Source organism: Rhinoraja longicauda, chromosome 7, assembly GCF_053455715.1.
Source record: "Rhinoraja longicauda isolate Sanriku21f chromosome 7, sRhiLon1.1, whole genome shotgun sequence".
Taxonomy (NCBI): Eukaryota; Metazoa; Chordata; class Chondrichthyes; order Rajiformes; family Arhynchobatidae; genus Rhinoraja; species Rhinoraja longicauda.
In genome coordinates, this window is record NC_135959.1 from 71,464,716 (window position 1) to 71,608,894 (window position 144,179).

The following is a 144,179-nucleotide window of genomic DNA, read 5'->3' on the forward strand; positions in this document are numbered from 1 at the left end:
ATCATGTGCCGTTTTGGCTGTAGTTCAGGAACAAACAAACAAACAAACAAACAAGAGTTTTAGTATATAGATATAGATATGCAGAGAATGGAGGGATATATATATTGTGCAGGGAGTGAAAAGTTGGTCTTGAGGCATCATGTTTGCAACAGATATGATGGGCCAAAGGGCCTGTTCTGTGGTGTACTGTTCTATATTCTATGTCTAAACACTTCATCTGACATTGAGATGAAATATACGTTTCAGCTTAAGAGTGAATCCAACTGTAAAACAAACTCTGAAATCCTCAGTGTGAACTTGAGCAGCTGAACTTACTTCCTGGAAATATGGGCTTCAGGGAGAAATGAACTGCCTGAAGTTTCCATGTTGTGCAGTAAGGCCTCACTTATGAGTAAGTTTACTATCTGATTCCAGAGCCAAATGACAATGATTGGGAAACATTGGAATGGATCATGCCATTTAGTTACCCTTGACAGATTTTGTAATATGTGTCTTAAGAAACGTAAGTGTGAGATGTTGTATTTCGGAATGTTAAACCAGGGTCGGACATGCACAGTCAGTGGTAAGGTCCTGGAGAGTGTTGTAGAATGGAGAGATCTAGGAGTGCTGGTGCACATTTCCTTGAAATTGGTGATACAGGCAGACAGGGTGGTGAAGAAGATGTTTGGCATGCTTGCCTTCATTCATCAATGCATTGAGTGCAGGAGCTTGGATGTTATGTTACAAATGTACAAGTGATTGTGACACACTTGGAGTATGGAGTAAGGTTCTGATCGTCTAGCTACATAAAGGATGTCATGTGTAGGAAGGAACTGCAGATGCTGGTTTAAACTGATGACAGACAAAATGCTGAAGTAAACGCTTTCCTTTAATGCACTTCTAAAATCTCTTTGGATTTCCCTTGATATTATCTGATAGTCAAAGCTATCTCCTGTCCCCTTTTAGTCCCTCTGATTCCTGCTTAAGTCTGCTCTTCAGCGTCCGAAACTCCTCCAGGTATACACTTGATCCCAGCTTCCAATACCTGTTCCTTTTTCCTGACGAGAGCCTCAAGTTCTCTTGTCATCCAAGCTTCCTTATTTCAATCTGCTTTGCCCTCCATTCTAACAGGAACATGCACTAGCCTCTATCGCCTTGTTGGTGGAGAATTCCAAATGGACCTGAACTCTTGTCACACTTTTAAAAGCATCTCCCTTTCAGGGTGATCTTCTGCTGGCAAACATCCTACTCCAATCAACTTCAGTAAGTTCCTACCAAATAGTTAGCCTTGCCCCAATTCAGAATTTAACTTGTGGGCCCGCCCTGTCTTTATCCATAAAGATCTTAAAGTTAATAGAACAATGGTCGCTGGTCCCAAAAGGTGCACTCCCAACAACTGGCACGTTGACCGTTTCATGCAAGGTTATAGAGTCATCGAGTGATACAGTGTGGGAAACAGGCCCTTCGCCCCAACTAGCACACATCGGCCAACATGTCCCTGCTATATGCCCCTGCTACATTAGTCCCACCTGCCCACATTTGGTTCATATCCCTCCAAACCTGTCCTATCCATGTACCTGTCTAACTGTTTCTTAAACGGTATAGTCTCCGCCTCAACTACTCATCTGGCAGCTTGTTCCATACAGCCACCACCCATTGTGTGAAAATGTTATACCTCAGATTCCTATTAAATCTTTTCCCCTTCATCTTAAACCTCTGTTTGCTGATGACACTAACGTGTCACTACTATGGGCAAGGTTGATACAGGTGAAGAGGGATACATTGCTGGATGAACTCTAAACATTGTGGTCCCATTAAGGCCTCCATGTAGGTGAAGCCCCCACAAAGGCGAGATCTAGTGTAGGCGAGGTGACGGCTTTTCTGAGCATCTGCACTGTCTGCATAGCCGCCTGGAGCCATTTAATACCCTTACCATTTCCATGACGACCTGATTGTCCCCTGCTTCCTTCACTGCCAGGGCAAGGTCAAACAATCTAGAGAAACAGCACCTCATGTTCCACCTCGGTTATATACTGTACAATCCGACGACAACAATTCTCTTCTTTCAGTTAACCGGCTCCCCCTAATCCATCTAACCTTTTCTTCCCACCCTCATTCACTTCTGCCCACTCCACCTGCTCCTCACCCAAACATTCCTCTCAGAAGGTCCCCTTCCCCCACATCTGCCCACAATCCCTTCCTTATTTCCACCCAAATTCCATCTCCCATTTTTATCATCTCTCTCCACCAACATGTTCCAGCATCTGTTGTTATATCTACCCTCTCTCATACCTCTGACCCTATCAGATTATTAAGGGGTTGGACACGTTAGAGGCAGGAAACATGTTCCCAATGTTGGGGGAGTCTAGAACCAGGTGCCACAGTTTAAGAATAAGGGGTAGGCCATTTAGAACAGAGATGAGGAAAAACTTTTTCAGTCAGAGATGTAAATCTGTGGAATTGTCTGCCTCAGAAGGCAGTGGAGGCCAATTCTCTGGATGCTTTCAAGAGAGAGCTAGATAGAGCTCTTAAGGATAGCGGAGTCAGGGGGTATGGGGAGAAGGCAGGAACGGGGTACTGATTGAGAATGATCAGCCATGATCACATTGAATGGTGGTGGTGGCTCGAAGAGCCGAATGGCCTACTCCTGCACCTATTGTCTATCCACCAATCCATTCCTCTTTTCACTGCCATTCACCAATTCACCCCTCCTCAACTGACTCCATTCACCAATCCATCCCTTCTCACCTTTATCCACTTATCGTATTGCTAGTTCCTGTCCTACCCGCTCCACTCTCTATCCAGAGGAACAGTTCTGACCCGTAACATCAATTGTCCATGTCCCACATCAGACACGTGGCGTATCAGTAGAATTGCTTCCTCATAACGCCAGAGCCCTGGGTTTGATTCTGACTGTGGGTGCTGTTTATACAGAGTTTGTACATTCTTCCCGTGACCATGTGGGGTTTTCCCCGGCGATCTGGTTTCTTCCCACGTACCAAAGGTGTACAAATTTGTAGGTTAATTGGCTTCGGTAAAGATTATAAATTGTTCCTAGTGTGCAAGATAGTGCTGGTATACCATGGGCTGAAGTGCCTGTTTCCGTGCTGTATCTCTAAATTAAAAAAGTGTGGGTAAAAGAGGAGGGGGTGTTGCTTTATTAAGGAGAATGTCACGGCAGTAGCGGTATGGGTGTAAGTGAGAAATAAAAAGGGAATGATCACTTTGCTGGGAGTGTATTACAGGCCACCAAATAGTCAACAGGAGTTAGAAGAGCAAATATGCTAGGAGATTGCAAGCAGCTGCAAGACTCATAATGGTTCACGAGGTTAATCCCCGGCTTGGCGTGACTGTCCTATAAGGAAAGATTGGAAAGACTGGGCTTATATTCACTAGAATTTAGAAGGATGAGAGGGGATCTTATAGAAACGTATAAAATTATAAAAGGACTGGACAAGCTAGATGCAGGAAAAATGTTCCCTATGTTGGTGGATTCCAGAACCAGGGGCCACAGTCTGAGAATAAAGGGGAGGCCATTTAAAACTGAGGTGAGAAAAAACTTTATCACACCGAGAGTTGTGAATTTGTGGAATTCTCTGCCACAGAAAGCAATGGAGACCAATTCACTGGATGAATTTAAAAGAAAGTTAGATAGAGCTCTTGGGGCTAGCGGAATCAAGGAATATGGGGAGAAGGCAGGCACGGGTTGTGTATGATTAGCCATGATCACAACAAATGGCTGTGCTGGCTCAAAGGGCCAAATGGCCTCCACCTGAACCTATTTTCTATGTCTCCATGTAACAATATCGACTATATTGACTCAGAATGTCATAGTACAGAAGGCTTAGCAAGGGTGGAGTTTGTGAAAGGTGTTCAGGAAGGTTTCCTTTGGCTATACATAGACAGGAGAGACAGGTAGGACTCCTGCATAGGAGAGGGCAAAACTTGATTTACTCTGAAGAAATTGGGATGGGCAAGTGACTGACATGTTCGTGGACATGTTTTAGGAATAGCGACTACCGTTCTAAGAGCTTTAAGATAGCAATGGATATGAACTATAGACGGGCCCATGAGTTAAGAAATTCTCAATTAGGGCAAGGCCAACTTTGGTATTCGACAGGGCCTTGCTCAAGTTGATTGGAGTAGGTTGTTTGCAGGAAAAGGGACATCCTGAAAGTGGATGCTTTTAAAGGTATAATGATAAGTTCAGGGCATGCATGTTCCTGTTAATGTGAAGGGCAAGGCAGGTGGGCATAAGGAAGCTTGGGTGATGAAAGAAATTGAGATGCTGGTCAGGAAAAAGGTGGCATGGGACAGGCAAAGGCAGCTGGGATTAAATGTATCCATGGAGGAATTTCAGGAACTGGGAATCATACTTAATAATGAAGAAGGGTCTCGACCCGAAACGTCACCCATTCCTTCTCTCCTGAGATGCTGCCTGACCTGCTGAGTTACTCCAGCATTTTGTGAATAAATACCTTCGATTTGTACTAGCATCTGCAGTTATTTTCTTATAATACTTAATAATGAAATCAGGAAGGAAAAAAGAGAACAGGAGAAAGCTCTGGCAGATAATATTAAGGGAAATCCAAAGAGATTTTATAAGTACTTTGGCATCTGGGATGACAATGGTTCTGTCTGTGACCACACCAACACTCGCTGTATGGTTACCTCACATGTTATCTGTTGTTTGCAGTGACAACATAGTCAAGTACCACATGAGGGCACTCATCATCAGGGCACATGTGCAGCGCTGCGAGCAATCTCAGTCCTGGTCTTAGAGGAGGAGGCAGCTTGACCTCAGGCTTCTCCCTGCAGTTCACCCTTGCCCCAAGAGGAGTTGCTAATATTCTCAGGCATATCCTGGCAGCTCAACGTTTGGCGAAATGTTTCCTATCTCACGGTCTCAAGAGATGCTGCCTGACCCGCTGAGTTACTCCAGCACATTGTCCTTTCTTTTGTGTTAACTCTAGATGTAGGGTTAAATTCTAGGATAGGTTTAAAGGGATAAGGGCCAAATGCAGGCAGGTGGGACTAGTGTAGATAGGACATGTTGATCAGTGTGGGCTGGTGTTGTTTGCAAGAGGGGCCTGTTTCCTCTAGAGGGGCTCTATATTCCTAGAGGGGCTCTATGACTATCTCTCTCCACAGATGCTGCCTGTCCTGCTGAGTGTTTCTAGCATTTTCCCTTTTTTTAAAAAGCTCCAAAGCCTGGTATTTTGCCAGCCACTCTGATAAACATAGAAAATAGGTGCAGGAGTAGGCCTTTCGGCCCTTTGAGCCAGCACTGCCATTCAATATGATCATAGCTGATCATCCAAAATCAGTATCCCGTTCCTGCTGTCTCCCCATAACCCTTGATTCCCTTAGCCCTAAGAGATATATCTAACTCTCTTGAATACATCCAGTGAATTGGCTTCCACTGCCTTCTGTGGCAGAGAATTCCACTGCCTTCTGCAGAAAGTCTGATTTGTGACCTGATTTTTTTCCTACCAAATACCTCGATAGTAAATTTAGCCGGGTTGGCTTTTCTTTTAGCCAATCAAAGTTCCACATGGAAGGTTGATTAAGAAGGTTAAATCATTGGGTATTAATAGTGAAGTTGCAAGATGGATTCAACAATGGCTGAATGGGAGATACCAGAGGGTAATGGTTGACAACTGTATGTCAGGTTGGAGGCCAGTGTCTAGTGGAGTACCTACCCCAAGGATCTGTGTTGGGTCCGCTGTTGTTTGTCATTTACATCAATGATCTGGATGATGGTGTGGCAAATTGGATTAGTAAGTATGCAGATGATTTAAGATAGGTGGTGTAGTTAATAATGAAGTAGATTTTCAAAGTCTACAGAGAGACTTGGGCCTTTTGGAAGGGTGGGCTGAAAGATGGCAGATGGAGTTTAATGCTGATAAGTGTGAGGTGCTGCATTTTGGTAGGACAAATCAAAATAGGACGTACAGGGTAAATGGTAGGGAATTGAGGAATGCAGTGGAACAGAGGGATCTGGGAATAACTGTGCATTGTTCCCTGAAGGTGGAATCTCATGTGGATAGGGTGGTGAAGAAGGCGTTTGGTATGCTTGCCTTTATAAATCAGAGCATCGAATATAGAAGTTGGGACGTAATGTTAAAATTGTACAAGGCATTGGTGAGGCCGAATCTGGAGTATGGTGTGCAGTTCTGGTCGCCAAATTATAGGAAGGATGTCAACAAAATAGAGAGAGTACAGAGGAGATTTACTAGAATGTTGCCTGGGTTTCAGCACTTAAGCTACAGAGAGAGATTGAACAGGTTGGGTCTTTATTCTTTGGAGCGCAGAAGGTTAAGGGGGGACTTGATAGAGGTTTTTAAAATTTTAAGAGGGACGGACAGAGTTGACGTGGGTAAGCTTTTCCCTTTGAGAGTGGGGAAGATTCAAACAAGGGGACATAACTTCAGAATTAAGGGACAAAAGTTTAGGGGTAACATGAGGGGTAACTTTTTTACTCAGAGGGTGGTGGCTGTATGGAATGAGCTTCCAGTGGAAGTGGTGGAGGCAGGCTCGATTTTATTATTTAAGAGTAAATTAGATAGGTATATGGATGGGAATGGATTGGAGGGTTATGGTCTGAGAGCAGGTAGATGGCACTAGGTCGGAGAAAGTGTTCGGCATGGACTAGAAGGGCCAAACTGGCCTGTTTCCGTGCTGTAATTGTTATATGGTTATATGGTTATATTCAATAAATGCTTGGAAATCTGATACCCACTTCATAATTAATAATAAACCCAAGGAATCCAAACATAAACTAAGGATTAAACAAAATTAAGAAACACAAGCATCATTTCATCATTGAGTCATGCTCCCTTTGCAACGAGGCATGGCAATTTCTTTTAATTTGGCAACCGAATTGTACAAAAATGTTTAAGACAGTGCTGTCAATCACTCAGCACTAAATATACATTTCATTAATTGGATCCCATTTACAGAAAGAGGCGTCTAAGACACATTATAAACATGATACAGATGAGAATGATGCACCATTATTCGTTAAATAAAAGCCCTTCCCCTTTTTTGGTCTTTTGAGTCATTTTATCTCTTGATTCAACCAATCCGTCCAGGAAGTTTCCACTTCATTTTCCAGCATGCAATCTATAGAAGGCCATGAAAGCGGAGCAAACTCTGCCACCTTCTGCAGTAAATCTCTTGAGTCGCCCTGTCCCCTGATTATATTCTTGTTTGAGCTTTCTCATTTCCTGTTTCACCTTCTCAGTTAGAGTCCAATAACTTAATTGACCTTTTTGGGCTTTTCCAGATTCCAGGCACCAGTGAGGTAACGTAATCGAATGAAGAGGAGATCTTTACCCATCTGTAACCAACTCCAGAAGGGAACGAGCTTGGATCCTGTAACGCAAGATAAATAAAGTGGAATTAATGGGGAAAAAAGTGCTGACTGGAGTAACTCAGTGGGTCAGGCAGCAGAACATTGATAGTTAATGTTTCGGGTTGTGACCCATCTTCAGACTTGGGTCCCAATCCGAAACCTCGAAAGGGTGAAGAAGGATGGTAAGAGGAACAAAGGCTTAGAGTAAAATACTTAGTTATTAAGGAACAGTTAAATAGAGATACAAGGAACTGTCGATGTTGGAATCCTGAGCAGAACACAAAATGCTACAGTAACTCAGCATCTCTGGACTGACGATATTATTGTCCGGACCTTTCTTCAGACTGAAGAAAGTCCTGACCTGAAAGGTTACCGGGTCTGAAGGAGTGTTGTCTATCCATTCTCTCCACAGATGCTGCCTGACCCGCAGTATCTGCAGTTCCTTGTGTCTCCATTTAACTGTCTCTTAATAGCTACATTATTTCACTCTATGCCTTTGTTCCTCTCACCATCCTCCTTCACCTTCTCTGCTATCCAGAGTAAATTGACTTCTCAGGTCAACACAAACTGTTACTCCAAGACAACATTGTTGTCATTGAGGATAGTATCGTTAAGGGAATAGACACTATTCTCTGTCACAAGGATCAGAGTCCCAAAGATAGACACAAAATGTTGGAGTAACTCAGCGGGACAGGCAGCATCTCTGGAGAGAAGGAATGGGGGACGTTTTGGGTTGAGACCCTTTGTCTGAAGAAGGGTCTCGACCCAAAACATCACCCATTCCTTTTCTCCAGAGATGCTGCCTGTCCCGCTGAGTTACTCCAGTATTTTGAGCCTACCTTCGATTTAATCCAGCATCTGCAGTTCTTTCCTACACTTAAGAGTCCCAAAGGATATGCTGCCTGCCTGGTGCCTAGATTCGGGATATCTCGTCTGACCTGCAAAGCAACTTGGAGTGGGAGGGGAAAGATCCAGTCATCGTAGTCCATGTGGGTACTAATGACATAGGTCGAACAAGGAAAGAGGTTCTGCTCAGGGAATTTGAACAGCTAGGCACCAAATTGAAAACCAGAACCAAAAAGGTAGTAATCTCTGGATTGCTACCTGAGCCACATGCAAATTGGCATTGGTTCGAGAAGATTGAAGAGTTAAATGTGTGGCTCAAAGGATGGTGTGGAGGAAATGGATTTGAATTTGTGGGACATTGGCACCAGTATTGGGGAAGGAGGGAGCTGTTCAATAGACAATAGGTGCAGGAGGAGGCCATTCGGCCTTTCGAGCCAGCACCGCCATTCAATGTGATCATGGTTGATCATTCTCAATCAGTTAAAAACGGGACAGACTTCACTTGGACCCGGCTGGGACCAGGGTCCTGGCAGCCGCATAACCAGGCCAGAGATAAAGATTTACACTTAATAGTGGGGGGGCGGGGGGGCGGGGGTTAACAATTTGGAAATGTATGGATGAAGTTAACGGGAAGGAGAGTGCAGGAGAGGTCACAGAAGTCTCCAGAAGTATTAGGACAGGAAGTTTAAGTAGGGATGAATAACTAAGGCCAGGTAAAGTTGGGACTGATGTGAGAAGAGGGGTGGTAAATACTGAACTAAAGGTGTTATATTTGAATGCACGCAGCATACAGAACAAAGTGGACCAGCTTTTAGCGCAGTTAGAAATTGGTAGGTACGACGTTGTGGGTATTATGGAGACATGGTTGAGAGAGGATCTGAGCTGGGAGCTGAATATCCACGGTTACTTCTTTCTTCTGCAGTTGTATAGGGCCCTGGTAAGACCACATCTGGAGTATTGTGTACAGTTTTGGTCTCCTAATTTGAGGAAGGACATCCTTGTAATTGAGGCAGTGCAACGTAGGTTCACGAATTTGATCCCTGGGATGGCGGGACTGACATATGAGGAAAAAATTGAAAAGATTAGGCTTGTATTCACTGGAGTTTAGAAGGATGAGAGGGGATCTTATAGAAACATATAAAATTATAAAATCCATTATAGAATCCATTATAAAAGATGAGGTTTCTGAGTACTTTGAAGCACACAGTAACATAGGTCTTAGTTAACATGGTTTTGTGAAGGGGAGACCTTGCCTGACGAACCTGTTGGAATTCTTTAAGGAAGTAAATAGCAGGATAGATTTTCAGAAGGCCTTTGATAAGGTGTCACTCGTGAGGTTGCTAAAGAAGATGAAAGCCCATGGTATCAGAGGCCAGAAACTAGCATGGATCGCAGGTTGGCTGGATGGCAGAAGGCAGAGAGTGGCAGTAAAGGTTTTTTTTCCTGATTGGCTGTCAGTGAGTAGCAGTGTTCCGCAGGGGTCGGTGCTGGGGCCGCTACTCTTCATGGTGTATATAAATGCTTCGGATGACGGAATTGAAGGCTTTGTGGCCACATTTGCAGATGATACGAAGATAGATGGAGGGGCAGGTTGTGTAGAGAAAGCAGGGACTCTGCAAAATAACTTGGACAGTTTGGGAGAGTGGACTGAGAAGTGGCAGATGGAATGCAGTGTTGCAAAGTGTGGAGTCATTTTGGTCGTAGGAATAAAGGTGTAGACTATTTTCTAAATGGGGGGATGGTTCAGAAATTGGAGGTGCAAAGGGATTTGGGGGTACTGGTGCAGAATTCCCAAAAGTTAATTTGCAAGTTGAATCGATCGAAAGGAAGGCGAATGCAATGCTGGCATTTATTTCTAGAGGGCTACAGTTCAAAAACAGGGAATGTAATGCTGAGGCTTTATAGCAGACTGGTTGAGAAGCTGCTGGAACTGGGGCTTAGCACCCCTCTGTGTGCCTGGGTCCTGGACTTTCTCACTGCCAGGCCCCAAGTGGTCAGGATGGGGGAACACACATCTAGCTCCCTCACCCTGAACATAGGATCCCCCCAGGGCTGCGTCCTTAGCCCCCTACTGTACTCCCTGTACACACATGACTGTGGGGCCAGGTTCAGCTCAAACTCCATCATCAAGTTTGCTGATGACATTGTGGTGGTGGGCCGGATCTCCAACAACGATGAGAAGGTCTACCGGGAGGAGGTGGCTGATCTGGCACTCTGGTATCAGGACAATAGCCTCCTCTTGAATGTCATTAAAACGAAGGAGCTGATTGTGGACTTCAGAAGGGCTAAACATCCAAGGACGTACACGCCACTGGAGATAAATGGGTCTACTGTGGGTAGGGTGAGCAGTTTTAAATACTTGGGAGTCCGCATCACAGAGGATCTGACGTGGGCAACGCACATTGCCGCACTACCACCTTAGACAACTGAGGAAATTCAGAGTGTCTCTGAGGATCCTTCATTGCTTCTACTCTGGGGCTGTAGAGACCATCCTGTCCGGCAACATTACAGTCTGGTTTGGGAAAAGCTCTGCCCAGGACAGGATGGCCCTGCAGAGAGTAGTGCGTTCGGCAGAACGCACCATGGGAACTACACTCGTCCCCCTGCAGGACCTATACATCAGGAGGTGCAGATCCAGAGCAAGCAAGATCATGAGGGACCCCTGCCACCCCAGTAACGGACTGTTCCAGATGCTACGGCCAGGCAAACGCCTCCGCTGTCACGCTGTAAAAACGGAGAGGATGAGACGGAGTTTCTTCCCACAGGCCATCAGGACTGTCAACTTTTATAACCCCAGAGACTAAATTTTTGTCTACACTATAGTAACTTATTAACTTTATTTATATGCTGTAACTGTAATTCTTTTTTGTGCACAATCCGCAGGCATTGCCACTTTCATTTCACTGCACATCGTGTATGTGACAAATAAATTTGACTTGACTTGACTTGACTTATAAGGCACTGGTCAGACTGCATATGGAGTAATGTGAGCAGTTTTGGGCCCGAAATCTGAGGAAGGATGTGCTGGCATTGGAGAGGGTCCATAAGAGGATTACGAGAATGATCCCAGGAATGATTGAGTTGATGTGTAAGAAGGAACTGCAGATGCTGGTTAAAACCGAAGATAGACACAAAAAGCTGGAGTAACTCAGCGGGGACAGGCAGCATCTCTGGAGAGAAGGAATGGGTGACGGTGAAGAAGGGTCTCGACCCAAAACGTCACCCATTCCTTCTCTCCAGAGATGCTGCCTGGCCCGCTGAGTTACTCCAGCATTTTGTGTCTATCACGATTGAGTTAACATATGATGAGCGTTTGAAGACACTGGGCCTGTACTCGCTGGAGTTTAGAAGGATGAGGGAGGACCTCATTGTAACTTACCGACTACTGAAAGGCCTGGATAGCGTGAATGTGGAGAGGATGTTTCCACTAGTGGGAGAGTCTAGGACCAGAGGCCATAGCCTCAGAATAAAAGGACATACCCTTAAAAAGGAGATGAGAAGGATTTTGTTTTTGCCAGAGGGTGGTTAATCTGTGGAATTCATTGCCACAGGTGGCTGTGGAGGCCGTCAATGGATATTTTTTAAGGTGGAGGTTGACATTTTCTTGATTAGTAAGGGTGTAAGGGGTTGTGGAGCAAAGGCAGGAGAATGGGGTTGAGAGGGAAACATAGATCAGTGGAGTAGACTTGATGGGTTGAATGGCCTAATTCTGCTCCTAGAACTAATGAATGCTGTGAACTATATTCTGCACTCTGTATCTTCCCCATTGCTCTACCTATTGTACTTGAGTTTGGCTTGATTGTATTTATGCATGGCATTATCTGATTTGATTAGATAGCATACAAAACAAAGCTTTCCACTGTACCTCAGTACATGTGACAATAATGAAACTGAAGCCACTGAGTTTTTCCAATATTTGCTGTTTCTACTGCACACTAATGTCTACATTACTCACCCTCGATCTCCGTCCATTCCACTGCGACTTCTGTAATTGGAATCTTTAAACACTGAGCTATGTAGAGGAGTTCCACGTCAAAAGCCCTGAAATGGATATTAAAAACAATTTGTAAGATTATGGACAAAAGTGAGCAAGTAGCAAGTTTGCAATATGCACAAAGGACAAGACATCTTAACAGTTTTATTTTATTTTCACTTGCTGTTCCTCAAGCCCTCTCGAGGTGGCGGGTAGGTTCTTAGGTTTGCACAAACTGGTCCGGAGATGGATGTTAGTTAAAAGAGTAACTCAGCAGGTCAGGCAGCATCTCTGGAGAACGTTTCGGGTCAGAGCCCTTCTTCAGCCTGATTGTAGTAGTGGGGAGAAATCTGGAAGTGAGGTGGGGGCAGGACAAATCCTGGCCATTTCTTTTTTCCTACATACTGTTCATTCACAGAATACAGAACAGTACAGCCCTCCATGCTGAACACGATGCCAAGACCAACTCTTGTAGGCCTGCACATAATCCACATCTCACTTTCCCTGCAAATCCATGTGCCAATTCAAAAGTCTCTTAAACACCACTATTGTGTCTGCCTCACCGGCCACCCTTGGCAGCAATTCAAGGCCTTTTCCAAAAATGGGCGCCTCACTCACCACCCTGTGTAAAAAAGTTGCCCGCACATCTCCGGCCTCCCGCTCGATGCCCGATACCCTTCCCTGTCCCCCCTCGCCTGCCCACAGCCCCGGGAGACACTCCCCGCCCGGCCGCCCATTTTTGGAAAATACCTCGGATCCATCTCGGCCTCTTTATTTTACATAGGATCTTTATTTCATTGAGATTCTTTATTTTTATTTTTAAAGCAATATATTTTAAAGAAAAAACACGATTTCCCCAGGTCACAATGGAAACCCTAGGAGGAATGGGCCCAATGGGTCCACTTGGTCTCGTCTCCTTTAAATCGAAACATATAAGATTATTAAGAGGTTGGACACATTAGAGGCAGGAAACATGTTCCCAATGTTGGGGGAGTCCAGAACAAGGGGCCACAGTTTAAGAATAAGGGGTAGGCCATTTAGAACTGAGTTGAGGAAAAAGTTTCTCAGTCAGAGAGTTGTGAATCTGTGGAATTCTCTGCCTCAGAAGGCAGTGGCCAATTCTCTGAATGCATTCAAGAGAGAGCTAGATAGAGCTCTTAAGGATAGCAGAGTCAGGGGGTATGGGGAGAAGGCAGGAACGGGTACTGATTGAGAATGATCAGCCATGATCACATTGAATGGCGGTGCTGGCTCGAAGGGCCGAATGGCCTCCTCCTGCACCTATTGTCTATTGTCTAAATCGATAGTACAGTACTGCAATCTTCTTTAAGAAATGGATATTGACCTTTCCAGAGATTCAAATTAAGTGATATCAAAAATCTGTATATTCAAAAAGCTATTTTAACTGAGAGGCAACACAGTGGCGCAACAGGTAGAGTTGCTGCCTTACAGCGCCAGAGGCCCAGGTTCCATCCTGACCTCGGGTGCTATCTGTATAGAGTTTGCACATTCTCCCCGTCACCACACGGGTTTCCACCGGGCACCCCAGTTTTCTTCAACATCACAAAGACATGTGGCTTTGTCGGTTAATTAGCCTCTGTAAATTGTCCCTAGTCTGTAGGATAGAACTATATATGATGCGATAGAACTTTATTTATCCCAGGAGGGAAATTGGTCTGCCATCAGTCATAAAACACAACAAGATACGTGAAACATGAAATTAAACTGACGAGTGGAAAGTCCAGGATTGGGGATGTGCAAAGATTGGGGAGGGGTGAGAAGGGGAGTCAGTCTACCCCATGACAGAAGGGGGGGGGAGTTGTACAGTTTGACAGCCGCAGGGAAAAAGGATGTCCTGTGGCATTCTGTGCTGCATCTTGGTGGAACCAGTTTGTTGCTGAAGGTGCTCGGGTTGTCCAGTGATCGCCGGCTGGTGGGGCCATAGGGCCGTTTCCATGCAGTATCTCTACAACAAAAATGACGGTGTAATTCAAAAGCATACCAGCGGTCCACATGCAAAGTAGAGAAGGTCCTTCGAGCTGCTTCTCTGGTCAAAAGCTTGAAGCCGCACTGTGTGTCCTTGAGACCCCTCACACATAGAAACCACACCAGAAAGTGGAACCCATACATGAGCAATGTCCGAAAATAAGAACGCTGAAACAGAGAAGGTAAAAATCCATCAAAAGTCATCGACAACCAAATTGATATAACTCAGAATGTAAACACAAGGAACTGCAGATATTGGTTTTTTTTTAAAGTACACAACGTGCTGGAGAGCATGGATAGCTGACGCTCCATTCCGAAACGACTGAAGGCCACGACCCGAAAAGTATGCTATCATGTTTTCCAAAGATGCTGCTGGACGGCACGGTGGCGCAGCGGTAGAGTTGCTGCCTTACGGAGACCCGGGTTCAATCCCGACTACGGGTGTTGTCTGTACGGAGTTTGTAAGTTCTCCCCGAGACCTGCGCGGGTTTTCCCCGAGATCTTCGGTTTCCCCCCACACTCCAAAGACGTACAGGTTTGTAGGTTAATTGGCTTGGTAAATGTAAAAATTGTCCCTAGTGGGCGTGGGATAGTGTTAGTGTGCGGTGGGGTCGCTGGTCGGCGCGGACCCGGTGGGCCGAAAGAGCCTGTTTCCGCGCTGTATCTCTCTAAACTCTAAACCCACTGAGTTACTCCAGCACGTTTTTTGGTATAACTCGGAAGTTGATTTGGAAAATAGAATTTTGAAAAACTTGCAAATATCATTTTAAAAAGTGGTCCCTTAAGCCCTCTGGTCCCTCTGGTTCTCGATTCCCCTACTCTGGGTAAAAGACTATGCATTCACCCTATCCATTCACAACATGATTTTGTACAGTTCTATATGATCACCCCTCAGCCTCCTGCGCTCCAAGTAATAAAGACGTTGCCTGTTGAACCTCTCCCTGTAGCTCAGGCCCTCATGTACCTGCCTTAACTACCTCCTCTGGCAACCTGTTCCATAAGTTGTATTGCTAAAATTCAAATTGGAGTAATGTTTTCAAATGGCATTCAAATTCACATTACAACTTCATCTGTTTATAGCTCAACATTTGCTCTTACTGTGGCGATTGTTTCTTTCTCCAAATGAGCTCTTGATCCACATGAAATGGCCATGTCGTCCTGAAAGAGAGATTAAAGTTAATTCAGTTAGCCGATTTCCCACAACAGTATTGAACTGATTAGGCAATGTGTTGCAGAAACAGGGAACTGCAACGTACCGGCAACTCTAAAAAGTTAAAAATGAGATTTGCAATTTTCTAATACTACAAAGATTTAAAAAAAGTTAAATTAAAACTGTATTCATTAAATTAGGTTGTTGGCCGTTAAATAACTTCTCAGGCAGCACAGTGGTGCAGCGGTAGAGTTGCTGCCTCAGTGCCAGAGACCCGGGTGCGATCCTGACTACAGATGCTGTCGTTGAGGAATTTGTACGTTCTCACCGTGACCGCGTGGGTTTCTCCGGGTGCTCCCATTTCCACCTACATCCCAGAGACGTACAGGTTTGTAGGTTAATGGTTTCTGTAAATTGTGTAAGATAGAACTAGTTCATGGGTGATCGATGGTCGGCGTGGACTTGGTGGGCCAATGGGCCTGTTTCTAAGCTGCACACCGGCACGTTTACATCTATTAAAATGGCACTACAAACTACACACCAACAGATTATCTGATTCATTGGAAATTCTGTTCCACAAGCTGCATGAATTATGGTAATAAAAATCCATTTCAACTCCAGACCCCAAATAATTCATTCAATGTGAAGAAGGTACAGCAACCTGAAAACCGTGACGTCCAGACTCAGGAACAGCTTCTTCCCAGCTCTTGAACACTACAAAGACAAACTAAACAATGAACTACAAAACTATCTTGGTTGCACTAGGGACTTTGGCCTTTTATTTTGCACTAATATTTTAATTCATTGAATTTTGTTTTTTGTTTATCGTGTTATCTATTGACTACTGTGTCTACAGGCCTGTTAGGCTGCTGTAAGTAAGAATTTCCTTGTTCTGTTTTCGGTACATTCGACAATTAAACACTCCTAACCTTCCATTCTGAACAATTGAGAGTTGTTCGCAGAATACAGCATGTATCCAGTCTCATATTTTCTTGATATATTGGTTTTGGTCATACTACACAACTATTTCAGATTTCTTTTCAGTCACTACCAGAATTTTGGAAACCAGATATGAAGGAAAGTTCTGAAGACAATGGGCCAGCATCTTTTGCAATCTAAGGCAGTCATTTTGCACTTAATTCCATCCCAGGGCACTTGAAAGAACAACATGGAACCAAATCGTTTTCTGGAGTTTTGATTACATTTGCAGCAAATTGGCTGCATTTTCCACAGATCAGACATATGCATAAACACAGGGCAATACTCACCGGGCCCGGCTGGAGAACCTTCAGAGCAGCTTCGACTTTCTCAATATCAGCAAATTTAGTAGCTCCGTCAGCATCAGCCATGAGAATGCATTTTCCTCGCGAGCTCAGTACACCCTGGTCAGAAATAATGTGTGTCATGGTAAATTCTATAATGTGCATACATGCTAATGACATGATTAAGCTTCAGAGCAGATGAGAAAGGGACACAGCAATCAATGGTGCTTTACTCTCACATGTGAAAACGCACAGTAACATTCTTTTCTTGTATACTCTTCAGTAAAGTATTGCCAAACCCAAGCACAATCCCCGATTAGCAAAGTGTACAGAAATGATCCACTGAGGCCACATTTTTGTTGTACACCAGCATCTGCAGTTCCTTGTGCCTACAATGCCCCGCATTGCTACAATGCCCTCCATAATGTTTGGGACAAAGACCCATCATTTCTTTATTTGCCTCTGTACTCCACAATTTGAGATTTGTAAAAGAAAAAATCACATGTGGTTAAAGTGCACATTGTCAGATTTTAATAAAGGCCATTTTTATTCATTTTGGTTTCACCATGTAGAAATTACAGCTGTGTTTATACATAGTCCCCCCATTTCAGGGCACCATAATGTTTGGGACACAGCAATGTCATGTAAATGAAAGTAGTCATGTTTAGTATTTTATTGAATACGAGTCTGCGATTAATGGACATCACCAGTTGCTGGGTGTCTTCTCTGGTGATGCTCTGCCAGGCCTGTATTGCAGCCATCTTTAGCTTCTGCTTGTTTTGGGGGCTAGTCCCCTTCAATTTTTTCTTCAGCATATAAAAGGCATGCTCAATTGGGTTCAGATCAGGTGATTGACTTGACCACTCAAGAATTGACCATTTTTTAGCTTTGAAAAACTCCTTTGTTGCTTTAGCAGTATGTTTGTAATCATTGTCTTGCTGTAGAATGAACTGCCGGCCAATGAGTTTTGAGGCATTTGTTTGAACTTGAGCAGATAGGATGTGTCTATACACTTCAGAATTCAGTATGCTACTACCATCAGCAGTTGTATCATCAATGAAGAAAAGTGAGCCAGTACCTTCAACAGCCATATATGCCCGGGCCATAACACCCCCACCACCGTGTTTCACAGATGAGGTGGTATGCTTTGGATCTTGGGCAATTCCTTCTCTCCTCCATACTTTGCTCTTGCCATCACTCTGATATAAGTTAATCTTCGTCTCATCTGTCTACAAGACCTTTTTCCAGAACTGTGGTTGCTCTTTTAAGTAGTTCTTGGCAAACTGTAGCCTGGCCATCCTATTTTTGCGGCTAACCAGTGGTTTGCATCTTGCAGTGTAGCCTCTGTATTTCTGTTCATGAAGTCTTCCTCGGCCAGTGGTCATTGACAAATCCACACCTGACTCCTGAAGAGTGTTCCTGATCTGTCTGACAGGTGTTTGGGGAGTTTTCTTTATTATAGAAAAAATTCTTCTGTCAATCGTTGTGGCCTGCCAGTCCCTTTGCGATTAGTAAGCTCACCAGTGCTCTCTTTCTTCTTAATGATGTTCCAAACAGTTGATTTTGGTAAACCAAAGGTTTGGCTGATGTCTAACAGTTTTATTCTTGTTTCTCAGTCTCATAATGGCTTCTTTGACTTTGGTCCTCATGTTGATAAACAGCAATAAAAGTTTCCAAAGATGATGGAAAGACTGAAGGAAAGACGAGGTGCTGAGAGCTCTTTTATACCTACATTAAGGAGGCAATTAAACACACCTGAGCAATTACAAATGCCTGTGAAGCCACGTGCCCCAAACATTATGGTGCCCTGAAATGGGGTGACTATGTATAAACACAGCTGTAATTTCTAGATCGCGAAACCATAATGTTTAAAAATGGCCTTTATTAAAATCTGACAATGTGCACTTTAACCACATGTGATATTTTCTATTACAAATCTCAAATTGTGGAGTACAGAGCCAAGGAAACAGATGATGGGTCTTTATCCCAAATATTATGTCACACTATCCATTCTCATGGAGACACAGGAGAATTTTATAGTTCGCCAGCTTCAAAAAAGGAACAAGGACATTGTGTTTCAAGCACTATACACCCTTCAGATTTGCAAACAAGGGGAAGATCAACATATAAGGTTTTACAAGCTGCAGAGTGTGGAATTCAGAGAGTGCTGCCACAGTGTCGAAGGCTGCACACTTGCTGCACAAATATTATGATAAAAAGTGATTCAACATCACATCAGAAAACAAAGGGCTGATCTTCCTGGAGTGTTGAGACAATTAAGAATTTGGATGAATAGGCAAAGACAACTGCAAAACACAAAGTGCTGGAGGAACTCAGCGGGTCAGGCAGCATCTGAGGAGGGAAGGGACCCTTCTTCACCTGGCCCAAAACGCCACGAAGGGTCCCAACCCTAAACATCACCCATTCCTTCTCTCCATAGATGCTGCCTGTCCTGCTGAGTTACTCCAGCTTTTTGTGTCTTTCTATTCATGTCCTCCAGAGATTCTAGATTTGGGCGATGGAAAGATGATGAGCTGAATGACCAACACCTTTCAGTTATAACTTCAAAAGAAAGCCCTGGCACGAAGATAACTCCATCTGCACTGGAAAAAATATTGTTGATTTGATGGTCTGTGCCGAACATAATACCAACTTACATTAATCACCTCTGCTTGTGCATAATCTATACCCTCTCACTCCCTGCACATTCATGTGCATATGTAAAAGTCTCAAACACTATCGTATCTGCCTCCGCCACCACCCCTGGCAGTGTGTTCCACGCCCCCATTACCCTCTGTATTAAAAAAAAATTGCCCCGCCCATCTATGTACTAAAACTCTCGTTTGTTTGTTTGTTTGTTCCTGGACTACAGCCAAAACAGAACACAATAGCGCAACAATTTTAGACCCACCTGACTCACCGTCATCCCTTTGGTGCGAATGGAAGAAGTTTCATTGAAATCGGTGTTATATTTAAAAAGTTATTCACATTTTAAAGTTTAAATCTATCTTCTAGGGAGGGAGGGAGGAAGGAGGCAGAAGGGAGGATAAGGGGGGGGGGGGTTGAAGGGGATGGAGTGGGGGGTGAGGGGAAGGGGAGGGAGAGGGGAGGGTGCGGAGGGGAGGGGAGGAGGAGGAGAGAGCGAGAGAGGAGGGTGGAGGAGAGGGGAGGAGGGAGGGTGAGGGGAGGGGGTGCGGGAGGGGAGGGGGGGTAGAGGGGAGCGGGAGCAATGCAGGAGGGGTTTGGGGCCAACGGGTCCACTTGGTCGAGCCTCCTTTAAACTTCGTCCCTTTCAGTCTTTGACATTTCTTTATACCCTCTAGTCTTTGACAATTGCACCCTGGGGAAAAGGGCTCTGAGGTGAATGAATTATAATGTGGAATCAGAAATTTTACATAAACCCGCAGATGTATGTCAGTAAAGGATCGGATAAAAGAAAATTAAAACTATACCATTTTAATAGCTCCACCTTTCCCACGGTTTTCTGTTAGCGTTAGTACACGTACTGCATCAGACCCGTACTTCTTAGAATATGTCAGTCCAACCTGCAGCACATTAAAACAAAACAAATGCAAACTGTTGGTAATGTAGGAAAAAGATGTCATGAGGTAATCTTGCCAACATATTTCCAGACTTAATTTTAACAAGCTTTCTTTTGCAACATTTAGACAATAGACAATAGGTGCAGGAGTAGGCCATTTGTCGCAGAATTCAGAAGGGAAGAAGTAAAGCCAGAGTTGTACGGCGTGGAAACAGGCCCTTCGGCCCAACCAGCCCACGCTGACCAACCCACCTGTTCTTGGCCCACATCCCGTCAAACCCATCCCATCCATGTACCTGTCCATATGTTCCCCAAACGTTGTGATAGTTCCTGCCTCAATGACCTTCTCTGGCAGCTCGCCCCACACACCCACCGCGTAAAAAAGTTGCCCCTCATCAAATAGGCTCTATCAAGTAATAGCTCTTCATTTTACAATGGCTTTAATTTGATTGACAAGCATCTTAAATTTGAAATATTAAGTCACTGGTGCTGACTTTACAAAAGACCAGTGCTTTATTCATGACGGTAAGGTGTACATATAAATATCATTATTTCATTTCCTGGCCAAGTGACACGTATGTTTATTATGGGTGTATACTGGCACCATTTTGTCAACAAAAAGTGCCACGGTGGACAATTTTCAGGGTTCCTCTGATAATGGGAGCAGCAGTAGTGCCTTCATCAGAATTCCAGAAGAGCAATTATGATTTTTCACATTTTCTCAGGTTTAGGAACTAAACTCCAAAGCAGAAGACTCATTAGATTATGCATGAGAACACAAATTATACTCAGGAAACTATCCACAAGGATTAATCATGTAACAAGAGGCTCCTTCAATAAAAAAGGTTTCTTTCAGAACCTTTTTCCCAGGATGGAATAATCAAATACTAAAGGGCATAGCTTTATGGTGAGAGGGATGACATTAATTCAGTTTGTCAGGGGAGGCCTGATAGAACTATATAAAATTAGGAGAGGCATTGATAGGGTAGACAGTCAGAATCTTTTTCCCAGTGTGGAAATATCAAATACTACAAGGCAGAGCTTTTTGAGGTAAGAGGGGCAAAGTTTAAAGGTGATGTACGGGGCAAGTTTGTTTTATACAGAGGGTGGTGGGTGCCTGGAACACGCTGCCTGGGGTGGTGGGTGTGGAGGCAGGAACGATTGTGGTGTTTAAAAGACTTTTGGATAGGCTCACGCATAAAGCAGGGCATGGAGGGATATGGATCACATGCAGGCAGATAGCAGTTGGTCTTGGCATCAGATTCGGCACAGACATTGAAGATTGAAGGGCCTGTTTCTGTGCTGTACTGTTCTATGTTCAAACGGAACCAACTACCTACGATTTATATCCAATGTTTATTAATAACAGGAGAGACATGCACATTTGTGCTTTTTCAGACTGTGATTTTACGCTGAAAATCTGAAATTAAAACAGAAAAGGCCGCAAATACTGGGCAGATGATTTAGCATTTATGGAGAGACAGGGCTGTTGTTTCAGGTTGATGAACCTTCACTGTTTGTAGCGAAGAGCAGGATGTCGGTAAGGAAAGCTGCCGGTTGAAATCTGAGGGAGAGCCAAGTTATAAATAATTTTGAGACACAAGAGATTGCAGATGCTGGAATCTTGATCAAAACACAAAGTACCGGAGGAAGGCAGGCAGCATCTGCGGAGAGAGTTGGACATATGAAGGGTCCCCACCCAAAATGTCGTCTGTCAAATTCCCTCCACGGATGCTGCACGACCAGACGAGATCCTCCAGCACTTTGGGCTTTGCTTATAAATAACTTACATTTTTTTGAATGGATTGAGTTAATGTAAATTAATTGCTTTTGTTATTCTAGTGCTTTTGTGTTTCATTTTGCTTCATATCTTTAAAATAATTGTTTTTGAAGCAGTATCAGTGTTAATAATGTTTTGAATGTATGTGAATGTCTAAAGGATAAGCTACATTAATACCCATTGCCATATTCACAGAGAGTTGTGAATCTGTGGAATTCTCTGCCTCAGAAGGCAGTGGAGGCCAATTCTCTGAATGCATTCAAGAGAGAGCTAGATAGAGGATAGCGGAGTCAGGGGGTATGGGGAGAAGGCAGGAACGGGGTACTGATTGAGAATGATCAGCCATGATCACATTGAAAGGCGGTGCTGGCTCGAAGGGCCGAATGGCCTCCTCATGCACCTATTGTCTATTGCCATTGTACATTGTTGAAAGATACAGCATGGAAACAGGCCCGTCGACCCACCGAATCGATGCTGACCATCGATTACCCGTACACTTGTTCTGTGTATCCCACTTTCTAATCCACTCCCTGCACACTTGGGACAGTTTACAGAGGGCCAATTAACCTCCAAACCTGCATGCCTTTGGGATGTGGAAGAAAACTGGATCACCCAGAGAAAACCCACGCAGTCACAGGGAGAACGTGCAAACACCACACAGACAGAACCTAAAGTCAGGATCGGTCCTGGGTCTCTGGCGCTGTGAGACAGCGGCTCGACCAGCAATGCCACTGTGCAAACCCCTCAGATTTCAATGACGAAACTGCCAATGTATTCAATTCCTCCCATTCAAAAATACTTCACTTTGGAAAACCCCAAATGTGGACTGATACTGATTCGAACATGTCTTATTGATGTGCCGTAAATTCGAAACCGAACCAATTTCCACCACATCAATGCTGATTCAGTGAGTAATGTGTAATTTATTTTCACTTTAGCAAAGCACAAAGTGTTGGAGGAACTCAGCAGGTTAGGCAGCATCTGCTATCAGGCAATCGAACCATCCTATCACCAACGAGAAAGCGGTCCTGACCTACCACCTACCTCATTGGAGACGCTCGGACTATCTTTAATTGGACTTTACTGGACTTTATCTTGCACTAAACATTTTTCCCTTTATCCTGTATCTGTACACCGTGAACAGTTTGATTGTAATCAGTTTTTTCATTGACTGGATAACACGTAACACCAAAGCTTTTCACTGTACTAAACTGTGGAGGGATTGGACAGGCTGCGATTTCATGCTTCCATTCCATTCCCTCCACAGATGCTGCCTGACTTGCTGAGGTCTTCCAGTGCTGCTCAAGATTCCAGCATCTGCTGTTTCTTGTGTCGTTATTTTTACTTTAGTTGGGCAACTTGTGTTGATTTGGTATCCCCTGATTATGAATGACTGCCCACTTGCACTCACCTAGGCCGGAGGTAGAGGGCCTATTATGCTGCTGTTCTGTAGGGGCAAGGTTGAGGCAGCGACCTGGTGTTGTAACAGGAGACCCAGTCCCTGACAGAAGGCAAAGCTTCGGAGAGAACCACCTTTCATTTTAACTATTTAAAAAAATTATTTAAATCGAATTAGAAGATAATAATGCCTTACAGCGAATGCAACGCCAGAGACTCAGGTTAGATCCTGACGACGGGTGCCGTCTGTACGGAGTTTGTACGTTCTCCCCGTGACCTGCGTGGGTTTTCTCCGAGATCTTGGGTTTCCTCCCACACTCCAAAGACGTACATGTTTGTAGGTTAATTGGCTGGGCAAATTTAAAAATTGTTCCTAGTGTGTGTAGGATAGTGTTAGTGTGCGGGGATCGCTGGGCGGCGCGGACCTGGTGGGCCGAAGGGCCTGTTTCCGCGCTGTATCTCTAAATCTAAATCTAAATAACGTTAACTGAAGCACAAAAATAATTAAAAGTATTAAAAGAAAGGGATCTACAGGAGGCGCTGCCTCAGAAAGGCAGCCAGCATCATCAAAGACCCACACCACCCTGGCCACGCTCTCATCTCGCTGCCACCATCGCGAAGAAGGTACAGGAGCCTGAAAACCGTGACGTCCAGGTTCAGCAACAGCTTCTTCCCAGGAACCAATAATATCCTCTCAACAACATTTAAAAGAGACGTGGACAGGAAAGGTTTAGAGGGATATGGGCTAAACTTGGGCAGGTTTGGCTAGTATAGATGGGGTTACCACCTAGGTCAATGATCTGTTTCCTATCATTGACGTTAGACACGCAGACTTGTAATTACGTTTGCTAATTCTGGCTGGTCTACTTCGATAAACGATCACATTAGTCCACCACCTGTCATTGGACACTTCACTGGTGATGAACAAAGATACACTGTCAGGCCCCAGCAGTGTCCTCCCTTAGCCGGCTCTTATTCTAAGGACTTTGTTTTTTTGCAATAATACTGGTGCTTTTATTGATTTTTTTTTGGTTTATTATGTTTGCGACGAATGCTGTGTTTACAGGCCTGTTATACTGCTACATGTAAGAATTCCATTTCAAAGATGGACACAAAATGCTGGAATGACTCAGTGGGTCAGGCAGCATCCCTGGAGAACATGGATAGGCATCGTTTCGGATCAGAATCCAGTTCAGAAACATGTTGTCCAGAGATGCTGCCTGACTTACTGAGTTACTCCAGCAATTTGGTTCTAACTTCAGTATAAACCAGCATCTGCAGTTCCTTGTTCTTACAGCACAAGAATTTCATTGTTCTGTTATCGGTCCTCAATGGCAGTTAAACACTCTGATCTTCTACCGAAACCCAGACAATATGTTGTCGGGAGTTCCTACCTCTGTCGTTCTGTCTTTGCTGCCGTCATCCACCACAATCACCTCATAGGAAAATGAAGAGTCTTTCTTCTACAAGGAAGGTAAAAATCTAAATGTTAAAATATAATTTGAAAATGTAAACATAATATTTCATGCGATCTATCTATAGCATTATAAAATGAATCAAAAATTTCTCTGAAATAGGAAGATTGTAAAAATAAGCAGGAGGAGACATGGGAAAAGAGGAGATGGTCGAGGGGCTAAAGTGACACTTGTTGATCGTGTGGCTTCCTTTGCTGTAATCCATTGTAATTAGACAAAGATGAGTATTAATGTGGAAAATCCTGCTGGAGCTCTTTGCATAGACAGACATGTTTGTGGACATCCCTTTCTGTGTTTATTATATTATCTATTGAGTACTGTGTCAAAGTCATAAAGCATGGAAATAGGCCCTGCAGCCCTATTTACCCACAACGGCCAACATCCCCCATCCACACTAATCCCACCTACCTGCATTTGGCCCATATATCCTTCTAAACCTTTCCTATCCATGCGCCTGTCTAAATGTTTCTTGAACGTTGCAATGGTTCCTGCCTCAACTAACTCCTCCGGCAGCTCGTTCCATACACCCACCACCCTTGGTGTAAAAAGGTTATTCCTTAGGTTCCTAGTAGATCTTTCCCCCCTCACCTAAACCCATGCCCTCTGGGCAAATGACTCAAGTGTTTACAACCTGTTTACAACTCAACGTTTACATATCTGTTGTGCTGCTGCAAGTAAGAATTTCATTGTTCTGTTTCAGGGCAGATGGCAGTAAAATACCCTTCAATCTTTAAGCTAAACTCTATAGTATTTGACATTTCCACCCGAGGAAGAGGTTTCTGACTGTCTATCCTATCCATGCCTTTCCTATTTGTAATAATTCTGCAAAATTTGTTGTGTTTCGGTAAGATCTCCTTTTGAAAAAAAAAATGTTTTAGGGCAAGTCTTCACAAGAAGAGACATGTATAGCTGTTCATGTATAACTGTTTATTTCACTCACATGTTTTCCTCTGGTATATTTCATGTTTAAACTATGTTTTAATGTTTTAAGCTTTATTCTTAATTGTTTACTGTATGTTCGTGTTGTTACTTGTGAGCTGAGCACCAAGGCACATTCCTTGTATGTGTACATACTTGGCCAATAAACTTATTCAATTCAATTCAATTCAATGTTACATTCCCTGGTGGCCAAATTAGACATTTGGAGATCTATTACCACAGCAGGAAGCACATTGGAAATCATTCCCATGAATTCACCTATTAAAAATAATAACGAGAGCCCATATTTTAAATGACAGGTACAGTTTGGCACATTATACCATTTTAAAGCAGAATGAATAACAAAAAAACAAGGTTCTGCATTCACATATTAAGTGCATTCCAAATAAAACCAAAAATTATGAATGCAACAAACGATTAATGAGACAGTAAACCTCAATACCAGTCTTTGTTCCAAATATTCTAGTGCCTCATCCATCATCAGAGGTACTGGAATTAAAGAAAAAACATGGGAATTTTAGTTTATGACCAAGGTGATCTTTTACAAGAAAAGTCACAAAGTGCCGGAATAACTGGGTGGACCAGGTAATCAGGTAATTGTTTTGATTATGTTGGCTGCTTTCCCGAGGCAGCGTGAAGTGTAGATGGAGCCGATGGTGGGGAGTCTGGTCTGTGTGATGGATTGGGCTACATCTCCGATTCTCTGCAATTTCTTATGGTCTTTGAGAGTTTGTAAATTTTATTTCAATTTCAATCAGAGGAAAACATGCCACATTAATTGACAATATCACTGCCCAGCATCAGAGAGGTCATTACTTTGAATCTGTTTAAATAGTGCAGGGCATATGACATTCATTGCACGTTCTCACAATACCTATGCCTCAACTACCTCCTCTGGCGGCTCTTTATGCATAAAATGCTGGAGTAACTCAGCAGGTCAGGCAGCATCTCAGGAGAGAAGGAATGGGCTACGTTTCGGGTGGAGCCAAACGTAGCCCATTCCTTCTCTCCTGAGATGCTGCCTGACCTGCTGAGTTACTCCAGCATTTTGTGAATAAATAGGTTTGATTTGTACCAGCATCTGCAGTTATTTTCTTACACATCCTCTGGCAGCTCATTCCATATACACACTACCCTACTGGTGACAGAAGAGGTGAGAGCATAACAGGAATTGCAGCTGGCACCAATTTGTTTACATAATCTTCAGGAGGTTATGTAATTCTAAATGTGAAAAGTTTACCTTCTTCTGAAAGCTGGACGTGTGTCAGAAACTATATCCATATCTTTTCCTTTGGAGTATTGGAGGTTGAGGGGAGAGTGACCTGATAGAAGAGTATAAAATTATGAGAGGCGTTGATGGGGTAGACAGTCAGAACGTTCTTCTCCAGGATGGAAATGACATACTAGCTTTAAGTTGAGAGAGGAAAATGTTACAGGAGATGTGCAGAGCAAAATATTTGTTTACAGAGCATGGAACGTGCTACCAGGGGTGGTGGTGGAGGCAGATACGATAGTGGCTTATAGTAGAGGCTTTTAGACAAGCACATGGAAGGATTGGAGGTATATGGATCATGTGCAGGCAGAAGAGTTAGTTTACTTGGCATCATGTTCAGCACAGAACTCTGTTCTGTTCTATGTTCTATTTACATTTATCATAATGTATGTGAAGAATCACAGCACTTATAAAGCTGTTTTCTGATTTTAAGACTTACATCTTTGTTCTTCATTATAAGATGGGACAATAACAGATAGTTCTTTAGTAGAAGGATCATGGATACTTGGGAACAATTCCTTTCTTGCAGAATTTACATTTAAGAAATACTTCTCCTTCTCTCCACGAACAAGGTTTGGCATTTCTATCGCTGTCGCATGTGCAATAAACACCAGCTGTGGAAACAAAAAGAAAACCAGTCAGATTGAAAAACAGGTACTGTTAACACATGTACTTGGATCTTGGGGTCCAAGATCATAACTCCCTGAAAGAGGCAATACATTTATAGAGTGGTAAATAAGGCATATGGTGTGCTGGTACTCATTGGTCGAGCCATCTCTCTGGCTCGTCACACTGTCCTGACTCACCTAGAGAGACAGGGCACGTACGTGAGGATGCTATTCATAGACTATAGCTCCGCCTTCAACACGGTCATCCCCACCAAGCTCGTCACCAAACTCCACCAGCTAGGCCTTAGCTCGTCATTATGTGACTGGATCCTGGACTTCCTGCTGGAACGACCGCAGGCAGTGAGAATGGGCCCGCACCTGTCCTCCACTATCACCCTGAGTACCGGCACACCACAGGGCTGTGTTCTGAGCCCCATGCTCTACTCCCTCTTCACACACGACTGTGTTCCTGCATTCGACACCAACACCATTGTCAAGTTTGCAGATGACACAACGGTGATCGGGCTGATCACCAACGGGGATGAAACAAACTATAGAGCGGAGGTGCAGAACCTGGCGGACTGGTGCTTGGATAACAACCTGTCCCTAAATACCACCAAGACCAAGGAGCTGATCATCAACTTCCGTAGGTCACATAACGGGGAATATGCCCCGATCTCTATCAACGGGGTCAGTGTGGAGAGAGTGTCCAGCTTCAAGTTTCTGGGCACTCACATTTCGGAGGACCTAACATGGTCCAATAACACTGCTGCGCTGGTCAAGAAGGCACAACAAAGACTGTTCTACTTAAGAACACTGAAAAAGTCTGGTCTACCCCAACAGCTGCTGACGACCTTCTACCGCTGCACCATCGAGAGCATCCTAACGCATGGCATCCCTGTGTGGTACCTCAGCTGCACGGAGGCAGAAAGGAAAGCTCTACAGCGGGTAGTCCATAGAGCTCAGAGGGCCATCGGAACACAGCTACCAGACTTGGAGGGCATCTACAACACACGATGCCTCAGAAAAGCCACCAGCATCCACAAAGACTCTTCACACCCCTGCAACAGTCTGTTCGAACTCCTTCCATCGGGCAGACGATACAAGGCCTTCTATGCCCGCACCTCCAGACTCAGGAACAGCTTCATCCCCAGGGCCATAGCTGCTATGAACCGGTCCTGCTGAGCCGGATGGCCACAACGCATAGATCAACTTGCACTTTACCCTGTCCAAAACTGTTACAACTGTTTCGTTTCGTTGGGTTGCTGCTGTCTAAATTACCTAAATGATTGCATCGTATGGGAGGCGCATTCCCAATCTCGTTGTACCCCTGGGTACAATGACAATAAAGATATATTGTATTGTATTGTATTGTATTGTATTGAAGATAAACATCAGGAGGTTATGATGCAGCTTTATAGACTTTGTCGAGCCGCATTTGGAGTATTGCGTGTAGTTCTGGTCGCCCCATGACTGGAAGGATGTGGAGGCTTTGGAGAGGGTGCAGAGAAGTATAACAGAATTATGCCTGGATTAGGGGGTATTAGTTGCAGGAAGAGGTTGGACAGACTTGGATTGTTTTCTCTGGAAGGCCGGACATTGTGGGGAGGCGTGAGAGACGTATATAACATTATGAGAGGCATAGATAAGGTAGAGAGTCAGAACCTTTTACCCAAGCTGGAAATATCAAATACTAGAGCGCATCACTTTAAAGTGAGGACAAACTTTAAACATGCGTAGGACAAGTTTTTTTTTTAACACACAGAGGGTAGTGGGTGCTTATAACACTCTGCCAGGGATGGTGGTAGAGGCAGATACAATAGAGGTGTTTAAGAGACTTTTGGACAGGCACATGGATATGCAAGGAATGGAGGGGCATGGATTATGTGTGAGCAGATAAGAGCTGGTCTTGGCATCATGCCCGGCAGAAATTGTGGGCTGAAGGGCCTGTTCCTGTGCTGTACTGTTCTCTATTCTCAATTATGATATTCCTTTACCTCTCAGTAGCCAAGGGGCAGAGATTTCCATACAAAATATGAGGCCATTTAGCTTCATCAAATCTTTACCAGCTTCCTGAACAATCACATTCCTGGATATTGAATTAATGGAGTCCACTAGCACTTTTCAGCCAAGCTGTCGTGGTCATTGGAGGAGACAATAGGTGTGGTTAAGATATTTGTTCCCCGGCTTAGTGATATAGGGCAAAACTTGGTGGCAGTACTGATGCAGCATTTGATAAGAGTGTCATCTGCTCAGTTAACAGTCAGTCAGTAAGGTATAGAACATGTAAAAAAAAAAAGATGGCTTCAAACTTAGTTTTTTGTTTGCAGGACGAACATTTAATCTGGTATTGGTCGGCATTGGCTCCAATGGCAAATACTAAACTTTGTACAAGAATCTGCAGGGTATAAACTGTAGGGAAAGATCAGGCAGTCGAGGACTTTATTCCATGGAGAGCAGGGGCATAAGTTTAGACTTTAGAGATACTGAGTGAGATATAGGCCCTTCGGCCCACTGAATCTGCGCTGACCAGCGATTCCCTTCCACTAGCACTATCCTACACACTACGGACAACTTAATGAAGCCAATTAGCCTACAAACCTGCACGTCTTTGGAGTATGTGAGGAAACCTGAGCAGGAAAAAAACTGCAGATGCTGGTTTTAATCGAAGGTAGACTCAAAATGTTGGAGTAACTCAGCGTGTAGGAAAATAATTGCAGATGCTGGTATAAAAAACTGCAGATGCTGGCAGAAACAAGATGGACACAGTCAGGGGAGATCAAATTGGCCAGTCCATTATCTACTCCGGAAAGGAAAATGAGAGAGCGAAGAGAAAATGGAGTTGGATTGGACATGTCCTCGGAAGACCTGCCACAAACATCACCCGGCAAGCCCTGAAATGGAACCCCCAAGGAAAAAGGAAAAGAGGTCGCCCCAGGAACAGCTGGAGAAGAGGTGTCAAGGCAGAAATGTCTGAGAGTGGGCTCAACTAGGGAGATCTTGAAAGAACCACCAACAAACGAGTGAGGTGGAGGACATTTGTCAATGGCCTAAGGGCTTAAGAAGAAGAAATATAAAATCATGGGAGGATATATTTTAGGGTGAATGCACAGTCTTTCACCCAGGGCAGGGGAATGAAGAACAAGAGGGCATAGGTTTAAGGGGAGAGGGGAAAGATTTAATAGGAACCCGAGAGGCAACTTCTTATACCGAGGATGGTGGGTGTATGGATCAAGCTGCTAGAGGAGGGGGTTGATGTAGGTACAGCAACATTTAAATGACATTTAGACAGATAGGAAAGTTTTAGAGGGGTGGACACAGAACGCTGGAGTAACTCAGCGGGTAAGGCAGCATCTCTGGGAGAGAGGGAATGGGGGACGTTTCAGGTCGAGAACCTTCTTCGGGTTTAGAGGGAGATGGGCCAAACACAGACAGGTGGGACTAGATCGGGCATCTTGGGTCAGAATGGGTGAGTTGGGCCGAAGGGCCTGTTTCTGTGCTGTGACCAGGCACCGGTGGACTCAACCTCCGGGCGGACACCCGCCCCCGGCCCCGGCTGGCTGCTCGGTCAATCTCCAGGCCCGACCCGGCCCGCACTCACCAGGCCCAGGGCTGCCAGGGCGACAGCGACCAGGATCTGCAGCGCTGCCGCCGGCTCCATCACCGCCGCCAGGCCGCCGCAACCAATGGGAGTGGCCGCCGGCACCCCCCCGCAACCAATGGGAGTGGCCGCCGCCCCCCTGGCAATCGCCACAGCCAATAGCACCGCACTCCAGCCCCCTGGCAACCGCCTCAGCCAATGGGAGCGGTCACCGGGTCCCTGGCAACCGCCACAGCCAACATCACCGCACTCCAGCCCCCTGGCAACCGCCTTAGCCAATAGCAGCGGTCACCGGGATCCTGGCAACCGCCTCAGCCAATGAGAGCTGCCACGGGTTCCATGACAACCCCCGAAACCAATGGGAGGAGCTCAGTCTGACCGCACCGGCCAATGGCAGCCGGACAGCGCGGCGGAAGAGCGGCTGGGCGGCGGCGTGGACCGCATGGACGTACACCTTCAACGTCAGCGCGTCGGGCGCAGTTACGGTTGCGGTCACGCACGTACACCTCGGACGTCAACGCGTCGGGCGCGGTCACGCATGCAGGTACACCTCCGACGTCAGCGCGTCGGGCGCGATGCGGGTCCCACAGTTCCGCCGCCGCACAAACTCAACCCTGACCCGGGCAAGCGGAGCGGACGCTGAGGCGGGGCGGGGCGGGGCTTGGCGGCGGAGGAGGAGGAGGAGGAGGAGGAGGAGGATGGCGGCGGGATTCAAGTGAGAGGCGCATGGGAGAGGAATGAGAGGAGGGGAGAGGATGGCGGTGGGAAGGAGAGGGAGGGGATGCGAACGGTCACTGGTAGAAGGGGCCGAGCGGTCACCGGGGTGGGGAGAGAGAGCGGGGAGAGGGGCCGAGCGGTCACCGGGGTGGGGAGAGAGGAGGGGAAAGGGGCCGAGCGGTCACCGGGTTGGGGAGAGAGGAGGGGAAAGGGGCCGAGCGGTCACCGGGGTGGGGAGAGAGGAGGGGAAAGGGGCCGAGCGGTCACCGGGGTGGGGAGAGAGGAGGGGAAAGGGGCCGAGCGGTCACCGGGACGGGGAGAGAGGAGGGGGTTTGGGTGAGGGAGGAGGGAGGGGGAAGGGGAGAGGAGGGGGGGAGGAGGGAAGAAGGGAGGAGTGGAGGGGAAGGAGGGAGGATGGAGGAGGGGAGGGAGGGAGGAGGGAGAGGGAGGGGGGGAAGGGAGGAGGGGGAGGGGCCGAACGGTCATTGGGGTGGGGAGGAGGGGAGGGGGAGGGAAGAGAGGAGAGGGGCCGAGCGGTCACCGGGGTGGGGAGAGAGGAGGGGGTTTGGGTGAGGGAGGAGGAAGGGGGGGGAGGGAGGGAGGGGGGGAAGGGGTGGGGAGGGAGGGAGGGGGAAGGGGTGGGGAGGGAGGGAGGGGGGAGAGGAGGGAAGGGGGGGAGTGGAGGGAGGGAGGGGATGGGAAGGGAGGGAGGGGATGGGAAGAGGGGGAGGGGCCAAACGGTCATTGGGGTGGGGAGGAGGGGAGGGAAGAGAGGAGAGGGGCCGAGCGGTCACCGGGGTGGGGAGAGGGGCGAGGGGCCAAGCAGTCACAGGGAGGGGGTGGGAGAGGGGCCGAGCGGTCACCCGGGGCATCCTGTGCCGTCGCAGTTGTTTTAAGTTTAGTTTATCCAAACAATCCGTGGTTAATGTCCATTCATAAAAGTAACACGCAATGTGCACCAGGAAGTAGTTTAGAGATACAGCGTGGTAACAGGCCCTTCGGTCCACCGAGTCCGTGCCGACCAGCGGCCCCCGCACTTTAACACCATCCTGCACACACTGGGGACAATTTACACCTCCACCAAGCCAATTTACCTACAAACCTGTACGTCTTTGGGGTGTGGGAGGAAACCGGAGCACCCAGAGAAAACCCATACGGTCACAGGGAGAACGTACAATCTCTGTACAGACAGCACCCGTGGTTAGGATCGAGCCGGGGTCTCTGACGCTGTAAGGCAGCAACTCTACTGTTTATCACTCTTATTATTTTATAAACTCTGGTCTCCCCCAACCTCTGACACTCCAGAGAAAACAATGAAAAGTCTGTCCAACCTGTAGGTGAACCCCCCTAATCTACACAGCATTCTGGTAAACCCTCTCCAAAGCCTACACATCCTTTCCCCACATAGGGCTCCTCCTGTTCCTTCAACCTCCCTAAGATGTGCGGTGGGTGGGTTAATGGGCCTCTGTAAATTGCCCCGTTTGCCAAGGAGTGAAGGGATCCCGGGGAGGTGGTGAAGAGAGTGAAATGATTTTTGCCTTCTAAACCTTGGTAGAAACAAAGAACTGCAGATGCTAGTTTATGCCAAAAATACACACATAGTGCTTCTTCCGAAGGTCCCGACTCAAAACGTCACCGGTTCCTTTTTCTCGAGAGATGCTACCTGTGTCAAGTCAAGTCAAGTTTATTTGTCACATACACATACACGATGTGCAATGAAATGAATTACTCCAGCATTTCGTTTCTATCTAAGGGATATTCATGTCAGCCAACATTCCCCTTCTACAAAAGTCCCACCTGCCTGTGTTTGGCTCATATCTCTCTTAGTCCTTCCTGTCCATGTACCTGAGAGTTGCTGCCTTACACTGCCAGAAACTCGGGTTCGATCCCAACCGCGGGTACTGTCTACGAGGAGTTTGTACATTCTCCGCGTGACCGCGGGTTTTCTCTGAGATCTTCAAGTGCCTCCCACAATCCAAAGTTTAATTGGCTCGGTATAAATGTAAAATTGTCCCTAGTGGGTATAGGATAGTGTTAGTGTGCTGGGACCGCTGGTCGGTGTGGGCTCAGTGAGCTGAATGGCCTGTTTCCGTGCTGTATTACTAAACTAAAGTGGGGACCCAGCTGGAAGCTGCCTGCCACTGCACAAGGCGGCAGGCAGACTGTTAAGACATAAGACTGTTCGGTGACTTTGTAACTTTGTTGTTGCCGAAACATGGCAACGCGTGTACTGCCCAGATGAGGGTTTGCTGTATGATTTTACTGGGTTGCGTGGAAAGCAAAGCATTTCACTGTACCTCGGCACATGTGACAATGAAGTATCATTGATTTAATTGTTACTATAGTACTTGCCTCAACTACCTCCATTGGGAGCTTAGACAATAGACAATAGGTGGAGGAGTAGGTCATTCGGCCCTTCGAGCCAGCACCACCATTCAATGTGATCATGGCTGATCATTCCCAATCAGTACCCCGTTCCTGCCTTCTCCCCATACCCCCTGACTCTGCTATCCTTAAGAGCTCTATCTAGCTCTCTCTTGAAAGCTTGTTCCACATGCCCATCACCCTCTGTAAGAAAGCAGTGTGAAGTTAATTTAATATTATGAATTAACAGAAGATATGGTTGGATGTGTTGTGAAGCTGTATGTAAAATGTTACAGGGCAGTGTTGTCATACAATGTAACTCAGTACTTGGACACAACAAATGACTTGTTACCTCTCTGTCCCTTGCTTAGAACGGTAGAACCTTTGGAATACTACAGGAAATTTCTGGTAGGTAACTTCATGCTTTATTGTTTTGTAAATGACTTATGAACCTATCTATGCATTTTCTTTAACATTCGCATGTGCGGTTGATCATAAATCACGTAATCCCTTAAGATGTATGGAATGGTCCAGTGTGGCCCCTCGATGCTGCTTTACACCAAGTCCAGTACTACTCAAACTTCCTCAACACTATTTGTATGCTTGTTAGAAAGAAAATTGTCGACCTGATGGCAGGGAACTCGGTGAATGCAGAACAACGACCCTAAATATCGGTGAGAATCTAGACTTACCTAAATGCTTTATTTTATAAAATTTCATTTTGTAGATCAATAAGATGGAGCAACTTGTGTATTGATTTCTTTAAAGTGAGAACATGGAACAGTACAGCACATGAACAGGCCCTTCAGCTCACATTGTCCATGCCATGTCACATGATGCCAAGTTAAAATAATCTCCAATATACTCCCACTAATATATTAGCCACATCTTCCCATCACCACCCCTTTCTGCAGAGACCGTTTCCTCTGCAACTCCCTGGTCGTCCCTCCCCAGGTATTTTCTGCTGCAACCGCAGGAGATGCAACATCTGTCCCTTTACCTCCACCGTCGACTCCGTCCCAGGACCCCAACAGGTGAGGCAGAGGTTCACTTGCATCTCCTCCAACCTCATCTACTGTATCCGCTGTTCCAGGTGTGGACTTCTGTATATCGGGGAGACCAAGCACAGGCTTGGCGATCGTTTCGCTGAACACCTCCACTCAGTCCGCCTAAACCTACCTGATCTCCGGGTGGCTCAGCATTTCAACTCCCCCTCCCATTCCCAATCTGACCTTTCTGTCCTGGGCCTCTATTGTCAGAATGAGGCCTAGCGTAAATAGGTGGAACAGCACCTCATATTTCGCTTGGGCAGCTTACACCCCAGCGGTATGAACATTGACTTCTTTAACTTCAAGTAGCTCTTTCTTTCCATCCCCTCCCCCTTCCCAGTTCTTCGAACCAGTCTTACTGTGTCCGACTACGTTTTATCTCTGTTTGTTTTGTTGTTACCTTCTCCCAACTAACAACGGTGGCGCAGCGGTAGAGTTGCTGCCTTACAGCGAATGCAGCGCTGGAGACTCAGGTTCGATCCCGACTACGGGCGCCGTCTGTACGGAGTTTGTACGTTCTCCCCATGACCTGCGTGGGTTTTCTCCGAGATCTTCGGTTTCCTCCCACACTCCAAGGACGTACAGGTTTGTAGGTTAATTGACTGGGTAACTGTAAAAGTTGTCCCTAGTGGGTGTAGGATAGTGTTAATGTGCGGGGATCGCTGGGCGGCGTGGACTCGGTGGACCAAGGGCCTGTTTCCGCGCTGTATATCTAAATCTAAAAAATCTAAACTATTCTACATTTTCCTTGATCGACATTCCCTATGTCGTGTTTTCACACCATACGCTTCCTTATCTATGTACCGCCCAATCCCCTGACATCAGTCTGAAGAAGAGTCTCGACCTGAAACGTCACCCATTCCTTCTCTCCAGAGATGCTGCCTGTTCCGTTGTTATTCCAGCATTTTGTGTCTATTTTAAAAATAATCTCCTCTGCCTTCACGTGATCCATATCCCTCGATTCCCTGCATACCCATGCACCTCTCTACAAGTCCATTAAAAGCCACTGTTGTATCTTCCTCCACCATAACCCCCCACAGCACGTTCCAGGCACCCACCACCATCTTGTTTTTAAAAAACCCACACACATCGACTGTAATGGATGATAGCAGATCCACTTCTGCAAAGAATTGCCATTTATGAGAACCATGAATTATGCCAATTGTAATAACGTCAAAATATTTACAAAATAACAATTGTGCAAGTCCAGAGCAATATAATCCTGATAATTTTCAGATCATGTAATGAATTTGTTAGAAATTACCAGTGATGCCATCTCAAAGGGAAATAAAAGCACTTATGGGAGCCAGTGGTGAGGTCTTGTGCTGAACTGGTGTATTAAGTGATTATTGACTTTTGAATTGGCAGGTCGATATGCCGGGAATAGAGGGATTTGGGTCACGTGTAGGCAGATAAGAGATGGTCTTGGCATCGTGTGCAGCACAGGCATTGTGGGCCGAGGCATGTTCCCGTGGTGTACTGTTCAATGTTGTACGTTCTTGGAAGCATTTCATAGAAATACATTTAAAATGCAGTTTGTATTGTTATATAGGTACAGTAACCTCTTGTTTTAATGGGCCTCTGCATCCTTTATACAAAGAATTTTGGTTAGAGCAGACTGAGTGCAGACATCGGCCTGCGCCACCCCTGGCTCTTGCCGCTGTCCCCTCCGCTCCCAGCACCAGCAGCCCCCGTCTCACGCTGCTTCCAGCCACTTGCAGCTTCCACCACCGCTGGCCCACACAGCCTCCCTGGACCGCCACCGCCGACTCTTACCTGCACTCCAGCCGCCCGCGGGTCACGGTCTCCGTGGACCCCTGCCTCTCTCCCGGCCGCCAGCAGGCCAGGGCCGTCAACTCACCTGCAATCCAGGCCAGGGTCTGGACAGAGAGTCTGACGAAGGTCGCGACCTGAAACGTCACCTATCCATGCTCTCCAGAGATGCTGCCTGACCCTCTGATAGGAATGCAAGGACTTTTTTCCACAGAGGGTGGTGGGTGGATGGAATGAGCTGCCAGAGGAGGTAATTAAGGCAGGTGCTGTAACATGATTTAAATGACAATTGGACAGGTACATGGACAGGAAAGGTTGAGAAGGCTATGGGCCAAATGTAGCTAAATGGGGCACCTTGGTCGGTATGGACAAGTTGGGCCAAGGAGCCTGTTTCTGTGCTGTGTGACTTTGACTAATTCTCAGCTGGCAAAATGTCATAAACCAAAAGCAGTCAGAGACATATTTTTGTGAATCTTCCATTGAACAGTTCCCAGTCTCTCTTGGACTATGCTGGTTCTTCCAGCAAGGTCACAGGCAGACTTTCTCCGGGAAGCCAGCTCTCAGCTACTTGCCAAGGTACGGGTGTAGCACAGTGTTAGAAGCCAGCTGTGCTGCCAGAATGGCCTGGACATCAGGTGTGGTCTCCTCTGGCTCACTGCCGTGAAAGGCAACACTGTTGTTCAATTATAGGTGAATGTCATAAGAGTCAGACAACACGAAAACATGTCCCTTGGCTCAACCCGACCAAGATACCCCATCTCAGCTAGTCCCATTTGGCCCATATCTCTCTAAATCTTTCCTATCCATGTACCAGTCCAAATGTCTTAAATGTTAACACAAGCAACTGCAGATTTTGTTTTTACTGTAACTGCCTCAACTACGTGACTCACAGTGGCGCAGCAGTTGAGTTGTTGCCTCTCACCGCCAGAGTCCCAGGTTCCATCCTGACTGCAGTTGCTGTCTGTACGGAGTTTGCACGATCCCCCTGTTTGCACATCCTCCGGGTGCTCTGGATTCCCCCGACATCCCAAAGACGTGCAGGGTTGTAGGTTAATTAGCTTCTATAAAATTGGCCCTAGTGTGTAGGATAGAACTATTGTACTAATGATCGATGGTCAGCATGGACTCTGTGGGCCGAAGGGCCTGTTTCCATGCTGTATCTCTAAACTATAATACTTCCTCTTGCAGCCCGTGTTTTACCTTTACGAAGGGACGTTAACTGCGGATTTTCCTTTGATCAGTGATTCCACAACAAAATCCAATGCCTTGTACATCTTCCAAGGTGGCATTGCATTTACTGATCCATCATTTAAAAAAGGGGAAACTGTTGCAAGGAATTGTTGAGAAAAGGCACTTTTGAATATGTTGTTTTCCTGACTTCATTTCAGGCTCAATTACAACCGCAGATGGTTCAGCTCTGGTGAAGCTGGGGAACACCACGGTGGTGTGTGGCATCAAAGTGGTGAGCTTTCCTTACTCAGCCATCCACCTGTGACTGTGCGCCTTAAGGAGGTAGTGGGAGGAGAAATAGTGGGGGGTTTGGGGAAGAAAGTGTGTGGGGGAGTTAGCTTCACAATCCTGTCTCACACCTTCTATTTCTATCTCTAGAATTTGTTCCAACTTTCTGTCTATCAGATAAGCCTCACCTATATCCACCTATTACATGCCAAGCTTTGTCCTGCCCCTCTTATCTTTCAGCTTCCCCCCCCCCCCCCCCCCCACCGTAATCAGTGTGAAGAAGGTCCCAACCCGAAACATCACCTATCTATGTACTCAAGGGATGCTGCACGACTCGCTGAGTTACGGCAGCACTTTGTGTCCTGTCCTTCTTCATGGACAAAGTATTGCATTGTGACACTGGGTTAAACGTTTCATTCTGTAATATCTTGATACTTTCTTCAATCTGCTAATGTGAGGGAGTTTATTCTGCTGACAATTAACAAAAATAAAACTACAATAAAGGAAATAAAATGCCAAATGGGGTATGAGTGTGATAATTCTGCTGCCTCACAGCTCCAGAGTCCCGGGTTCAATCCTGACCTTGGGTGCTATCTGTGTGGAGTTCGCATGTCCTCCCTTTGACCGTGTGGGTTTCTTCCAGATGCTTCGGTTTCCTCCCTCATTCCAAAGATGTGCAGGTTTGTAGGTCAATTGGCCCTCTGTAAATTGCCCCTAGTGTCTAGTGAGTGGATGAGAAAGTGGGGTAAAATAGGACTAGTGTGCACACGGAATCAGTGGGCCGAAGGGCCTGTTTCCACGCTGCAGCTCTTAACTAAAGTAAATCATAAATTAGTTTTGACACAACTTATTTCACATTGGGAGTGCAGAATTATTGTACTTCATTAAAATTGTGAAGCAATGTGGGCATTATTTTGGTCAAAATGTTAATCTTTTAATCAAGAATCAAGAATAAATTAATGTGTGTATGACCTAATTCCTTTTACAGGAGTTTGCAGCACCAACAGTGGATGCACCAAATAAAGGCTATATAGGTGAGTTAATGGTGAAAAATCACTTTACAGTCCAGTCGATAACATTGTAGAAGAGTCTGAAGAAGGGTCTCGGCCCGAAACGTCACCCATTCCTTCTCTCCCGAGATGCTGCCTGACCTGCTGAGTTACTCCAGCATTTTGTGAATAAATACCTTCACATTGTAGATCAATCGCTATTGCTGATTTGATCCATACCTGGTTTTCCTATTGCCGACCAGATCCCTGATCCATGCCGGGTTTCCACTAGGCCATCTAGTGGGAGGCAACTAGGCCATCTAGTGGTAGGGAACTAGGCCATCTAGTGGTATGGAACTAGCTGGTGACAGTTTGGATCTACGATGTGCAACTGTACGGAGGCTAATGCCATGGTCTCTGAATGTAATCTTAATGAAGTACCCTTTGTGAAGTTTAACGGCTCATGGTTAACGCTGTTTCTTACAAACATTGCAATGGTACATCCAAGCTTGGAACCTTATACATTGGAACTTATTGTAAAACGGTTGAAGCATGTGATTTTTTTGTTACAGTTTTGAAGTTATAAATCGAGTGATGAAACAACGATTGACATTGAATGATTCAAGGAGGTAGTTGAGGCAGGTACTCTAGCAACATTTAAAAGACATTTGGACAGGTATATGAACAGGAAAGTTTAGAGGTTTATGCACCAAACGCGGGCAGGTGGGAGTAGTGTAGATGGGGCATGTTGGTCGGTGTGGATGAGTAGGGATGAAGAGCCTGTTTCCATGCTGAATGACTATGATTATTAAGTCGACAGAATGTTATATTTAAATTTTGTATGTTGCCTTTCTTTTAGTTCTATTTATGTTAATTTGCTCAATTTTAATCTAATTATTATAGTGTCTATAAATATGACAGTAATAATGGAAGCTCAAATTTACGATCCATTACAGTAATGTAAACAAGCTTTCACAACATGATTTATACCATCAGTTATGAGTCTTGGAGTCTTGCAGCATGGAAACAGGCCCTTTGGCCCAACTCAACCATTCTGACCAAGATGCCCCATCTAGGCTAGTCCAATTTGCCTGTTTGGCCCATATCCCTTTAAAACTTTTCCTATCTATCTACCTGTCCATCTGGTCGTGAAGCCGAGGCTTTACCTCTTCAATTATGTCACTAGTTTCAGAGGAACAGTAGGTTTAGGGTTATCATTGTCACATGTACTGAGGTACAGTGAAAGCTATCCAATCAGATGAGATACACCATACACAATACAATCAAGCCAAACTAAAATACAATAGGTAGAGCAAAGGGGAAGATACAGAGTGGAGAATATAGTTCTCATCATTGTAGCGCATCAGTTCCAGAGATAAAGTCCAATGTCTGCAATGGGGTAGAGGTGAATCGGACAGTATCCTAGCTTATGGAGGGACTGTTCAGAAGCCTGATAACAGAGGGGAACAAGCTGTTCCTGAGCGTGCTGGTCCGTTCTTTCAAGCTTCTGTACCTTCTGCTGTATTGGAGCAAATATCATTAACCTTTTATGGAAACAAGGAACTGCAGATGCTAGTTTATACCAAAGATAGACACAAAGTGCTGGAGTAACTCAGTGGTTCAGGCAGTATCTCTGGAGAAAAAGGATGGGTGACCTTTCGGGTCGGGACACTTCATCAGACTCGTCCTGACCTGAAACGTCACCGATCCGTTTTCCCTAGAGATGCTTGACCCACTGAGTTACTCCAGCACTTTGTGTCTAACGCTGTATTAATCTTTTGTATCAAGGGTAATGGGGAGAGGGCAGGAGAAAGGCGTTGAGAGGGAGTGATAGATCTACCATGGTGGAGCTGACTTGATGGGCTGAATGGCCTAATTCTGCACCTTTGACTTATGAACTTTTATCGTCAGTTCAATTTTGAGTTTAAAATCAATGGTTCCTTTATTATCACGTGCACACAACACATTGAAGATGTTTTGCACAACCCACAAATGCACAGTCGCCATATATTGCCATTGCTTATAAAAAAAACAAAGAAAATGTTGGTGCATTAGAGTGTGTAATGAATTATTTTAATTGCAGTGCCCAATGTGGACCTGCCACCATTATGTTCCGCGAGATTTCGAGCGGGCCCTCCTGGGGAGCAGGCACAGGCTGCAAGTCAGTTCATCCTCGATGTCCTGGAAAAGTAAGAGCTCGAACTCCACCTGCAAGTTTTCAAATTAAGTTTGCATTTCCAATTGTATTCAAGGATCGGTGTGTTTGCCATATCTACCTGCAATAATTCTTACTCGACCCCAATTCTCCATGCTCTCATTAACCTGCCTGCCTCCAGGCCCAACTCTCCTCCTGAGGGCGGCACGGTGGCGCAGCGGTAGAGTTGCTGCCATTTCAGCGCCGCAGACCTAGGTTGGATCCTGACTACGGGTGCTGTCTGTACGGAGTTTGTGCATTCTCCCCGTGACCGCGTGGGTTTTCTCCAGGTGCTCCGGTCTCCTCTGATACTCCACGACCTCGACCTCCACAACCTCCAGGATTGTAGGTTAATTGGTTTCTGTAAATTGTAAAATTGTCTCTCGCATGTAGGACAGTGCTAGTGTACGGGGTGATCGATGGTCGGTGTGCTCAGTGGGCTGCATGGCCTGTTTCCACGCTGTATCTCTGAAGTCGAAAGACTCGGCAACGCTGTATCCACCTGTAACTCGCCAGGCTTTTTCCCGTGCCCTCTATTCTAGCTTTCTCCCCACCCCCACCACAATCAGTCTGAAGAAGGGTTCTGACCTGAAACATCGCCTATCCATTCCCTCCACAGATGCTACCTGATCCCCTGTTCCTCCAGCACATTCTGTCTTTATTCATAAACCAACATCTGCGGATCCATGCGCCAACAATTCTTACTTGCTGCTGCATTAGTGCAAAGACACACAGATAAAAATATAAAAAATATTGTGATAAATTAATAATCAGCAATACTCGGTAACCACAAGTGTGCAAAACTGAAGTCTGATAAATGTATAGCAGTTTTGCAAATTATAATGTTTGGAGCATTTTAATCGTGCTTTTCTTTTTTCAAAATACAGTGCTCAAATTATTCAGAAGGAGGATCTCTGTATTGAGAAAGGAAAGGTGAGAAAATTGAAGAGTAGTTATTAATAGCATTTTTGAATTTAAACAATTTAAATTTATGTGAAAATTATTGTTATTGTTTGAATTAAGTCGCTGGTGAGACCGCACTTGGAGCACTGTGCAGTTCTGGTCGCCCAGCTACAGGAAGGATGGCATTATACTGGAACGGGTGCAGAAGAGATTCACCAGGATGTTACTTGGGCTTGTGGGCTTGAGTTACAGGGAGAGGTTGGATAGGCTGGGACTTTTTTCTTTGAAGTCTATGAGACTGAGGGGTGACCTTATTGAGGTGTACAAGATCTTGAAGGGTATGGATAAAGTGAACGCTTACAGTCTTTTTCCCAGAGTAGGATATTCCAAAAATAGAGAGCACAGGCTTACAGTGAGAGGGGAGAGATTTAAGAGGGGACCTCGGGCCACTCTTTCACTCGGAGGGTAGTCCGTATCTGGAACAAGCTGCTAGGGGAAGCTATAGAGGTGAATACAATCATGACTTTTAAAAGACATTTGGATAGATATATGGATGGGCCAAACAGGCAATTTGGAGTATTGTGTGCAGTTCTGGTCACCCCGTTACAGGACGGATATGGAGGCTTTTGAGAAGGTGCAGAGGAGGTCTACCAGAATGATGCCTGGATTAGAGGGTTTCAGCTACAGGGAGAGTTGGATAGACTTGGAATGTTTTCTCTGGAACGTTGGAGGTTGAGTGAAGACCTGATAGCAGTATGTGAAATTGTGAGAGGCAGTGTCAGAACCCTTTTCCCAGCGTGATATGCCCAACACTAGAGGGCATAGCTGTAAATTGAGAGGAGGAAAGTTTAATGGAGACGTGCGGGGCAAGTGTTTTTTACACTTTTGGCCCATCCATATATCTATCCAAATGTCTTTTAAAAGGTGGTGGGGGCCTTGAATGCATTATTGGGATTGTTGGGGAGGCAGATACAAGAGTGGTATTTAAGAGGCTTTTAGATAGGCACATGGAAGTGCAGGGAATAGAGGGATATGGATCATGTACAGGCTGATGAGGTCAGTTAAACTTGGCATCATGTTGGGCACGGACATTGTGGGCTGAAGGGCCTGATCCTGTGCTGTACTGTTCTCTGTTCTAAATTGGACTAGCCCAGTGTTGCAAAGGCCTGAAAACAACTTTTTTTTCAGCGTAAGATAAATGGAATTGATAGCTATCAGAAAAAAGGGCCAACTTTGTTTTGCCTGCATTTTAATTTGTGTGAAAAATTAATGCTAGAATTGTTCATTTGTAGTTGCCATCTCCCAAGATAATTCTCACAAGAAAAACATCGACTGCCAAACAGGCAACTTCCAGACTGCAAATTACTTTAGGAGACGTGACATTCAGCATGTCACCGATGACTCTTACAAATCTTTGCCACAGAAAGCATGCTGTTGGGTTGCATCTTAGCTAGGTTTGAGAACAGCTCTACCCAACACCGCAACAAATTGCAGAGAGTTGTGGATATAAGCCAGTCCATCACAGACCAGACTCCCCACTATTGTCTCCCATTTGCATCTCACACTGCCTCCGAAAAGCAGCCAACATAATCAAAGACTTGTCCCATCCCAGTCATTCCTTTTCTCTACTCCCATCTAGCATAAGGTACAGAAGCTTGAAAGCGCCCACCACCAGACTCTGGAACAGCTTCTTCCCCTCTGTTATCAGGCACCTGAATGGTCCTGCCATAAGTTAGGGTACTGTCCGATGCACCTCTACCCCATTGCGGACATTGGACTTTGTCTCTGGAACTGATGCGCTACAATGCTGAGAACTATATTCTCCACTTTGTATCTTTCTCTTTGCTCTACCTACTGTACTTGAGTTTGACTTGATTGTATTTATGTGTAGAATTATCTGGACTGATTGGATCGCAAGCAAAACAAATCTTTTCACTGTACCTTGGTAATTGTGATAATAATAAACCTAAACCTAAGTGATTTATGGGCTGCAGAAAACATTGAACCAATATATTTTGATGCATTTATTTTTCTTTTGTTCCAGCTTGCATGGGTTGTATATTGTGACCTGATGTGTTTAGATTATGATGGCAACCTACTAGACGCCTGTGTAATAGCTCTGTTGGCTGCACTGAAAAATGGTGAGCATGTATAATCACATAGAGATTTACTTCGTTTTTCTCCGCAAAGCCGTGCTTTGGAATTTGGGAGCTTTAAGGTGAGAAGGGCAAAGTTTAACTATGTGCCCTATTATGTTGAAAGACTGGAGCGACTAGGCTTGTATACACTGGAATTTAGAAGGATGAGAGGGGATCTTATCGAAACGTATAAGATTATTAAGGGGTTGGACACGTTAGAGGCAGGAAACGTGTTCCCAATGTTGGAGGAGTCCAGAACCAGGGGCCACAGTTTAAGAATAAGGGGTGAGAATGCATTTAGAACGGAGATGAGGAAAAACTTTTTAAGTCAGGGAGTTGTGAATCTGTGGAATTCTCTGCCTCAGAAGGCAGTGGAGGCCAATTCTCTGAATGCATTCAAGAGAGAGCTAGATAGAGCTCTTAAGGATAGCGGAGTCAGGGGTTTATGGGGAGAAGGCAGGAACGGAGTACTGATTGAGAATGATCAGCCATGATCACATTGAATGGCCTACTCCTGCACCTGTTGTTTATTGTCTACAGGAAGCATGTAGAGGGGTTGGAGAGGGTGCAGAGGAGGTTTATCAGAATGCTGGCAGGATTGGAGGGTATTAGCTACAAGTAGAGGTTGGACAGGCTTGGATTGCTTTCTCTGGAATGTCGGAGGTTGTGGGCAGACCTGATAGAAGTATTTAAAATTATGAGAGGCATGGTTGGGGTTGACAGTCAAAACCTTTTTCCCCAGGAAGGAATTATCAAATACAAGAGGGTATGGGTTTAAGGTGAGAAGGGCAAAGTTTAAAGATGTGTGAGGCATGTTTTTTTTGTTGAGGAAATTGATTAAGCTGCCAGTCCAATACTCTGAGCCAGGTTTCTGTAACATCAGACATCGTCCCAGTCGCATCCACACTGAATTCATCCGCCTTATCCATCGGGCATCACATTCAAATAAATGCAATTTAATCCAAGTGCTTCTCCGCTCCCTGCTGTAATCCTGCCTGTCCTGCCACTGAACCTTCTTTCATCGCCTTCCATACCAACTTCCAGCCTCTCACCTGCCTTATTCCTGCATTGGATCCTGTCCAATGGAGGGATATGGACCATGAGATGGCAGAGGGGATTAGTTTAATTTGAAATCATGTTCGGCATGGACATTGTGGGCCGAAGGGCCTGTTCCCCCGCTGTACTGTTCTATGTTCTATTCAAATGTTGGACCTGATCTATACCTGCACAATTTCAACTAGTTTGAATATGGAAATCTTGTAATGTCTTTGTGCTCATTTGTAAAATTATTTATTTAACTTTTTAAACATTGGTAACCTTTCTTTGAATACTATCTTGGGTGCAAAACATTTTGTATTAAACTGGTGTTTACTACAAGAGTATATCATGTGTTTGTGGAATGTTAACAGTTACTCTTATTGTATCAAAGTTAATTCTCCTCCACTTTTCCTCTTTAACTGTTTCTGCAAAATTATTTGGCTTCTCGCAGCCATGTTATTTTCTGTTAGGAAGCTGTTGGGTTTGCTGTAGTTTACCGTTTAAAACAACTTGGAAAGTTATTACCGACCTGGAATGTCATCTGTCTGTTCCCATCACAGATAGAAACATAGAAAATAGGTGCAGGAGTAGGCCATTCGGCCCTTCGAGCCTGCACCGCCATTCAATATGATCATGGCTGATCATCCAACTCACTATCCCGTACCTGCCTTCTCTCCATACCCCCTGATCCCTTTAGCCACAAAGGCCACATCTAACTCCCTCTTAAATATAGCCAATGAACTGGCCTCAACTACCTTCTGTGGCAGAGAATTCCACAGATTCACCACTCTCAGTGTGAAAAAAAAAGTTCTCATCTCGGTCCTAAAAGACTTCCCCCTTATCCTTAAACTGTGACCCCTTGTTCTGGACTTCCCCAACATCGGGAACAATCTTCCTGCATCTAGCCTGTCCAACCCCTTAAGAATTTTGTAAGTTTCTATAAGATCCCCCCTCAATCTTCTAAATTCCAGCGAGTACAAGCCGAGTCTATCCAGTCTTTCTTCATATGAAGTCCTGCCATCCCAGGAATCAATCTGGTGAACCAGCAGCCAGATGCTGTCTGACATGCTGAGTTCCTCCAGCACTGTATTTTTTCAAGATTCCGGCATCAGCACTTCCTTGTGTCTCCAACTTGGAAGTGATTGTGTGTGTGTGTGTGTCTATGTTTTTGAGTTTGAGCACTTGCATCTGTTATAATTTCTATTTGAGAGGATTCTGCTGAAGTTGGTCTCTGCCTTACTGCTTGTATCCTCCAGATGTTGTCTCTTCAACCCCTCTCCTCTGTGATCTTTACTTTACTTTACTAAACATTTAAACCTCATCCATTTGATAAGTTTTAAAAGCAAGCAAAAACTGTTTCTTTGCCTTTATTAGTTAGGATATAGAATTCTCCTGTGACCGCATGCTGAAGAGGATCACAAATTATTTAAAAGGAAAAATATTTAAGTATTTGGTCAGGAAGCAGGTAATTTATACTGCATGGAGTCACAAGCTCATTTGTCATAAGAGCAGAATTAGGCTATTCAGCCCATCAAGTCTACTGTGCTATTCAATCAATGGCTGATCTATTTGTCCTTCTCAACCCCATTCTCCTGCCTTCTCCCCATAACCCTTGACACAAAAGGGTACTACAAAGATAGACGCAAAGTAGGGAACTGCAGATGTTAGTTTACAAGCTGACCAAGTACTGGAGTAGCTCAGCAGGTCAGGTAGCATCCCTGGAGAACGTGGACAGGTGACGATTTGGGTCAGGACTCTGGACGTGGATGGGTGACGTTTCGGGTCAGGACCTGAAATGTGTCCCGGCCCAAAACGTCACATATCCATGTTCTCCAGAGATGCTACCTGACCTGCTGAGTACTCCAGCACTTTGTGTCTTTTTGACATGTACTACATTGTAGCTTTTGGGGAACTTGGTCAACGTGACATTGAACAATTGTTGTTGGCAGAGAAAAATCTACATGATGTTATTTTCCTCTGTGCCTTGATTTCCTGCCGCAATGACTGATGATAATCCTTCTGTTCCCACAGTCCAGTTGCCTTCGGTATCGATCAGTGAAGAAACTGGTTTGGCAGAAGTTAACATGAAACAGAAACATCATCTAAACATCAGGAAGTACCCCATTGCTACATCTTTTGCCATTTTTGATGAGTGAGTTTTTACGAGGTTGTTATAGTATTATTTCCAAAGTTTCATGGGTTTTCTCTTAACTGGCTGCAGCTTTTAGAGTGTTTTGGTCCATATCCCTCTAAACCCTACCGATCCTTATATTTGTCCAAATGTCTTTTCAAAGTTATAATTGTCTCCATCTCCATTGCTTCCTCCAGTAGCTTGTTCTCTCCAGCCTTTGCAACACTGTGACTTTTTAAAAAAAATCCCCCCCCCATCTCCTGGTAATTTCAGAGTCCCAGGATCGATCCTGACCTGTGGTGCTGTCTGTGTGGAGTTTGCATGTTCTCCCTGTGAACTCATGGGTTTCCTCTGGGTTCTCTGGTTTCCTCCCACACTACAAAGACATGCAAGTTTGTAGGTTAATTGGCTTCTGTAAATTGTCCCTAGTGTGTGGGATAGTGTTAGTGTGCGGGTGATCGCTGGTCGACGTGGACTCGGTGGGCCAAAGGGCCTCTTTCTGCACTGTAATCTAAGCTTGATTCAAGTTACCGAGTTGTGTAGATCACCGTATATCAGACTGGCTCGTGACTTGAATTGAGACTGACATTTGTTTCTTTTTGTTTACAAAAGCACAATATGTATTGTAGATCCCACGGCTGAGGAAGAAGCCCTGTCGTCAGGAATGGCCACGGTAGTAATCGACGAAGACAACCGACTCTGCTCTGTGCATAAACCAGGTGAGTTCATGTGCTTTTTAGGTTGCAGTAAGTGGTCAATTTGGCAGACTTTTGTTGGATATTTTGCAGCTGCCGAGAGATGTTTTTAAATACCACTCCACAGGTGTCTGGGTTATTGATCTGGCTTTAGAGACGACAGAAAGGTTCATCGGAGAATCTGAAATCTAGTACTGCTTCAGAGAAAGGACATAATTTTTGTGTAGGGTTCTTGGAAGTAATACCACAGAGATAGTGGCCAATAAAGATATGACCTGAGCTGTCAGTGGTTTAGTTCAGTTTAAACATGCAGCACGGAAACAGGCCCTTCAGCCCACTGAGTCCATGCTGACTATCGATCACCTGTTCACACTAGTTCTATGTTATCCCATTTTTCGACCCACTCCCTACACACTAGGGGTAATTTACAAAGGCCAATTAACCTACAAATCTGCACATCTTTGGAACGTAGGAGCAAACTGGAGCATCTGGCCAAACCATGCAGGTCACGGGGAGAACGTACAAACTCTGTACAGACAGCACCCGTAGTCAGGGTCGAACCAAAGTCTCTGGTGCTGCCACCACTGTGCCGGTTGCTTGTCTGTTTTAAAATAAAAATGAGCGAGCAACAATAAATATCCTTTTATTTCTTAAAAGAAATAAAATCAACGCAAAGTAATTTTCCCATGGCCTGGGCGATTTAGATTTATCCACTCAGATGGACTGTAATGGTGTGCAATCTCTAGGTGTATCAACTGAACCTGAATGCACCAACACTTCTCAGATCCAGCAAGTCCCTTCTCAAGTGTGACTTTGTGTTTGATTTAACTCCTGCTGCTTTTAACCTTTGCAAAAATCATTTGGGGAGAATAAAAATATTAATGGAGGATTAGTGTAAATGGGTGGTTGATGGTCAGCATGGATTCGGTGGGCCTAAGGGCCTGCTTCCATGCTGTGTCTCTCTGAAGAGATACCATCTTCCAAGAAACCGATATTAAAGGCATTATTTCCTGAGAATTTTTACTCCAGCTTCATTAATTACAATACGTTAGGTAATTTTTCTTTCCCCAACAAAATCTGTGCATGTCCCATCTTCCCCCACCAATGAACCGGACCAGGAATATCAGGATCGCCACCCATTGTATCTTTCTCCACATCAGACACTTCCCTGCTCCCCTTCTTCATTGCTGGCCTGACCAATTAAATTGTCATCGTCTCTCTTGCTGTATTTCCCCACATCCCCATCCAACTCTTGTAGGTTTGGACTGGTTTGAAAAGGGGAGGGGGGGGAGATTTAATAGGAATCTGAGGGGCAACTTTTTCACAAAAAGGGTGGTGGGTATATGGAACGAGCATTTAGACGGGTACATGGATAGGATAGGTTTGGAGGGATATGGGCCAAACTCAGGCAGGTGTAGATAAGGCATGTTGGCCAGTGTAGGTAAGTTGGGCTGAAGGGCCTGTTTCCAAGCTGGATTACTACAAGATACTTATTAAAGTCTGTAAAAACATGGAATTAAACAGACAGAGAAATTATTTGCAATGAGAAAACCGAGGCTTTGACCAGTAAAATTATATTTTTGAAGTGAGGTTTTAGAACTTTTATTCACCTAAGTGTAATTACTTGAAGCATTGGAAATTTGTGACTTCTTTGAGTAATAGTCCAGTTATATTGCATAATTTGCGATCAGTATTTAAATCTATACATGTATTTAAATTTTCAACGCTGCCTTCCAATAAGGTGTCCAACCCACTTTAGAGAGGTTTAGCAACCCAGCCACTAATTACAGTATCCAATTTGTGCCGTGAGCAGAACTGATTTAAAAATATCCAACAAACGTCGTTCTTTGGATATTTTCTACGTCAAAAAATGGAACCTGGCTTTGTTGCAAATGATTCTTTTTATCTCTCGTGTGAAGGAGGAAGTGTTCTCTCGAGTGAAAAGCTCCAGGACTGCATTGTCCGTGCGGAAACAAGACACCGGGAAGTTCATAAGCTCCTGGCTGAAGTAATTAAGAGCGTAACGCCCTTAAAACGAGAGAAGTTAAACCTGCAATTGGAAGTTTGACTGTACAATAAACCAAGTGTTTTTTTTCAAACCAATAAATATATAGACATTTTTAAACTGAAGTTCAGAAAATGATTCTCACTGAAACAAAAGATGATACTATGTACACCATGGGTAGGTTTTGTTTTTTAAATATTTAAAAAGATAATTCTCCACCACGAACAGTAAGTTCAAGGAGTAGTTCACGGGTAAAACCGTGAGATGGGTCATGATTTAGGTGGAGTCGGCGTTCCTCGTTTCCGTTTATTTTTTGGCTGGCTGCTTGTATGTTGTTGCTGCTGCTGTTGCATTTGAACTGCCATAGCCATTTGATGCTGTAAGTATCGGAACTGCTGCCGGGGAAAGAGAGAAGGGGAAACAGAAAACCGCACATGTGAGACTCGAAGGGAAACTACTCGAACCGACCGATACCTCAACAACAAAGAGATGATCCAGTTTAAACATTTGAAAAATGTTTTCGAGGATGGAAACGGGAAAAGGAAATTAAACCCACAAACGTAATGACTACAGTCAAGCAGAACCTGTGGCACAGAAGGGTTAGGACAATCTGACATACAAACACTCGTTCCAGCAGAGCTCACCGCATGCTTGTTAGTCAGCGTCCGATTGGAAAGTGCTTTAGTATTTCCAGTTGGATGCAGATAGAGATGGTGACAGACCCGCAACAAGGCAGAAATCATGAGGCATCTGTAGACATGAAGGAACTACAGACGCAGGTTTACAGAAAAAGACACAGTGCTGCCGTAACTCAGCGGATCAGGCAGCATCTCTGCAGAACATGTATAGGTGACATTTCAGGTTGACACCCTTCTTCAGAATGATTTGTTGGGGGGAGGGGGGCAGGGGAAGAGGAGAGAAAGCTGAAAGAAGGAGCTTGATGTTGTGAGAAAGGCTGGTAAGTGATAGGTGGAATACAGGAAAAGAGGGTGATAGGTGAATACAGTTGCGGTATCCACCTATCACTTGCCTGGCTTTGTCCTGCCCCAACTCTTCCCGCCCTCTCTACTCCCCCCACACAACAATCGGTCTGAAGAAGTCTCCTGACCCAGAATGTCACCTATCCACGTTCTCTAAGAGATGTTGCCTGACGCACTGAGTTACTCCAGCACGTCTATCTTTTTAAGAGACATCTGTGCTAGGTTCAGTATTGTGTTGGGTGTGCAATGTCCTAAGTTAAACAACGGTACTCAAAGATAGCCCGCAACAAAATGCAATGAAAATTTTAAGCACAAGGATCTTTTCTGCAAAGATATTTCCAGAATTGATTTGGGGTCCTGAGGGTAAGCAAGCTGACAAATTCCAACTGCAAGCATGCAAACATCATGCGGTAGAGGTGGTGGGAAGTATTCTTACATTTGCCTGCAGTGGTTTTTATCTTTCAATGTGCCACAAGCACTTCTTGAGCATAAATACAAAAGATAGAGGCGGATGGCTGAGATGTCAATGTAAATTCAATGCTCCAAAGTGCCCAGAAAGTTGCTACTCAAATCAGTCAATTTGTTGGCCGACTGCCTGCACTCTCAGATTCAAACCAAACATCATTTGTGTTTTGTTTTATATTTTTGGGGAGCAGCACCACTGATTATTCTCCGTGTCTTTTATTTTGGAGCTGAGAATTTTTTGTTTTGTGTTTTGTTATCAAAATTTCATGTAACTGTAGCCAAGTTACTTGTATCTGTTGTTGCTGCTGCAAGGCCTGTTGGTGACGTAAGGTAGATGCAAGCCCGAGGGCTGGCTGAGGGTGGCTTTGCCTGGGTCTGTATGCAGCAGAGCCAACTTGAAACAACACTACAGGGGTGGGAGGAATCAGAATGGGGAAAGATTGTAACAAAGGGGGTCAGTAGAATTCACCTCGTAGTTTGAATCAGAAATACAGCTCAATATTCATGGAATGTGGTAAGAGTAAAGATAACATAACTTTGTTAAACATACTGAGTGTGTTTCATTTACAATTTTTTTCAGATATGACCACATTTAATTAAGAAATAATTTCGATTCACAGCAACCAATTTTAATCTTGGCAAAGCTGTTCAGTTTGGTTTTAAAATGAACGCAGTCCGGACGTTAAGAGTTTTATTTAAAATCCCAATTCAGTAAAATAATCCACACTCCACTGGTTAAAACGGTAATGAAAATATGCATGCTGTGATTGTCCACACTATTAATATAATCAGGAAATGAAAGATGAATGGCATGCTCTCTGAAACTTGCTGAGGAGTTGTTGAACAAAGCAGCTAGTTTTTTTTTTGGGGGGGGGTCAAGGGGAAAGAGTTAAGTGCAACAAGGTAAATACATGCATTCAAAGTCACTAAGTGTGGATGCACTCCCTTTACACTAGTGCACTTTCTCAATCTGTATCTTACTGCAAGTGCCAATGATAGGACCACGAGGAAAAAGCAGTAGTGAAGAAAGGCGAGCGATATGAGGCAGCTGGAGGAGCCGGTGAGAGTTCTGATAGAAGGTTGTTCAAGATGGAAGTGACGTATAGCGAGGAACACAAGTCAGAGCAATGAAAGTTTAATAGCGTGTACCTGTGCTCTGGGAAGGCACAAAGCCTGCAGCCAGGTTGATGACTGCAGTCTGCTGAGCTGTCAAAGCCTGTTCTTGACTAGCTGGAGTCTGGTCAGAATTCTGCTGGACAGAACACAGGTCCTGTATCTGAGTTCTACGCATCAGTGTGAAGTATGATGGATCTGATATTTCGACAAGTTCTAGACTAAACCTCTCAAGAGATCCAACCTCGAGTCAAACCAAGCTAGTATTTCGCAAGAAATATCAACATCGTAAAAATAGAGTGATTTAACCAGTTGAGAGGAGATCTGGAATCATTTTCCTGAAGGATTCACTATTTTGTTAAAGAAGGTTGTCAGTCATAGAGCTCTCTAGATCTGCATTTGGGAAACAAAAACAATCTATACACCATTTATTTTCCAGAATCACATGAATCCATTCCTTATGCTTACAAAAGGAAACAAAAGTGAGATTTGATTCTATTCAGTGTTGGTTGATGAAAAGTGATTGTAAACTAAAATGTAACTCAAACTAAAATTGTAAACTTCAGTAAAATAGTATGTATTTGATTGAAAGATGCAGCATGGAAACAGGCTCTTCAGCCCATGGCGATCATCGATCACCCATTCACACTAGTTCTATGTTATCCCACTTTCACAACCACTCCCTAGACACTGGTGGGCAATTTACAGTTGCCAATTAACCTACAAATCCACATGTCTTTGGGATGTGGGAAGAAACCCACATGGTCACAGGGAGAATGTGCAAACTCCATACAGACAGCACCCATAATCAGGATTGAACCCGGTTCACTGGCGCTGTAAGGTAGCAGCTCTAGCAGCTGCACCAATGTGGCACCCTAACTGCAATAGAAGTTTGACTCCAACTTTAACCTCAACCATCAACATAATTTTCTTCCTGGAACAAAAGTATTGTTGTTTACTTCATCTGTACTTAAAATACTTCAAATTTTAACTAGAAAAAAGTGATTCTTGGAAATATTAAATCTTATTTGAAAGTGCATTATTGCAACCTACATGTCTCAATAATGTGTGGATTCAAGGAACTGCAGATGTTGGCTGATAAAAGACAACAAACTGCTGGAGTGGGCAGGCAGCAGCTCTGGAGAACATGAATAGGTGATGTGTCGGGTCAGGACCCTCCTAGTCTGAAGATGTTCTCCAGGGATACTGCCTGACCTGCTCAGTTACTCCAACACTGTCTTTTTTGTCTCGAGTAATAGTCTACTCAAAAGGCTTGTGGAAATTTCATCCAATATGAATAAAGAATGCAAGCAGGGTACACTATTTGGCCAGGACCATCATTCATTATGATGGGACTAGCATAGATAGGGAATCTTGGTCGGCATGGACATGTTCTGCCGAATGGCATGTTTCCCTGCTGTATGACTCTAGCCTCAACTTTCCTACACCAATATACGTACTCTTTGATGGTCTTGGCATGGAAAGAGCTATGAATCCTCTTGAGTAAGCTGAGCAGTCACAGCTCTCTGGAGTGGAGAGGTTTAGGAGGAAACATGGAAAGCAAATCCAGGTGTGCAACAAAGTCGGCAAATAAGAAAGCATCATGCATTTTGTGAAGCATTACCGTAACCCTTCATAACCAAGCGAACACAAGTAAAGCAGCTTCAGCCGTCAGGGGTTGCCATTCTACTGCTGCATTTTTGTGGATTTAATAACATGCCGTCAAATTCTTACAAAGAGCATCTAACATCATATTAGCCGCCAAGGCGACCAAATCAGATAAACCATTATTACTGACCGGGGCAAAAACCGGACCAAAAACCTACAGTTGTTAGGGATGACAGGAATTAAAATATTTGTTTTTAATATGTAACGAGACAGAGGGCCTGTACTTATGGGAGCCATTAATCAGAATCTCAAGACATTTCAGAGATATCGCTATATAGGTAGTGTCTTAACTAAATACAGAGATTTACAAGGACTCTAGGGCCTGAGCTACAGGGAGAGGTTGAGCAGGCTGGGGCTTCCTTGGAGTGCAGGAGGATGAGGGGTGATCTTATAGAGGTCTATAAGATCATGAGGGGAATAGATAGAGCTAATGTAAAGTCTTTTACCCAAGGGGAATCAAGAACCAGACACAAGTTTAAGGTGAGAGGGAAAAGGTTTAAAAGGAACTTGAGGGGTAGCTTTTTCCACTCAGAGTGTGGTGGGTATATGGAACGAACTGCCTGAGTGGCAGGTACTATAACAACATTTAAAACATATTTACATGTGTTTAGTACTTGCAGACCAACTTATCACACCAAATTAGACTAAACCACTGTTTAATTTTGACCAAGAAAGTAGTTTCAAGCACACATGTGCTGAAAATATTAAAATATTTTCCAATTTAATTCAATCAATAAGTTGGCTAGCCAACACTATTTCTAAATGTATAAATTAATTAATAATGGTTTAATGGTTTAATATCCTACCAATACTTGCTAATTAGATATGCAGTGCCAATTAACACTCCCAAGGAAGAATATTTAATCGAATGTTTTTAAGATTGTAGAACTGAATAAAAAGATTATATCACAGTATTTCTGGCATGTGGAGTTGAAGTTTCTGAACATAATCACACAATGGAATTGCCAGAAACTTGTTTTTTACTCCTGTTGTTGCAAATCAAGCCAAAAGATGTAGAAAATGTTTATGGTTCAAACATCCCTTTAAACTCCAAGCTGGTCTTGTGGCAGATCACAATTTACTGCTTGTTATACAAACTACGGGGAATTATGTCCTAACAGCCCAATCAATCACTTAGGTCGTCACTGTTCCAACATCTGACACCTCGGCATCAAGCACACTACTAAATATGTGCTGAAAATATTAAAACATTTACTATTTTAATCCAGTCAATAATGTATCTAGCAATTTGTAAATTATATTAATTTAATTAATAATTAAATTATTTAAATTTTATTTTAATTTAGAGATATAGCATGGACACAGGCCCACCAGCCCTCGCTGACCATCGATCACCCGTTAATACTAGTTCTATGTTATCCCACTTTCCAATCTATTCCTACCATACATGGGGCAATTTACGGAGGTCAATTAACCCGCACGCACATCTTTGGGATTTGGGAGGAATCTGGAGCACCGCAGAGACACTGGGAGAATGTGCAAACTCCACACACACAGAACCCGGGTGTCTGGCGCTGTGAGGCAGCAATTCTACCCGCTGTGTCACCGTACCTAAATTTAAGTATTTTATTAAGAAAAGAACGCATCTTCATCTGTGGTCCTTGGCCTGTTCGATATGAATAAGTGGTTTGAGTTACTAGCTTTGTAACATAAAGAAAGTGCACCTGTTCTCCCTGCTGTGGAGCGCTGGAGGCTGCAGCCTGCTGGGACAATGGTAGCTGAGCAAACTGGGGCAGCTGTTCCTGTTGGAGAGGATTGAAGATCACTGGTGGACCACTTGACATCTGGGTAGGATTAAAAACGTCAAATAAAAACAAAACCACCGTCTAAATTTGGATTATACGATTATGTTTATATCTACACCCCTTTTATTTTTGCAAATTAAGAACTTATAGAACAGTACAGCACAAGAACAGGCCTTTCGGCCCACAACGTTTGCACCGAACATGCTGGCAAGACCGTCTCTTATCTGCCTGCACATGATCCATATCCCTAATTCCCTGCATATCCATGCGCCTATCCAAAAGTCTCTTAAACGCCACTATTGTAACTACCTCTACCATCACCCCTGGCAGCGCGTTCCAGGCACCCACGGACTTCAGTGTAAAATAAACGTGCTCGGAACCTCTCCTTTAAACTTTGCCCCGCTCACCTTAAAACTATGCCCTCTAGTGTTTGATTTTTGTATCTTGGGAAAACGGTTCTGACTGTTCACTACTTGCATGCAAAAGAACGGTCGCGAGCAACCATCTACCTCATTGGAGACCCTCGGACTAGCTTTGATTTGACATTACGTGACTTACCCTTGCCCTAAACGTTATTCATGTTATTTCCCTTATCCTGTACACTGTGGATGGCTTGATTGTAATCATATATAGTCTTTCTGCTGACTTTTGGTGCATGCAACAAAAGGTTTTTCACTGTACCACGCTGCACGTGACAATAAACTATACTAACTAAACCTGTCCCAGGTTACTGAAGAAATATTTTTTTAAATGAATCATTTCTTCAGAGTTGGTTGGCTTCCTTTGTTCTTTGGTATTAATCTGAACCATGAATGTGGGAAATTATCATCAAGCTGCCATTAGGCTTTCATATGTGATCACAACGAGGTAGAGTTGAGAGTATGAGTGCAAGACATGGAGGTGACTGGCGAGACTGAAGAAAGGTCCCGACCCGAAACATCACCTATCCACATTCTCCAGAGATGCTGCCTGACCTGCTGAGTTACTCGTAACATTTTGTGTCTTTGATTGGTTAAGGACTCTGACCAAGTGGGGAAGAAGCTGTTCTTAAGTCTGGACATCAGGTCTTTCAATCTCCTGTATCTTCTCTCAGACTGTAGAAGAGTGAAAAGGGAATGGCCGAGGTGTCAGGCATCCTTGACGATACTTCCAGTCTTCCTGATGCACAAACCATGAAGATGGACTGGATGGAAGGAGGTGATGAGCCTGTGATGGACTGGGCTATGTTCACCACTCACTGTAGGTTCAGGCGGTCAGGAACAGAGCAGTTGCTCTACCAGGCTGAGATGCATCCCGTCAGAATAGTTTTTGTACTGCATCTGTAGAAGTCCAAGAGAATCCTCGTGGACATGCCAAATCAACTCAGATGCCTAAGAATGTAAATACGTTGATGTGCTTTGACAACTGTGTCAGTGTGACAAAATGTTGGAGTAACTCAGTGGGACAGGCAGCATCTCTGGAGAGAAGAAATAGGTGGCGTTTTGGGTCGAGTGTGAAGAAAGGTCTCCACCTGAAACATCTCTCATTCCTTCTCTCCAGAGATGCTTATCCCGCTGAGTTATTCCAGTATTTTGTGTTCACCTTTCTGTTCCCTTAGGTCAACAACTGACTTTTTCATCTTGCTGGCGTAAGGGTTGGGTTGTCCTGGCTCCATGACAAAAAATTCTCAATCTTTTTTCTGGTAGTTCATCTTCCAATTTGCTCTACCTATTGTACCCGACTTTGACATGATTCTATTTATGTATTTATTGTATTATCTAATCTGTTTGGATATCATGCAAAACATAACCTTTCACCGTACTTCGGTACACGTGACAATAATAAACCTAAACATAAGGTAGAGGTCAGCTTTGTATAAAACGAACCACAGAGCTCTTGATGAAAAACATTCTCAAGAGTTTGTGTGGAAACAAGGAACTGCAGATGCTAGTTAATACACAAAAAGGCACAAAGTGCTGGAGTAACTCAGCCAGTCAGACGGCATCTCAGGAGAACATGGATGTCAATTCTCCAGAGATGCTGCTTGATCTGCTGAGTCACACCAGTACACTGTGTCCATTCTCGAGACTTGTCCAACCAACTTTAAAATTGGAGGAACAGCACCTCATATTTCGCTTGGGTACTTTACACCCCAGCAGTATGAACATTGACTTCTCTAACTTCAGAGAGCCCTTGCTTTCCCTTCGTCTCCATCCCCTCCCCTTTCCCAGTCCTCTCACTAGTCTTAATGTCTCTGACTACATTCTATCTTTGTCCGGCCCCGTCCCCTGCAATCAGTCTGAAGACGGGTCTCGACCCGAAACGTCACCCGTTCCTTCTCTCCAGTGATGCTGCCTGACCCGCTGAGTTACTACAGCATTTTGTGTCTACCTTCGATTTAAACCAGCATCTGCAGTTCTTTCCTACAAACTTTACATTTAATATCCATATTGATATGCTATTTGTTGCTTTAAACAGGGAGCTGATTTTTAAGAATGGGACCCACGATTTTGTCTTGAGTTGAGGTGGACACTTGCATTGCGATCTTTAGACTTTAGAATACAGTGCGGAAAGAGGCCTTCGGCCCATCGATTCTGTGCTGACCAGTGATCACCCTGTACACTAACACTATCCCACCCAATAGGGACAATTTACTAATTTTACTGAGGTCAATTTACCTACAAACCTGCATGTCTTTGGTGTGTCGAAGGAAACCGGAGCACCAGGAGAAAGCCCACGCGGTCACCGGGAACACGCGCAAACTCCACAAAGACAGCACCCGAGGACAGGATGGAACCCGGGTCTCTGGCGCTGTGATGCGGCGGCACTGCCCGCTGCACCACCCAAACACGGAGGGTTATCCAAGGTGCGAGAACATGCTCACGTAAATTTGATCAGAACATGTTCTCAGATGATTAAAATATGTGATTAGATGAATGCGTAGAATGAATTATATGAGATCAAGTAAGAATCGCATCCAATATGATTCTTGAGTGCAAAAGTAGAAACAATAGTGTCAACAATGTGGACCTTTGAATGCCTAAACACAAATGATAAATCCAACAACTACATTGGTCATTTCCTTACTTTCCATAATTGTTGGATTTATCACATGGAGCACATTTCAGGAATGTTATTTGCGGGGTTTATTAAATTTAAAATTGTTTTGAAGGAATTTTGCATGTAGTGTGGCACGCCGGGAGAGTTGCTGCCAGAGAAGCAGCGGGAGAGAATGTCAGGGACCCAGGTTCGATCCTGACTACGGGCACTTGTCTGCATGGAGTTTGTACATTCTCCCTGCGACCGCGAGGGCTTTCTCCAAGATCGTCGGTTTCCTCCCACACTCTAAGGATGTACAGATTTGTAGGTTAACTGGCTGTTGTAAATTGTCCCTAGTGTTTAGGATGGTGTGAGTGTATAGGGTGATCGTTGGTCGGTGCGGACCCGGTGTGCCGAAGGGCTTGTTTCCGCGCTGTAGCACTAAAGGCAAAAGATAAAGTTAAGTGCATTCTGGTGAATACAGAAAACTATTCAAGTCAATAGATGTTTTGGGAATTTAGGGTTTTAAGTCGTTAGAACAGAAATGTCATTGGCCAAGTACATTTGCACTGCGCAAACTTTAGTCCAATGGAAGAGATCTGGTCTACACCACACATCTACGTCTACATCAGAAGCCTGCTGCTCATTTTAAAATACATTTTTTGGTAAATGGAATCAGGAATAATGGGAGGGGATATGTCTGACGTTCAAATCTTATTCCTAGTTTGTAAAGTGTTCAAAACTAGAAAGCTGTACGATTAACAAGAACACGGGGGTAACTAATAGGAATTCTGAATTTCGCGTTAAGGGTTAATTTAAGTCAAGAACTAACTCTTTAACTTGCCTTTATAAACACGCTGTATTCTGTATTTCAAAAATACTAGTGAGGAGCACGAAATGTTGAAGATATGCACGGTATGACACCCAGAATAGTGAAGGTGACCAATGAAAATAGAGGAATGGATAATAATAATAAAGAAACCTTACCTGAAGCAAGTTCAGAGGTCTGAAACCAGGAGCATTTTTTAAACCAACAATTGGACCACCTGCAGAAAATAAAAGTGACATATTAGGTGACATAATTTGAATGATGTTACTTGAATTAGAAAGCACAATTTAGATTAGTAGCAGTGTCAAGGGTTACGGGGAGAAGGAGGAGAATGGGGTTAAGGACAGATAGATCAGCATGATTGAATGAAGACGATGGGCCGAATGGCCTAATTCTGCTCCTATCACTTATGAACATGAATTAGGTTCAGACGCAGGGACTTCCACCAAGCACGGTCGCATGTACTTTTCTCAAGCTATTTACCGTCTAATTTTAAAGTTTGCTGTGCCCTAGCTCTGGTATATTCTTCTGATCTAAAACACGCTGTGAGAGAAATGGAACCATTCACCGGAGCCCAAAGGTTGCGGAGAGTTAAAAGTGTTGCAGGCTTGTCACAGAGTCGTACAGCACAGAAACGGGCCATTCGGCCCAACTCGTCCAAGCTGTCCCATCTACATCAGGTGCATCTGCCTACCTTTGGCCCACAACCCTCTAAACCTTTCCGATCCATGTACCTGTCCAAATGGCTTCAAAATGTTATAATACCTGCCTCAACTACCTCTGGCAGCTCGTTCCCTGTACCCACCATCCGCTGTGTGAAAAAGTTGCCCCTTGGGTTCCTATCAAATCTTTCCCTCCTCACATGTCCTCTGGTTCCTGATTCCTCTACCCTGGGTAAAAGACACTGTACATCTACCCTCTACCCATCTCATGATTTTATACACCTCTATAAAGTAGGAAAGAATTTACAATAAAAGCCAAATAGGGGACACTTTTGACATTAAATCGCTGTGCTGAGACAGAAGTTTGACTTTTTACTTGAACTACCTATTTTCAGAAACTTTACGCCAAGAGGTCATTCAGCCTATCATGTTTAGATTTAGATTTTTAGATTTAGAGATACAGCGCAGAAACAGGCCCTTCGGCCCACCGGGTCCGCGCCGCACAGCGATTCCCGCACACTAACACTATCCTACACCCACTAGGACAATTTTTTACATTTGCCCAGCCAATTACCCTACAAACCTGTACGTCTTTGGAGTGTGGGAGGAAACCGAAGATCTCGGAGAAAACCCACGCATGTCACGGGGAGAACGTACAAACTCTGTACAGACAGCACCCATAGTCGGGATCGAACCCGAGTCTCCTGCGCTGCATTCGCTGTAAGGCAGCAACTCTACCGCTGCGCCACCGTGCCGCACATGTTGTGCTGGCACGTCACATTAGAGTTGCTTATACTGACAAAAGTGGCAAAGGATTGTTTGCCTCAAAAATAAAAACCTGATTTTTGTTGCTTTGAAAAATAAATGAAATTGTATTCAAAAATCAGTATCGTTTAGTCTGGATTCAGATGTTGGACAATGATAATAAACATTGGAGGTGTTGAGAGGGTAAACAGCCAGAACCTCGTCACCATGGTGTAATTGTCAAAGACGAGAGGGCATAGCTTTAAGGTGAGAAGGGAAAGTTTATTCAAAGAAGATGTGCAAGGCAAGTTTTGAGTAGTGGGTGCTTGAAACATGCTGCCTGGGGTGACGGTGGAGGCAGATACAATAGTAGTGTTGAAGAGGCTATTAGATTGGCACATGGATATACAGGGAATAGAGGGATATGGATCATGTGCAGCAGAGGAGATTAGTTAATCATGACATCATGTTCATCAAAGACAAGGGGGACTGAAGGGTCTGTTCCTGTGCTGCACAGTTCAATGTTCTTATATCTCAGGAGGTGAAGTCACTGCAACCTTGATCATGGCTCCAGCAATCTCTAAGGTGTGGATTTGCACTTTCAAATGTTAATTTTAATCTGACATCATCTACCTTTAGCAACGGTAACAGTGATGGAATCAAACACATTCCACACCAATCACAATGAACAATTCTCAGGTGGCAAGCTAGGAGAGTAATAACTAATTTTATAAATGTATTATACAGAAATGTTAACATTTCACATTTTAATGACAGCAGCATTTCACCGTTCATATACGTGGACCTGTGGTAGCTGTCCACTGCCAGGTCCACACCAATAAGAATCAGGGACAGTTTCTTTCCAGCTGTTATCAGGCAACTAAACTATTCCTTCTCCAGCTAGTGAGCGGTCCTTACCTCCAAGGTACCTAAATGGAGACCTTCAAATTATCTTTCATAGACACAAAATGTTGGAGTAACTCAGCGGGACAGATAGCATCTCTGGATAGAAGGAATGGGTGACGTTTCGGGTTGAGACCCTTCTTCTTTAATCTTTAATTGGACGCTACTGCACTTTATTTTGCACTAAGCGTTATTCCCTTTGTCTTGTATCTGTACACTGTGGACGGCTTGATGTAATCCCGTATATTCTTTCCACTGACTGGATAGCAACAAACATTTTTTTTTTACTATACCTCGGTACATATGACAATAATAATAAACTACACTAATCATGTCAGTTTGAACAGTCTTGTATTCAACAACATAGAAACAGACTCTTCACCCAACCATTAAGCACACACTGGACAGAACATTAAACGTTACACCCTATCCTGTTTTTCAGAGTATGCACATTATATAATCAGTCAAGAATTAGAAATGTGAACAGATTTAAAACTGCTATTTAATCCACACAAAATTAATCCACATCTGCCTCCTTACTGAGTGCTGTGTAACCAAGGCAGCTCCTGGTTTAGTTAGTGTTTTGTTGTGTTCAAGAATAAAGAACCTCGAACAGTACAGCACTGGCCCACAATGTGAAGGAGCTGATTGTTGAATGTTTGTAAGATCGGGACGACACCCTAACATTATGGAAGGTCCCTTCAGCAGAACAAAGAGCAGAACAGACCCGAAACGCCAGTCTGAGGAAGGGCCACGACCCGAACCATCGCCTATCCATGTTCTCCAGAAATGTCGCCCGATCCCCTGAGTTACTCCAGCTCTATGTTTCTTGATTTGTAAATGACCATCTGCAGATTCTTGTTTCTACAGGATGGCATAGGAACAGGCCCACAATGTCTGTGCCGAAGATGATGCCAAGATCAACCCTTACCTGCCTGCACCTAACCCTAATCCCTCCTTTCCCTGCATATCTGGAGTCCTGCTGTTTGCTGGTTGTTGATCAGGGTCTGGCCGACCGCGCCTTTGAGGTTGGCTGTGTGAGGCACCCCGGGGTACAAAGGTGGATGGGCGACCCGAAACGTCACCCATTCCTTCTCCCCTGAGATGCTGCCTGACCTGCTGAGTTACTCCAGCATTTTGTGAATAAATACCTTCGATTTGTATCAGCATCTGCGGTTATTTTCTTACACTATGATAATCAGAGCAATTGTTCACAATACTTTGTAAAGTGTTTAATCTTGTGGAGTACTCACCAGCTTGGGCTGCAGACTGCATGGTGGTTGGGAGGGAGCCTGGCACCAGTGCTGCTGGAGGTAGAATACTGCTTAGATTTAGAGCAGTGGGGGCTTTGGCACCGGAACTGCTCCCCAGCATGGGATTTGAGCCACTCATTAATGTCTGTGCTCCACTGGAAGGGAAACAAAACAGATATTATTTATTTATTTATTTTAAAAAAATTAACATTTTTAGAGATACAGCGCGGAAACAGGCCCTTCGGCCCACCGGGTCCACGCCGCCCAGCGATACCCGCACACTAACACTATCGTACACACACTAGGGACAATTTTTACATTTACCCAGTGAATTAACCTACATACCTGTACGTCTTTGGAGTGTGGGAGGAAACCGAAGATCTCGGAGAAAACCCACGCAGGTCACGGGGAGAACGTACAAACTCCGTACAGACGGCCCCCGTAGTCAGGATCGAACCTGAGTCTCCGGCGCTGCATTCGCTGTAAGGCAGCAACTCTACCGCTGCACCACCGAGCCGCCCGTTCATATTGGTCATATGTTATATTTCTTTCAGCTATTCTACCACTTCTTCAGCATTGGTTGAAACAAGAACATAGAACAGTACCTCACAGGAACAGACCCTTCAGACCACAATGCCTGTGCCAAACATGATGCCAAAACCAACTCTTATCTGCCTGCTTGTGATCCTTATCCCTTTTAAACCACAAGGTCATGAGGTCATAAGTGATAGGAGTAGAATTAGGCCATTTGGCCCATCAAGTCTACTCCGTCATGGCTGATCTCTCTCTCTCTCCCTCCTAACCCCAATATCCTGCCTTCTCCCCGTAACCTCTGACACATGTACTAATCAAAAATCTATCTATCTCTGTCTTAAAAATATTCACTGACTTGGGCTCCACAGCCTTCTGTGGCAAAGAATTCCACAGATCCATCACCCCCTGACTTAGAAATTTCTCATCTCCTTCCTAAAAGAACGTCCTTTAACTCTGCTATGACCTCTAGTCCTAGACACTCCCGCTAGTGGAAACATCCTCTCCACATCCACTCTATCCAAGCCTTCTGCAGTTCCTGCCTACCCACATCTCTACATTCCCTGCAAATCCATGTGCCTATCCAAAAGTCTCTTAAACCCCACTATTGTATCTGCCTCCACCACCACCCCTGGCAGCACGTTCCAGGCACCCACTACCCTCCGTGTAAAAAAACTTGCCCTTCACATCTCCTTTAGAGTTTGCCCCTCTCACCTAAGAGCTATGTCCTTTAGTCTTTGACTAAACGCTTTAAGGCATGTACCAAAAAGTTCATAAATCACAGGAGCATCCTTTTGTTCTGGGCTGAAGGAAAGCTGAAGAATCAGGAAATTTCTAACCTAATGTGGTTACTAAAAAATAAATTCCACCAGGCACTAACCTAAAAAGTCACAAAAAAAGATTCAGTGAAAACTGAGCAGCAGCAATTTCATCCTAATGCAGCCTGGTGGAGGTAGGAATAATTGCTGGATGACAGGCCTAGATAGAGTGGATGTGGAAAGGATGTTTCCACTAGTGGGAGAGTCTAGGACCAGAGGGCGTAGCCTCAGAGTAAAAGGACGTTCCTTTAGAAAGAAGATGAAGAGGAACTAGAGGGTGGTGAATCTGTGGAATTCATTGCCTCAGATGGCTGTGGAGGCCAAGTTATTGGGTATTTTTATGGTGGATATTGACAGATTCTTGATTAGTTAGTACGGGTGTCAGGGATTATGGGAGCAAAGTCAGGAGAATGGAGTTGAGAAGGAAAGACAGATCAGCCATGATTGAATGGTTGAGTAGACTTGATGGGGCGAATAATGGCCTAATTCTGCTCCTATGACTTATGAATTGGTGCTGGGTGTATTCACAGGTAAAGAATTGTTTAACAAAATATGACCAGGACAATTCCTGGTGGTAAATGCAACCTTTAATACTTAAGAATAATAGTCTAACATTTCAGGGAAGTACCAAATAGGTCTATAAACATACAACAGTACAGCACATGAATGGGCCCTTCGGCCCACAATGTCCATGCTGACCATGATGCCATGTTAAATTAATCTCCTCTTCCTGTAAGTGATCCATCTCTCTCCATTCCTTGCAAAACCTTTATTTATTTTCAGTTTAACAATAACTTCTTTCAACACTGTTATCTCAGACTTTGCAGAACAGCTACCAAACTTCACCTGAAGTGTATATAATAAGGAAATTAACTGTTTTGAACCACTCATACACCCACCACCCTCTGCATGAAAAAGTTGACCCTCAGTTTCCTATTAAATCTTTCCCCTCTCACCTTAAATCTATGTTCCCTCATTCTTGATTACCCTACTCTGGGTAAAAGACTTTATGCATTTACCCTATCTATTCCCCTCATGATTTCATACACCTCCATAAGATATCCTCTCATCCTCCTGTGCTCCTGGAATAAAGTCCTAACCTGCCCAATATCCCCCTGGAGCCGAGGCACTAAGTCATGTATGGTTTATGCTGCCTGACCCGCTGAGTTACTCCAGCATTTGTGTCTACCTATGGTTTATTTGATCTGTTTGGTCAGCATGCAATAGACAATAGACAATAGATGCCAGAGGAGGCCATTCGGCCCTTCGAGCCAGCACCGGCATTCAATGTGATCCTGGCTGATCATTCACAATCAGTACCCCGTTCCTGCCTTCTCCCCATACCCCCCGACTCCGCTATCCTTTAGAGCTCTATCTAGACAAAGCTTTTCACTGTTCCCCATTACACATGACAATAATAAACCTAAACCTAGTTTTATTTGATTTGATGGTACAGCATGTGAATAAAAGCTTTTTACTCTACCTTGGTACAGGTGATAAATATCTTCTAGCACATAAACAAAAGCTTTGCACGATACCTGGGTACACATGACAATAATAAATCTAAATCTAGTTTAGTTTAGAGATACAGCGAGGAAACAAGCCCTTCAGCCCACCGAGTCCGTGCCGACCAGCGATCCCTGTACACTAGCACAATCCTCCAGACTAGAGACAATTTACAATTTTGCCAAACCAATTAGCCTGCAAACCTGTACGTCTTTGGAGTGTGGGAGGAAACAGGAGCACCCAGAGAAAACCTATGCAGGTAATGTGGAGAACGTGAAAACTCTGTACAGACAGCACCCCTGGTCAGGATCGAACCGGGTCTCTGGCACTGTAAGGCAGCAACTCTACCGCTGCTGCACCGTAGAGTCATAGAGTGAGACAGCGTGAAAACAGGCCCTTTGGCCCAACTTGCCCACACCGGTCAACATGTCCCAGCGACACTAGTCCCACCTGCCCGCGTTTGGTCCATATCCCTCCAAACCTGTCCTATCCAGGTACCTGTCTAACTGCTTCTTAAATGTTTGGATAGTCCCTGCCTCTACTACCTCCTCTGGCAGCTTGTTCCATACCATAATCGATTTGTGTAGTAAGGAACTGCAGATGCTGGTTTAAACCAAAGATATAGACACAAAAAGCTGGAGAAACTCAGTGGGACAGGAGGCATCTCTGGAGATTAGGAATGTGTGACGTTTCGGGTCAAGACCCTTCTTCAGACTGGTTAGGGATAAGGGAAACGAGAGATACAGATGATGATGTAGAGAGATACAGAACAATGAATAAAATATATGCAAAAAAGTAACAATGATAAAGGAAACAGGCCCTTGTTATCTGTTTGTAGGGTGAAAATGGGAAGCTGGTGCGACTTGGGTGGGGGAGGGATAGAGGGAGAAGGAATGCCGGGGCTACCTGAAGTGAGAGGAATTAAATATCACACAACTGGGTTGTAAGCTGCCCAAGCAGATGAATGGGGAGCCAGTGGATGTAGTGTATCTAGACTTTCTGAAAGCCTTTGATAAGGTCCCACACAGGAGATTGGTGAGCAAAATTAGAGCACATGGTATTGGGGGCAGAGTGTTGACATGGATAGAGAATTGGTTGGCAGACAGGAAGGAAAGAGTAGGAGCAAAAGGGTCCTTTTCAGAATGGCAGGCAGTGGCGAGTGGAGTGCCGCAAGGCTCGGTGTTAGGGCCACAAGTATTCACCATATAGATGAATGATTTGGATGAAGGAATTAGAAGTAATGCTAGCAAGTTTTCAGATGACACAAAGCTGGGTGGCAGTGTGAACTGCGAAGAGGATGTTAGGAGGTTGCAGGGTGACCTGGACAGGTTGAGTGAGTGGGCACATGCAGTATAATGTAGATAGATGTGAGGTTATCCACTTTGGCGGCAAAAACAAGGAGGCAGATTATTATCTCAATGGTGTCAGGTTAGGTAAGGGGGAAGTGCAGCGAGACCTGGGTGTCCTTGTACACCAGTCACTGAAAGTTGGCGTGCAGGTATAGCAGGCAGTGAAGAAAGCTAATGGCATGTTGGTCTTCATAACGAGAGGATTTCAGTATAGGAGTAAAGAGGTTCTTCTGCAGTTGTATAGGACCCTGGTAAGACCACATCTGGAGTATTGTGTACAGTTTTCGTCTCCTAATTTGGGGAAGGACATCCTTGTAATTGAGGCAGTGCAGCGTAGGTTCACGAGATTGATCCCTGGGATGGCGGGACTGTCATATGAGGAAAGATTGAAAAGACTAGGCTTGTATTCACCGGAGTTTAGAAGGATGAGAGGGGATCTTATAGAGACATATAAAATTATAAAAGGACTGGACAAGCTAGATGCAGGAAAAATGTTCCCAATGTTGGGGGAGTCCAGAACCAGGGACCACAGTCTTAGAATAATGGGGAGGCCATTTAAAACTGAGGCGAGAAGGAACTTTTTCACCCAGAGTGTTGTGAATTTGTGGAATTCTCTGCCGCAGAGGGAAGTGGAGGCCAAATCACTGGATGGACTTTAGAGAGTTAGATAGAGCTCTGGGGGCTAGTGGAATCAAGGGATATGGGGTGAAGGCAGGCATGGGTTACTGATTGTGGATGATCAGCCATGATCACAATGAATGGGGTTGCTGGCTCGAAGGGCCAAATGGCCTCCTCCTGCACCTATTTTCTATGAAATATCAGATGCTGTTCCTCCAAATTGCATTTAGCGTCACTCTGACAATGGAGGAGACCGAGGCCAGAAAGGTCTGTGTGGGAATGGGAAGGAGAATTAAAGTGTCTGGCAACCGGGAGATCAGATAGGTTCAGGTGGGCTGAGCGAAGGTGTTCCGCGAAACGATCGACCAGTCTACGTTTGGTCTCGCCGATGTATAAGAGTCCACATCTTGAACAACGGATACGCTAGATGAGGTTGGAGGAGGTGCAAGTGAACCTCTGCCTAACCTGAAAGGACTGTTGGTGTCCCTGGACAGAGTCGAGGGTGGAGACATAGGGACAGGTGTTGCATCTTCTGCGGTTGCAGGGGAAGGTACCTGGGGAGGGGGGGGTGGTTTGAGTGGAAAGAGGTGAGTTAACCAGGGAGTTGCGGAGAGAAAGGTTTCTGCGGAAGGCGGAAAGGGGTGGAGATGGGAAAAAGTGCCTAATGGTGGGATCCCGTTGGAGGTGGCAGAAATATCGGAGGATTATGTGTTGTATGCGACGGTGACGGCATAATCAGTTTGATCTTTTATAGCACATAACCAAAAGCTTTTCACTACACCTGGGACTCCATGATACTAATAAAGCTCAACCTAGATTTGTTTAATTTGATGGTGCAGCATGCAAATAAAAGCTCTTCACTGTTCCTCACGGTACACATGACAATAATAAACCTCGTTTTGATTGATTTGATCTTATCGCACTCAAACAAAACCTTTTCGCTATTCCTGGGTACATCTGACAACAGTAAACCTAAATCTATAAATTTAAACAAAAAACACCAAAGCCGTAAATAATGCATGCGTTAAAATGCTCAGGGAAAGTTTAAGAAGGCATACAAGTTTTCTTACCAAACAGAGCCGACTACATTGATGAAGTTGAGGCCGGCTGCATTCGCCATTCCCTGGGTGTTCGAGCTCCCTGTGGTAATGGAGGTTACCATTGTAGACAGAGGAATGCTCGCTACTGGCAGGGCTTGACCGAGAGCCAACTGCTGTTGGGCAAAAGGGGTTAGAAGGGTCTGTGGGTTGAGGGCTGATTCTTGTATAGAAGGGGTGGCTGTGGGGGTAGCTGCAGATGTTGGGGTTTGTACATCACAAGGGTGTGGAGTTGATGAAGGGGTGTTGGTTGGTGTAGGGGTGGATGGCTTGGGTGTCCCAGATCCTGCTCATTGAGAAAAAAAAAGTTAATACTTTAAAACTGGCGTAAAGATTTGTTATGCAAAACTGTGCAATTTAAAAAAGCATTTACGGTTAAACGCCGAGGGAGGAAAAGTGTTTCAAATGAATCAATATCGTGACTTGCAATCGCATGATGTCAAGTACATTTCAAGGCCATTTGCAAACTGCCATCAAAACATTGTCCATTTATTTTGAGCGATACAATAATTTCACACATCGTAGCTGCAGTATACAGCTACAGAAAGCTAGGGTATGAAAAGATCTTGCACTGCTTCAGAGAGGAAATAAAATCTAATCCATTAACTGCAACTTCTACGCCTTGAAATAATTATTTAATAGAGAGCATGTTGATTTTTATGAGTATAGACTTTTAATATTATACTTATCATACAGTAAATCCACACTATTGGGTTAATTAGACTGACACACTGTCCCAAAGGGTAATCTTGCAGTGAATACATATCCCAAAGTGGTCATACATGCATGTCCTAAGTGAACTATTGATAAATTTTAGTGATCATAAAATAAAATCACGAAAACTTTACAGCTTATTGTCGAAAACAACTTGTACCATAGGTAAGTATACATCTTTAACAATAATTGCACATATCAAGCTGATTAAATGCGCTTCCAAATTTCACTTCTGAAATGCAAGGAGCACATGTAGTCAAATTTTATTTTGGAGCATAGACTAACATGCAAAGTTTGCATTCTTTGTAATATATTTTAACAACAACGGAATCAATTTGTTTAGATCTAAAGTTTACAAATATGCTAACTCTGAAAGATGCGAAGAGAATGTTGCACCATTTAAAAACTGTTTCACATCAATGAGGATTCATGATCTGGTTAGTGCCCTTCTGTCAAGCACTTTAAATGTGTTCCTTTAATTCCATTCAGTAGGGGAAACTAGGAGATATTGTGGTGCTTGTGGTAACTCTACAAACCCAAGTTGTGATCTGTCTGCTTGCACACGTAAAGACCGTAGACTGAAGGTCCTACCGTGTATCCCTCTTCTTTCAGTGTATTATCAACTGTTTTGAAGTGTCATAATTATACATCCAATTTTAGAAAGTATCAGACGGGCAGAAATTTGTAGATGGAATACACACAAAACGATGTAATTTCCAATCCCTGGAAATCAGTGTGATGCACAAGATCATGTGTTGCGTGTGTAGGAAGGGACTGGTGAAGCTGGTTTACACTGAAGATAGACAAAATGCTGGAGTAACTCAATGGGTCAGGCACCGTATCTGGAGAAAAGGAATAGGTGACGTTTCGGGTCGAGGTCCTTCTTCAGACTCCCCCGAGGCAGAAGATGGATGGCAGGATGAAGATGGATGGATGGATGGCAGTCTAAAGAAGGGTCTCGACACGAAAGGTCACCTATTTATTTTCTCCCAAGATGCTGCCTGACCCGCTGAGTTACTCCAGCATTTTGTGTCCATCAAGTGTTGCATGTTGATCTGAGTTCACAAGCCTCCCACATTTTAACGGATTGGCAATGGGGGAGGAGTTGGGCAGGAGAGGAGAGATTGCAGTTTCCACCCCCCACATCCCCCATGCTCCCCCTGTGCAATGGTAATCAAAAGCAGACTAAATGATCATTTCACGCAATAATCCAATCTATCTTTGAGTGCAAATCTATGTCTTACCATTTCAGCTTCTCCCCCATTCCTATTCTGATCCATTAGCATCTCGTATATCATTCCAATAAAGCACAAGGAACTTTATTTGAATGCATTCTGTATATTTTTTACTTCTCGCTTGTACTTAGGCTCACTTTCACTCTGGCTTCACATAATTCTCGCACAGGGATTCACTATTGCAGCCCCTGCTTTCTCCCACACTATTTACTTTTCTGATTATAAATCACCCACTTCTTGAACTTAGTTCATTACTAGAAATGATAAGCTGTATCAAGACACAAGCAACTGCAGATGCTGCTTTACCAAAATAGACACAGGGTGCTAGAGTAACTCAGCGGGTCAGGCAGCATCTCTGGAGGTGGGTAGGCTTTATTTAGAGAGACCATCTTTAATCAGACTTTACTGGAATTTATCTTGCACTAAATGTTATTACCTTTATCGTGTTTCTCTACACTGTGGATGGCTTGATTGTAATCATGTATAGAAATGAACTGCAGATGCTGGCAGATGTCAGTCTGAAGAAGGGTTCTATCCCAAAATGTCACCTATTTTTTAAAATCCTGAGATGCTGCTTGACCCGCTGAGTTACACTAACATTTTGTGTCTATCATGTAATCATGTGCAGTCTTTCCACTGACTGGATAGCACGCAACAACAAAAAAATTCAGTGTACCTCGGTACACGTGACAATAATAAACTATACGGGTGCTGCCTGGCCTGCTGAGTTCTTACAGTCGTTTGTTTGTGGCTTTGTTCCAAAAAGGTTTTTCTCCATAGATGCTGACACATCTTCTATTTTGGTTGATTTTTTTGTATGTGATTACTTTAACCAGATTCAACAAAAATCAGAAAGTCCACCAGTGCTAATGAAAGCAAGGTATTCTTCCGCAACGGATGAACATAGAGATAATGTTTCACAACTTTTGTTTCACCAGACGAAACTGGTAGTTTTGAAAAAACTGTGATTCACTCATGTGTTGATCATATTGTGCCTGGAATCTGGAGTGTAGACGTTTGGCAACTTTTTAAAATAGCCGAGTCAAATTATTTGGATTTATCTATGATGAGATGGGTGTTAGGTGTATGGAATGAGCTGCCAGAGGAGGTGGTTGAGGCAGATACTATGGGGAGAAGGCAGGAACGGGGTACTGATTGAGAATGATCAGCCATGATCACATTGAATGGCGGTGCTGGCTCAAAGGGCCGAATGGCCTCCTCCTGCACCTATTGTCTATTGTCTATAACACCTTTTAAAAGACACTTGGATAGGTATATGGATAGAACATATTTAGAGGGATATGGACTAAATACTGGCAGGTGGGAATAGCGTAGATAGGGCATCTTGGTCGGCATGGACGAGTTGGGCTGAAGGGCCTGTTCTCTTGCCGTATGACTCTAATATTCATTAAACTGTGCAAAATGCAATAGAAAGCTATTTAACTTACAAATCAAACCAAGAATTACAGTTGACAGATGCAGATAAATCAAATATATAGAACTGATGCACTACAATGCTGAAGGTAGACACAAAATGCTGGAGTAACTCAGCGGGTCAGGCAGCATCTCAGGAGAGAAGGAATGGGTGACGTTTCGGGTCGAGACCCTTCTTTAGACTGATGTCAGGGGAGGGGGCGGGACAACGATAGGATGTAGTAGGAGACAGGAAGACAGTGGGAGAACTGGGAAGGGGAGGGGAAAGAGGGGGACAGAGGAACTATCTGAAGTTGGAGAAGTCAATGTTCATACCGTTGGGGTGTAAACTGCCCAAGCAAAATATGAGATGCTGTTCCTCCAATTTGCACTGGGCCTCACTATAACAATGGAGGAGACCCATGACAGAAAGGTCATACTGGGAGTGGCAGGGGGAGTTGAAGTGCTCAGCCACCGGGAGATCAGGTTGCTTAAGACGGACTGAGCGAAGGATTTGAGCGAAACGATTGCCGAGCCTGCATTTGGTCTCGCCGATATAAAGAAGTTGACATCTGGAACAGCGGATACAATAGATGAGGTTGGAGGTGGTTCAGGTGAACCTCTGCCTCACCTGGAAAGACTGTTTGGGTCCTTGGAGGGGGTAGGTAAAGGGACAGGTGTTGCATCTCCTGCGGTTGCAGGAGAAAGTACCTGGGGAGGGAGTGGTTTGGGTGGGAAGGGACGAGTAGACCAGGGAGTTATGGAGGGAACGGTCTCTGCGGAAAGCAGAAAGGAGTGGAGATGGGAAGATATGGCCAGTAGTGGGAGGAGACGGAAATGTTGGAAGATAATTTGTTGAGTACGCTAGCTGATGGGGTGGAAGAGGAGGACAAGGGGAACTCTATCCTTGTTACGAATGGGGAGAGGGGGAGCAAGAGCGGAGCTGCGGGATATAGAAGAGACCCTAGTGAGAGCCTCATCCATAATGGAAGAGGGGAAGTATGAAACACCTCATCCTGGATGGAGATGCGGAGTAGACGGAGGAGTTGGGAGTAGAGGATAGTGGTTTTACAGGAAACAGGGTGGGAAGAAGTGTAGTCAAGATAGCTGTGGGAGTCAGTAGGTTTGTAGTAGATGCCGGCCACTAGTCTGTCTCCTGTGATGGAGAATTCAATTTGAACCAGCATCTGCAGTTATTTTCCTGCACTACAATGCTGAGAACTATATTCAACACTCGGCACCTTCCCCTTTGCTCTCTCTATTGTACTTGAGTTTGACTTGATTGTATTTATATATAGTGGATAAAATAGAGATAAGGAGGAATTTCAGTGAATAAGTCAAGACCATCGATCACCCCTTCATACTAGTTCTAGGTTATCTCACTTTCCTATCCACTCCCTATATACCAAGGACAATTTACAGAGGGCCAATTAACATACAAACCCGCACGTCTTTGGGATGTGGGAGGAAACCGGAGCACCCGGAGGTCACAGGGAAAAGGTGCAAACTCCACAGGTCAGGATCGAAGCTGGGTCTGTCGCACTGTGAGGCAGTGACACCATCAGCTGCACCACTGCCTCATAAAGTCAAAATGATTGGGTCAAATAAGAACAGGCAGACTGGGCACACTCAAGGTGGTTATATACCTTGAATGGGAAGGTGTCGATGACTAATGCTCAAGGCCCTAGCAACGTATGGATTCTCTTGCAAACAAATTGCAGAGAAAATAATTTTCAGTCAAACCAATAACACTTGCATTGTGTGAAAGTACAGGTTCATTGAAACAGAAGTGTAATAAAGAGTGAAAATCTTAGCTATTAAATATTTACAATGAAATTAATCGGTGAAGTTATAGAGCACCATTCATACCGAAACACTTGAAAGCACTGCACCGTAAACGATCACAATGTGCAATGATAATTATTTTATAGCCTTTCGCTGTTGACAACATTCCACAAACAGCCAAATGTGTTTATAGTTTAATTTAGTTTAGAGATATAGCGCAGAAACAGGCCCTTCGACCCCTCGAGTCCGCACCGACCAACAATCCCCGCACTAACACTATCCTACACACTAGGGACAGTTTACAGGAGCCAATTAGCTACAAACCTGTACGCCTTCGGAGTGTGGAAGGAAACCGGAGCACCCGGAGAAAACCCACGCAGGTCATGGGGAGAACGTACAAACTCTGTACAGACAGCACCCGTGGTGAGGATTGAACCCAGGTCGCTGGCTCTGTAAGGCAGCGGCTCTACGCTGCGCCCTGGCTGGCGTTGGTTGTGGGAGTAATTTCAACACGTTCTCAGTCAAGCGGTTCTGAAATAACGTTAAACGGACCACTGGAACAGGTAGATAAAACATGCCAAAGTAGCCCAGCCAGTCCAATGAGCTACACCCGTTTCACTCTGGTATGTTTTAGTTTTAGAGATATCAGCATGGAAACAGGTCCTTCAGCCCACCGAGTCCACGCCGCCCATCGTTCACCCGTTCACGCTAGTTCTATGTTATTCCACATTCTCATCCTCGGCCTGCACACCCAGGGCAATTTACAGAGGGACGATTAACCCACAAACCCCGGATGTTTGGAATGTGAAACCAGAGCACCTGGAGAAAGCCCACCTGGTCACAGGGAGAACTTAGAAACAGTCCAGACAGCACCCATACTCAGGATTGAACTCGGATCTCCGGGGCTGTGAGGCAGCAACTCTTTGCTGCGCCACTGTGCCACTCAACAATCTTCTGAACTACAAACTAAACTACAAAGATTGAATGACGTTGCATCCTAATTAGCAATAACTCCCACTAAAACTCCAATCCACTGTGCTTGCTGATTTACAGTGACACTTGGTCAAGAAAAGATTTCATTTGGTCCCTTTCGGGACACATGACAATAAAACACCCTGGACTTGTTTTTTAAACGACACTCATCCAAATTTTGCAAGTTGCCCCAATTTCTTTGCCCCTCCGTGCCTCAGTAACCTCGTCACAATGCTCTGTGATCACCAGGTTCTTCTATTTCCAGTCTTTTGTGCGCTCTCAATTATTATTACTCACCGGTTAGGCACTTGGACAGTTTTCAGTCTTTAACTTACTTTCTTGAACCTCTCAATCTCTCCTGTCATCTTTAATACTGTACATTCTTAAAATGAAGCAGTCCTGCCATTACAAGTTCAATAGGAACGAAGTGACTTGCAATGTTTTACTATGCACAAGGTGCTAAATAAACCTGTTGATGACATTTATCTTGAGCATATTAAATAATTCCAATTCAGATTTAAAGCACATTTCTGAGGATGAACTTGTTATAGCGATTTACTGATTAATATACTATTCCTGTTTTACTACAAGAAACCTTAAGCATGTGATGCGGTTCTTTGAATTGATCACTGGCTTTACACCATCGGTTATTTTACACATTCAACTATAGCAATAGGTGTAAAAGCTTAATATTTGGTCAACTACAACACTTGTTTATTTTCACTTTAACTGTTCTTGAGTACACAAACATTCAAAAGCTGTATTGTACAATTATATACATCAAAGTTAAGTAAGTGATACAGTTAAATCTGGCACAAATTCGTCACAAAAGAGCGTTCTGAGGGGAAAGCCATTTAAAACAATTGAGCTTCTTGATGCCTATGCACATCATTAACAGTGAACTAGCCACACGTGTGTTGCTAGTTATTCCACTCACTTTGTGATGAACTCACAGGGGACATGGCCGGTGGCGAGAGCATGTTCACTTGATCCACTGAGTGCTTTCGGGATAGATTAGAACTTTTGGTCGTGGGAGGAGGGGGAGTTGTGGACTTCAGATGGCCACTTGGTTGCAAAGGACCAAAGACATTTCCTAAAATACAGAGCACAAACATATTTTAGGCCAACATCTCAAAAGAAAATCTCACCACTGAACTCGAGGAAAAATAATTTCTTTAATTTTCCATTTCCCATTTTTACTGCTGGTCTTCTCTTGGGCATCCTCCTTCAAAACAACCAAAGTATTATTTCCTGCATGCCTTTCAATCCCTGTTCTCGGAGCCATACAGTGTGGAAACAGGCCTATCAGCCCACTTTGCCCACACTGACCAACATGCCCCATCACACTAATCCCACCTGCCTGCATTTGGCCCATATCCCTCGAAACCTATTCATGTACCCGTCTAAATGTTTCTTAAACGTTGTGATAGTACCTGCATCAACTACCTCCTCTGACAGCTCATTCCATATACCCACCACTCTTTGTGCAAAAATGTTACCCCTCAGGTTCCTATTAAATCTTTACCTTCTCACCTTAAACTTCTGTCCACTGGATCTCGTTTCCCCCAACTCTGGGCAAGAGATTCTGTGCGTTTACCTGATCTATTCCTCTCACGATTTTGTACACTTCTATAAGATCAGCCCTTGTCCTCTTGTGCTCTAAGGAATAGAGACTTTGCCTGCTCAACTGCTCCCTATAGCTTAGGCCCTCGAGTCCTGGCAACCACCTCATAAATCTCTGTACCCATTCCAGCTTGTTCTGCATGATTAAAAGATGGTCATGGATACATTCTGCTTGGTCAAACAAATCCTTCCCCCCAGTCATTCCTTTTACTCCTCGCTCCGTCCAACAGTAGAGACAGAAGCTTGAAAGCACACCATCAAACTCAGGAACAGCTTCTTCCTCAGACTTCAGAACGGTCCTTCCATTAGCTAGGGTACAGTCCTGTTTTCCAGCCAACCTCATCAGAGACACAAAACGCTGGAGCAACTCATTGAAGTGCTTCAACAATCTTTCAACCTAAAAGCAATTTACTTACAAAATGATGAAATTGAAATGCATGATTATATTGGAATGTTAACATATAGGTATTTGTTTGTTCAGTTTATTGTCACGTGTAGTGAGGTAGAGTGAAAAGCTTTTGTCGGGTGCTAACCAGGCAGCAGAAAGACAATATACGATTACAATCGATCCATTTACAGAATATAGATACTTGATAAGGGAATAACGTTAAGCCATTTGGTTGTATTACTCATCTTTATACAAGCTTTCTTTTTAAAAGAAACTTTATCTACCAATTCAGTGCTGCACACAGAGAGGTTTGTGTGTACCCAGTGCTCAAGAACTGTTATAAGGACACAAAGCGCCGGGGTAACTCAGCTGGTCAGGCAGCGTCTCTGGAGGGCATGGAAAGGTGATGTTTCAGGTCGGGACCTTCCTTCAGTCTGATTGTGATGGTGGGGGAAGAAAGTCGGAAGTGAGGGCGGGACGAAGCCTAAAGTGATAGGTGGATACAGGTGGTGGGGGGGGGTTGATAAAAGTGAGGTAAGGAGAGAAGGATTGCGAATTGTAAAGCCAGGGGAAGGAATATTGGGTAAGGAGAGGAATGGGTGCCAGTCCAGGTGAAGCAAATGGAAGAGAGGGACAAGGATAAAATATAGAAAAGGTGGTTGTTTGTAGGCTAGTTACCTAAAAGTGGAGAATTCATTGTTGTTACCATTCAGTTGTAAGTTACCCAAGCGAATTATGAGGTGCTGTTGCTCCAGTTTGCATGTGGCCTCATTCTGGCAATGTAGGAGGCCCAGGACAGAAAGCCCAGGACGTGTGTATGGTTTGATTGTATTCATGTACAGCGTTATCTGACTGGACAACAGAAGGTTTGCACTATACCTCAGTACACATGACAATAATATACTAATACCCATCGCAGAAGGTCATGAAGTCGGCGTCTCAATAACTCAATCTAAAGGGTTTACCTGAAGAGCTGGCACTGGATCCACTGGGTAGTTTAATAGGAGGCGGTCTGTGCTTTACGCCCTTTCCCAGGACCGAAGACTGGACAGATCCAGAAATTTCTTCAGATTCCTACAAAATAAACATTATGGCTAATTAATGTTTAATTGGTATAAAATAACATTGACTTGTTAGGATAGTTCTAGTGTACGGGGATTGCTGGTCGGCGCGGACTCGGTGGGCCAAAGGGCCTGTTTCCGCGCTGTATTTCTAAACTAAACTTGTGTAATGATACCTGTACTGAACTGTATACAAAAATGAATTTCATTATATCTTGGTACATGTGACAAAGTACTATTGAACCATAGAGTATGTTGATAGAGAGAATGGGTGGTGGGTGTATGGAATGAGTTCCAGAGGTGTTTGAGGCAGGTACTGTAACAACATTTAAAAGACAGAGCCGAAGGGCAGATTTGCATGTAGAAGAACAAAGAACGGCAGATGCTGGTTAATATACCTGGAGGAAATTTTGAACAGGAGCAGTACATAAAGTCTAAAGAAGAGTCTCGACCCGAATTGTCACCTTATCCTGGCCTGTTTCCACGCCATATCTCCAAACGAAACATTTAAAGACAGAGTGCTGGGGTAACTCAGCGGGTTAGGCATCTCAGGAGAACATGAATAGGTGGTCGTAGATTTTTATAGTAAATGTTCGTCACTAGTCTGTCTCCTGTGATGGAGATGGTGAGGTCCAGAAACGGGAGGGAGATGTCGGAGATAGCCCAGCTATATTTAAGGGCAGGATGGAAATTGGTATAATTGGTAACATGAATAGGTGACGTTTTTGGTCTTCTTTGGACAGGTATGTGGATTGAAAGGGTTTAGAGGAGTATGGGCCAATTACTGGCAAATGGGGCATCTTGGTCGTGGTGGTTGTGGGGCCGAAGGGCCTGTTTCCATGCTTTATCCAACTTTAACTAGTACAACACCCTACTGTGTACCCACCTCAATTTCTTTCCCAGGGGACAGGTGACTCTGACTGACCAAGCCCGTTGCATTGTGGGAAATCTTCACTGGACACTTGGTATCCTGCTGCAAGACCTCAAAATACTGCTTTACAAACCTGCAGTTTAACAAGACGCATTGCAAAACATTAAATACTCATGGAAACTCTAAAGTGCAAAAAGTGGTGAGAAGAAAAGCAAAGGCACTCACCTGTCAGCCTCTGCTTTTGTACCTACAGGGAACCTAGTGTACGAAACAAGATTTTACAATTGAGATTCAGGGGAGCAGTACAGATGCTGTCACACATGAACATATATGATGTTCGATACACACTCTTGCAACTTGAAAAGCTGTGTTTAAAGCCTTGTAACAGCACGAGCACTTAATCAATGCCAATACTTTAGTCAAGTGCCGAGATGTAATTATAAACTGACATATTGTACTGTGTGCCCATGGGCTGCCGGAGTAGAGTGCTTTTACACAAGTAATCCATTAACCACAAATTGAATTTCTCTCTTTCATGCAAATTATATTTTAAAATACAAAGTACATAAGTAGTTTTCACGTAGCCAGTGAAGTTTTGATTTTACTGGAAATTTGTTGCGGTATTAGAATTAGAGTCATAGAACCTATAGCACAGAGATGGGCCCTTCAGCCCAACTGCTCCATACTGACCTAGTCTCACATGCCTACACCTGGCTCTTCTTGATGCACATGTCAGTGTCTTTTACATGTTGTAATTGTACCCACCTCGACCACCCTCTGGCAGCTCAGTGCATGTATGTACCACCCTGTGTGTGAAAAAGTTGCCCCTAAGATTCGTATTGAATCTTTCCCCTCACCTTAAACCTAAGCACTCCAGCTTTAGACACCCCTACTCTGGGCAAAAGAGTATGGCTATTCACCTTATTATGCCCCTCTGATTTTATCAATCTCTTTAGAATTTCGAGATATAGCGTGGAAACAGGCCATTCAGTCCACGCCGACCAGCGATTATCCCATATGCCAGCACTATCCTACACACCAGGAACAAATTACAATCCAACAGAATCGAATTAACCTACAAACCTGGATGTCTTTGGAATGTGGGAGGAAACCAGAGCAACCCCACGCGGTCACAGGGAGAACGTACAAACCTCGTACAGACAGCACCTGGTCAGGATTGATCGCCAGGTCTCTGGCGCTGTAAGGCAGCAACGCTATCGCTGTGCCTCTCTAAGGTCGCCCCTCGCTCCAGAGTATAAAGAGCAAGCCTATCCAGCTCAGCTTTACAACTCAAACTTTCCAGATGCAGTAACGTCCTCGTAGATCTTCTCCTGCACCCATTCAACTTGAATGACATACTTTCCCTCGCTGGATGACCACACTACTCCAAATGTGGCTCTATCAATGTCCTGAACGGCTGCAACATGATGTCCCACGTAATATACTCACTCCACTGACAAATGAAGTGTGCCAAACATTTTCTTCACTGGTTTGTCCACCTGTGTTGCTAGCTTGATGGAACTATGTATCTGCATCCCTAGGATCTCATGTTCTGCAACATTCCCCAGGGCCCTACCATTTACTGTACATGTCCTGCCCTGGTTTGTCATACCAAAATAAGAAATTTCTCTTTTATCCAAATTAAATGCCATCTGCCATTCCTTGGCCCATTTGCTCAATAACCTTCTGTAATTTCAGATCACCTTTTTCACTGTCCACTATACTAGCTTAGTGTCATCCACATACATACTAAGTATGCCACTTACATTCATATCCAAATCATTAATACGAAAATAGTCACAGAGGGTCACTGAGTTATACAGCACGGAAGCAGGCCCTTCAACCCAACTTGTCCATGCCAACCAAAATGCCCCTTCTACACTAGTACCACTTGTGTTTGGCCCAGATCCCTCTAAACCTTCCCAATCCATGTACGTCCAAATGGCTTTTAAATGTTGTAGTACCTGCCTCAGCTACCCCCTCTGGCGGCCCGTTCCATACACCTACTGCCTGTGTAATGATGGCTTTGGAGTACAGGAATTAACAAACACAGTATCACCATCTTGGAACAGATATGACCCAAAAGGTGAATAAAGGGCGAATGAAACTTCAGCCTATCTGTGCTGTTCAATTTCTTTCACCTTCTATGTACAAATATTATTAACAAAAGTTTGGGCACGATCAAATGTGTTTGATGGGAGGTAAGTTGACTATCGTCTTTCCTATATTTCAATAAGATAAACACATTGCTCATTGATACTTGCTTGGGGTCTAGTAGTTTTGTTTTAATAAGGGGCACAGAAAGGTTTGCCCCGAAACACTTCTTTTCACACAACCTCCAATTTCAGTGCTCGAACCATTCATTTCTACTTACGGGATGTGAGTAACCAAATGGCTGTTCTCTTCCTCTGGTTTGGGGTCCTTCATCATTTGTATCTTACCATAAAATAGGGGGTCATCTGGTGACTGATAAATGGTTAGTTTGGATGCATGAACTTGATCTGTCTCTTCCCACTCAAAGATATATTCATCGTTTGTTTCCTGAAAGAATTCAATAATTATACATCAGCTTTAAATGACTTCATTAAATAGAACTTTACATCAAAACTCAGATGAAAGTGTAAATTTTACCAGTAGCATGCTTGCTCTTTAGTTTAGTTTATTATTGTCAAGTGTACCGAGGTACAGCAACAAAACTTTTGTTTGCATGCTCTCTAGTCAAAAGGCTACATGATTGCAATCAAGCCGTCCACAGTGTGCAGATACAAGATGAAGGGAATAATGTTTAGTGCAAAGATAAAACATTGAAATCTGATAAAGACTGATAAACGATCATTCAAAGGTTTCAATGAGGTGGATGGGAGGTCAGGGCCACACTGTAGCTGATGAGAGGACTGACTGTTCAGTTGCCTGAACAGCTGGGAAGAAACTGTTCCTGAACTATTCCTTTGCCACCACCCACACTAGTAAAGCCCAGAATATAGAAACATAGAAAATAGGTGTAGGAGTAGGCCATTAGAGCCATTCAATATGACCATGACTGATCATCCAAAATCAATACCCTTTCTCCCCATATCCCTAGATTCCGTTAGCCCTAAGAGCAATATCTAACTCCCTCTTGAATATATCCAGTGAATTGGCCTCCACTGCCTTCTGTGGCAGAGAATTCCACAGATTCACAACTCTCTAGGTGAAAAAGTTTTTCGTCATCTCAGTCCTAAATATGACTCCTGGTTCTGGACTCCAACATTGGGAACATTTTTCCTGCATCTAGCCAGTCCAATCCCTTAAGAATGTTATATGTTTCTATAAGATCCCATTTTCATCCTTCTAAATTCCAGTGAATATAAGCCCAGTCGATCCATTCTTCCATCAATAACCGACGGACTGGCTGATTTTCAGGGCCATTAGATATTATTCCATTAATATTCCAATGCACACAATTCACTTTGTTCTTGGATATTACACAAGAGCATCATATATTTTCCAGTTAGCCTAACCAGTTTAAAGGAAGCACAGTAAACAGAAAGTGCAGGAAACGGGATGCTGTTGAGTTTAAAGGGAGAGTGTGAAATCGGGCCCTGGAAGCCAAGATCCAAGGTGTTAACGAGAATGTGGGAAACGAGGCCCCAATAAGCTTAACGGGAGTGCGGGATAAGGGGCCTTGGTGAGTTTAAATGCAGCACTGGAAACCAAGCCCCAATAATTAAAGAGTGTGGTACACGGCACCCTGGTGAGATTAAAGAACGTGTTACAGCGTCCTGATGAGTTTAAAAAACGTAGGAAACGGGGCTCCAATAGGTTTTAAGAGAACACAGGCAATGGGGTCCCAGTAAGTTTAAAGAATGTGGGAAATGGGGCCCCAGTTAGTTTAAAGAGAACGTGTGAAATGGAGTTCTGGTGAGTTTAATGAATGTGGGAAATAAAGCCCCAGTGAGTTTAAAGGGAGCAGGGGAAAGTTTAAAGGAAGCTTGGGAAATGGAGACCAAGTTAGAGAGCAGATTATCACAGCTGTACTGTGCTCGGGCACACTCTTCCAAGGCTATAGCCAAAATTTACCAATTGTTTGCTTACTCTAATATTGGATACTCGTAATACATTAAATTCAAGATTAATATTTCAGTCTGAATGAAGGGCCCCAACCTGAAACACCTATCCATGTTCTCCAGAGATGCTGCCTGACCCGCTGACTTACTCCAGCAATTATCCCAGTGTCTTTTATTGTGAACCAGCACGTGCAGTTCCTTGTTTCTGCAAAAGTTTACAATGTCCTACACTGCTTGAATCAGTTAGAGAGCTGCAACTGAAAATAAGCTCTGGTGTCCAAAGTGTCCCACAAAATATTTGAATAAAATAATCAAAAGAACTGCAGCACTTACATGGGGTGGCCAGGTTTGTAACTCGTCAGATCGATTAATTTTTTCCACCGTGACATACTTTTCCACCTAGACAAGTGCCAAATTTGAAATCAAAATGAACAAAAATACAGTATTATTCACATGGTTACCTTTACACAATAAAGGAATCACCCGCCTAACGGCAATTCAAAACGATATAAAAATCTATCAAAGTCCCCTGAAAGTGGCATCACAGGTAGGTAGGGTGGCTTCTGGCAAGCTAGCCTTCATCAGTTGGGGAATTGAGTACAGAAGTTGGGACGGTATGTTACAATTGTACAAGATGTTGGTGAGGCCACACTGGAGTATTACATTCAGTTTTAGTCATTCTGCTATGGGAGAGATGTCATTAAGCGGGAAAGAGTGTGGAGAAGATGTTGTCTCAAGGGCTTGAGTTCCAGGGAGAGGTTGGACAGGCTAGGACTTTTTTCCTTGTAGCGCAGCAGGATCTTAAGGAGGTTACAAAATCATGAGGGGAATAGATTGGGTGAATGTAGAATATTTTATTCACAGTAGGGGAATCTAGAACCAGAGGACAAAGGGGAAAGATTTAATAGGATCCTGAGAGGCAAGTTTTTACACACAGAGGGTGGTGAGTATATGGAAATAATTGCCAGAGGAAGTAGTTGGGTGGGTCTCTTAACAACGTTTAAAAGACATTTGGACAGGTACATGGAGCGGAAAGTATCGTAGGAAAATGTGGGCAAATGGGAGTAGCTTAGATGGTGCATCTTGGTCGGTATGGAATAGCACAGGATAAAACATTCTTGATTAAAGACAGAGAGACTTACATCAATTTCAGATGGCACTGTGAGCTGGCAAGGATTCTGCCTCCACATATCGACACACTGCCACGAGAGATGGGGAGAAAAAAAATTATGTTGGTACCACTGTGTTGAAGACAAAAGTTGAGATTTATTGTTTGAAAAATAAAAAGCAACCTACATTTCCAGCTCTTGAAATTTTAAGGTCAACAGGTAACACCGGCTTTCTTTCCTTTCTCTTTTGTAAATAATCAAACAACTTAAGATGAGGTGACGGTGTGTACTGGGCTATCTCCTGCTGTTTGTTCAATGCCGGCCGGGAATATCTCTTCATATTCCTGTTGAGAATAGCCAAAAAGCACTCTTAAACAGACACAAATTAAGTTAGTTTAATTATTATTGTCATGTGTACCGAGGTATGGTGAAAAGCTTTTTGTTGCATGCTATGCAGCCAGCGGTAAGACTATACATAATTAAGGAGCTGATTGTGGACTTTATAAGGGCTCAACATCCAAGGACGTACACGCCACTGGAGATAAATGGGTCTACTGTGAATAGGGTGAGCAGTTTTAAATACCTGGGAGTCCACATCAAAGAGGATCTGACATGGACAACGCACATTGCCGCACTGGTGGGTAAGGCAAAGCAGGGCCTTTACCACCTTATTTATTCACAAAATGCTGGAGTAACTCAGCAGGTCAGGCAGCATCTTGGGAGAGAAGGAATGGGTGACGTTCCGGGTCGAGACCCTTCTTCAGTCTGAAGAAGGGTCTCGACCCGAAACGTCACCCATTCCTTCTCTCCCGAGATGCTGCCTGACCTGCTGAGTTACTCCAGCATTTTGTGAATAAATACCTTCGATTTGTACCAGCATCTGCAGTTATTTTCTTATACCCTTTACCACCTTAGACAGCTGAGGAAATTCAGGGTGTCTCTGAGGATCCTTCAATACTTCTACTCTGGGGCTGGAGAGAGCATCCTGTCTGGCAACATTAGTCTGGTTTGGGAACAGCTCTGCCCAGGACAGGAAGGCCCTGCAGAGAGTAGTGCGTTCGGCAGAACGCACCATGGGAACTACACTTGCCTCCCTTCAGGACCTATACATCAGGAGGTGCAGATCAAGAGCAAGCAAGATTATGAGGGACCCCTGCCACCCCAGTAATGGACTGTTCCAGCTGCTACGGTCAGGCAAGCGCCTCCGCTGTCACGCTGTGAAAAAGGAGAGGATGAGACGGAGTTTCTTCCCACAGGCCATCAAGACTGTTAACTTTTATAACTCCAGGGATTACATTTTGTCTTCTCTGTATTATCTTTAATTTATATGACAGTTTGTTTGTCTTTTTTCCTTTTTTTTGGTAGTGTGTCGGTGTTGGGATGGTTTTTGTTTCTGTTTTTGGCTGTGTATGTGTGGGGTGGGGGGGGGGGGGGGGTGGGGTGGGGGGGGGGTGGGGGAAACCTTTCTTTTATTAGGTCTCTTCCCCAGGGCCTTCCATCGCCTGGCGCGGCTCGGCCGCTGGACTTAACATCACCGGCGCGGCTCGGCTGCGGGACCTAACAGTGTCCGGCGCAGCCGCGGAGCCTTCCATCGCCCGGTACGGCCGCGGGACGTTTCAACGCTCGGTGCGGCTCGGCCTTCCATCGCCCGGCGCGGCTCGGCCGCGGAACGGTTCAGGGCCCGGCGCGGCTCGGCCGCTGGACTTAACATTGCTGGCGCGGCTCGGCCGCGGGACGTTTCAGTGCCCGGTGCGGCTCGGCCGTGGGGCCTTCCATCCCCTTACAGGGGCTGTGCGTGTCGGTCGCCTCGGTAGGGGTCGAGCTGCCTGTCCGTGGGCGGGGAAGAGAGTGGAAGTTTTGTTGCCTTCCATCACAGTGAGGGGGTGTTTGGAGTCACTGGGATGGATGTTTGTGTTGGGGTCGTGTGTCCTGTGTTCTTTTCTGTGACTGCTGTAATTTCGTTCGGTATCTGTACCGAATGACAATAAAGTTCTGTATATGCTGTAACTGTAATTCTTTTTTTGCACAATCCGCAGTCATTGCCACTTTAATTTCACTACACATCATGTATGTGTATGTGCCAAATAAACTTGACTTGACTTGAATTAGGCAGTCCACAGTGTACAGATAAAGGATGCAACATAAAATCCTATTAAAGATAGTTCAAAGGTCTCTAGGACTTTGATACCAATAACCCGATAAATTGATTTTAATGCAGAATATAACTGTTAATTCAAATTATTTTCTCTTTAATCTAATTTTAGGTAGAGGACACAGAATTAAACTGGGCCATAGAAAACATTTGTGCCTCCAGTTCATGCAAGTAGAGACACAAGGATGCTGGAATCTTGAACAAAACACAAGGAGCTCAGTGTCAGGCAGCATCTGTGGAGGGAATGGACAGGTGATGTTTTGGGTCAGTCTGGAGATGGGTCCCCAACCCTAAACAGAGTCGATCGATCCATTTGCTCCACAGATGGTGCCTGACTCATTGAGTTCCTACAGCACTTTTGGTGCTGCAAAATATATTTTATTTTGAAGTACTGTAAGCTGATGTTCTGCACCTTGCTTCACTTAAGATATATCCTTTTGGCAAAACATAGTACGCCTGTAGTTCACCATCCGTCCCTCTTTTTCCCCGGCTACAGGATAAAGCTCAGGAGAAAGACTGAATGCAAGAACTCAACGTTCACATCTTGTTCAGAAGCTGGAACTGTTTGAATACTCAGCTACCAGCATCTATCCCGAGGGACTAATCAATGGTTTGGGGGAGAAAGGAGGAGGGGGGTATGTGGAGGGGTCAGTTAGAGGTTTCTGGGGCTTCTTTAATGCCAAGGGCTCAAATTTGTTTGTGCATCCAGGAGTGTTTCTTGACACAATATGGTTTGTTGAAAGATATGCCCAACTATGGATGGAGCCGGACTAGACCTGATATGAAGCATTGAGCCTGGCCAGGTGACCAAAGTTTCAGTGGGGAAGTATTTTGGGAACAGGCTCCATAATCCCAATTACCCCACTGTGTAACCCAAGTTCATAAAAAACATGGGAGCAGAATTAGGACACTCAGCCCCATCGAGTCTGCTCTGCCATTCAATCAGTTGATCTATTTCTCCGTCTCAACCCTCCATTCTCCTGCCTGTTCCCCATAACCTTGACACCCGTCCGAGTCAATCATCATGTCAACCATTGATTCATTCTGACCAGTTTCAATAGACTTTGGATTCAAAGTCATACCGTGCGGAAACAGGCCCTTCAGTCTAACTCATCCAACTTGCCAAACAAGATGCCCCATTTACACTTTGCTCATGGCCTGAATCCCATTTGTCCTCTGCAAAGTTCAAATCACCGTTTACCAAGATATGCCGAGCACCTCTTTATTACGACATATTAGGATATGGGTAGAGATTTCAGGTGAGTTTGCACAAACTTTCAGCAAATAAAAAACTGATTTGGATTAGACGTGGCTGATCTTTAAGAATAAAAATAAACATTTATTTGCCTGTTTTAAACATTAGATAAATGCTGATGGATCATGTAAAAGGACGAGAAATGTTGCTGAGTTTAAACATGGAAACGCAGGGGCAGCACAGTGGCGCAGCGGTAGTATTGCTGCCTCACAGCGCCAGGCACATTCTCCCAGGGACCACGTGGGTTTTCTCCAGGTGTTTTGTTTTCCACTCACATCCTAAAGACATGCAGGTTTAATTGGTCTCTAGAGCGATGCCGTCTGGAGCTGTGCTCCTGGTAGGGCCACCCATGGCGGTAAGGTCGAGGGGGAGGTCCCTGACAAAGAGCAATCCAACCAAGATCTCAACGGTGGAACAGGCGGAGGATGATGGCTGACTTTGAGTGGAATGTCACAATGGCTGGGAAGGCGGATGAAGGCTGCAGCAGTCCCCGGTTGTCTTGGACTCCATTCCACTAGATCCTGACCCAAATCTGTCAAGGACCGTGTGGTGGCTGTCTGTGCACCAGTCTCCCCACGTTAAACAAAGTCACGCACAGACGTCCGACACTATGGATAGGACAGTCACACTCGCTTCGAGTGACCGCTGATGATGAATTGGCCTCTGTAAATTGCCGCTTTTGTGCTGGATGTGAAAGTGGGGTACCATAGAACTAGTGTGAATGGGTGATTGGTGGCCAGAGTGGTCTCAGTAGGCCAATGGGCCTGTTTCCAAGCTGAATCTCTAAAACTAAAACTACAGAATAATCCCACGGTGTTAATTAAAGAGGTTGGGACAACAACAGAATGTTAACACAAAACTTTACTCGGCACTTTTCCAACTTTTACCTACCTTCTCATAGGTCTAGTGTTCATCTTCTGTTTGTTGTAAAGAAGTTTATTGGTTGTGCACGTAACAGTGAATGAAGGGTCGAGACAAAGTGGCTCTGCCGTGTGGAGCACCAACTGACTTTCAAGGACAAGCTTGTCATCCTGCGTTGAGAGAAAGATCAACTTTAAAAACAACGTTGCAAGTTTTAAATAACAAAATGGATCAAGTGGCCATACCAAGTTTTAAAAGATTTGTATATTTTTAAATAAACCAGAGTCTTTGAAACGGTTTCGCCATTGTAACTAGTTTTATTTATGCAGCAAGGTCATAAACATCTGGTCAGGTATGTGCTGCTATCGAACCAGGTCATATTTGTTTTGTATCGTAACAGCAACTATTTAATTACCGCTCCAGCCATGGTTTTGCGAGACAATTCATGATTTCCGCAGTCCTTTCTATGGTCCACAAATTACCACAAATGGTCCAGAACTCATTTTAAGGTGATCCGAGGAAGTTTTCAGTCACAAAACATTACCTATTCTTTTCCTCCAGAGATGCTGCCTGACCCACTGATTTACTCCAGTATTTTGCGTCTATCTAAGGCGATCCCTCTATGCTCAACACCTCTACACTTAAGGAAGCATATTTTATGGATCCAACCTATCCAACAGGCAAGGCATACAAGTCAGGGTGCAAGTGTGGGCAAATGGGCAAAGAGGGCAACATGTGCATGGTGGGCTGAAGGGCCAGTTCCTGGGGCTCTAACGCATGATTAGTTTAGAGGTACAGCGTGGAAACAAGCCATTTGGCCCATCGAGTCCAAGCCAACCGACGATCACCCATACACTAGTTCTATCCTACACACTGGGGACAATTTCCAAAACCTGAACGACTTGGGAATGTGGGAGGAAACTGGAGAACCAGATTGAAACCCATGCAGTCACATTGAGAGCGTGCAAACTCGGTACAGACAGCACCTATAGTCAGGATCGGACCCGGGTCTCTGGCGCTGTGAGGCAGCAACTCTACCGCTGCACCACTGTGCCACCCTTAAATTATTAATATGAGTATTAACAAACAACAGCATCAATCAGAGATTGAGAAAAACCATTAAGTTGTCATTAACTTTCATTCCAGTAATATATGACTTCATCTACTTTGATATTGTTGCAAGACTGAATCTGATGAGCAGTGAAAAAGAGAGTTTACATTTACAAAAAAAAGATTACTGGTTATTATATTTACAAAGTTGCACAATTTACCTGCGTCCATTTGTGGTTGTCACTTGTTATTGCATGAACATCACAAATCAAACTCTACAGAAAAAAAAAAGCAAAGCCAGAATAAATAAAGAAATGCTCCGGAGAACAGATGCACAGGGATCACATTCAGAAGCACAGTCAAAGTTCCACTCCTCCACAGATCCTCCAGCACATTGTGTCCTACTCAGAGATTCCAGCATCCACAGTTCCTGTGTCCCTTACAGATTATTTCACAACATTTATAAGTTTTAAAAAGCTCAAGGTTAATGTTAAAAATTTACAGGACAGAACAAAACAGAAGTGGTGGTGGAAGCAGATATAATAGTGGTGCTAAATATGCTTTTTGACAGGCACTTAAATATGCATGGAATGGAGGAATATGGATCACCTGCAGGCAAAGGATATTATTTAACTTGGGATCATGGTGAGCACAGACATTATGGCCCTAAGGGACAGTTTCTATGATGTAATGTTCCATGTTCTAAACAGTAAATGCCGCAATCTATCATGCTGGGTTGAGTAAATTCACGACACAATAGGCCCAAGTTGAGTAGCAAAAAATTTAACAAGAAACTCAGGAGCAACCTTTCCATACAGAGGGAAGTGGGTATATGAAACAACCCGCCAGGGGGTGCAGTTGAGGCAGATACTATAACAGCATTTAAAAGACGCTTGGACAGGTATATGGATAGAAACGGTTTGGAGGGATATGGGCCGAGGATGGGCAAATGTGACTATGGTCAACATAGACGAGATAAACAATTTAGTTTAGTTTATTGTCACGTGTACCGAGGTACAGTGAAAAGCTTTTGTTGCGTGCTAACGAGTCAGCAGAAAGACAATACATTATAAGAAATCGAACGCTACACAGTGTACAGTTACACGATATCATTTCTGCATTGAATGACTCTAAACGATCTTTACTATCTGAGATTCAAAATGGAAGATGGATAGAGAAAGAAAGGGGAACCAAAAAGGACTTTTGTTGTTGATTGTGCATAATCTCTGCAGGATGTGCATACACTACTTTTCTTGAAAATATTATCAATGCAAGTTACTCCTCCCAAAGTACCCGCTTGACACAGGAATATGCAACAGGAATATTAACATGAAACAACGATGGAAGACCTACAGCGAGTAGATACGGAAAGGATACAGTGCCCTCCATAATATTTGGGACAAAGTCCCATCATTTATTTATTTGCCTCTGTACTCCACAATTTGAGATTTGTAATAGAAAAAAAATCACATGTGGTTAAAGTGCACATTGTCAGATTTTAATAAAGACCATTTTTATACATTTTGATTTCACCATGTAGAAATTACAGCAGTGTTTATACATAGTCCCCCCCATTTCAGGGCACCATAATGTTTGGGACATAGCAATGTCATGTCAATGAAAGTAGTCATGTTTAGTATTTTGTTGCATATCCTTTGCATGCAATGACTGCTTGAAGTCTGTGATTCATGGACATCACCAGTTGCATTGGTGTCTTCTCTGGTGATGCTCTGCCAGGCCTGTATTGCAGCCATCTTTTGCTTCTGCTTGTTTTGGGGGCTAGTCCCCTTCAGTTTTCCCTTCAACATATAAAAGGCTCAATTGGGTTCAGATCAGGTGATTGACTTGGCCACTCAAGAATTGACCATTTTTTAGCTTTGAAAAACTGTTGCTTTAGCAGTATGTTTGGGATCATTGTCTTGCTGAAGAATGAACCGCCGGCCAATGAGTTTTGAAGCATTTGTCTGAGCTTGAACAGATAGGATGTGTCTATAAACTTCAGAATTCATTATGCTACTACCATCAGCAGTTGTATCATCAATGAAGATAAGTGAGCCAGTACCTTCAGCAGCCATGCATGCCCAGACCATAACACCCCCACCACCGTGTTTCAGATGAGGTGGTATGCTTTGGATCTTGGGCAGTTCCTTCTCTCTTCCATACTTTGCTCTTGTCATCACTCTGATATAAGTTAATCTTCGTCTCATCTGTCCACAAGACCTTTTTCCAGAACTGTGGTTGCCCTTTTAAGTACTTCTTGGCAAACTGTTACCTGGCCATCCTACTTTTGCAGCTAACCAGTGGTTTGCATCTTGCAGTGTAGCCTCTGTATTTCTCTTCATGAAGTCGTCTGCGGACAGTGCTCATTGACAAATCCACACCTGACTCCTGAAGAGTGTTTCTGATCTGCCGGACAGGTGTTTGGGGATTTTGCTTTATTATAGAGAGAATTCTGTCAATCGCTGAGGAGATCTTCCTTGGCCTGCCAGTCCCTTTGCGATTAGTAAGCTCACCAGTGCTCTCTTTCTTCTTAATGATGTTCCAAACAGTTGATTTTGGTAAGCCTAAGGTTTGGCTGATGTCTCTAACAGTTTTATTCTTACTTCCCAGTCTCATAATAGCTTATTTGACTTTCATTGGCATAACTTTGGTCCTCATGTTGATAAACAGCAATAAAAGTTTCCAAAGGTGATGGAAAGACTGGAGGAAAGACTCGGTGCTGAGAGCTCTCTTATACCTGCATTAAGAAGGCAATTAAACACACCTGAGCAATTACAAATGCCTATGAATCCATGTGTCCCAAACATTATGGTGCCCTGAAATGTATAAACACAGCTGTAATTTCTACATGATGAAACCAAAATGTATAAAAATAACCTTTATTAAAATCTGACAATGTGCAATTGAGCAACATGTGATTTTTTTTCTATTACAAATCTCAAATTGTGGAATACAGCGGCAAATAAATAAACGATGGGTCTTTGTCCCAAACATTATGGAGGACACTGTATTTTCAGGAGTGGGACAGTCTAGCACCAGAGGGCATAGCCTCAGAAAAAAAAGACGTACCTTTACAATGGAGATGTGGAGGAATTTTTTTAGCCAAAGGGTGGTGAATCTGTGGAATTCATTGCCGCAGATGGCTGTGGAGACCAAGTCATTGGGTATTTTTAAAGTGGAGATTGTTAGGTTCCTGATAAGTATGGGTATAAAAGGCTATGGGGAGAAGGCAGGAGAATGAGGCCGAGGGAAAATAAATCAGCCATGATTGAATGGCAGAACAGACTTGATGGGCCGAATGGCCTAATTTTGCTCCTTTGAGTTATGGACCTGCAGACTATGGAGGGAAAGAAATATTTCTGTTGAAGGAATGTGCTATGTTCGCTGAAAGCAAGCAGTATTTTTGGGTGGGCTTGCGGTGAGAGGAGATGGGGTAGATATAAAGGAAGGGGTTCTCGCTTCTAAAAGCCACGGTGCATTACCTGCATAGTGGGCTGGAGTAGAATGTGCCTGCTTTGGTACGTAAGTGCTTTCACATGGCCAGACTGTCTGTAATCCCGTATTTCAGCTATGACGCATCCACAGTGAAAAATATTCACCTGAAAGCAAAACAAAACATATATGAAAAAATTTTAAGCTACGAGTTTAACAAAGTGGTGCTGGCTTTATTCAAAAGTAAAAGGAAGTTAGTGTGGTCACATTAATTACCCAGATTTTGCTTTTGCCACAATGGTGAGCCCATCAGTTTAATTTAGATTAGTGTAGAGATTCAGCATGGAACAAGGCTCTTTGGCACACCGAGTCCACGCCGACCATCTTGGGCAAAACATAGAGTGCTCCAGCACTGTATTTAGGATATTGAGGTGCATGCAAATATTCTAGATGTAATACAATAAACCCTCATTATTACAGACCTCGTGATCATGGATTTCGGTAATAGTGGACTGTCTCTTTAAGAACACACTGCTAGTTACACGGAGTTCACTGAAATTGACAAGCCATTGCTTAGATTGACAGGTAACTCTATTAAACAATGTAACAAACAGTCTTTAGTATTTTTAGTTAGTATCAAAAATACATTTTTAGCTGTTAAAATGCACTTAGTACACTCAGCAGGTTAGCATCCACGCATGCAATTATACGGGGATTACTTTAATCATGTGGTTCCTACTCTTGTATGATTTACATCACCTGAGATTTTTCCAAAAGATCCACAAGAATTGGTGGAAGCTCTTCTGCATCCAAGTATTCCAGTAGCTCTCCTTCCTCGTAAGGCAAGCGGATTGTTTCCGAGTCTGTATTCATTACAAGTACAACGTTAAAAAGATGTGCACGTTCTAACTTCATAATTTATGCAGCATACCTTTAAGTAAGCTGGGCATGTATTAAAACGTAGAATAGTACAGCACAGGAACAGGCCCTTTGGTCCACAATGTCTGTGCCGAACATGATGTCAAGTTAAACTAATCTCCTAAACCTGAACATGAACCATATCCTTCCCTATCCATGTGCCTATCTGAAAGCACTACTATTGTATCCGCCTCCACCATCACCCTTGGCAGCTCGCTCCAGGCATCCACCCACCCTCTGTATAAAAAAATTTGCCTCACACTGAAGAGTTATACAGCACAGAAACAGACTCTTCTGCCCATCTTACCCATGACGACCAAGATGCCCCGTCTACACTAGTCCCACCTCCCCACGTTTGGCACACATCTCTAAACCTTTCCCATCCATGTACATCTCCTTCAATCTTTGCAAATCTCATTTTAAAGCTGCAACCAAAGCTATAATCAACCAAATCCTAATATTTTACTGTCTGGTAGAGATTAGAAGAAACACAATAATAATATTGCATTTATAATTCCTCTCTATTATCTATTTAGCTCACATGATTAACAACCTAGAATAATTAAACAATGGTACCTGAGCCATTTTTTCCTCGGAGCATCAGTGAATAACCGTCATTTCCTGGGTATAAGTTTACCACGAGACACGACACTCTCTCCTGCATCACCAGTTTCTCCAGCAGGTTAACATTTTGCCTTAGTTTCTGAGAAGTAATCAGAAATCTAGATTTTAAACGAATGTAACATATTGCTTTGATTAAATCAGTTATATATAATTGTAGGAGCAAATGGAAAGGCCATGCGGAGTTGGTGTTTGAAATGACGGGAGATTCATTAACACTGGTGCACACCTGGAGACCAGCAAAGGTGATCTGCTGAGCGTGACTTTGGTACAGATTTTATATCCTCAGCTGACAAGATTGTACAGAAACTTGATTAACAGTAAAACTAGGTCTTGATTACATAATAGACCCCAACTGACAAGATTACACAGAAACTTGATTAACAGCAAAACTCGGTCTTGATTACAGAATAAAATGATTATCCACAAATCCAACTTAGTTGAAAGTAGATCCAATTTTCTTTCTCATCCACTCCCTGCACGTAGGGGACATTTGCAGAGGACAATTAATCTACAAGACTAATTAAGAAAAATACAAAGTGCGAAATATTGTTGATTTAATAAATACTTTATGAAACATTTTCAAGCAGAACTTTGATAAAGTTCAATCAACTAGAAAAGAACGAACTTAAAAAAAAAAAGATTTGTAGTTTAGTTTAGGGTCACAGCCAGTAGATAGGCCAACTGAGTCCATGCCAACCATTGATCACCCATTCACACTGTTACTATGGTATCCCACTTTCTCATCCACTCCCTCCACACTAGGGTCAATTTACAGAGGCCAATAACCTACAAGCCTCATTAAGAAAAATACATTATTTTTTAAACAAACCTTCAGTTCTGGTTCTTTTTCACATTCTTCCATGTACAAATCATACAGCTTCTGATGCATGGATTTCCTAAAGTAACAAATATATAAAGTTCAGTTACCTCAGATTTAGGGCAAAATCATCTTTAAAATACTTTGATTATCAAAATAGTACCGTCCACTAGATGAATGCCTTCTTTTTGGAGGTCTCTGCCTGGCACATCCAATGATATACTAAAAAAATAATTGTAAATTACAATGAATAAATGGCACAGGTCAAGTGAAAGATGCAGTTGAATAACACGGTGCAGATGCTGTGGTTACTGTGGACGACTCACCTCGGCACGGTCCACAGCATATTCCAAAGCGTGATACTGCAGAAAGAAAATAATTTTACTCAAGAATTCTAAAGATGCAAGACATCCTGAAATCCAGTCATCAGTTCTGAAGTTCCTTCCTTTCCCAAAGTATTTACTATTTGACAGGCACAAAGTGCTGGTGTAACTCAGCAGGTCAAGCGGCATCTCTGGAGAAAAAGGATGGGTGACATTTCGGGTCGGGAACCTTCTTTAGTTTCGGGTTAGACACTTTCTGTCTATCTTTGGTATAAACCAATATCTGAAGTTCTTTGTTTCTATATTTACTGGTGAATGTGGAGTATGCCAAATCATTGGCGAGTTTCATTGTCTATATAATCATTTTCGCCTAGCCTACAGCTAACAATGCACTGTTTCCTAAATCATCGTTACCTTTTTGCATATCTTTCATTTCTTTGTTCTGCATCTCTCTATATCACCGTCTATATCGCTTGTTTCCATTTCCCCTGACTCTCAGTCTGAAGAAGGGTCAAAAACACACACATTCCTTTTCTCGTGAATTACATGAAATAAAGGTAGACGTAGGTGGTCTTTCTAATAGAGAAGACGGGGTGGGGGGGGGGGTTGAGAATCAGTTCGCCACCATTGTGTCTGAAATTTCATATCATATCATATCATATATATACAGCCGGAAACAGGCCTTTTCGGCCCTCCAAGTCCGCACCGCCCAGTGATCCCCGTACATTAACACTATCCTACACCCACTAGGGACAATTTTTACATTTACCCAGCCAATTAACCTACATACCTGTACGTCTTTGGAGTGTGGGAGGAAACCGAAGATCTCGGAGAAAACCCACGCAGGTCACGGGGAGAACGTACAAACTCCTTACAGTGCAGCACCCGTAGTCAGGATCGAACCTGAGTCTCCGGCGCTGCATTCGCTGTAAAGCAGCAACTCTACCGCTGCGCTACCGTGCCGCCCTAACTGCATTGGAAAGAAGCATCACGTACAAAAAAAAGTCGTACCAACTGTGTGAGAGGATTCAGACTCTTCAAAATTTACTGTTTATTGGAGACACAAGGAATTTCAGAATGTTGGAAAAACATATGGATAACTTTAACAAAACCAAATATTGATAACTTTAACAAAACACCATTGCCAGAGTGAGGCCACTTGCAAACTGGAGGAACAGCACCTTATATTCTGCTAGGGTAGCTTAAAACCTAACGGTATTAATATTGAATTGTACTATTTTAGATAACCAGCTTTTCTTTCTTTCTCTCCCTGGTCTTCCCTCTGCCCTAACTGGACTCACACCCATTTCTCCCCTTCCACCTATATTCCTTCCACTAGCTTCACAATTCAAACATCTTATCTCACACTTTTTGTCTTCTCACCTCTGGCCTTGTCCACCCATTTGCCCATCAAAACCCCCCTCACCCACATCCACCTATCACTCGGCAGATTTTGTCCTGCCCTTCCTCTCCTTCAGCTTCTACTCCCTCTCCCCCACCACCACAATCAGTTTGAAGAAGGATCCCGACCTGAAACGTCACTTATCCATGTCTTTCAGACCCGCTGAGTTACTCCAACACTTTGCGTCATTTTTTGTAAGCCAGTATCTGGAGTTCCTTGCATCTAGAGCTATTTCGCTGAAAATTCAATTCCCAAATTAACAATAGTTTCTTCAAAAAACTCACCATTTCGAAATAAATTAGGTCCAGGGTATTAGAAGAAAAGTCATTAATGTAGGGAGAAAGTCATAGTCCTCCTAAAGATCTAGAATTACACCGAAAGCAAAATTAATTATTTTGTAAGGCATTCACAAAGCATTAAAATTAAAATTTGTTCTCACAAAGCACCTATAACAAAACATCCCAAAGAATGAAACAGTAATTAATTGAAAACCCAATGGGTGAAATATTAGTTTTATGTTTATCTAGACTATTCAGAGAAATTACATATTAAGGTAGATGTTTCTTTTCTCTTTAGGTTCCTTCACATAATTCCATTCATACAACATGGCTGTCTGTACATTCCCTCCACAGATGCTGCCTGACCCGCTGAATTTCTCTAGAACCCAGTGTTTTGTTGCCTCTTGTGTCTCTACACTCATTGGATGTACCTGTTGAGGTCTACACTCATTGACGTACCTATTACATAGAAACATAGAAAATAGGTGCAGAACTAGGCCATTCGGTCCTTCGAGCCAGCATCGCAATTCAATACGATCATGGCTGATCATCCAAAATCAGTATCCCTGCTATTTCCCCAAATCCCTTGAGTTCCTTAGCCCTAAGAGCTAAATTTTCTCTCTTGAAAACATCCAGTGAATTGGCCTCCCCTGTCTTCTGTGGCAGAGAATTCACAACTCTCTGGGTGAAAAAGTTTTTCATCATCTCAGTCCTAAATGGCCTACTCCTTGTTCTTAATCTGTGCCCCTGGTTCTGGACTCCCCCAACATCAGGAACATTTTTCCTGCATCTACCCTGTCCAATCCTCTAAGAATTTTTATATGTTTCAATACGATCCCCTCATCCTTCTAAATTCCAGCGAATACAAGCCCAGTCGACCCATTCTTTCATCTTACGTCAGTCCCGCCATCCCAGGAATTAATCTGGTAAACCTACGCTGCACTCCCTCAATAGCAATAATGTCCTTCCTCAAATTAGGAGAGCAAAATTGCATACAATACTCCAGGTGCAGTCTCACCAGGACCTTGTACAACTGCAGTAGGCCCTCCTTGCTCCTAAACTCAAATCCTCTTGCATTTGGATGTACCTATTGTATCTCTACATTCATTGGATGTACCTATCATGTCTCTACACTTAAGTGTCTACACTCATTGGTTGTACCTGTGGTTTCTTACAATCATTGGATGTACCTACTATGTCTGTACACATACCAATTGTGTGTCTGCACTCATTGGATGTATAGGTTGAGTGTCTATACATATTGGATGTACCTATTGTGTCTCTACACATTGAATGTACCCATGGGGTCGCTACAGTTATTGGATATACCTGTGGTGTGTCTACACTCATACAACGTACCTGTTGGATGTACCCATTGACTGTCGATAGACATAAAATACTGGAGTAACTCAACTGGTCAGGCAGCATCCCTGGAGAGAAGGGATGGGTAACGTTTCAGGTTGAGACCCTTCTTCAGACTGATGTCGGGGAGAGGGAGGTACATAGATAAGGATGTGTACAGATAAGGAAGTGTTAGGTGTGAAAACAGGACAAAGGAAATAAAGATCAAGGAAAATGTAGAATAGATCATTGTTTGGTTGGGAGAAGGTAACAACAAAGGAAACAGAGATGAAAAAACAACCGGGAAGTGGGAGCAAAGGGGAGGAAAAGCAAATGTATCACCCTTGCTGTCGATACTCTGTACGAGTGTCTATACCCATTGAATGTACCTATTGTATCTCTACACTCATTGGATGTACCTATTGTATCTCGCTTCCTGACGGTGGGGCTGCACAGCCAGGTTTCCCTGCGGTGGAGTCGTGGCTGTGAACAGGGAACACGGCCTGAGGCCTTTATCAAGGCGCAGCGTTCTCGATGCCTCCCGGATCGCCACGTAGAAGCTCGGGTCGGGGCCTCACGGGTAGAAGCCCGGGTCGGGCACCACGCTGGGGCCCGGGTTGGCACCACGGAGGCATGAATTTGGGCGAGGGCAGCGGTGAAGCCTCGCCACAATGGGGCGTCGGCGGTGGTGAAGCCTCGCGGGTCGATGAGGGCGTGTTGGACCACCGTGAGGGAGGGGGAAGGACAATGGGGACCCAGTGTGGGGGAACGGTTGGGGGGGACAAAAGGGGGAACGGTTGGGGGAGACAAAAGGGGGAACGGTTGGGGGGGACAAAAGGGGGAACGGTTGGGGGGGACAAAAGGGGGAACGGTTGGGGGGACAAAAGGGGGAACGGTTGGGGGGACATAAGGGGGAACGGTTGGGGTCGACAAAAGGGGGAACGGTTGGGGGGGACAAAAGGGGGAACGGTTGGGGGGGACAAAAGGGGGAACGGTTGGGGGGGACAAAAGGGGGAACGGTTGGGGGGTGGACAAAAGGGGGAGCCAGCGTAGCTTTGGTGACTTTGTCAGCGCCGTAGGTGGCCGCTATTTGTATACATTGTGTATGCAAGCAAAGAATCTCCCTGTGCCTAGTCACATGTTGCAATAAAGTATTGCCATCCCTGCACATGGGATGTGCCCATTGTATCTCCTCCACCCATTCATTGGGTGTCCATGGCGGGTGGGTACGGTGCGATGCGCACTCCCAGCCGCAGGGGGGCGCCGCTGCTCGGTCTCAGGGCAGTGACCGGCCGCCGCCTCCGAGCGGCTCAGCGCCGTCACCAGCGCCGTCACCGCCTCCGCCACACGAGCGGCAGCGGGGAGTCTCTCCGCCCGCGGCCCCCGCCCCCCGCTCCTCCACCGGACGTCGCCCCGTTCCGCCCTCCTTTACCCCGTCCGCCGATCCGGCCGCAGCGCCGCCGCCATCTTCAGCCCGCCCGGCCCGGCTTCCGGGCAGGGGCGGGGGCGGGACCTCGGCGCCGGAAGCTGGCGTCTCGGCTGTGATTGGCAGGTGGGCAGCACTTGGCCAACAAGAGCATGAAATGGACACTAGTGTAAGAAAATAACTGCAGATGCTGGTACAATTCGAAGGTATTTATTCACAAAATGCTGGAGTAACTCAGCAGGTCAGGCAGCATCTCAGGAGAGAAGGAATGGGTGACTTTTCGGGACTTCTCGACCCGAAACGCCACCCATTCCTTCTCTCCTGAGATGCTGCCTGACCTGCTGAGTTACTCCAGCATTTTGTGAATGAATGGACACTAAGTGTAAAGTGTGAAAACGACAGACCAAAGCAACAACAGAAGATGCAATGTGTAGGGAGGAACTCCAGATGTTGGTTTACACCGAAGATAGACACGAAAAGCTGAAGATTGACACAAAAAGCTGAAGATAGACACTCCCCTGATTCTTGATCTGAAGAAGTGTCTCGGCCCGGAAATGTCACCTATTCCTTTTCTGAAGATATGCTGCTTGTCCCGCAGAGTTACTCCAGCACTTTGTGTCGATCTACAGGAGATGCAACACCGAAGAAAGACACAAAAGCTGGAGTAACTCAGCGGGACAGGCAGCATCTCTGGAGAGAAGGAATGGGTGACGTTTCGGGTCGAGACCCTTCTTCGGACTGAGAGTAGGGAGCAATGGAGATACAGAGATATGGAAGGGTAAAGTGTGAAAACGAGAGATGGAAGGGGACATAGATCATGGAAAATGTATAATAGATCATTGTTAGCTGAGGGGAAGGTGACAACGAGACATGCAATCAGTAATATTTAATCAGAACAATCAAACCATTCAAACTTCCCTCACAAGTGAGGATAAGGGAAGGGTGGAGAGAGACGGAAACCAAGGGTTACTTGAAGTTAGAGAAGTCAATATTCCTACTGCTGGGTTGTAAGCTGCCCAAGCATGCCCAAGATGGGGTGGAAGATGCGGACTAGGGGGACTGTCCCTGTTACAACTGGGGAAGGGAGAGCAAGAGCAGAGCTGTGAGATACCACGGAGATCCGAGTTAGGACCTCATCAATGATGGAAGAGAGGATAGATTCTTTACAGGAAGCAGTGTGGGAAGAGGTGTAGTCTAGATAGTTGTGAGAGTCAATAGGTTTATAATAGATGTCAGTTGATAGTCTATTTCCTGTGATGGAGACGGTGACATCAAGAAACGGTAGGGAGATGTCGGACGAAGGGTCCGGTCTTGACCCGAAAACTTCACCCATTTGAGTCTGAAGAAGGGTCTCAACCCGAAACGTCACCCATCCCTCCTCTCCAGAGATGCTGCTTGTCCCACTGAGTTACTCCAGCGTTTTTGTGTCTATCTAGGGAGATGTCGGAGATGGTCCAAGTGAATTTGTGTGCAGGATGGAAATTGATAGTGAAGTTAATGAAGTCCTGCATGGGTGCAGGACGTAGCCCTGATGCAGTCATCAATGTAGTGGAGATAGAGTTCGGGGATATGGCCAGTGTACCCCTGGAACAGGGATTGTTCAACATACCCTGCAAAGACGCAGGCATAGCTGGGGCCCATGTGAGTGCCCATGGCTACGCCTTGGATTTGGAGGAAGTGGGAGGACTCAAAGGAGAAGTTGTTAAGGGTAAGGACCAGCTCCGCTAGGCAGAGGAGGGTGTTGGTTGTGTAAATTGTTCCTAGTGTGTATCGGATAGTGTTAGAGTGCGGGGATCGTTGGTTCGTGTAGACTAGGTGGGCCGAAGGGCCTGTTTCTGCGCTGTATCTCTAAACTAAAACTAAAAGATGCCCCATTTATGCTCGTGCCATCTGCACTATCTATATAGTGTAGTTTATTATTCTCATGTATACCAAGGTCATAAGGAATAGGAATAGAATTAGGCCATTCGGCCTATTAAGTCTACTCCGCCATTCAATCATGGCTGATCAATTTCTCCCTCCTAACCCCATTCACCTGCCTTCTCCCCATAACATCTGACACCAGTACTAATCAAGAATTTATTTATCTTTGTGAACAGTGAAAAGCTTTTTTGTTGCGTGTTATCAAGTTAGCAGAGACTTTGCATGATTACAATCAAGTCATTTCTCAGTGCACAGATGCAGGATAAAGGGAATAACAGTTAGTGTCTGATAAAGTCCAGTAAAGTCCAATTAAAGATAGTCCATGGGCCTCCAATTAGGTAAATGGTAGCTCAGGACTGGTGTCTAGTTGGTGATAGCATGGTTCAGTTGCCTTGGGAGCAAGAAACTGTCCCTGAATCTGGTGGTGTGCATTCTCACACTTAGAAACATAGAAAATAGGTGCAGGAGTAGGCCATTCGGCCCTTCGATCCTGCACCGCCATTCAATATGATCATGGCTGATCAGCTCGGTAACCTGTACCTGCCTTCTCTCCATACCCCCTGATCCCTTTAGCCATAAGGGCCACATCTAACTCCCTCTTAAATATAGCCAATGAACTGACCTCAACTACCTTCTGCGGCAGAGAATTCCACAGATTCACCACTCTCTGTGTGAAGAAATGTTTTCTCATCTCGGTCCTAAAAGACTTCCCCCTTATCCTTAAGCTGTGACCCCTGGTTCTGGACTTCCCCAACATCGGGAACAATCTTCCCGCATCTAGCCTCTCCAACCCCTTAAGAATTTTATATGTTTCAATAAGATCCCCCCTCAGTCTTCTAAATTCCAGCGAGTATAAGCCCAGTCTATCCAGTCTTTCTTCATATGAAAGTCCTGCCATCCCAGGGATCAATCTGGTGAAACTTCTGTTTCTATTACCTGATGGGAAAGGGGAGAAGAGGGTGTGACCTTGATTATGCTGGAGGCGTTGCCAAGGCAGAGTGAGGTGTAGTATCTAGCTGTGAATTCTAGCCGTGTGGATTAAGACTAGCACCATACCATGACTCAGTGGGAAGGGCATGGCAGCATCTTGGCAGGTGTTACCATTTAGAGAGCCAGCGACAAATGATTAGTGGAACCACAGTGTGAGGATTGGAACTCGGGGCTGACTGATGTGATGGATTTTAATCCATATAACTATGAAAAAAGGAAATTTCCAATGAAACCATCTGGTATTCGTCATGAATAAAGTCACATTTGAAATAATCTGTTCCTCGTGTTCAGCTGCAGAACAACTGATCTTTCTTCAATAATAAAAAAAGTTATGGTTCGGCACAGTGGCGCAGCAGTAGAGTTGCTGCCTCACAGAGCCAGAGACCCGGGTTTGGTCTTAACCATGGGTGCTGTCTGTGTGGAGTTTGCACTTTTTCCATGTGTCCACGTGGGTTTTCTCCATAAGACGGTAAGACATAGGAGCAGATGTATGCCACGCGGCCCATCAAGTCAACTCCGCCATTCATTCATGGCTGATCTATTTTTCCCTCTCAATCCCATTCTCCCGCCTCTCCACATAAACATTGACACCCCTCCTTCCAACTCATCTCCGGAATTAGTTCATAAGTTCCAGGAGCAGAATTAGGCCATTCGTCCCATCAAGTCCACTCCGGCATTCGATCATGGCTGATCTATTTCTCCCTTCCATTCTCCTGCCTTCTCCCCATAACCCCCGACACCCGTACTAATCAAGAAACTCCACCTTAAAAATATTCTTTGGCCTCCACAGCCATCTGTAGCAATGAATTCCACAGATTCGCCACCCTCTGACTAAAGAAATTTCTTCTCATCTCCTTCCTGAAGGTACGTCCTTTTATTCTGAGACTATGGCCTCTGGACCTCGACATTCCCACTAGTGGAAACATCCTCTCCGCATTCACTCTATCCAGGCCTTTCACTAGTCTTTGAAGAGACCGACGTCAGGCAGAGCTGTGGTACTAGGGGAGTCCATCGGGCGAGGTACAGACAGGGATTTCTGCGCCAACAAGCGGGATTCAAGAATGGTGTGTTGCCTCCCTGGTGCCAGGATCCAGGACATCACGGACCGAGTGCAGAGCATCCTCAAGGGTGAAGGTGAGCAGCTGGAAGCGGTAGTGCATGTCGGCACAAACGATGTTGGGAAGAGGAGGAAAGAGATTCTGCAGCGTGACTTTAGAGAGCTCGGAAGAAGACTGAAAAGCAGGACCTCCAGGGTGGTTATCTCCGGTTTGCTTCCAGTTCCTCGTGCTGGTGAGGGCAGGAACAGGGAGATAGCAGATCTGAATGTGTGGCTGAGGAGCTGGTGCAGGGGGGAGGGATTTAGATTCTTAGACCACTGGGATCAGTTTTGGGGTAAGGGTGAATTGTACAAAAGGGGCGGGTTGCACCTTAACAGGCAGGGGACCAGCATTCTGGCAGGCAGATTTGCCACTGTTACACGGGTGGTTTAAAACTAAATAGTGGGGGGGGGGGGGGGTCAAATGGGATAGACAAGGATGGAGTTAAAGGGAAAGAGATTGTAAGAAAAGTTAAGAAAGACTCCAGAATTAACGGGACAGAAACCTCACGAAGAGATAGGAGAGTATGGCCAAGTGTAATAGGAATCGATGTGAAAGGTGAGATGAGTAATGGATTAAAAGTGTATATGAATGCGTGAAGTATAAGAAGTAAAGTGGATGAGCTTGAGGCTCAGTTAGAGATTGGTAGGTATGACATTGTGGGGATTACAGACATGGCTGCAGGAGGATCTAGACTGGGAACTGAATATTCAGGATTATACGTCCTATAGAAAGGACAGGCAGGTGGACAGAAGAGGTGGGGTAGCTTTGTTGGTGAGGGATAAAAGTCAGTCCCTTGCGAGGGGTGACATAGGGACTGACGATGATAGAGTCGCTGTGGATAGAATTGAGGAATTGTAAAGATAAGAAGACACTAATGGGAGTTATCTACAGACCCCCAAACAGTAGCCTGGATATAGGATGTAAGTTGCAGCAGGAGTTAATACTGGCATGTAACAAAGGTAATGCCACTGTGGTTATGGGGGATTTCAATATGCAAGTAGACTGGGAAAATCAGGTTAGTTCTGGGCCCAAAGAAAGGGAGTTTGTAGAGTGCCTCCGAGATGGATTCTTAGAGCAGCTTGTACTGGAGCCTACCAGGGAGAAGGGAATTCTGGATTTAGTGTTGTCCAATGAACCAAATTTAATAAGGGAACTCAAAATAAAGGAACTGCTTGGAGGTAGTGACCATAATATGATTAGTTTTAATCTGCAATTTGAGAGGCAGAAGGTTAAATCAGAAATGTCAGTGTTGCAGTTGAACAAAGGGGACTATGAAGGCATGAGAGAGGAGCTGGCCAAGGTCGATTAGGAAGACACAAACAATCTCCCAGATGTACTAGAGGACAGAGGATCTAGGGAGACAGAGGAACTGAAAGAAATTTGCATTATGCGAGAAATAGTATTGGGTAGACTGATGGGACTGAAAGCTGATAAATTCCCAGGGCCTGATGGTCTGCAACCCTTGGTACTCAGGGAGGTGGCTCTAGAATTTGTGGATGCATTGGTGATCATTTTCCAATGTTCAATAGATTCAGGATCAGTTCCTGAGGATTGGAGGGTAGCTAATTTTATCCCACTTTTCAAGAAAGGAGTGAGAGAGAAAACGGGGAATTATAGACCAGTTAGCCTGACATCGGTGGTGGGGAAGATGCTGGAGTCAATTATTAAAGAGGTAATAATGGCGCATTTGGCTAGCAGTAAAAGGATTGGTCCAAGTCAGCATGGATTTATGAAGGGGAAATCCTGCTTGACTAATCTTCTGAAATTTTTTGAGGATGTGACAAGTAAAATAGATGAAGGAGAGCCAGTGGATGTAGTGTATCTAGACGTTCAGAAAGCCTTTGATAAGGTCCCACACGGGAGGTTGGTGAGCAAAATTAGAGCACATGGTATTGGGGGTAGGGTATTGACATGGATAGAGAATTGGTTGGCAGACAGAAAGCAAAGAGCAGGAATAAACGGGTCCTTTTCAGAATGGCAGGCAGTGGCGAGTGGATTGCCGCAAGGCTCGGTGCTGGGGCCGCAACTATTTACAATATATATTAATGATTTGGATGATGGAATTAGAAGTAACATTAGCAAATTTGCGGATGACACTAAGCTGGGTGGCAGTGTGAACTGTGAGGAGGATGCTATGAGGATGCAGGGTGACTTGGACAGGTTGTGTGAGTGGGCAGATGCGTGGCAGATACAGTTTAATGTGGATAAATGTGAGGTTATCCACTTTGGTGGTATTAACAGGAAGGCAGATCATTATCTGAATGGTGTCAAGTTAGGAAATGGGGAAGTACAAAGAGATCTGGGTGTCCTTGTTCATCAGTCACTTAAAGTTAGCATGCAGGTACGGCAGGCAGTGAAGAAAGCTAATGGCATGTTGGCCTTTATGACAAGAGGAGTTGAGTATAGGAGCAAAGAGGTCCTTCTACAGTTGTACAGGGCCTTGATGAGACCGCGCCTGGAGTACTGTGTGCAGTTTTGGTCTCCAAATTTGAGGAAGGACATTCTTGCTATTGAGGGCGTGCAGCGTAGGGTTTACTAGGTTAATTCCCGGAATGGCGGGACTGTCGTATGTTGAAAGACTGGAGCGGCTAGGCTTGTAAACGCTGGAATTTAGAAGGATGAGAGGGGATCTTATTGAAACATATAAGATTATTAAGGGATTGGACACATTAGAGGCAGGCAACATGTTCCCAATGTTGGGGGAGTCCAGAACCAGGGGCCACAGTTTAAGAATAAGGGGTAGGCCATTTAGAACGGAGATGAGGAAAAACTTTTTCAGTGAAGAGTTGTAATGGAATTCTCTGCCTCAGAAGGCTGTGGAGGCCAATATTCTGGATGCTCTGAAGAGAGCGCTAGATAGAGCTTTTAATGATAGCAGAATCAGGGGGTAATTAGCTTTCAGATATAATTCTAAGGCAAGGTTGCTAAGGCAATCTGAATGATAGCAACTGTAATGTCAGAGTGCTCCTATCATGTCTTTTCTGTTAAACAAAAGCAGGATCTCATTATTATACAGCATGGAAACAGACCCTTCGATCCCACTTGCCCATGCCAACCAACATGTCCCATCTGCACAAGTCCCACTTGTCTGCGTTTGGCCATATGCTGACTCATTTGGAACCATATCTGAGGAAGGATGTGCTGGCACTGAAGAGGGTCCAGAGGAGGTTTACAAGAATGATTCCAGGAATGTGTGGGTTAACGTATGATGAGCGTTTGACAGCACTGGGCCTGTACTTGCTGGAGTTTAGAAGGATGAGGGGGGGCCTCATTGAAACTTACAGAATAGTGAAATGCACTGATAGAGTAGATGTGTAAAAGATGTTTTCATTGGTGGGAGAGTCAATGTTCAGAGGTCATAGCCTCAGAATTAAAGGGGACTCTTTTAGAAAGGAGGTGAGGAGGAACCTCTTTAGTCTGGGGGTAGTTAATCTGTAGAACATTGCCACAGAGAGCTGTGGAGGCCAAGTCAGTGGATCTTTTTAAGGCAGAGGAAGACAAATTCTTGAACGGGAGTCAAGGGTTATGGGAAGAAGGCAGGAAAATGGGATTAGGTGGCAGAGATCAGCCATGATTGAATGGCGAAGTGCACTCGATGGGCCGGATGGCCTAATTCTACTCCTAGAACTTGTGAACTTGTGAACATATCCCTCCAAGCCTTTCCTGTCCAAATGTCTTTTAAATGTTGCAATCGTACCTGCCTCAACTACCTCCTCTGACAGCTTGTTCCATATATCCACCATCCTCTGTGTGAAAACATTGCCCCTCAGGTTCCTATTAATTCTTTCCCCTCTCACCTTAACCCCATTTCCTCTGATTCTTTGATTGATTTCCTTACCGTGGTTAAAAGACTCTGTGCATTCACCCTATCTATTCGCCTCGTGATTTTATACACCTCTATAAGGTCACCTTATGCACGGTGGCGCAGCGGTAGAGTTGCTGCCTTACAGCGAATGCAGCGCTGGAGACTCAGGTTCCATCCTGGCTACAGGCGCCGTCTGTACGGAGTTTGTACGTTCTATCCGTGACCTGCGTGGGTTTTCTCCGACATCTTCGGTTTCCTCCCACACTCCAAAGACGTACAGGTTAATTGACTGGGTAAATGTAAAAATTGTCCCTAGTGTGTGTAGGATAGTGTTAATGTGCGGGGATCGCTGGGAGGCGCCGACTCGGTGGGCCGAAGGGCCTGTTTCCGCACTGTATCTCTAAATCTAAAAAAAATATAAACCTTGTGCTCTATAAGATCCTTGCGCTCCAAGGAATATTGTCCTAACTGGATCAAACTCTCCCTGTAGCTCAGGCCCTTGAGTCCTGCAACATTCTTATAATGAATTATTCATTATAAGATGCATTATTCAGCCAATACTGCGACAGAGTAGATTGTATATACAGTGCTTATCAAGTATAGAATATAAAAATAATGATACAAAGTGGATTGTCACATTTGGACTATAGGACAAAAACACAAGATGCTTGGAGAACTCAGCAGGTCAGGCAGAATCTGCGGAGGGGAATGGACGGATGACATTTCGAGTCGGGACCCTTCTCACTCTGATTGTAGTTGGGGGGAGAAATCTGGGAAAGAGAGCTGGGGAGTGAACAAAACCAGTCAAAGATAGGTGGACTTGCGTATGCGGGGTTGATTTCCTGTAATGTATTTCACATGTGTGCATGCTATGTAATTTGAAAGTGACTTAGATTGGTTATCCAGTAAAGCATTGAACTGAATTACATGTGGGATTCATTCTTTCTCTTGCTCCCCTAAGTTTGTCTGTCTGTCTCTGTCTCTCTCTGACTCTCTGCTTCTGTCTGTCTCTCTGTCTCTCTGCTTCTCTCTTTGTCTCTCCATTAGTCTCTATCTCTCTCTGCTTCTGTCTCTGACTTTTTCTGTCTCTTTGCTTTTATCATTCTTCTCTGTCTCTGCTTTTTGTCATTCTCTCTCTCTCTCTCTCTCTCTCTCTCTCTCTCTCTTTCTTTCTGTCTCTGCTTCTGTCTTTGTCTCTTTCTATCTCTCTTTTACTCTCCCTTCTCTGTCTCGACCCCCTCTCTTTTTCTGTCCCCATCTCTTCCTATCTCTTCCCGTCTCTCTCTCCCCATCTCTTCCTATCTCTTCCCGCCTATCTCTTCCCGTCTCTCTCTCTCTCTCTCTCTCTCTCTCTCTCTCTCTCTCTCTCTCTCTCTCTCTCTCTCTCTCTCTCTCTCTCTCTCTCTCTCTCTCTCTCTCTCTCTCCTCTCTCTCTCTCTCTCTCTCCTCTCTCTCTCTCTCTCTCTCTCTCTCTCTCTCTCTCTCCTTGTATCTCTCTCTCTCTCCCTTGTATCTCTCTCTCTCTCTCTTCTCTCTCTCTCTCTCTCTCCTTGTATCTCTCTCTCTCTCTCTCCTTGTATCTCTCTCTCTCTCCTTGTATCTCTCTCTCTCTCTCTCTCTCTCTCTCCTTGTATCTCTCTCTCTCTCACTCTCTCTCTCTCTCTCCTTGTATCTCTCTCTCTCTCCTTGTATCTCTCTCTCTCTCTCTCCTTGTATCTCTCTCTCTCTCTCTCCTTGTATCTCTCTCTCTCTCTCTCTCTCTCCTTGTATCTCTCTCTCTCTCTCTCCTTGTATCTCTCTCTCTCTCCTTGTATCTCTCTCTCTCTCTCTCTCTCTCTCTCTCCTTGTATCTCTCTCTCTCTCTCTCTCTCTCTCTCTCTCTCTCCTTGTATCTCTCTCTCTCTCTCTCTCTCTCTCTCCTTGTATCTCTCTCTCTCTCTCTCTCTCTCTCTCTCCTTGTATCTCTCTCTCTCTCCTTGTATCTCTCTCTCTCTCTCTCTCTCTCTCTCTCTCTCTCTCCTTGTATCTCTCTCTCTCTCTCTCTCTCTCTCTCTCTCTCTCCTTGTATCTCTCTCTCTCTCCTTGTATCTCTCTTTCTCTCCTTGTATCTCTCTCTCTCTCCTTGTATCTCTCTCTCTCTCTCTCTCTCTCTCTCTTCCCCCCCCTCTGTCTCCTTGTATCTCTCTCCCCCCCTCTCTGTCTCCTTGTATCTCTCTCTCTCCTTGTATCTCTCTCTCTCCTTGTATCTCTCTCTCTCTCTCTCTCTCTCTGTTTCACACAGTCCCACTGGTGTGCACACACGTGCACTACAGATTTTAACTTTATGTGTGTGTGGTTCTCCTCATAGGAAAACATTTTCTGTCTAGCCACTGCTTACATCATCGCAGACTGCCATATGAAAACATTTTGGCTTTGATTTATCTGCTCAAAGTCACTTGCAACATTTTCTCGATTGGAAGCCAAACAGATGATGTAACTCTACACTGAGTAACATTGACAAGGTATGTTGGCTTTCATTGTAAGCATATGGCATTTGCTTTTAATATATTAGTGAAGTTATGCTTGAAGTGCAAGGAACGAATGTTTCTTAACACAAAGAGCCGAAATAATACAAATGATTATTGTAGTTGACCAAGTTATGGCATTTAAGATTTAAAGAAATAAATATTTTTGACAGAGAATTGATATAAAACATAAAGGTCTGGGGAAGTTAGCACTGGAGTAGACAAAAAAAGTCAAGCAAACTTTTTTTATGCTGACATTTCTGATTTCAGGATTGTGTTAATGTTTCAGCATTTAAACACTAGCATACTGTTATCCCTGATGTTGTTTAGAGTCGTAGAGTCATACAGCACGGAAACAGCCCATTTGGCCCAACATGCCCATGCCGACCAAGATGTCCCATCTACGCTTGTCCAATCTGCCCATGTTTTGCCCATATGCTTCACAACCTTTCGAATCCATGTACCTGTCCAAATGCCTTTTAAACTCTCGTTGAAACTCTCTTCTCTCAACTTTAGATAGTTCCTCTGTCCTTCTCTTCCCCTCCTCCTTCCCAGATCTCCCTCTATCTTCCTGTCTCCACCTATATCCTTCCTTTGTCCCGCCCCCCTGACATCAGTCTGAAGAAGGGTCTCGACCCGAAACGTCACCCATTCCTTCTCTCCCGAGATGCTGCCTGACCTGCTGAGTTACTCCAGCATTTTGTGAATAAATACCTTCCAAATGCCTTTTAAATTCTGTTATTGTACCTGTCTTAACTATTTCCGCTGGCAGCCTGTTCCATACATCCATCACTGTCTGTGAAAAAGTTGTACCTCGGTTCCTATTAAATCTTTCCTCTCTCACCGTAAACCTATATCCTCTGGTTCTTGAATCCCCTACTCTGAGTACAAGACTCTGTACATCTACCCTATCTATTCCCCTCATGATCTTACAGCGTACACTGTATGTACACCTCAGTCTCCAGCTCTCCACGGTTTGACTTCCTAAAATGCAACATCTTGCACTTATCTGCATTAAACTCCATTAATAGACAATAGACAATAGGTGCAGGAGGAGGCCATTTGGCCCTTCGAGCCAGCACCGCCATTCAATGTGATCATGGCTGATCATTCTCAATCAGTACCCCGTTCCTGCCTTCTCCCCATACCCCCTGACTCCGCTATCCTTAAGAGCTCTATCTAGCTCTCTCTTGAATGCATTCAGAGAATTGGCCTCCACTGCCTTCTGAGGCAGAGAATTCCACAGATTCACAACTCTCTGATTGAAAAAGTTTTTCCTCATCTCAGTTCTAAATGGCCTACCCCTTATTCTTAAACTGTGGCCCCTTGTTCTGGACTCCCCCAACATTGGGAACATGAACCATTAACCATTCCTCAGTCCACTTGCCCAGCTGATCAAGGTCCTGCTATGTGATCTGATTAGATATCAGGGAAAACAAGGCTTTTCACTGTACCCCAATAAAGGTGACAATAAAAAAACCTAAACCAATGCCCATTGTAGCTGTAATGAAAATAATAGTGAACAGTAACAGCTCTTCAGATTTTCATATGCCCCTCTCAGTACCAGGCAACCTTGAAACATAAATGTGTAGCAAGGAACTGCAGATGCTGGTTTAAATCAAAGTTAGACACAAAATGCTGGAGTAACTCAGCGGGACAGTCAGCATCTCTAGAGAGAAGGAATGGGTGACTTTTCAGGACGAGACCCTTCTTCAGACTGAAACATAAATTCCTGGTATTTTAATACTGTGGTATGAATTACAGAGACATGACTACAAGAGGACCAGGGCTGGGAACTGAATATTCAGGGGTCACAACGTATAGAAAAGACAGACAGGTGGGCAGAGGGGGTGGGGTCGCTCTGTTGGTGAGGAATGACATTCACTCCCTTGCAAGGGGTGACATAGAATCAGGAGATGTAGAATCAGTATGGATAGAAATGAGGAATTGTAAGGATAAAAGGACCCTAATGGGAGTTATCTACAGGCCCCCAAACAGTAGCCTCGACATAGGGTGCAAGTTGAATCAAGAGCTAAAATTGGCATGTCACAAATGTAATGCTACGATGATTATGGGAGATTTCAACATGCAGGTAGACTGGGAAAATCAGGTTGGTAATGGACCCCAGGAAAGAGAGTTTGTGGAGTGCCTCCGAGATGGATTCTTAGAACAGCTTGTACTGGAGCCTACCAGGGAGAAGGCAATTCTGGATTTAGTGTTGTGTAATGAACCTGATCTGATAAGGGGACTCAAGGTAAAAGAGCCATTAGGAGGCAGTGACCATATTATTATAAGTGTTACTCTACAAATTGAGAGGGAGAAGGGAAAATCGGAAGTGTCAGTATTACAGTATAGCAAAGGGGATTACAGAGGCATGAGGCAGGAGCTGGCCAGATTTGACTGGAAGGAGGCCCCCGCAGGGAAGACGGTGGAACGGCAATGGCAGGTATTCCTGGGAATAATGCAGAAGTTGCAGGATCAATTTATCCCAAAGAGGAGGAAAGATTCTAAGGGGAGTAAGAGGCACCCGTGGCTGACAAGGGAAGTCAAGGACAGCATAAAAATAAAAGAGAAGAAGTATAACATAGCAAAGAAGAGTGGGAAGCCAGAGGATTGGGACTCTTTTAAAGAGCAACAGAAGATAACTAAAAAGGCAATATGGGGAGAAAATAATATGGGGAGCCAATAATATAAAGGAGGATAGTAAAAGCTTTTTTAGGTATGTGAAGAGGAAAAAAATAGTCAAGGCAAATGTGGATCCCTTGAAAACAGAAGCAGGGGAATTTATTATAGGGAACAAGGAAATTGCAGACAAGTTGAACCAGTACTTTGGATCTGTCTTCACTAAGGAAGATACAAACAATCTCCCAGATGTTCTAGTGGCCAGAGATCCTAGGGTGATGGAGGAACAGAAGGAAATTCATATTAGACAAGAAATCGTGTTGGGTAGACTGATGGGACTGATAAATCCCCAGGGCCTGATGGTCTGCATCCCAGGGTACTTAAGGAGGTGGCCTTAGAAATTGTGGACGCATTGGTGATCATTTTCCAATGTTCTATAGATTCAGGATCAGTTCCTGTGGATTGGAGAGTAGCTAATGTTATCCCGCTTTTTAAAAAAGGAGGGAGAGAGAAAATGGGAAATTATAGACCAGTTAGTCTGACATCAGTGGTGGGGAAGATGCTGTAGTCAATTATAAAAGACGAAATTGCAGAGCATTTGGATAGCAGTAACAGGATCGTTCCAAGTCAGCATGGATTTACGAAGGGGAAATCATGCTTGACTAATCTTCTGGAATTTTTTAAGGATGTAACTTGGAAAATTGACGGGAGAGCCAGTGGATGTGGTGTACCTCAACTTTCAGAAAGCCTTCGACAAGGTCCCACATAGGAGATTAGTGTGCCAAATTAGAGCACATGGTATTGGGGGTAGGGTACTGACATGGATAGAAAATTGGCTGGCAGACAGAAAGCAAAGAGTGGGGATAAATGGGTCCCTTTAAGAATGGCAGGCAGTGACTAGTGGGGTACCGCAAGGCTCGGTGCTGGGACCGCAGCTATTTACAATATACATTAATGACTTGGATGAAGGGATTAAAAGTACCATTAGCAAATTTGCGGATGATACAAAGTTGGGTGGTAGTGTGAGCTGTGAGGAAGATGCTATGAGGTTGCAGGGTGACTTGGACAGGTTGTGTGAGTGGGCAGATGCATGGCAGATGCAGTTTAATGTGGATAAGTGTGAGGTTATCCACTTTGGTGGTAAGAATAGGAAGGCAGATTATTATCTGAATGGTGTCAAGTTAGGAATAGGGGACGTACAACGAGATCTGGGTGTCCTAGTGCATCTGTCACTGAAAGGAAGCATGCAGGTACAGCAGGCAGTGAAGAAAGCCAATGGAATGTTGGCCTACATAACAAGAGGAGTTGAGTATAGGAGCAAAGAAGTCCTTCTACAGTTGTACAGGGCCCTTGTGAGACCGCACCTGGAGTACTGTGTGCAGTTTTGGTCTCCAAATTTGAGGAACGATATTCTTGCTATTGAGGGCGTGCAGCGTAGGTTTACTAGGTTAATTCCCGGAATGGCGGGACTGTCATACGTTGAAAGACTGGAGCCACTAGGCTTGTATACACTGGAATTTAGAAGGATGAGAGGGGATCTTATCGAAACATTTAAGATTATTAAGGGACACGTTAGAGGCAGGAAACATGTTCCCAATGTTGGGGTAGTCCAGAACCAGGGGCCACCGTTTAAGAATAAGGGGTAGGCCATTTAGAACGGAGATGAGGAAAAACCTTTTCAGTCAGAGAGTTGTAAATCTGTGGAATTCTCTGCCTCAGAAGGCAGTGGAGGCCAATTCTCTGAATGCATTCAAGAGAGAGCTAGATAGCGCTCTTAAGGATAGCGGAGTCAGGGGGTATGGGGGAGAAGGCAGGAACAGGGTACTGATTGAGAATGATCAGCCATGATAACATTGAATGGTGGTGCTGGCTCAAAGGGCCGAATGGCCTACTCCTGCACCTATTGTCTATTGTCTATGAATCTTTTTACTGCACATAAGAATATGTAACTGTTAAAATCAGTCTTTCTTCAAAAGGATTACAATTTTTAAAAAGTATTTGGATATTAAATTGAAACTTTTTTATTAGCTCTCAGTACAAGCCAGCTGCCCTGCAGTAGTTCTTTCCCTGTTGAGGTGTCTAATGAGTTGCAGCTTGACATCAAAAACTGAGAACAAAAGAATGCCCAATCTATGTGGCATCCAAATCTTTAATAGCTGCTTCAGCACAATAGGGCTTGAGCCTCACCCTAGCAATCCATCCAAAACACCAGGGTGCTCAGGAACTGCAGGTGCTGGTTCATTAAAGTGCTGGAGTAACTCAGCGGGTCAGGCAGCATCTCTGGATAGAAGGAATAGGTGACGTTTCGGGCCATGACCCTTCTTCAGACTGAGAGTCAGGGAAGAGGGAGACATAGAGATATGGAAGGGGAAGGTGTGAAAACGAAAGATCAAGTAGGATGCACTTCAAGAAAAATGCTGAATTGTTACCTGAGGGGAAGTTGGCAATGGGGCATACAATCAGTAAAATTTAATCAAGGGGAGAGAAAAACTGGTCGGACAACTGGGATGGGGGAGGGATGAAGAGAGAGGGAAAGGAAGGGTATCTTGAAGTTAGAGAAGTCGATGTTCATACCGCTGGGGTGTAAACTACCCAAGCGAAATATGAAGTGCTGTTCCTCCAATTTGTGCTGGGTCACACTCTGACAAATGGAGGGGCCCAGGACAGAAATGTCAGTGTACGAATGGGAAGGGAAGATAACGTGTTCAACAACCAGGAGATCACATGGGTCCAGGCAGACTGAGCGGAGGTGTTCAGCAAAACGATCGCCGAGCCTGCACTTGGTCTCGCCGATATACAGGAGACCACACCTGGAACAGAGGAAACAGTAGATGAGGTTGGAGGAGGTGCAAGTGAGCCTCTGCCTCACCTGAGAGGACTGTCGGGGTCCTTGGATGGAGTCAAGGGGGGAGGTATAGGGACAGGTGTTGCATCACCTGTAGTTGAAGGGGAAAATACCTGTGGAGGGGGTAGTCTGGGTGGGAAGGAATGATTTAACCAGGGAGTTGCGGAGGCAACGGTCGCTGCGGAAAGTGGAAAGGAGTGGAGATGGGAAGATGTGGCTAGTGGTTAGATCCCGATGGAGGTGGCGAAAATGTCGGAGGATTATGTGCTGTATGCGACGGCTGATGGGGTGGAAAGTGAGAACTAGGGAGACTGTTTCTGTTGCAACTGGGGGGAGGGGGAACAAGAGCGGAGCTGCGATGTACCGAGGAGACCCGTGTGAGGGCCTCATCTATAATGGAAGAGGGGAATCCCTGTTCCAAAAGAATAAGGATATCTCAGATCTCCTGGTGTGGAACACATCTTGGGCGCAGATGTGGCATAGATGGAGGAATTGGGAGTAGTGGATAGAGTCTTTGCAGAAGGCAGGGTGGGAAGAAGTTACTGCAGCATGGAGTGTCTCTCTTTTGTGTAAACCAGCATCTGCAGTTCCTTCCTACACACTAGTTCTTTGTTATCCCACTTTCTCATACACTCGGGGCAATTTACAGAAGATGGTGATGGTGGAAGGTTGCTTCTCAGACTGGAGGCCTGTGACTAATGGTGTGTCTCAGGGTTCGGTGCTGGGCCCGTTAACATTTGTCATCTACATCAATGATTTGGATGAGAACATACAGGGCAAGATTAGCAACCTTGCTGATGATACAAAAGTGAGTGGCGGCACAGTGGCGCAGCGGTAGAGTTGCTGCCTTACAGTGAATACAGTGCCGGAGACCCGGGTTCGATCCCGACTGTAGGTGCTGTTTGTACGGAGTTTGTACGGTCTCCCCGTGACCTGCGTGGGTTTTCTCCGAGATCTTCGGTTTCCTCCTACTTTCCAAAGACGTACTGGTATGTAGGTTAATTGGTTTGGTAAATGTAAAAATTGTCCCTAGTGGGTGTAGGATAATGTAAATGTGTGGGGATCGCTGGTTGGCGCGGACTCGGTGGGCCAAAAGGGCCTGTTTCCGTGCTGTATCTCTAAACTAAACTAAACTAAACTGAGTGGTTTTGCAGTTAGTGAAGATGGTTGTGAACGATTGCAGCAGGATCTGGATCGATTGGCCAGGTGGGCGGAGGAATGGTTGATGGAATTTAATACAAAGAAGTGTGAGGTGTTGCATTTTGAACAAGGGCAGGACCTACACAGTGAATGGTAGGCCTCTGGGTCGTGCGGTAGAGCAGAGGGATCTAGGAGTACAGGTGAATGGTTCCTTGAATGTCGAGTCGCAGGTAGATAAGGTGGTCAAAAAGGCATTTGGCACTTTCGCCTTCATCAGTCAGAGTATTGAGTATAGAAGATGGGAGATCATGTTTCAGTTGCATAAGACGTTGGTGAGACCGCATTTCGAATATTGTGTTCAGTTCAGGGCAGCATGTTATAGGAAAGATATTGTCACGCTTGAAAGGGTTCAGAAAAGATTTACGAAGATGTTGCCAGGACCTAGGGATGTGAACTATAGGGAGAGGTTGAGTAGGCTGGGTCTCTATCCATGGAGCGCAGGAGGATGAGGGGTGATCTTATAGAAGTATACAAAATCATGAGAGGAATAGATCAGGCAGATGCACAAAGTCTCTTGCCCAGAGTAGAGGAATCGAGGACTAGAGGACATGGGTTCAAGGTGAATGGGGAAAAGATTGAATAGGAATCCGAGGGGTAACTTTTTCACACAAAGGGTGGTGGGTGTATGGAACAAGCTGCCAGAGGAGGTAGTTGAGGCTGGGACTATCCCATCGTTTAAGAAACAATCAGACAGGTACATGGATAGGACAGGTTTGGAGGGATATGGACCAAGCGCAGGCAAGTGGGACTAGTGTAGCTGGGACATTGTTGGCCGGTGTGGGCAAGTTGGGCCGAAGTGCCTGTTTCATTAGACAATAGGTGCAGGAGGAGGCCATTCGGCCCTTAGAGCCAGCACCGCCATTCAATGTGATCATGGCTGATGATTCTCAATCAGTACCCCGTTCCTGCCTTCTCCCCATACCCCCTGACTCCGCTATCCTTAAGAGCTCTATCTAGCTCTTTCTTGAATGCATTCAGAGAATTGGCCTCCACTGCCTTCTGAGGCAGAGAATTCCACAGGTTCACAACTCTCTGACTGAAAAAGATTTTTCTCATCTCCGTTCTAAATGGCCTACCCCTTATTCTTAAACTGTGGCCCCTTGCTCTGGACTCTGGACTCCCCCAACATTGGGAACATCTTTCCTGCCTCTAACATGTACAACCCCTTAATAATCTTATACGTTTCGATGATCTCCTCTCATCCTTCTAAATTCCAGTGTATACAAGCCTAGTCGCTCCAGTCTTTCAACATATGACAGTTCCACACTGTATCACTCTATGACTCTATGACTCTATGACTCTAAGCCAATTAACCCACAATCCTGTCCGTCTTTGGGACGTGGGGGGAAACCGGAGCACCCACAGGAAACCCATGCAGTCACAGGGAGAATGTGCAAACTCCACACGTGTAGCATCCGAGGATCGAACCCAGGTCTCGGGTACTATGAGGCAGCGGCTCTACCAGCTGTGCCACAGTGCCAAATGTATTGTCCAACTTGGTTTATAACCATTGAGACACGCAGCTAGGATAAGGTTTTAGTTGAGACATAAGAAATTACAGATGCTGCATCTGGATCAAAACACAAAGTGCTGGAGGAACTCAGAGGGTCAGGAAGCATCTGTGGAGGGAATGGGCAGATGATGTTTTGGGTTGGGACCCTTCTCCAGACTTAAATTCCACTTCAGATTCATGCTGAAGAAACAAGGAACTGCAGATGTTGATTTATGTGAAAAAAAAGACAGAAAGCTTTGGAGTAAATCAATGGGTCAGGCAGCATCTCTGGAGAACATGGATAGGTGACGTTTCAGGTTAGGACCCTTCAGACTGATCAGTTTGAAACAATTAGTCTGAAAAAGGGTCCAGACCTGAAATGTCACCCATTCATGTTCTCCAGAGTGGCTGCCTGACCCACTGTTACTCTCGCACTTTGTGTCCTTTTTCTTCAGATTCATGCTTTTAGTTTAGACTTTAGAGATCGAGTGTGGAAACAGGCCCTTCGGCCACCAAATTCACGCCGACCAATGATCGCCCTGTACACTAACCTGCACATACTAGGGACAATTTTACTATTACCGAACCCAAGTAACCTACAAACCTATACATCTTTGGAGTGTAGGAGGGAACCAGAACACCCGGAGAAAATCCACGCAGTCACCGAGAGAATGTACAAATTCCACACAGGCAGTACCCGTAGTCAGGATCGAACCCGGGCCTCTGGTGCTGCAAGGCAGCAGCTCTACTGCTGCGCCACCATGCCACTCAAGGGTTACTGCAGCACATAGATAGATAGAAAATAGGTGCAGGAGGAGGCCATTCAGCCCTTCGAGCCAGCACCGCCATTCATTGTGATCATGGCTGATCGTCCACAATCAATAACCCGTGCCTGCCTTCTCCCCATATCCCTTGATTCCACCATGGTCAACCAGCATCTGCGGTTCCTTGAGTCCAGTATCAGTGATGTTCGTTGATTGGTGTTGGCCAGGTTTCTGGGATGAGCTTTGTTGTATTGTATTGTATTGTGTTGTAATTGATTTATTAGCCAAGTGTGTACAAGACAGCATAACCTAAAATGCTCTGCATTAAAAATAACCCCCACAGAGAGTGAAAATTTAGCTTTAACTATTGGAGTACATTTATTTTATATAAAATTGTGGAATTTGGAGCCTCATCTGGTTTTCGTGACTTTAACCCACACTCATTGAGCTGATTGGTTTTGATGTCGTCACTGGAACATTGCCATTGTTTTGCTCCAGCCCCCTGCCCATTCATAACACAGGCTTAGAACGACTTGATAGGCAGGTCTCACCTGGAGTACTGGGTGCAGTTTTGGTCGCCAAATTTGAGGAAGGATATTCTTGCTATTGAAGGCGTGCAGCGTAGGTTTACTAGGTTAATTCCCGGAATGGCGGGACTGTCATATGTTGAAAGACTAGAGCAACTAGGCTTGTATACACTGGAATTTAGAAGGATGAGAGGAGATTTTATCGAAACGTATAAGATTATTAAGGGGTTGGACACGTTAGAGGCAGGAAACATTTTCCCAATGTTAGGGGAGTCCAGAACAAGGGGCCACAGTTTAAGAATAAGGGGTAGGCCATTTAGAACTGAGATGAGGAAAAACTTTTTCAGCCAGAGAGTTGTGAATCTGCGGAATTCTCTGCCTCAGAAGGCAGTGGAGGCCAATTCTCTGAATGCATTCAAGAGCGAGCTAGATAGAGCTCTTAAGGATAGCGGAGTTGTTAAATCAAGTTCTTTACCTTCAGTCTGAATAATCACACGTAATACTGGGTGAGCACATCAGATTTATTCCACCATGGGGTTCTTCCCGTGAGGATCTCCAGACACAATACTAGTGTCTGAAAAGATCTCAACTCAGGGGAGGGGAAGAACAACTTCTCCACGATTGTTTACTTTTTATACAGAAAAAGAGAGGTGTGACAAAAAGAAATCAAGGACCCATTACAAATCTAATACAATTCCCATGGTTACAGAGAAAACAAAATCATTGATACAGGTCACATGCTCAGAAACCAAACCATTAATATAAGACACATGCTTTTAGAGAAACGCATCAATTTATATCATATCATATCATATCATATATATACAGCCGGAAACAAGCCTTTTCGGCCCACCAAGTCCGTGCCGCCCAGCGATCCCCGTACATTAACACTATCCTACACCCACTAGGGACAATTTTTACATTTACCCAGCCAATTAACCTACATACCTGTACGTCTTTGGAGTAGAGTGGATTCAAAACGTTTCCTACTTTCACACGCACCCATATTGTTATTAAGAAAGAAACTTTCTTTATCTCTATAGACGAGCAATCTCGAGCTGCATGACCTTGCTTTACTGTTTCAATACACAGCACTCACACAGTCAGACAGAGTAGTGGGAGAGGACAAGAGCCCCTATTCTGTACACTCCTTATCATTCGTAAAGGGACAATCACATTCTGTTCCCAAGGATAACATTTCTGCCACAAGCATCCATCTTACTGCTTTCCACTGAAAATAAGCATTCATTTGATATTAGCTAAAACAACAAAAGAAACCATCTTAACTACAACAAAATACAATATCTCTAATTGACTATATCAGCTAATAGCATAGATTCTCAGAGTCAGGGGGTATGGGGAGAAGGCAGGAACGGGTTACTGATTGAGAATGATCAGCCATGATCACATTGAATGGCGGTGCTGGCTCGAAGGGCAGAATGGCCTCCTCCTGCACCTATTGTCTATTGTCTATTAGTCTGGGTGAGTCCTGATCCGTCCCTCTCTTTCCTGTGCAACACCCTCCATCTTCCCCCCTCTCTTCCCTAGTCTACCTGGATGAGCACCCATATCTCCGTCCCTCCTGTCCCTGTCTGTCTACATTCCTTCCTCTGGCTTCACAATTTTCACCACTTCTCTCCTTATCTCACAACCTTTGTCTTCTCACCTCTGGTCTTTATCCAAACATCTGCCCTACCTCCCTCACCTATATCCACGCAGAGTGGCGCAGCGGTGGAGTTGATGCCTCACAGCGCCAGTGACCTGGGTTCGATCCTGATTACGGGTGCTGTCTGTACGGATTTTATACGTCCTCCCTGTGACCGAATGGGTTTTCTTCAGAATGGTTGCTCCGGTTTCCTCCCACGTTACAAAGACGTGCAGGTTTGTTGGTTAATTGGCTTCAGTAAAAATTGTAAATTGGCCTGAGTGTGTAGGATAGTGCTTGTATATCGGGGTGATCGCTGGTCGGCACGGACTCTGCGGGCCGAAGGGACTGTTTTTACATTGTGTCTTTGAAGCTTTTTCCCCTTTATTCCATATCTGAAGAAGGTCCAAATCCAAAAAGTCGTTTATACATGTCCTCTTTAGGGGCTGCCTGAGTTCCTCCACCACTTTGTGTTCTCTGCAAGATCTCAGCATCTTTGGTTCCTTATGTTTTCAGTGTTCTTGCATTTCTGGTTGGGATATCCTTTGCATGTCGTGTTTTTCTGATAGGCTGTTCAATTTACGTGATATTCTTCATAGTTTGATAGGAAGTGATGCAATATAAGAATAGGACTATTGTATTTTGGGAACTTAGCAGCGAAGGAAACAGAGTCAGATGGAATAAAAATTAGTAAGTTATTTAAAAATGCAAATGGGAAACTTAATAGCACATTGAAGTGGGGCAGCGAGCGGATAGAGCAAGAGACCCGGGCTCGATCTTCACCTCGGGTGTTGCCTGTGTAGAGTTTGCATGTTCCCCCTGTGACCGCGTGTTTCCTTCAAGGGCTCCGGTTTTCTCCAACATCCCAAACATGTGCGGGGTTGTAGGTTAATTGGCCGAAGTGTGTCGGGAGAAAGTGGAGTAGAGCCACTGCCTCACAGCGCCAGAGACCCGGGTTCAATCCTGACCTCGGATGCTGTCTGTGTGGAGTTTGCACGCTCTCCCTGTGACCATGTGGATTTCCTCTGGGTGCTCCAGGTTCCCCCCACATCCCAAAGACGTGCAGTTTTGCAGGTTAATTGCCCACTGAAAATGGCCCGTAATGTGTAGGGAGTGGATGAGAAAGTGGGATAACATATTACTAGTGTGAACGGGTGATCAATGGTCGTCGTGAGCTTGGTGGGCTGAAAGGCCTGTTTCTATGCTGTTTCTATCAATCAATCAATCAATCGATCAATCGATCGACCGACCGACCGACCGACCTACCGACCGACCAACCGACCGACCCACCGACTGACCGACCCACCGACCGATCGATCAATCGATCAATCGATCAATAAATTAATCGATCAATCAATCAATCAATCAATCAAATACACAATCCCAGAATACATTCTGGTTCCACCCTAGCTTAATATAGCAACATCTGCAAATACTCAGACATAAATATTTAATACACTGCTTGAGATATTGTGTGAGCCCATAAGCGTTATGGAAAAATTGCTGTAATGGTCCAAATGGCCCCAGAGTACAATATTCTCGTAGTTTCAAATTATTGGTTTCCTTCAGAACAGCTTGGTCATTTCAAGCATCAATGGCTAGAATTGGCACATCTAATTTAGAGCATTGCGCACAGTTCTCGTCACCCCATTACAGGAAGGATGTGAAGGCTTTGAAGAGGGTGCAGAGGGGTTTACTAGAATTCTGTCTGGATTGGGGGATATTAGCTGCAGGGAGAGTTGGACAGACTTGGATTGTTTTCTCTGGAACGCCGGAGGTTGCAGGGAGACCTGACTGAAGGCAAAAAAATTATGGGAGACATAGATAGGGTAGGCAGTCAGCACCTACCAGGATGGAAAATATCAAAGCGAGAGGGGCAAACTAAAAAAGGTATGCGGGGCAATTTTTTTTTTCATGGAGGGTTGTGTGTGCCTAGAATACACTGCAAGTGTATGGTAGAGGCAAAGTGGTGGAGGCAGATACGATAGTGGCATTTAAGAGACGTTTGGATAGGCACATGAATATGCAGCGAATGGAGGGGTATGAATTATGTGCAGACAGATACAAATTGGTCCTGGCATCATGTTCGGCACAGCCAACTCAATTGGAAAATTTGCAGACGATGCCACCGTTGCGAGCCGGTTATCAAATAATGACGAGACGGAGCACAGGAAGGAGATTGAGAACCTCGTAACCTGGTGCCAACAACCTTTCTCTCAATGTCAGCAAGAGAAAGGAGATAGTGACGGACTTCAGGAAGCGAACAGGTGCACATACCACAGTATACATCGACGGTGCCGAAGTAGGGATGGTTGAAAGCTTCAAGTTCCTCGGAGTAAATATTACAAGCAACTTATCCTGGACCAGCCATATTGAAGTAATGGCTAAGAAAGCACACCAATGCCTCTATTTCCTTAGAAGGCTTAGGAAGTTTGGCATGTCCCCAACACTCTCACCAACTTCTACAGATACGGCGTAGAAAGCATTAAGGTTCACCTGCACCTCCTCCAACCTCATCTACTGTATCCGTCGTTCAAGATGTGGACTCTTGTACATCTGCGAGACCAAACGTAGACTGGCCGATTGTTTCGCTGAACACCTTCGCTAAGTATGCCTGGACCTATCTGATCTCCTGGTTGCCAAACACTTTAATTCTCCTTCCCATTCCCACACTGACCTTTCTAGTCCTCGGTCTCCTCCATTGTCAGAGTGAGGCTAAACTCAAATTGGAGGAACAGCATCGCATATTTCTCTTGGGCAGCTTACAACCCAGTGGTATGATATTGATTTCTCTAACCTCAATTAACCCCTGCATTCTCTCTCTCTCCATCCCTCCCCCACCCAAGTTGCACCAGGTTCCCATTCACACCTAGCACACAGCTAACAATGGCCTGTTTCCTTTATCATTGTTACTTTTTTGCACATCTTTCATTCATTTGTTCTATAACTCTCGACATCATTGTCCATATCTCTCCTTTCCCTTTCCCCTGACTAGTCTGAATAAGGGTCTCGACCCATTCCTTCTCTCCAGAGATGCTGCCTGCCCCGCTGAATTACTCCAGCATTTTGTGTCTATCTTTGGTTTAAACCAGCATCTGCAGTTCATTCCTACACATTAATAGACACTTGGACAGGCACATGGATGGGAAAGGTTGAAGCTCAGGCAATTGGGACCAGTGTAGATGGAGCATCTTGGTCAGCACGGAGGTGTAGAGCCAACAGGCATGTTTCCGTGCTGTATGACTCTAAGACTATGAACTAGAAGGCACTGGTCGAAATAATTAATAGGAACCTGAGGGGCAAATTGGAAGGAGAAGATGGTCGAGGTAGATACAATAACAACAGTTTTTAGATTTTTCTTTTTAGATTTAGAGATACAGCGCAGAAACAGGCTCTTCGGCCCACCGGGTCCGCGCCGCCCAGCGATCCCCGCACATTAACACTATCCTACACCCACTAGGGACAATTTTTACATTTTGCCCAGCCAATTAACCTACAAACCTGTACGTCTTTGGAGTGTGGGAGGAAACCGAAGATCTCGGAGAAAACCCACGCAGGTTACGGGGAGAACGTACAGACAGCATCCGTAGTCAGGATTGAACCTAAGTCTCCGGCGCTGCATTCGCTGTAAGGCAGCAACTCTACCGCTGCGCCACCGTGTCGCCCTTAGATATTTGGAGGAATTTTGGCCAAATGCTGGCAGATGGAGCTAACTTAGAAGGGACTTTATTCCATCACCATGGATGACTTAGACCAGAGCACCTGTTTCTGAACTTTTGTTCTGGGTTAAGACGTGGTCGTAGAGTCAGACGGAAGGAGGAATCACAGAGGGGGAGCAGTGAGAGAAATTCTGTTCATCAGTTTACCAGAAATTCAGTGAGAGAAAGAACTGCTTCTGACATATGACTCCATGACCATCTTTTATTAAAAAATTGTGTGGCCTTCATGGATTTGTAGGGAATTGATGGATGTGAATTATGTGCAGGCAGAAGAGGTTAATTTAACTTGGCCAGTTTAATGCACAGGAATGAAAAAGATTGCAAAAAAGTGATGGATGCTGCCCAGCCCATTACAGTACTGACATCCCCACCACACACTGCCCGGTTCATCATGGATACTGACCTCCCCACTACACACTGCCCGGTCCATTACAGTACTGACTTCACCAGCACACACTGCCCGGTCCATCATGAGTACTGACCTCCCCGTCACACACTAGAGGTTGGAAACGGCCAGAACAAATCAAGGCAGGCAACAGATGACTAAGGAAGCGTGGAACCCATAATGGCCCTTGAGGTTGACTTGTTTGTATTTGTGCATGGATATATCTGATCTGATTGGATAGCATGCAAAACAAAGCTTTTGTCAGTGCACGTGATAATGATAAACCTAAACCTACATCTGTGTAGGAAGGAACTGTCGTTGCTGGCTTAAACCGTAGACACAAAAAGCGGGAGTAACAGGCAGCATCTGTGGAGAGAAGGAATGGGTGACGTTTCTAGTCAATGTGCAGAAGGGTCTCTGCCTGAAATGTCACCCATTCCTTCTCTCCACAGATGCTGCCTGTCCCGCTGAGTTACTCCAGCATTTTGTGTCTAAACCTCCACCTGTTCCTGTGCTGTACTGTTCCGTGTTCTCTGTTGTTTTATGACAAGGGCAGGTTTTACACTCAGCAGTGAATGGGTGGCACCAACATCACATTGTATTTAGAATTGCCTGCAGACTTTCTGTGGCCTAGAGTGCAGGGGTGATCTTATAGAGGTGTACAAAATTCAAAGGTTTCCAAGGTCTTTTATTGTCACATGTACCAATTAAGGTACAGTGACATGCAAATTACCATACAGCCATACGAAAGAAAAAGCAACAAGACGCACAACTACATAAAAGTTAACAAACATCCACCACAGCGGATTCCCCACATTCCTCACTGTGATGGAAGGCAAAAAGTCCAATCAACTTCCTCTTTATTCTCCCGTGGTCGGGGCGGTCGAACCATCCGTCGGGGTGATCGAAGATCCCACAGCCTGTGGTCGAAGCCCCCGCATCGGGGCAGTTGAAGCTCCCGCGTCGGGGCGGTCGAAACTCCAGGGTCGGGGTGGTCGAAACTCCCGTGGCTCGGAGTTCCCGAAGTCGGTCTCTGACCAGAGACTGCGGGCTCCGTGATGTTAGGTCCGCAAGCACCCACAGTTGGAGCTCCGAGGTTGACCCCTGGCAAAGGGATTGCCAGCACCGCGATGGTAAATCCACAGGCATCAGCAGTGGAGCTCTCAAAATCGGTCTCCAGCAAAGGCCGCCAACTCCTCGATGTTAGGCCGCAGTGCCGACCGAGATACGATACGGATAAAAATCGCAATTTTATCAAGGTATGAGATTGGAAAAAGTTTCCCCCAACTTCCCACCCTCCACATAAAACAAGCTAAAGAACATACATTTAACACATACAATTAAAACACAGCGTACAACAGACACAACAGACAGACTGTTGGCGAGGCAGCCATTGCTGGCGCCACCCGGTGGGCGGCTAGATTCCTAGATTCTAGATTCCTCATGAGGGGAATAGATAGGATGAATGCATAGAATCCTTTACCCAGGGTAGGGGAATCGAGAACCAGAGGACATAGGTTTCAGGTGAGGGCAGAAAGATTTAACAAGAACCTGAGGGGTAACTTTTTTACACAAAGTGTGGTGGGTGTATGGAACGAGCTGCCGGAGGAGGTAGTTGAGGCAGATTCTATCATAATGAGTGAGAGACATTTGGACAGGTACATGGATAGGAAAGGTTTAGAGGGATATGGGCCAAGCACTAGTGTAAATGGGGCATGTTGGTTAGCATGGGCAAGGGGCCAAAGGGTTTATTCTCACTCTGTATGACTCTATAGCCTTTGGCACAAGACCTTGCTGTGATTTGGGAGAGGTTTGGTGAGCTGATCTTTACAGAGGATATGTGAGCTGTTCAGCACGGAACTGATTGATGAAGTGCTCTTTATGGCCCCACAAATTATAAGCAGAGACTATTTTACAGAAAGTCAGCATATTTCTACTGTGTAAAATAACCATATCTCAATAATGGTTATGTGATTATCTCGTGGTTTGACTTTCGCCTGTAATTATCCATAGCTGACTTCAGAGGCACCAGACTCTTTAGACTTTAGGGATACAGCGTGGAAACAGGCCCTTCGGCCCACCAAGTTCATGCCGACCATCGATCACCCCATACACTAACACTATCCTACACACTAGGAACAATTTACAATTTTACCAAAGCCAATTAACCTACAAACCTGCAGGTCTTTGGAGTGTGTGAAGATACTGGAGCACTCGGAGAAAACCCACGTGGTCACAGGGAGAACATACAAACTCTACAAACAGCACCTGTAGTCAGGATCGACCCTGAGTCTCTGCCGCTATAAGGCGGCAATGATCTTCGGATTTCCTCCCACACTCAAACAAAGTACAGGTGTGTAGGTTAATTGGCTTGGTATAAATGTAAAATAGTTCTGAGTGTGTGTCGGATAGTGTTACTATGTGGGGATCGCAGGTCAGTGCGGACTCGGTGGGCCAAAGGGCCTGTTTCCATGCTCTATCTCTAAACTAAACTAAACTAAACCTCCTCTGGCAACTAGTTCCATATACCCACCACCCTCTGTGTGAAATATGGTGTCCTTCAGATTCCTATCGAATCTTTTCCCTCAATCTTTAAACCAATGCTCTCCAGATCCTGATACTACCATCCTGAAAAAAACTGCATTCACCTTATCTATTCCCCACATGATTTTATACACCTCTATAAGATTAACCCTCAGCCTCCTGCATGCCACTGAATATATTTCTCAATGGTCCAGTGATTTAATGGTTTTTTATTATCATGTGTAGCAAGGTACAGTGATTTTTGTTTGCGTACAGATCAGTAAGATTATTCCCATATATAAGCACAATCCCTAGATTCTAGATTGCTCATGAAGGGAATAGATCCAGTAGATGCACAAAGTCTCTTGCCCATAGTAGGTGAATCCAGGACCAGAGGACATAGGTTTAAGGTGCAGGGGAAAAATTTAATAGGAATCTGAGGGGTAACTTTTTGAGGAGGTAGTTGAGGCATGGACTATCCCAACATTTAATAAACAGTTAGACAGGTACATGGATAGGACAGGTATGGACCAAACGCTGGCAAGTGGGGCTAGTGTAGATCGGACATGTTGGCCGGTGTGGACAAGTTGGGCCGAAGGGCCTGTTTCCATATTGTATCACTCTATGGCTCTACGACAATGAATATTAAGGATAGAATGCATAGGAACGGCTCAATGAGTCCATGTGCAAGAGTTGCCGGTCTCGGTTTGGGGCCATATCACAGTCCCAGCTGCAGTTGGTCATAAAGGTCCGTTGCAGCCCTCCCATCCATCTGATCGTCCTGTGAGCCGTCGTCCCTGTCCTTGCACGGCCCTGTTCAGCCCTCGTTCCCTGGGGTACAGCGCCTCCTGCAGCTGACCTTGAGGGCGCAAAGGTAAGACCCCGCTGGTCCTTCTTACTGGCCCTTTGTCCAGTGTCTGCTGCGGCCGTCGACTCGCTCCACCCTGCCGTTTCCGGTCTTCTTGGTGAACGGGCTGGGCTGGGGCTTCCCTCCCCTGGTTCCACAGCGGACGAGCCAAGTCTGCTGTCGAGGTACGGCCACGGTTTGCCGGAACCTTCTGCCCAACCTCTCCCCCTCTCGCCCGGGGCCGCACATCCAGGCAACATCCCCGTAAATCTTCTCTGCACCCTTTCCTGCTTAACGACATCCTTCCTACAGCATGGTGACCAAAATTGAACACAATGCTCCAAGTGCAGCCTCACTAACGTCCTGCTCAACTGTAACGTTACGTCCCAACTTCTGTACTAAATACTCTGATTGATGAGGGCCAGCATGCCAAAAGCGTCCTTGATCACCCTATTTACCTGTGACACCATTTTTGATGAACTAGGCACCTCAACTCTTAATAATAAATGTTATTTGTCATATGTAGGTTGGCACAGGGTCAACGGCACAATGAAATGTATTTGACAAGACAACGGGTCACCTCAGCAGTAATATTCCAAGGATAAATAAGATTTAAAAAATTACATTAGTAAGGTAAAAAGACAATATTAAAAATAGGTAAAAAGACAATATTAAAAATAATCAACATATATGATTTGAAATGTGTTTATGAGTTCAGAAGCCTGATGGCCTGATGGTAGAAACTGTTCTTAAGTCTGGTGGTACGCGCAGCCATACTCCTGTATCGTCTGCCTGACGGTAACAAGGAGAACAGCCTGCGTGCTGGGTGGCTGTGGTCCTTGATGATGCTACGTGCCTTCTGCAGGCACCGCCGGTAGAAAATGTCCTGAATGGCCGGGAGACAGTTGCCAGTGATGTGCTGTGCCGTCTTCACCACTCTCTGTAGTGATTTGTGGCTGTGGGCAGAACAGTTCCCGTACCAGACTGTAATGCAGCCTGTCAGCAGGCTCTCGATGGTGCATCTGTAGAAGTTTGTGAGGATGCTGGCGTTCATGCCAAACTTCCTCAGTCTTCTCAGGAAAAAGAGCCGCTGGTGGGCTTTCTTTGTTATTGTGTCCGTGTGCAGTGTCCAGGAAAGGTCCTCAGTGATGTGCACACCGATGACTTAAAGCTGCTGACCCTTTCAACCTCAGCATCACCGATGTGGATGGGGAGGTGTCCACTCCCCTGCTGTCTCCTGTAGTCCATGATCATCTCTTAGATCCCACTGGTCTACAACACTCCACAGAGCCCTGCTATTCACTGTGAAGGTCCTGCCCTGGTTTGACTTCCCAAAATACAGCACCTCACACTTATCTGCATTAGACCTCATTGGCCTTTCTTCAGTCCACACACCATTCTGCTTTAGTTAAACATTTTGTTCAAGATGGCCGCGCCGTTGTGTTTGGCTGCCTGCCACTGTATGTTTCTTTTTTTTTCCTAATCAGATGTGCAGCACTTTGGTCAACGTGGGTTGTTTTTAAATGTGCTATACAAATAAAATTGACTTGACTTGACTTGGCTTGCCCAGCTGATCAAGTCACTGCTGTAAATTTTGATAACCATCTTCACTGTCTACTATACCACCTATTTTTGTGTTATCTGCAAACTTACTATCATGCCTTGCATATTCTCACGTAAGTTGTTTATATAGATGTCTAACGGGTGATGAGAACCTTCTTAAAACTGCTGACATACTGTGTCAAATCCAGTGAGTTCCTAGGTGTGGCTGTTAACTTTATCCAATCTCTAAAGTAAAACTCTAAAGCATCTGCAGATCCTTGTGTCTCCACTAGTTGGCTGTATTGTGCTGCATGTTTTGCAGGAACGAAAGAATTAACAGGAAATAAATACCCCTTGTCCATAAAGTGCCTTTCTCGGAAGGCTGAAACTGCTCTCTGACCAGTGAAATACTTTGGAAGATAGTCACTGTTACAATAGGGGAAATGTTACGACCAATTCACCGGTAACACAGTTCTATGAACAGCTGTGAGATATCGGCCGATTTTTCTTCCGCCTACATTTTCCTGAACCTGTTGATTCTTGGAGACCGAGGACTTTGTTGTCAGGCTTCCACGTATTCTGTATGCTTCCCTCTGTGATCTTCAAGCGGATTAAAGCATTGGATGACAGTATTCGCAAAAATTGCTTTTAACTTGAAGATCTCTGCTGGTGCTAGAACCCTTAAGAACAGAAGAGTCATAGAGCATGGAAACAGGCCCTTCGGCCCAACTCATTCATGCCGACCCATATCCCTCTAAACCATTGCTCTCCATATACCGGTCCAAATGTCTTTTTATTCCTGTAAAAGTACCTGCCTCAACTATCTCCTCTGGCAGCTCATCACATATATCCACCATTCCCTGTGTGAAAATGTTGCCCCTCAGGTTCCTATTAAATATTTCCTGTCTCCCCTTAAACCCGTCTCCTCTGGTTCTTGATTCCCCTCCCCTGGGTAAAAGACCCTGTGCATTCACCCTATCTAATCCCCTCATGATTCTATACAGCTCTATAAGACCACCCCTTATTCTCCTGTGCTCCAAGGAATAAAGTCCCAGCCTGCACACCCTCTCCCTGCAGCCCAGGCCCTTGAGTACTGGCAACATCTTCGTAGAATGATACAACCTGATCTCAGTGTATTAGAGGTTTGAGGGGCGGATTGTGAACTCACCTCCCGTGCCCCCGGAAAGCGCCCTAAAGTTCTGTGACTGAGCGTACGAAGGTGGAGGGATGACAGCTGGACGCTTCCCGAATACATTCTCCCCTGCCCACTCCCCTGCCCACTAAGAGCACACTCTTACCTGTAAGCCCAGGTAACATCCTGGTGAACCTCTTCTGCGTCCTTTCTGACTTGATGCCGGGCTTTATCCCGCCCTCAACTCTTTTCCAGCTCCCCCCCCCCCCCCCATCTACAAGGGAAGAGTCCCCAAAACGTTGCCCGTTCATGTTCTCCAGAGATGTTGCCTGGCCTGCTGAGCTAGTTTGGTTTTAGTTTAGTTTAGTTTATTGTCACATGTACTGAGGTGTAGTGACTTTTATAAATGTAATCTAACGGCTGGTTTACCCACTCTTTCTGATCTACTGAGTGGTTTCGGGAGAGTGTCCGTTTGTGGTTCTGAAGGAGAATCAGTTTGTAGCTCTCAACGAGGGTCAAGTTCAGGATCATTTACCTTTGTCTCCACTTTCTGTGGAGATTCTGATCTTACATATGAACGTGGACTAATACCAGAGTATGACAGAGCTGCTTCTTTGTCGTGGGCTTTGTTCTTGAACCAGTTCATCCCTTGCAGGGATCATATAGTTTATGTGCACACTTCTAACACGTCCTCCAATTTCTACCAAGTACCTCCTGGTACCACACACTTCAACTACTGTTTCCACCTCCCATTTGTTTTCTTTGTAAGGGGGGGGGGGGCTGAGAACACGAACCCGACTTATGTTCTTTTTGATTTGCACCATAATAAAGTATCTGATCAGATTGTTTGTGTTCAACCTTAGGGGACAGGTTAGGTAGAACCAAACTCAGTCCAGTTCTGAGCCTTCTTTTCATGAGAAGTTCAGCTGGCCAAAAACCTTGTGGTAGATTGTGGCGTGGTACGATATTTCAGCAAGAAACCAGCTAGCCGCTGTGACATACTGAATTTTGAATTCCCCCAAAATAATTTGTTTCTTGAGAGCTCCTTTGACTATCCTTACTGACCTTTTGGCTGCACCATTAGATGTCGGATGGAGCATTGGCACTAAGGCATGCTTGATACCATTTAGCTTCATGAAAGTTTGGAACAGCGCAGCATGAAACTGGGGGCCATTGTCAGAGACAAGCTCTTCAGGTAATCTATGACACACAGAGATAGACCACAATGCGTCAATTGTTCTATCTGTTGTTGTGTTTCAAGATTCAAGATTCAAGATATCTTTATTTGTGATCAACAAAAACTTGTTTTTTGGACGAAATGTAGTCACCCACAGTCCAACAATAAAAGTAATAAAATAAGCAAATTACACAACCCCAACCAACACACAAAAAAAAAAGAAACATCCATCACAGTGAGTCTTCTCCAGTCACCTCCTCACTGTGATGGAAGGCCAGAATGTCTTTTCTCTTCCCCTGCCGTCCTCTCCCACGGTCAGGCTGGTGTCGTTGCCATGTTCCAGGCCGCGCCGGACTGTGAAAGGTCCGCGGTGGGCCGACCCAAGCCCCGCGAACCGGGGCGAACGAACACGCTGTCGATTGCCGCTGTTGCTGCACGTCGGGGTGGTCGTGGCTCCCGACATTGAAGTCCCCGCCGAGCAGAGAAAAATCCCGCGGCCTATTTCAGGCCACGTCGGACGGTGAAATGTCCGCAGCGGGCTGACCCAAGCGGGCGGGCGAACCGGGGCGGGCGAACACGCTGCTGCTGCTGGAGCTCCTGATGTCGGCATCCACGCGGCCCGAGCCTAAGGTGAGTCGCAGCCGCTCCCGCAGCCTCCGAGGACGGCTGGCTCCGCTGATGGTGAGTCCGGTCGGCTCCGCTGATGATGAGTCCGGTCCGCGGGCTCTGCGAACCGGAGCCCTGGAGGCCGCCAGCTCCAGGTGTTTGGCCGGTGGTAGGCCGCAGCAGGAACGGAGACCCGACCCAGAAAACAAAGGTCGGGTCTCCGTTCGAAAGGGACAAATTTACAATTTTACAGTTCCACCCCTCCCCCCCATACACACACATAGTACAGAACCACAAAAACACGTCATCACATCTACAATTAAGACAAAAAAAACCAAAAAACATAAAGACAAACGGACCGCAGGTAAACCGCAGCTGCTAGGGCAGCGCCGCCATTTTGGGACCCATATGTACCACCTCAATCCATTTTGAGTGGCTATCTACCAAAGCAAGAAAACTATTATTCCCTATTATTCCCTATTAAAACTATTATTAACTATTATTTAATTCGGAGGGTTCATATGGATTTCTGTGAACAAGGGAATAATAGTGATTTAAACCAGCATCTGCAGTTTTTTTTTCCTAGTAATATATCGATTGTTCACTTTGTCTGAAAGTCTACCTTTCCAGACCCACCGTTCGTAATGTAGATGCCGTACAGACCACGTTCATTACTCTCTGACTGTTATTCGACGTTGTGAATCCCACATGTTTGGTTTTGTCGAGCCTTTTGTTTTGCTATGTCCTGTCTTGGTGCTCTGCATGCTGATGCGATATGATCTTTCTTTGAGAGTTGTAGCACTTAGAGTCCTTGAACTGGCACTTATTTGCTTTGTGTTTACCATTGCATCGATAGCACATATCTGTGCGTATCCCTGAACTTTTCTATGAAGGCCTTTTCCCTGTCTTGTCACACTTGTGTTTTGGAACTGCCTTTTGACTATTGACTGTGCCAACATGTGTTGGTTGAAACTCACATGCACGTTGAGATGCCATCTCCATGACCAAAACAGTTTTGAATGCCAAATCAAAGGCTCGCCGATCGTTTCTCTCAACACCTTCGCTCTGTCCGCCTTAACCAACCTCAACTCCCACTCCCTGTCTGACCTTTCTGTCATGGGCCTCCTCCAGTGCCATAGTGAGGCCCACCAGAAATTGGAGGAACAGCACCTCATATTTCGCCTGGGCAGCTTGCAGCCCAGCGGTATGAACATTGACTTCTTCAACTTTAGATAGTTCCTCTGTCCCTCTCTTCCCCTCCCCCTTCCCAGTTCTCTCTCTATCTTCCTGTCTCCACCGGGCGGCACGGTAGCGCAGCGGTAGAGTTGCTGCTTTACAGCGAATGCAGCGCCGGAGACTCAGGTTCGATCCTGACTACGGGTGCTGCACTGTAAGGAGTTTGTACGTTCTCCCCGTGACCTGCGTGGGTTTTCTCCGAGATCTTCGGTTTCCTCCCACACTCCAAAGACGTACAGGTATGTAGGTTAATTGGCTGGGTAAATGTAAAAAAAAATTGTCCCTAGTGGGTGTAGGATAGTGTTAATGTACGGGGATCGCTGGGCGGCACAGACTTGATGGGCCGAAAGGGCCTGTTTCCGGCTGTATATATATGATATGATATATCTTTCCTTTGTCCCGCCCCCCTGACATCAGTCTGAAGAAGGGTCTCGACCCGAAGCGTCACCCATTCCTTCTCTCCTGAGATGCTGCCTGACCTGCTGAGTTACTCCAGCATTTTGTGAAACATAGGTACGGGCTGGTGTGTTCAGTAATTTTGATTCTGTTCACTTATCCAGCAATACACACACAAATTGATCATCCAAAGCTCGATCCAGAAATGTCCCAAAATTGCAGTGTAGGGGCAACTTCTTCAATGAGATAATGTAGTCACCCACAGTCTCTCCGCACCTCTGGTTTCTTATGTGAAATTTGTAACTTTCTGCAAACTCTTTGGGTTTAGGGTTGAAGTGAGCATCAAGTGTTGAAACAACAGTCTCAAATGAAACATTCCTTGCTTTCTCTGGGGCTCGGATGTGGGTGAGAGTTGCATAAACATCAGGACCAATTTCAGTTAAAAGAATGGCCTTTCTGCGTTTCCAGATAGCTTTGTGCTCTTACCTGCAGTTAATCACCATCCTCCATTTTTTCAGCTTCAATAATATTATTTGCACTAAAAAACATTTCCATTCGCTCATATTACGAGGTAAAGGTTTCACGGTTAGAAACATAAAAAATAGGTGCAGGAGTAGGCCATTCGGCCCTTCGAGCCTGCACCGCCATTCAATATGATCATGGCTGATCATCCAACTCAGTATCCTGTACCTGCCTTCTCTCCATACCCCCTGATCCCTTTAGCCACAAGGGCCACATCTAACTCCCTCTTAAATATAGCCAATGAACTGGCCTCATCTACCCTCTGTGGCAGAGAATTCCACAGATTCACCACTCTGTGTGAAAAAAAACGTTCTCATCTCGGTCCTAAAAGACTTCCCCCTTATCCTTAAACTGTGACCCCTTGTTCTGGACTTCCCCAACATCGGGAACAATCTTCCTGCATCTAGCCTGTCCAACCCCTTAAGAAATTTGTAAGTTTGTGTCAAAAGTCTTGTCAAAAGTCCCGAATGGGCCGATGTATCCCATGGATGCCATCTTGCCATGTAGACACAACACAAAGATAGCCTGACAATCTCTAGATGATTCATGCAGCTACTGTTTTAAACTGCAGTCCATGCATATCAGGATCTGGCGGAAGTGGCGGCGCCTAACGGCTGCGGCTCGCTAGCAGTCTGTTCGTCTTTTTTCCTTTTTTTTTGTTGTGTGTCGGTGTTGGGATGGTTTTTGTATTTTTTTGGTTGTGTATGTGTGGGGGGTGGTGGTGTGGGTGGTGTGGGTGGGGAGGTGGTGGGGGAAACTTTTCTCTTCCTCACGGCGCGGGATGCGGCTCGGCCGCGGGGCCTAACATCGCCCGGTGCGGCTTGGCCGCGGGACTTAACAGTGCCCGGTGCGGCTCGGCCGCGGGACTTTTCATCGCCCGGTGCGGCTTGGCCGCGGGACTTTACATCGCTGGTGCGGCTCGGCCGCTGGACTTAACAGTGCCCTGTGCAGCTCGGCTGCGGGGCCTAACATCGCCCGGTGCGGCTCGGCCGCGGGACTTTACATCGCCCGGTGCAGCTCGGCCGCGGGACTTTTCATCGCTGGTGCGGCTCGGCCGCGGGACTTAACATCGCCCGGTGCGGCTCGGCTGTGGGGCTTTACATCGCTGGTGCGGCTCGGCCGCGGGACTTTTCATCGCTGGTGCGGCTCGGCTGCGGGACTTAACATCGCCCGGTGCAGCTCGGCCACGGGACTTAGCTGCGCAAGGCTTGGTCACGGGGCCTTACATCGCCCGGTTCGGCCGCGAGACATTTCAGGGCCCGGTGCGACTCGGCCGCGGGGACATCCATCCCCTTGCGGAGACTGTGCGGGTCGGTCGGGGACGAGCTGTCTGTCCGTGGGCGTGGGAAAGAGTGGAAGTTTTGTTGTCTCCATCACAGTGAGGGGGTGTTTGGAGTCACTGTGATGGACGTTTGTGTTGGGGTTATGTGTCTTGTGTTCTTTATTGTATGACTGCTATGTAGTTTCGTTCGGTACCTTGGTACCGAATGACAAATAAAGCTCTGTTATACTGTTATACTGTTATCTGCAGCCTATTGTATCTAGTTCACAAACAACAGATCTGGATACAATAGGCTGCAGCTCCCTATTCGGCGCTTAAAATGTTAAACAATGCTGGACATTGCGAAACCGTCCTGCACCGAATTTAAATGTTAAGTTCACAAACTCTATCCCATCTACATCATTTGTAAGATATTACGGTCGTGGCATGTAGACAGAAAGAAAGACAGGTTTCAGTCAAGCGGTTGCCAGTGAGGGTCCTCTTTATTTTACGAAGGTACACTGTGCATACTCACACACATAATCACGAGACTGATAAGATAATGAATATATCACTCGACTCAAATCACACCATTTGGTACTCAATTCTTAAAGGCACAATTACTATTATATACACGACAAGCAATGTAGGATGAAATTAAGAGTGCAGCTTTTTGGGAACATACTGTGCGAGATATTGTCCATTCCCTCCACAGATGCTGCCTGACCCACCAAATTCCTCCAGCACTATGTGTTTTGCTCTAGATTGCAGCATCTGCAGTTGCTTGTGTCTCCATTCTTGAGAATTCTCCTTAACCCAAACAGTTAATTTAGTTTCGTTTATTGTCACGTGTACCGAGGTACAGTAAAAAGCTTTTGTTGCGGAAAGACTAGACGTGATTACAATGGAGCCATCCACAGTGTACAGATACAGGAGAAAGGGAATAGCGTTTAGACAATAGACAATAGACAATAGACGCAGGAGTAGGCCATTCAGCCCTTCGAGCCAGCACCGCCATTCAATGCGATCATGGCTGATCACTCTCAATCAGTACCCCGTTCCTGCCTTCTCCCCATACCCCCTCACTCTGCTATCCTTAAGAGCTCTATCCAGCTCTCTCTTGAAAGCATCCAACGAACTGGCCTCCACTGCCTTCTGAGGTGGAGAATTCCACACCTTCACCACTCTCTGACTGAAAAAGTTCTTCCTCATCTCCGTTCTAAATGGCCTACCCCTTATTCTTAAACTGTGGCTCCTTGTTCTGGACTCCCCCAACATTGGGAACATGTTTCCTGCCTCTAATGTGTCCAATCCCCTAATTATCTTATATGTTTCAATAAGATCCCCCCTCATCCTTCTAAATTCCAGTGTATACAAGCCTAATTGCTCCAGCCTTTCAACATACGACAGTCCCGCCATTCCGGGAATTAACCTAGTGAACCTCCGCTGCACGCCCTCAATAGCAAGAATATCCTTCCTCAAATTTGGAGACCAAAACTGCACACAGTACTCCAGGTGCGGTCTCACCAGGACCCGGTACAACTGTAGAAGGACCTCTTTGCTCCTATACTCAACTCCTCTTGTTATGAAGGCCAACATTCCATTGGCTTTCTTCACTGCCTGCTGTACCTGCATGCTTCCTTTCAGTGACTGATGCACTAGGACACCCAGATCTCGTTGAACATCCCCTCTTCCTAACTTGACACCATTCAGATAATAATCTGCCTTTCTATTCTTACTTCCAAAGTGAATAACCTCACACTTATCTACATTAAACTGCATCTGCCATGTATCCGCCCACTCACACAACCTGTCCAAGTCACCCTGCAGCCTTATTGCATCTTCCTCACAATTCACACTACCCCCCAAGATAAACTTCAGTAAAGTCAGATTAAAGGTTGTCCGATGGTCTCCAATGAGGTAGATGGTAGCTCAGGACCACTCTCTAGTTCTTGATAGGATGGTTTGAAAATTGGAAAGGTGGCCACGACCCGAGATCTCACATGGCAGAAGATGCTGCAGAGGCGGGCTGTTCCATAAGAAAAAGCATATCATGGGAGAAGCATATTAAATCTCGTTTTGCCATTCTCAGTAATAAACCTCATATTACCCCAAATTTAGCCTGAGACTCTTTCGTCTGGAGATACAGCATGGAAACAGCCCCTTCAGCCCACCGGATCCACGCCGACCAGCGATCCCCACACATCAACACTATCCTACACACACTAGGGACAATTTACATTTATCGCAAGCCAATTAACCTACAAACCTGTACGTCTTTGGAGAGTGTATAATATCTGCTCACTAATTCACAATGGCCAAATTTAAAATTACAAATGCTTTATTGATGCTTTGAGGATTCCACATTATAACCCTGCTCATTATTCACTCGGAGCTATTTATATTCTGTATATGTTAATTTACTTTTGTTTAGTTTAGTTGAGAGACAGCGCAGAAACAGGCCCTTCGGCCCACTGAGTCCACACTAACCAGCCATCCCCGCACATTAACACTATCCTACATACACGAAGGGCAATTTTATATTTATACCAAGCCAATTTAACTTACAAACCATGTGGGCGGAAATCAAAGATCTCGGAGAAAACCCACGCGGTCACGGGGAGAACGGACAGACTCCGTTCAGACAGCACCCGTGGTCTCTGGCGCTGTAAGGCAGCAACTCTACCGCTGTGCCACCGTGCTGCCCCTCTCTTGGACTGATGATGATATATTTTTGAAAGATTTTGTTACTTCTGACGAGGTTTGAAATGCTACTGATGGCTTTAGAAAGGACACTCAGTAACCCAGCTGATGGAAGGATCATCCAGAAGCCTGAAGGGGAAGAAACTGAGACCTGTGTACCTTTTTGATAGACACAAAAAGCTGGCGTAACTCAGCGGGACAGGCAGCATCTCTGGAGAGAAGGAACGAGTGACGTTTCGGGTTGAGACCCTTAGGGTCTCCAGAGACGCTGACTGTTCCGCTGAATTACTCCAGCTTTCTGAGTCTATCTTCGGTTTAAACCAGCATCTGCAGTTCCTTCTTATACAATACTGGTTGCTCAGATGTGGGAAGGATGGAGACACAAAGAACTGCAGATGCTGGAAAAACAGAGAGCATAATCAGACCCGTCTCACCCTGCCCACTCCCTCTTCCCCCCTCTCCCTTCAGGCAAGAGGTACAGAAGTGTGAAAACGCACACCTCCTGATTCATGGACAGTTTCTTCCCAGCTGTTATCAGGCAACTGAACCATCTTATCAGTCTCGTGAGTATGCACAGTGTACTTTTGTAAAATAAAGAAGACCCACACTGGCAATGGCTTGACTGAAAACCTGTCTGTGTTTCAGTCGACTTGCCACTCCCATAATATCTTACACTGTCCTTATTCTTCAGCACCCAAAATAGACAGTAAGGATCTAGAAGGCAGAGCCATGACTGGAAGGTGTCAAGAATGTTTAATTGTTCTGAAGTCACACAGCATGGAAATAGGCCCTTCGGCCCACCAAAACTGCACCGACCAGCGATCCCCGCACATTAACACTATCCTGCACACACAAGGGACAATTTTTACATTTACCATGCCAATTAACCTACATACCTGTACGTCTTTGGAGTGTGGGAGGAAACCAAAGACCTCGGAGAAAGCCCACGCAGGTCACGGGGAGACATGGGGAGAACGTACAAACTCCGTACAGACAGCACCCGCAGTCGGGATTGAACCTGGGTCTCCGGCGCTGCATTCGCTGTAAGGCAGCAACTCTACCGCTGCGCCACCGTGACCGCCCTAAACTCTACTGTTCTATAAATAAGAATACAACAAATTAATAACTGTAATAATAAGTAACCAGGTGTCTTTTAAATGTTGTAGTACTTGCCTCGACTACTTCCTCTGTGTGGAAAAAGCTGTCCCTCAGGTTCCTATTATATCTTTCCCCTCTCACCTTAAAACTGTGTCCTCTGGTTCTTGATTCCCCTAGAGGGCAATGTGAAAACTTTAATATTGACCTGCATCACAATCGAAATAAATATTAAAATCAGAGCAAATCCAAAAATTAATATAGTTAGTAGCCAAGAGTTTACACAATGGAAATAAAGGCACTGCCAAAACGACAACTTCAATGTGCTACAGGGAATTAAATATAAAATTATTGTTAACTGTTGATTTCCCGAAATCCAGATCAGTAAATGAAAATGTAGTCATTTTCTTGCTGAATTGGGCACGTGATACCATTGAAGAGACTTGTTGTCCATAGAATTTTGTAAAAATGAATTCTGAAATGAAATGCTACTTGATGTTGAATTCTCCAACGTGGCATACTATCCCCTCCCACCCACTCTTTCCCCAGCCCCTCTCCCCCACACTCCCCTATTCTCCCACCAGCCATTAAAATCACCCCAGTCACTCTGCTCCTTTCCCCTCCTCTGTACGCACATCTCCCATCCTTGAGTCCCCCATTTCCCTTTTACCCCCCCCTCTTTCCCCTCCCTCCATCCCGTCTCACCCACATTCCTCCCTCCACCTTTACATTTCACTCCTCCTCTTCTCTCCTGACACCCTTTTGGCTGCTTTTCACCTCCAGTCTTTCTCACTTACTCCACCCATCTGCCAAAGACCTCCCCCCTCCCCTCACTTGTATCCACCTATCACTTGCCAGGCTTTGTCTCACCCCCACCTCTCTTTTCAAGCTTCCTCCTCCCCGCTTCACTCCACCAGCCTGAAGAAGGGTCCCGACCCGAAACGTCGTTTGTCCATTCCCTCCACAGATGCTGCCTGACCCACTGGGTTCCTCCAGCACTTGGTGTTTTGTTCAAGATTCCAGCATCTGCAGTTCCTTGTGTCCCCATTGAATTCTGGTGATCAGTCAGGACTTATTCAATTGTTGAAATTGCTCCTGCTCATATTTTCAATCTTTCTACGTTTAGCCTTTCCAACTCTGTCAACGTACTTGGAATGAATAAAATAACATGTTTATTCACAATGCCTCCAGGGCACTTAGAGTAAATATTTCATTTCCCATGACATCCAAAATCCAAGAACGTGGAACAGAGAACAGTACAACAGAGGAACAGGCACTTTGGCCCACATGTCCGTGCCCAACATGATGTCAAGATAAACTACTCACGTCTGCCTGTACATTATCCATACCCCTCCATTCCCTGCTTTTCCATGTGCCAATCTAAAACCCTTTTAAACGCCACTATCTGTCTCCACCACTATCCCTGGCTCCACCACTATCCCAAGTTTTTTTACACAGAGGGTGGGGGCACCTGGAACACGTGTTCCACACATCTCACACATCTCTTTAAAACATTGTCCCTATCACCTTAAAGCTCTGCCTTCTAATCACAGTCATGCAGCTTGGAAACAGGCCATTCGGTCCAACTCATCCATGCCAACCAAGGTGCACCATCTAAGCTAGTCCCGTGCCCGCATTTGGCCCGAACCCCTTGAAACCTTTCCTGTCCACGTACCTGTCTAAAAGTCATTTAAAAGTTGTTTTGGCACCTGTCTCAACTATCTCCTCTGGCAGCTCGTTCCATATAGCCCACACTATCTGTGTGGAAAAAATTGCCCCTCATGTTCCTTTTAAATCTTTCCCCTCTCACCTTAAACGATGTCCTCTGGATCTTGATTCCCCTATTTTGGGTAAAAGGCTTTATACATTCACCCTATCTATTCCTCTCATGATCTTTTCACGATCACCCCTCAGCCTCCTGTGTTCCAAGGAATTAAGTCCTATCCTGACCTACTGTAGCTCAGTGTCTCGAGTCCTGGCAACATCCTCAGATATCTTCTCTCAGCCTTTGCAATTTCCATCCTGGGTAAAAGGCTCTGACTGCCTACCTTATCTATGCCTTTCATAATTTCATATGTTTGAATCAGGTCCCCTCTCAAACTCCAATGTTCTAGAGGAAACAATAGACAATAGACAATAGACAATAGGTGCAGGAGGAGGCCATTCGGCCCTTCGAGCCAGCACCATCATTCAATGTGATCATGGCTGATCATTCTCAATCAGTACCCCATTCCTGCCTTCTCCCCATACCCCCTGACTCCGCTATCCTTAAGAGCTCTATCCAGCTCTCTCTTGAATGCATTCAGAGAATTGGCCTCCACTGCCTTCTGAGGCAGAGAATTCCACAGATTCACAACTCTCTGACTGAAAAGGTTTTTCCTCATCTCAGTTCTAAATGGCCTACCCCTTATTCTTAAACTGTGTGGCCCCTTGTTCTGGACTTCCCCCAACATTGGGAACATGTTTCCTGCCTCTAACGTGTCCGACCCCTTAATAATCTTATACGTTTTGATAAGATCCCCTCTCATCCTTCTAAATTCCAGTGTATACAAGCCTAGTCGCTCCAGTTTTTCAACATAT

The 144,179-nt window shown here is 44.9% G+C and overlaps 3 protein-coding genes across 12 annotated transcripts; 1 reads left to right on the plus strand and 2 right to left on the minus strand.

The window, feature by feature from the left end:
• Positions 1-6,715: 6,715 nt before the first annotated feature.
• alg5 (ALG5 dolichyl-phosphate beta-glucosyltransferase) lies at positions 6,716-31,274 on the minus strand. The gene is made up of 10 exons (XM_078403167.1): positions 31,169-31,274; positions 27,399-27,573; positions 26,129-26,175; positions 24,667-24,735; positions 20,006-20,098; positions 16,560-16,673; positions 15,240-15,299; positions 14,158-14,309; positions 12,138-12,223; positions 6,716-7,356 (listed from the first exon to the last, which is right to left on the minus strand). The coding sequence occupies exons 1-10, from the start codon at positions 31,226-31,228 to the stop codon at positions 7,241-7,243; spliced, it is 972 nt and encodes a 323-aa protein (XP_078259293.1). The 5' UTR covers positions 31,229-31,274; the 3' UTR covers positions 6,716-7,240.
• Positions 31,275-31,858: 584 nt separating this feature from the next.
• Positions 31,859-50,749, plus strand: exosc8 (exosome component 8). Its single transcript, XM_078402838.1, has 11 exons — positions 31,859-31,883; positions 34,621-34,657; positions 34,860-34,923; positions 38,460-38,533; positions 39,518-39,563; positions 41,602-41,707; positions 42,600-42,645; positions 44,660-44,756; positions 47,823-47,943; positions 48,535-48,641; positions 50,537-50,749. Exons 1-11 carry the CDS (start codon positions 31,867-31,869, stop codon positions 50,683-50,685), a joined length of 864 nt encoding a protein of 287 aa, XP_078258964.1. The 5' UTR covers positions 31,859-31,866; the 3' UTR covers positions 50,686-50,749.
• supt20 (SPT20 homolog, SAGA complex component) lies at positions 50,135-101,129 on the minus strand. Of its 10 annotated transcripts, none has more exons than XM_078402829.1 (25): positions 101,045-101,129; positions 98,278-98,356; positions 96,595-96,630; positions 96,432-96,490; positions 96,281-96,347; positions 95,404-95,530; positions 94,669-94,772; positions 93,960-94,076; positions 90,699-90,752; positions 89,458-89,597; positions 85,347-85,503; positions 85,193-85,249; positions 84,384-84,449; positions 82,379-82,545; positions 80,230-80,262; positions 80,020-80,137; positions 79,038-79,146; positions 76,999-77,154; positions 69,916-70,228; positions 64,024-64,178; positions 60,620-60,678; positions 56,534-56,611; positions 53,217-53,316; positions 52,355-52,473; positions 50,747-51,017 (listed from the first exon to the last, which is right to left on the minus strand). In XM_078402829.1, the coding sequence occupies exons 2-25, from the start codon at positions 98,278-98,280 to the stop codon at positions 50,892-50,894; spliced, it is 2,520 nt and encodes an 839-aa protein (XP_078258955.1). In that variant the 5' UTR covers positions 98,281-98,356; positions 101,045-101,129; the 3' UTR covers positions 50,747-50,891. The 10 variants fall into 10 exon arrangements, with proteins under 10 accessions (XP_078258954.1, XP_078258955.1, XP_078258953.1 ...); XM_078402827.1 differs by having other exon boundaries at positions 50,748-51,017; positions 56,534-56,653; XM_078402828.1 differs by lacking the exon at positions 53,217-53,316 and having other exon boundaries at positions 50,135-51,017; positions 56,534-56,653.
• Positions 101,130-144,179: the final 43,050 nt, after the last annotated feature.

Bases quoted from the DNA above. Each gene is read 5' to 3' on its own strand.
- alg5 (XM_078403167.1), bottom strand. From the start codon at position 31,228: ATGGAGCCGGCGGCAGCGCTGCAGATCCTGGTCGCTGTCGCCCTGGCA. The intron at 20,099-24,666 runs GTAGGAACTCCC...AATGTGCTGCAG, and splicing joins GCAAAGACAGAACGACAGAG to GTTGGACTGACATATTCTAA. The intron at 7,357-12,137 runs GTGAGTAATGTA...CTTGCGTTACAG, and splicing joins GGAATGGACGGAGATCGAGG to GATCCAAGCTCGTTCCCTTC.
- exosc8 (XM_078402838.1), top strand. The intron at 34,924-38,459 runs GTGAGAATCTAG...ACTTCATTTCAG, and splicing joins AACAACGACCCTAAATATCG to GCTCAATTACAACCGCAGAT. The intron at 48,642-50,536 runs GTGAGTTCATGT...TCTCGTGTGAAG, and splicing joins CTGCTCTGTGCATAAACCAG to GAGGAAGTGTTCTCTCGAGT.
- supt20 (XM_078402827.1), bottom strand. The intron at 84,450-85,192 runs GTAAGTCTCTCT...GCACTTGTCTAG, and splicing joins CAGTGCCATCTGAAATTGAT to GTGGAAAAGTATGTCACGGT. The intron at 80,138-80,229 runs GTGAGTGCCTTT...GTTAAACTGCAG, and splicing joins ACAAAAGCAGAGGCTGACAG to GTTTGTAAAGCAGTATTTTG.